This window comes from Calypte anna, chromosome 4 (genome assembly GCF_003957555.1).
Source record: "Calypte anna isolate BGI_N300 chromosome 4, bCalAnn1_v1.p, whole genome shotgun sequence".
NCBI lineage: Eukaryota > Metazoa > Chordata > Aves > Apodiformes > Trochilidae > Calypte > Calypte anna.
Genome location: NC_044247.1, coordinates 1,390,413 through 1,521,238, shown reverse-complemented (window position 1 = coordinate 1,521,238; position 130,826 = coordinate 1,390,413). Strand labels below are relative to the sequence as shown.

The 130,826-nt window shown below is 42.4% G+C and overlaps 3 protein-coding genes across 9 annotated transcripts; 2 read left to right on the top strand and 1 right to left on the bottom strand.

The window, feature by feature from the left end:
* Nucleotides 1-10,628: 10,628 nt before the first annotated feature.
* On the top strand, nt 10,629-48,139 carry MTM1 (myotubularin 1). 3 transcript variants are annotated; one of them, XM_030448975.1, is made up of 16 exons: nt 10,629-10,709; nt 12,931-13,072; nt 23,064-23,135; nt 24,111-24,183; nt 25,665-25,759; nt 26,753-26,863; nt 27,787-27,888; nt 31,439-31,522; nt 32,872-33,021; nt 34,842-35,030; nt 37,289-37,474; nt 38,495-38,701; nt 40,963-41,055; nt 41,814-41,927; nt 42,261-42,437; nt 44,946-48,139. In XM_030448975.1, exons 3-16 carry the CDS (start codon nt 23,073-23,075, stop codon nt 45,108-45,110), a joined length of 1,809 nt encoding a protein of 602 aa, XP_030304835.1. In that variant the 5' UTR covers nt 10,629-10,709; nt 12,931-13,072; nt 23,064-23,072; the 3' UTR covers nt 45,111-48,139. The 3 variants fall into 3 exon arrangements, with proteins under 3 accessions (XP_030304835.1, XP_030304833.1, XP_030304834.1); XM_030448973.1 differs by having other exon boundaries at nt 44,943-48,139; XM_030448974.1 differs by having other exon boundaries at nt 23,026-23,135; nt 44,943-48,139.
* Nucleotides 48,140-48,565: 426 nt separating this feature from the next.
* On the top strand, nt 48,566-88,532 carry MTMR1 (myotubularin related protein 1). Of its 4 annotated transcripts, XM_030449369.1 has the most exons (18): nt 48,566-48,673; nt 51,466-51,571; nt 54,132-54,155; nt 56,274-56,324; nt 57,629-57,704; nt 58,547-58,641; nt 58,864-58,971; nt 59,371-59,472; nt 60,200-60,283; nt 60,899-61,048; nt 62,336-62,524; nt 63,072-63,257; nt 66,326-66,532; nt 67,370-67,462; nt 72,080-72,193; nt 73,606-73,782; nt 86,257-86,459; nt 87,963-88,532. In XM_030449369.1, exons 5-17 carry the CDS (start codon nt 57,659-57,661, stop codon nt 86,419-86,421), a joined length of 1,716 nt encoding a protein of 571 aa, XP_030305229.1. In that variant the 5' UTR covers nt 48,566-48,673; nt 51,466-51,571; nt 54,132-54,155; nt 56,274-56,324; nt 57,629-57,658; the 3' UTR covers nt 86,422-86,459; nt 87,963-88,532. The 4 variants fall into 4 exon arrangements, with proteins under 4 accessions (XP_030305229.1, XP_030305228.1, XP_030305230.1 ...); XM_030449368.1 differs by lacking the exon at nt 87,963-88,532 and having other exon boundaries at nt 86,257-87,520; XM_030449370.1 differs by lacking the exons at nt 56,274-56,324; nt 87,963-88,532 and having other exon boundaries at nt 48,591-48,673; nt 86,257-87,520.
* A 1,150-nt stretch (nt 88,533-89,682) lies between these two features.
* Nucleotides 89,683-122,965, bottom strand: CD99L2 (CD99 molecule like 2). 2 transcript variants are annotated; one of them, XM_030449372.1, is made up of 11 exons: nt 122,627-122,965; nt 105,161-105,226; nt 103,499-103,537; nt 101,981-102,079; nt 101,107-101,187; nt 100,084-100,176; nt 98,573-98,638; nt 97,596-97,631; nt 96,887-97,000; nt 94,215-94,280; nt 89,683-93,796 (listed from the first exon to the last, which is right to left on the bottom strand). In XM_030449372.1, exons 1-11 carry the CDS (start codon nt 122,682-122,684, stop codon nt 93,732-93,734), a joined length of 783 nt encoding a protein of 260 aa, XP_030305232.1. In that variant the 5' UTR covers nt 122,685-122,965; the 3' UTR covers nt 89,683-93,731. The 2 variants fall into 2 exon arrangements, with proteins under 2 accessions (XP_030305232.1, XP_030305233.1); XM_030449373.1 differs by having other exon boundaries at nt 101,981-102,076; nt 122,627-122,777.
* Nucleotides 122,966-130,826: the final 7,861 nt, after the last annotated feature.

The following is a 130,826-nucleotide window of genomic DNA, read 5'->3' as shown; positions in this document are numbered from 1 at the left end:
TATGCTATTTTATGCACATCTTAATCCATTTCCCGTTAGGCAGCAGGTCTGGGACTTGGCTTTGATCCCCACTCTGCCCAAGGCAGCCATTTGCTTAACAAGGGCTGTGTGTGCTGGTGTTGGGCTGTGTGTTCTGGGCTGTGTGCCCTCCATGTAGCCAAGAACTTGTGACCATGCACGTTGTCAGGACATGGAGCCTAATTTCTTTGCTTTCCTGAGCTCAGGAAGTAGAGAGTTGGACTTTTTTTTTTTTTCTTTTTCTCCAGGATGGCATGACAGCAGTCTGGTTGCATCACAGATATGTGTCAATTGAAGCAACCCACAGCTACAGCAAAGATTCATCCCCACAGCCCAAAGGGCCCTTTGCTGCATGGCTGAACTCTGCTGCCAGTCTCACATGTCTCAGAGGCAGAAACCACTGAGAAGCTGCTGGGTTTTGTGCATCATTGTTGTTCCTGTCCTTATCGGGGTTTATGATGCTGCAATTTGATGTCTGGGATCTAAATAATTTGGTTGGAGAAGGAAAAGGAAATAGCAGTTTAAGCTAGAAGTCAGATTTTTAATTGTTCTTTTCCAGGTGTGGAAGGGACCCGAGTGCTGATCCTGCTTGGTTTCACATCTTGGAGCTGTGCTGTGTTTATGAAGGGCTGAGGCAGACAAGGGCAGTGGCAGGAGGTGGTGAGACTGGCCTATTTTCACTCCCTGAGGGGAAACCAGCCTGAAGCTATAACGTTGTGAAACCTGTTTTTTTCTTTGCTGTGCTTGACTCCATCCAGCTGCAGAAACATGCTTTGTCTCAAGTTTACAGACTGCTCCTTGTCAGCACTGCTGGCTTTGTGCTGCAGAATTAAACAGAATTACCTGGCAGACCAGGACCTGCGTTCCTTTCCTCTTCTCAGCCCATAAATTATTGTTCTCTTTCACATACTAGCTGGCTGCATTATTTGCCTAAGCACCACCCATTAACCCCCTGTTTGAGCCTCACAATCTTTAGTAAAAATATATATTTTCCTGTGCCCTTTCAGGGTAGTTGATGATGTCCATTAACAGCAGGGGACTGTGAGGCACAAAAGGCTCAGGACTCAAATCCCAAAGATCTTTAAGTGCCTAATGAGGCAGGCAGACACACCAGTAGGATATTTCAAGTGCAGTTAAGCAGTACTGGCAGCCAAGTCTCACGGCCAATGGGTCGTATGACCCTCAGCGAACCACTTTGGACTCGGTTTTACAGATCTGGGAGGATAAGCTGGTTGTTTCTGGATGGCTTCTGTTGTGGGCAAAATGGGACTGTGAGTCAAGCTCCTTGGTGTCTTAATTTTCCAACCTCAAAAGCCAGTTAGCTCGTTCTGGCCAGGGTGAGCATGCAGCCAGGCAGGTAGGCAGTGGAGGATGAGCCCTTGATTCCACCTGGTTTCTGTGCAAGCTCTTCACTTTACTCAGTGCTTTGTTCCCAGCTCTTGGATGCAGCACACCTTGCCCTGCCAGAGGGGTGCTCACGGTGAAAACCTGAGTGGTTCCCTCTTCTTGGCCAATATTCCTGCCAACAAACTCTTTGAAAGTGCCACCTGTGCATGCTGAAGAGCAGGTGGAATCCTACTTCTCCAAACCTGCAGATCTTTGCTAAGGTTTTTGGCTTATGACCCGTGGCTAAAATAACATAGCTGTGTATTTCTAATAGTAGTGCAGCAAGTACCCAGACAGCTAGCAGGGGAAAGAGGACCTATGGGGATCAAGCAGGGGAAAAGGGCCAGATCCGAGTCTCCAGAGAAGGAGGAGATCCCAGGGAGGATGACAGACACATGGTCAGATGGGGATCATCCCACCTTTAGCCCCAGTGCAGCACAGCTCCTCCTGCATGGGCTGGGGGGCAGTCGGTGCTCTGGGTAGCAGGGTGCATGCTAATGCCAGGCTGGGTGTGGCCATGTTGCCAAAATGAGGCTGCTGTGAAGGTAACATCACTCTGGGCACACCTGGAATGAAGGATGGAGACAGAGAGGAGGCACACCTGCACTGGGGATGGATTTCATAGCCTCGAGTGACCCCTCTGCACAGGAATGACCTTTCCCCAAATCCTGTGGCACGGCCACCACCTCACCTGCACTTGGGGCCAGGAGATGCAGAAATGTAATGGTGGGGAGTCTGCTTGGGTGTGTTCACAGAGCCCACTTGCCACGGATACTCCCTAGCTGCTCTGCAGAGCCCTTTCCTCCACTTGGGAGCTTTTCTTGCCCAGCAGCCTGCCTGTCACTGACTCAGCAGCTGTTGGTGTTCCAGATGAACTCTGCACCTCAGTCTACCTACCCATAAAATTGAGATGGTCCCTGTTCCACTGAGACAGTCTGAGGAGTAACTGGTTAACACTGATAAAGTGCTTTGTGCAGCTAGGACTGTAAAAGTGCCAAGTATTATTATTAGTCCCATGTCTTTGCTTTACTGTGTCAACCAGACCAAAGAGCCTCCTGGTACCAGAGCAGCCTCCTGCAGCACCCATTCCCCACACAGCAGAGGCCACACAAAGCAGATTAGCCTCCAGCTGCCCTTTTCAGGCCAAAACCAGCAGCTCCTACTGCCTGGGGCAGGTGACTGAGTATCCAAAGAAAAATTTAGACTAAATACTTGTAAATGCTTGGCTGCAAGAGGCTGAGTTTTTCTGCTTGAGTGACTGAGAACCCAGTCCCTTGCTGAAAAAGGGAAATGAGATTTTACACCAATGAATTTCAGGCCATGCTCTGAATATACCTGGGAAATCAGTGTTAGGTTGGTGTCTCACAATTTGTGTGGGGAGTTGTGCATTTGCAAGTATTTGCAGCCACTTAGAGACTGAGTTAGTGCTTTTCAGCTATGTGAGTACACCAAGAGGGTACTTACCTGCTCCTTGATTCACACTTCTGCTTTGATGTGTTACTTGACCTTTTTTTTTCCCCAAACAGTGTGATTTCTGACAGATCTGGCATTAATAGCTGACTTTTTAACTAAGGTATGTTTTTTGGGTTTTGTTTAGGGTTTGTTTTGTTTGTTTGTTGAATTTAGGGGTTTTGGTTTTTATATCCCCTCACACACTTAAGTATTTCTTTCCTTTTCTTCACATAATCCTTCACACACATGACAGTTACCTGTGGCCTGCCACATCTGGCTGCAAAGAATTGTTGATAGCAAAGTCTCTAAGAGATGAAGTGGCGAGTATTTGGAAAGTGACCCCTTCTCCCTGGCTGTCTGCTCTGCAAAACTGAATTATCTTGTGACCCTTGGTGCATTTTGAATTTGATACAATTAACCAACAATTCAAAATCATTGAGGGATGGGGGAGGTAAGAAGGGGGGGGATGGAAGGGAGTGCAGACATACACAGAAACTATTCCATCAGACTAATTTTGGAGGAAACTCCACAATTGAGTGAATTGTGATATAAATACAGCATTCAACAGAGGGAAGCCAATCATTGTTTACTAGAAATAGCAAAAAAAAGGTGATTGCATCCTGGAATGGCTACCAATGTGTAAGGCAGAAAGCATGCCCACATTCCTAGCCACTATGCCAAAAGCTCACAAGCTCAGTCATGTGTATCTCTACCATCAGAAATGCACACTTTTCCAGCACTCTAACTAGCTGCTTCCCCATTTTACCCACTGTTTCATCTTGCAGACATCTCCATGATGATCAACCCGTTTAGAAACTCTTAGTGCTTGACACCTCTTGAGCTTCTCATGGATGGCTGATGCACCCAGGAGTGTCACAAGGCACCATCTGCAACCCTGCTTGGCCTGGCATGAAATCAGACAGGGAGTCTCTTTTCATCTTCTTGCACCTTGAGGTTTGGTCCCAGAATTATGTTTTCATTTTAATTGTCTGTCAGTGGGGAATCTTGCTCCTGGTGTCAGCAACCACAATAAGCATGGAAAGGGTTTTGGCCCTGGCTGTGGCAGTAATGATAGCTGGAGTACCCCTTGGCCACATCCTCAAATTTACACTGTGAGCTATTCCAAAGAGCAAATATATTCTTTGTGTATTTTATGCAGTGCCCAACACAATGAGGCCCTGGTCTCTAGACACTACCATAATACTACTAATAAATAATAACTCAACACTGAGATTAACACTGCCATACAGAGACTTTCTGGTTTGGTACATTAACTTCTCATTCTTTTCATGCTGTGAACGTAAGCTGTAGCTGGAGATACAAAGTGCTATGAAGATTACTGTAAGTATTCTGATCTTCTGAACCCTGAATGGAGGTCACTGTTGTATAATAAATTGCATTAAAATATAAATGAAAAGAAATCAGGTACAATTTTTCCAGCAAGAATTATTCACAAGAAGCTTCATGGAAAAAAATGCCTGCATTAGCTCCAATAAGAGCCATTATTTCTTTTGGGTGGCTGTCTGAAGCTTTGCTAATTGTTTGAAGAAACCAATATCAACATCTAAGGTGATATTCAGTGCTTCCAAAGGCCTCACTCGCCTCAGTGATTTTACAGAGCTGGGACTGGTTTTGTTTCACCCATTATATCAGTTCAAGAAATTCTGCTTCCTAATAAAATTATTTTTTTTCCTGCTCATCAGAGTGCAAAGCTGAGCCAGGCTAGCTGAACAACAGCAGCACGGTGACCTCAGTCCCATGGGAATGATCCTGGGTCCTACAGGAATTGACAGACAAACCTTCACTGACTGCTGCAATGGGGATTCCTGCTGACATTGTGACTCCCAGGTCTTTGTAATCCTGCCAATAAATGGCAATTTTCTCTGATAATGGCAAAGGAAACTGCAACTGAGGCCCAGTTTCTCTTCTCCCCACCATGACACGTAAGGCAAACTGACTGTGATGGTGAGTTTTCTTTTTCATAACAGAGAATAATACCTTGGAATAACAAGATTAGATCCATTTTTCCTACAAAACATAGTCAGGGGTAATTTGAATTACATCCAAATCAATAAAGCATCAGTTTTGGAGAATCCAAAGGAAATTATGTTCTCAATTCCTCTAGCTCTGAACTGGCAGCCTCCTCTGCCACATGCTTGAGTCCAACCTGAAGGTCATCACCAACACCTGAGAGTGAAGGAGTTTCCTCTGAATTAATGGATCAACTGAGCTTTAGAGGATGAAATCAGTGAAGAATTTAAAGTGACTCAGAGTCTACCATAGTTTAAGTTGTACCTGTGTGGACCTTGACCACAGGAGGAGGCTGTTACAGGGAGTCCCTCTTCCACAGTTATTTTACACTGTTAAAACTGTCTGATGTCAGGGTGTTGTGTTTTTTACAGGGTGTTTTAACTTTAACCACTTCACTACTGTGGTCTCAGCTTCCCTGTGTCACTGGAGTTCTTTTGGGATTTGAATGAATGAAGTCTCAGCCCTTCAGAGAACTTCAGAGTACAGAGCAAAGCACTTAACAGGTATTAGTCTAAAAGGTCCTTCTGTTTTATGAGCTATACTTGCACATTTAACAGGTCACCTTCTATTGCAATTTATGTTTAAGTGCACTGGAAGGTTATTCCTTTGTGTGCTATTTAATGTAAGAGGATTTTCTTCTAGTTGTCTTAATATGGGTGTTGTTCTGATGGTACTAAACTTAATTCCACAAACAGTTCTGCTCATTTAGTGGGTATTCATTCAGTTCATCCCATTCATTCAATTCCTTTCACACAAATTCATTCCAGTTCTCTTAAAACCTTTTACTTACGATGCAGATTAGGCATCATATGTGAGAATGAGTTTGTCGTCCTGTGAAATGCAAATATTCCCCCCAAAACCCCACACTAACACTTCTAGTATTCCCAGGAAGGAAATGATGGGGTTTTTTCTACCCTGATATAGAATCAGCATGTACCTGATATTATTTTGTCTGTCTTTGAAGACAAAGAATCAGGAGGTATCTGTCTACTAGTCACTAGTGCTACCAGTCAGGTGTGTATATAGATACATAAACCTGTATACATACATATGTATAGACATTTGTGTATATACACACACATTTATATATATATTATATGCTTGCTTCTGCTCCTATGTGCCAAGTTTTGGGGACAGGCAATTTTTAGCAGCCTTCAAAGCCAAGGTATCTGAAAGGTTGCACCTGCCTGATTTCACAAGAGCAAGTATGAACATTTAGTCAGTGTTTCTGAAAATGATTCCCAAAATAAAAATGCTATTTCCACCCTCAGGAGCTGCAGGATCCAGAAGTACAAGCAGCCCCTTATATAACTCACCTTATTGCTCTTGTGAGCTGAGCAGCAAGAGGCAGATGGGTTTTTTCAGGGTGCTATAGGTGTTTTATTTGGTAACAAGTTACTTGATAAAGAAATGATTAGGCTAATTGATGGGAAAGCTAGATAGAAATAGGTTAAAGAGGTCTTAAAGTAGAGCTTAAAAGAATTAAATCTGGCAGTCTTTATTTAGCAGAGACAAAAATAAACAAGTTATCAAACAAAGAACAATAACAGGAAACAAAGGGTGTAAGTGACACAGTGCTAGATAAGCAAGAGAGCCACTGGTGTACCATATCTTTTCTAATATCTAACTCATAAAAGGAAAATAAATGTACATATGTGAACATGTTATCACTACATTGTTTTTTTCCATTTTATCTGTCACAACAGCAACTACAAACACGCAAAACTGTTGAGATAGATGGGTATAAATAATATTTAACTTGACCCATGTGCTTTATTTAAAAGTCAAGACTCCCTAAATCCACTTATTTTTGCCTCCCTCCTTTCCAGAATAGCAGGAAAACAAGGTAATATTATTGTTATCAGGTATGGTTATGCTCCCAAATTGCACTTTGTTGCCATCATGTAGTTCTCCATGAAATCTCAGTTCCAGGGGTGTATTATTATTATTAGTAGTAGTAGTAGTATTAGTATTATTAGTATTACCATTTGTATTGCTACAAGACTCTGTTATGGATCATCCCCAAAACAAAGGATGGGCCTGCCCTGAGAGCTTTTCCAAGCATGGAATGAGAGAACTGAGGGATAGAGGGAGAGGCAGCCTGGAGAAGAAATGTGAAACTATTGTAGGCATTGCAGGAAAGAAGAGTTTTAAGGAGAGTTTTGAAGAAAAATTCCCCATAGCATTTGGGCTGTTTATAGGATCCACAGAAATAAGAGGCACCACCACCAAAAAAATGCACAAAAAACCCTCTTTGAACAAGGATGATGTGAAAATGGGGATTGTGATGTGAGTGGAGCTGCAGGTAGATCTCAGCAGTGAATGGAAATGGGAAGGAAGGTGAAGGCAAGATGCTGAGGCCTTTTAAAATAAAGACGTGTAGGTAAGGACTGGCATGATGGAGTAGGCTGAGCCAGCACAGGGATGGAAAGAGAGAAATAATATGATGAAAATGACAGACTAAGAAAAACTGTCTTTGTAGCAGCGTTCTCAATAAGCCTGAGCAAGTCAAGGTTATATCTTCCAAGGCCAAAGGAAAGGATGTTGCAGTAATTGAGATTTGAGAAGATGGGAGTGTTAGCTATATGGACAGATTTAGATCCAGTCTGATCATAAAGGACAAGGGAAAGGTCTGAGTCAGAGATGATTACATAGAGGCAGATAATAGTGCAGCAGATAAAGTCGAGAGCACTTGTGGGAGAAGTCTCGACACTGTTTTAACTACATTGAGCTTAAAATGACATTAAGGTTGTCGATTAACCACTTTTTATCCAGATGGTCCAGGGATTGGAGGCTGGAGTATTTGTGTGCTGTCTGGGCTGATTAGAGCCCAGGCACCATATGCTGCAGCAAAAAGGAATGGAAACCAGGCTCAGAAAGCCAGTGACAGCCTAAACATCCCAGAACCCTCCTCATACACGAAACTTTAATAAATTATGCTCTCAGAGATGCAAGTAGCCATTAGGTGAAGCATCAGGCAGGTGACTAAAGCTTGTTTATGCCTGGTCACATCATCTTTAGGCATCTGAGCTGGCAGGTGTGGGACAGGCTGCAGGTTGGTGCTGCAGAAGGTGAAGTCCCACAGAACAGTCATAGAATCATAGAATTGGCTGGGTTGGAAGGGACCTCAGAGATCATCAAGACCAACCCTTGATCCACTCCCCCCGTGGTTCCCAGCCCATGGCACTCAGTGCCACATCCAGGCTCTTGTTAAACATCTCCAGACACGGGGAATCCACTACTTCCCTGGGCAGCCCATTCCAATGCCTGATCACCCTCTCCAGAAAGAAATTCTTTCTCATCTCCAACCTAAACCTCCCCTGGCACAACTTGAGACCCTGCCCTCTTGTCTTGCTGAGAGTTGCCTGGGAAAAGAGCCCACCCCCCCCCTGGCTCCAACCTCCTTTCAGGGAGTTGGAGAGAGTGATGAGGTCTCCCCTGAGCCTCCTCTTCTCCAGCCTCAACACCCCCAGCTCCCTCAGCCTCTCCTCACAGGACTTGTGCTGGATCCCTTCACAGCCTCCTTGCTCTTCTCTGGACCTGCTCCAGCACCTCAATCTCCTTCCTGAGCTGAGGGGCCCAGAACTGGACACAGGACTCAAGCTGTGGCCTCACCAGGGCTGAGCACAGGGGCAGAATCCCTTCCCTGGACCTGCTGGCCACGCTGTTCCTGAGCCAGCCCAGGATGCCATTGGCCTTCTTGGCTACCTGGGCAGCCATGAGGAGGTGACAGAGACACAAGCCAAGAGTGTAGTTAGGAAAGCAGCTGGATCTGCAGTGAAGAGACCTAACTGTGAAAAATCTCAGTGGGATTTGTTGATTGTAGCACACATTACTCTGGGATAAAATGTAGAGTGACTTGAGGAGCAAGCCAGAGGGGAAGGCCTGGCTGGTACCCAGCAGAAGGTGGAAGGCATGTCAGAGAAAGCTCAATATATCTGCTAGTAAGTGGGATAGAAATGTAAGAGGAAAAGCAAAAAGGCAGAAGACAGTTACCAAACTGGATAAGAGAGTATTTCACTTGACAAATTAGGGTGGAATAATAGTGGTGACCATTAAAGTCATCTGAGGGTGCTTGAGATTATGTAATGCTAAAGAAATGCAAAAGGGCATAAGGCTGGTTGGAAAAGATCTAGAACCAAATGAAAGGGGAGAAACTCACGGGAGTGTTTGTGGAGATTAATTTTAGTGAGCTGAGCCTGAGCTGTGAAGTGTCAGAAATGGTTAAGGACAAAAATTTCTTTTTAGTTTTCATTATATTTGAGAAAATCTTTAAAGCATGATCAGAATGAAATGCTGAATGGTCAAGAAGTAGCTGTGCAGACACACACACATATATGAAGACCAATAAATATATATATAAAGCAATATATTGCTTTTTATTTACGGTTGCAAATACCACAGTGGAATCAATTAAAGCATGACCTCAAAACTGCCTCATTTTTCTAGCTAGTGTTTACAGACAGGATGATGTCAGAAGCCAATGTGTATCATACCAAAAGTCAAGATGGTCTGAGTGACAGAGGTGACCTAACAGTTCATCTCCCTTTGCTTGCTTCTGCTGCTTATTAATGTAAACCCCAGAAGCCCGTGCTAATTGTAGAAAAATATTTTTCACTCTGGAAACAATTTTTTCACCATAAGAGGCACCAGCCCAATTCCCTTGTGTTGGTTTTTTTTGTTGTTGTTGGTTTTGCTTCTCTAAAGTTTTCAGGAATTCCAGATGTAAATTGTTGATAGTGAAGGAGACACCAAAAAATAATGAATAAAAATAATTTTTCAATGACTGTCTTCTGTCTCCTTCTCAAAGTCCCTCTTGTCTGGTACAAACACATGGTTGACCTCAAAGTGCCTTTAACTCATTAGCTTTTCAGATGGTATAACTGATGATAGGAAAGAAATGACTGGGAAAATGAAGCTGGAGAAAGACTTTTTCTGGAAGACAGGGAAAGCTGAGGCAGTGGTCATGGCTAATTGCAGACTGGCAGGGGATGAGCTTCCTCCCAGAGGAGCAAGTGGCAGTCCTGGCTGGAATGAGATCTGCATTACAAATATGAATCTCTCCATCACTTGGGATCATGAGGAGTCCAAGGTTACTTTAGGTTTATTTTATTTTCTGCCTTTTTTTCTTTGCTCAGGTTACCTGTGCTGTCCAGTTCCAACTCAACATTTTCCCTCCTCCAGGGGCTCAGGTTAGGGCTGCCCACACCACTGGAGCTGCTGGGCACAGCTGCTTTGTAACCCGAAAATCCATTCTACAGCATCCAGAATATTTTATAGCATCACAAATCCCCCTTTCCTGAGAGCTCACAGCAACACGACTGTCCTTTGTACAGTGGCAACAGGCCAAATTATAAACGAATTTTAATTTTTATTTATTTTTTTTAAATCTCACATTAATGACACTCCTGACATCTGTCCCACAAATTATTTTACATCCTATCACTTGTTTTATGGGGAAGCACTCGGGAAGCCTGGGCCTCTCGGGGATGCCTTTAACCACCCATTAGCTTGATCTGCCTGATCCTGGACAGGTTTTCTCGCCGTGCCTCTTTTTTTTCCCCTCTTTTCCATTCGGGAACATCCAGCTTCCCCAGGATCGCTCCCTTCCAGCCCCGAAACCTCCCCGGGCATCACCGCCCCAGGACTACAACTCCCGGCAGGCCCCGCGCGGACTACACTTCCCGGCAGGCCCCGGGGCGGGGCAGTACCCGGCGTTGGGAGGGAGGCGGGAGGGAGGCGGGCTCCGACGCGTCACGTGACCGGGCGAGGCGGGGATCGCTGCGCGCCGGACTCGGGCCCGCGGCGGCGGCTGCGTCGCGGTGAGTGCCGGTGGGGCCGGGCTGGGGGCTGCCCCCGGGTGCTCCACCCCTCACCCGCATGCCCAGCCGCTCCTTGTGCCGGGGGTCTTTTCCTCCTGTCCCCCTTACACACGTGTCTCCGTCCCTCTTCTTCCCCCTCCCTCTCCTCAGGACGGGGGCTGCCGCCCGGCCGGGCCTTCCCTGCGGGCCGGTGCCTCAGTCCTGACCCTCGGGGCACGGCGCACCCCGCCCCTCGCCTTCCGACTCTTGGGGTTGCTGAAGGCTTTTGTGAGGGTGTCCGTCCTCCCCCTTGACGCCCCGAGAGCCCCAGATCCCCGGCGGGACCCCGCGCCTCCCCGGGGGCACCTGCGGCTGCCGGGGGCTGAGCGGCCGGCGGGGCCCGGGCCGGGGGGAGGCGGCTGCGGGGAGGCGGCTGCGGGGCTGTTGGTTTGGTGCTGTTTGTTTGTTTGGTGCTGTTTGTTTGTTTGTTTGTTGCTGTTCGGCTCCGGCTTCTCCTGACTCACGGCCTGATGTGCTGAATCAATCGGGAGCTGCTGAAGTGCAAAGCTCAGCGCCACGGCTTAGCAAAAGCAGCTTGGAACTGTAGTTTTTACCTTTCCTGCGAAAAATAAGCGCTTTTTTTCTGCGGGATGGAGGTATTCGAGTGCACTTTGTTTTGCTTCCAGTCTTTTAAGGTGCTCTAAGTTTTCATTTCTGATTGGCTTAAATTCTGCTCTGAAGCATGTGACTTCTTTCAGTGTTCAGGGATGAAAATCTGAAACCTTCCATTTCAGGGCAAACATTTTAGTTGATTTAAAGCTAGAAAGGAGGCTTGAAGAATAGAGACCGTTTCTGCCTGTTGGTCTTTGTACTCTGGCAGTCAAGAAGTGTAATTCTTACTTTCTGTTATTGGTAGTTGGTTGGTTTGGGGGTTTTTTCAGATATACGTATAATTAAGATTATTAAAATGGGTATTGTTTTTTTTTCCTTTCACAGAAAGCCCCGTTTCCCTTGGTATAATAGAAAGCAACATAGTTTTAAAACTGCATTCAGTTTTAAAATATGTACATGGAAAGTGTTTTGTAGTTGGCCTGTAGAACAACTTGTCATGATAGGCACTAATCAAAACCATATGTGTTTTAAAGGTACCTTGGCTTAATTGCAGAATATTTTGGTACAGTGTTGTCCTCATTGCTTGCAAGTAATCATTGGGTTGTTCAGCCTTAACCAGGTTTGAAGGGCAGGTGTCTCATGGTAAAGGATTAGAACAGTGTAAAACCAGGACCTCTTCCCTGCTATAGTTTTCTTTTAACACTGTTTTGTGGTTTAAGCAGTTAAAAAGTTAGGCTGTGTAGTTATTAACAAAGCTGGTAAGTGCAGTGAACCTTAAGACATTTTTGGACATTTTGGAGCTTTTTGGACTGTATGTTGTAGCTTCATTGTGTTGCAAATGTAACAAGAGGTGAGGTAATGGAGGTGCTTTCAATGAAATGCAGGATTTTCTCTTTTTGCACTGGATCATTCCATCCTTAGATGTGTCTTTCCTCAGAAGGAAACTTCCAAAAGAAGCACTTGCTGAAGGGGCAGCTTTGTGGCATTGCTGAGGTTGAGCAAACTCCAGTGTTAATGTTTGCCTGACGTGTAGAGTTACAGTGTTAACAAACAATAAAATAAATCACTAATTTAAAGAGAACTGTAAATCTTTAATGCTGTGTGTGCTCCTTTAAAGGAGACAACATACTAATTTTTCTAAGAACTTGAATCATGTAAAAATCAGGTTTCTTTCATGGTCTGTTCCTTCTGACTTCGCCAAGTTGTGTAGCAGCTTTTCTGACAGTCATTCCTGAATATTTGGGAAAAAAAAAACCAAAAAACCTAGTATTCTTTGTGAAGGGGTGAGAGAGGAAGTGCTTGACTGTGTGCAGTAAGATGCCCAAATATGTTTGGGTAACATAAGTATGGTTAAAAACCTGTGTGAGATTTACACATGACAAACATTTCAAATCTGTGTCTTAAAGTCTTACAAGAGAAAGTTCTTTTCAGTTTCAACGTTGTGCCAAACCTCCTGACACAAGGAAAACATAAGGAGAACTAATACTGTTTGTTTTCTTTCTCCAGAATGTTTCTATAGCAACTATTCTGAGGTTTTGCTTCCTCTCTGAAGTTCTTTTTAAGAAGTAATGTCAATTGCAGTATTCTGGCAGTTCTAACAGTGTCTTTCTACCTGTTCCATTCCTGACAGGAGCCAGCTGCAGCACAGAAGTTGTTTGAAAGGTGAAGGAATGAACACACTGTTGTCCTCTCATCTCATACTGAAGTGGACATCTCTGTTTTCTGCAGCTGAAATGACTTACTAAGCCTGGAGAGAGCAGGAGAAATAAAAAGTAAGTGTCTTCAGGTAGATTTGGTTCTGCTTTTATGTAAGATGGGATGTGTATTTTTCAACAAATTGTAAGTAATGGGTGTGCAGCTTTTTTGCTGGGTTGTTGCACGTGTGGAATGGACAGGCTGAATGTCAGAGACTGTGATGTGACTGCTCCCATTACTGCATAACACCCAGAGCTAGATGGGGAATACAGAAGTATCAAACTTCTGTGCTCAGCAAAGGATCTGCCTGTTACCTAAAAGAAAGAGTACTCAGAAGGGTGGTGACTTAGGCAGGAGAATCCCAGTCTCTTCATTCTTAGGGGCTGAAGCACAGAAGAGTTTGTAGGTGACTTCATCATACTCCTGAGGCTGCTTTTCAGACAGAAACAAACTCAGATTGGTGCTTTCTCTTTGGTATTCTGTGTATTCAGAGAAGGACCTAAGCACAGCAGATTAAAGAGAATGAGTCTGATGCATGAGTAGTGTGTTTTATCAAAGGAAAACTGGAAGAAAGCCTCAGCAGGGGATGTCATTTTAACCATTACAGTGTCATTTTTTTTTTAATACAGCATATCATTGTAAAAGAGATACAATTTCCATTTCTCTTGTGGAATCATCAGTTAAATCTTTAGCAACAGAACTACAGTGGCCTAAGGGGATAGCTTTCAAGAAGAATGAACAGAGAGCAACTGAAGGGTTTCTTAATAGAAAACTTTGAAGCTGTATTTGCTATCCCATAGGCTTTCCTGTCAACTGAATCAGCCCTTGACAATGTGGGAGGTATACATTCCCTGCAGGCAATGCAGAATAGAGAAAATAGACTGGGTGGGTTTAGAAAGCCACGGATCAGCCTTTGGGAATAAGTTTCCTACAGATGTAATGCTGATTCTAGAGGTAATGTGACAAATGGTTCCTAAAAAAAAACCAACCCAACAAACCACTCACTCCTGTCATGCCACCTAATCTGGCTGGATTGAACAGCTGCTTCCTGTGCAGGGCTGCATGCATGGAGGGGAAATGGCTCCTTTCTTTGATCCATTCACATGACCAAACCTCTACTTTAGAACTCTGTTCCCAGAGTAAATATTAAGAAAAAGTCAGGAAAAAGATAATCATTTTAAGGGAAAGATATTACACATAGAGCAAATAGAGTAGAAATGATAAGCAAGTGCAAGTGGGCAGAAATAGTTGTTAGCATACAGTACAAGGAATAGGCCTCTGGATATTGCTAGAAAACAGGCCTTAGGAAATAATTGTGTTTATGACCACTAAAATAGGTGCAGCTTTTCCTTGTTACTATGATATGAAGCATGAGAAATACCAAACTAACAGATCAGAGTCCATCAGAAGGTAAATTACTGCATGATCTCTGTGAGAGAACTTGTAATTCTCTTGCAAGAAGGCTAGACAGGATAAAAGCCAGGGATCCCTCCCTAAGCTACATTTGCAATGTAATTGGAATGAAGGAAGCAGGTGGGTTGATAATTAGAAAAACTAGTGTTATAAACCTTTATGTTTATAAACCTTTATAAACCTATAAACCAAACCTTCTTGGAAGTTGTGATTTACTGTGAGGTAGGATGGGAGCCAGATTCCACAAGAAGTTAAGACAGTAAAAGAAAACTTTCAGCTTAAGACAGTGGAAATACCATTCAAGATGAAACCAAAGAATTTTTTTTTTTACTTCCAGCTATTATTTGTTCAATACTTGGTTTCCATGTACAAGCTACAACATCTTGTTGGTTTTTTGTTTGTTTAAAGGTAGATACAGAAGTAGATAGGATCTGGTACCACTGAAAAAATATTTGCTGGGCTTTCTGCCAAGCTATTGGTACTTGCTTCCATTTGTAAATCTTAATTTTCAGGATATTCTTTTCTGGGTATAGCAGGCCTTTAAATAGGAGTGGGCAGGCAGCTGATGGACTTGTAATTTATTTGCTGAATTAGCAAATAAGTAATTAGTGCTTGACTATTGAGAACTTCTGTTTGTTAGCACTTGTTCTTATTGAGTCCTCTGGGGACAATGAGTTGTCCTTTCAAATACAGGGCATGTTAGAGAATGCCTCTTCAGGGAGAGGGAATGTTTCTGATTCCTTGCAAGCAAATGCAGCATCCATGTGGAGTTGTTCAGCTTGCCCAGTCACAGTCTTTGCAGAGAACTGGCAGCATGGGGGATTGTGGAGTTCATTTTTCCTCTATTTTCCTAGAGAAGAGATGTTCAAGTAAGCAGATAGCTCCAGATTGCAAGTTGTTTTTTCTTCTGAGTGATACTTTTTTTTTTTTTTAAAGATACAGACATTTTTATAATGCCTTGCTGATGGATTTGATTGACTGAAAATCTTAGTGCAGAAGGACAAATACTAACAAGCATTTTACATGCACAATATCCCTTGAGGCTTGTACTGCTGGCGTGCTTTCTGTGTTCTGCTCATGGCTTGAATTGAGAAGGTTTTCAAAGAGATTTACAAGTTCATATGGTTTCCCTGGAAAATGGAGATTTAGTAAGAAGATGTGAACGGAGAATATAATTTAGACATTAAGGGAAAAGACCCACAGTGGCATAATCCAGTCTCAGATCAGTAGAATCACAAGTATCCATTTAAGGAGAGGTAAGGGCTGCAGGCTGCATTACTGAGAGGTTACAGATGAAAGGATTTTCCACCTTGTAACTGTGATGGTAAAGAAGAAATAGGAAATTCTATATTCTAACAAGGCTGCTGACTCCAGAGGGCCCTGCTAGAATGAGTGCAGGTAGAAGCTTAGGACTTGATATGCAGAGGTGGTCTTTTGGTTTACATCATAGGTGTGATGTGCCCTTGAACTCTGATGGCAAGAAACCATAAATGCCTTTAAGTGGTGTAATAGGGCCTCTTCCTTTTCCTATTTAAATGGCATTTACCTCACAGTTAAGTCAGTTTCCTTTCCTTCTCCTTGCCATCTGTTGCATAACAAGTGACAGGTAATTGCTATTAGCCACAATTAAATACAAGTAACTAATGTATGAGCTGGCACTGCTTTAGGCATGGGTTTTTTTGTCAGTACTTTATGACTTTTAAATGTTAAAATATGTTTTTTTATTTAGGTAGTCTGAATGTATCAGGTCAGAGAGCATGACCCACATCATAATTTGAAAATAACAGTTTTGCATCTAAAACCTCCCTGCATTGGTATCTGTCACTGTTGCAGGATATTTTTAGTTTCCTTTAGAAATAAAATATAAGCAAATATTTCTGTGGTGTGAGTTTTTATTTTAACTGTTTGAAATGGAAATGCTCTGCCTTGTGCCATTTATTTTTTGTAGCTTTGTTAAACTTAGGAGGCTTCTGCTACCTTTTTTTATTCCTGTTATTGAGTATAGTTTCTGTGTTGTAAAATATAACAGTTAAATGAGTGTGAGAGATGTATTTATTTCTGTGGACTTGTCTAGTTGGTTGGGGCACTCTGGCTCACTGTGTTTCTTTTTGCTTGGTTGGTGCTATCTGGTTAGGGACAGCTGGTGTTTGGAAAGCTTCCCTCATTGCTGTGGGTTTTTCTTGGGACTTTTGTGTCCCTGTATAATTTTGAAGGTTAATACAATTCTAGAATTAGTTATAATGAGATGAATGGCTGCTTGTGAATTTATTCTATTAAATTCTCATTTACTGGTATTAAAGATGCTGATATTTATTTCAGTGATGCTCCAGTGTAACTTAGACTCTGCTGTTGGCTCAACCCTTCAGGACTGTTGCTTTCCATGTGGTTTTTTTTTATTATTATTACTTTTAAAAATGGTTACTTCTCAATACTTAGAATGAAATACTTTTTCATCTCCCTTCATGGGTGTTTTAGCTTAATTTTGCTGCTGTCTTAGTGAGAAATTCCAAGAGTTCTGTTCTATCTGTTGTCACTGAAATCCTATGTATTATGTGTTATCTCCTCTGTGCAGTTGTGGTGCTGACAAATGTGGGTTTATTTTCAGGACTTGACTGTATTTTATGCTTTTAATTTTATTATGGGAAACACAAGGCAGTATATTAATACCAGCTCTGTAGGTTGTTACTGTACCAAATAAAAATCTACAGTTTTTGTGTAACACCACCACATCTTGTCATTATAAATCTGCTTTTTCATTTTTTGTATTTTCTGTTTAAATTATTTATGTCCAGATCTAAATATATCTGGACACACACGAATGATTTTTTCAACTGCTTTTAGTGTATGGTAATTAAGCTGTTTAATTTCCTGACTCATTCCAGATTAAGATATCTCACATTATAGACTACACAAAGTGAAATACTTGATTTTACTTTTAAGAGCTGTCAAACCTGTTATTGCTTCAAATGATTGATATGGGTGAAACCAGAAAGTGTTTTTTCAAAAGTTTTAATCCAGTGATGGAGCATCAAAGGTATTAAATACCTGTAAAGTGGTGCTCACTCAGTTTACTTGATTCATTTTATTTGGTCTCAGATGTTCGTGGCAGTAATCCTGGAGAGATGCAGAAGACTTTGTTCATGGGTACAAACTAGTTCTTCAGATATGTAAGGATTTTAGATTGACACAAGCATGGTTCAGTTACAAGATATTTATAAAGTACTTGGTGTGACTGTAGTGTGAAGATGAAGCCTTAAAAGTCTCAGCAAAATGAGCTTTAATTTGTTCCTGAGTCAGAAACAATGAGAACCAGTGTCACCAGGCTGTTGTCAAGCTAAACATGAATTGTGGGGCTTTTTCCAAGCTGCACTGCCCACATCCTCTGACTTGCTGACAATAAAGAACCATAAGGAAAGAACAGCTGAGCATTTCAGGTTTCTCAACACTCAAACTTATTTACAGGTTTTAAAGTTTAGTTTGATTTTCTGTGTGGATGTGTATTTGTGTCTCTTATAACTTGTTCATAAAGTGTAGAAAGGATATTTGAATTGTTATCTTAAAATCTGGCCTTCAGTTCCTACCCTTTAAAATGTTGTTGTGCCTCCAGTCCCATGAATCCTAGGAAACACAAGTATAAATATAATCTTTAATGAAAATACAGATCCCAAGTAGTTTAATTGTTGTTGTAAGATCATTGGAGCCTACATTTCTTGGTAGTGTTACTATATTAAGTTCTGGTGACTTTAGCAAGCTTTGTTTATTAGTTCAAGTTAAATCCAGTAAAATTGCTTTGTCTCCTTGCTATTTTAGATTCAAGAAAGAATGTCCAACTGTTTATAACTGCAGAATATTGTAAATAAAGTTGTCTGATTTGTTTTAAATTTTCAGAGTAGTTGTACATCTGTTCAGCTGCTGAAAAAGCACAAGGTTTGTGTGTTTTTTGGTTTTTCTGTGTGGAAGTGCTGACGAGAGATATTGGGGAATAAAATGTGTTTGTTGGCAGTGGAAAAGTACTTGCAAGATTTTTCTCTATGTGGAAGGACTACTGCTGCTTCATGATAATGAGAAAGTTGTAGCTATTTTAGGAGAATGATGAAGTATGTTTTTGAATTGTTCATGGCAGCATTACTTTGGGAAGCTGCCAGAAGCTGCTTCTACAATTTGACAGAAAAAGAAATAATATATAAAAGGAAATATTTCGTGCTCTTTTTCAGTGCTTTTGAAAACTTGTTTGCTCTTTTGATATAGAGGAGTCTGCTTCTTTAGGTCTGCATTCTTGTCTCATGGGTACTTTTAAATGAGAAATTAATAGTTTCTGTTACCACAAGATCACAGAAGCACAGAGTAACTCAGGGTAGAAGGGACTTGAGATCTCGAGTTCAACCCCTTGCTCAAAGCAGGATCAGGCCCTGTTGCTCCAGGCTTTATTTAGTTGGAACTTGAAAACCTTTGAGGATGAGAGTGCAACCTGGATTGCCAGGAAGCTGAACATGAGCCAGCAGTGTGCCCAGGTGGCCAAGAAGGCCAATGGCATCCTGGGCTGGCTCAGGAACAGTGTGGCCAGCAGGTCCAGGGAAGGGTTTCTGCCCCTGTGCTCAGCCCTGGTGAGGCCACAGCTTGAGTCCTGTGTCCAGTTCTGGGCCCCTCAGCTCAGGAAGGAGATTGAGGTGCTGGAGCAGGTCCAGAGAAGAGCAAGGAGGCTGTGAAGGGATCCAGCAGAATTCCTGAGAGGAAGGACTGAGGGAGCTGGGGGTGTTGAGGCTGGAGAAGAGGAGGCTCAGGGGAGACCTCATCACTCTCTGCAACTCCCTGAAAGGAGGTTGGAGCCAGGGAGGGGTTGGGCTCTTTTCCCAGGCAACTCTCAGCAAGACAAGAGGGCAGGGTCTCAAGTTGTGCCAGGGGAGGTTTAGGTTGGAGATGAGAAAGAATTTCTTTCTGGAGAGGGTGATCAGGCATTGGAATGGGCTGCCCAGGGAAGTAGTGGATTCTCCGTGTCTGGAGATATTTCAGAAGAGCCTGGATGTGGCACTGAGTGCCATGGGCTGGGAACCACAGGGGGAGTGGATCAAGGGCTGGACTTGATGATCTCTGAGGTCCCTTCCAACCCAGCCGATTCTATGATTCTAAGTTGCTTCAGTTTCTGTGTCTTGTCCTCCTACCAGTCACCCAGGCTCTTCTCAGTAACCGCATCAAAGGTATTAGTGGGCAGCTCTGAGGTCCCACTGAAGCTGTCTCCTCAGGTGGGATGATACCCATATCTCTCAGCCTCTCATTAATGATACCCTTATTTATTTCTCAGCCTCTCATTAAAGGGCAGGTGCTCCAGGGCCTCGTCATCTTGGTCACCCTCTGCTGAACTTGCAGTTTATCAGTGCCTGTTCTGGACTGTCGAGAAGTGGACACACTTTATAGAGCAAATGGATGTTCTATAACGTAAAGCTTATTTACTTGGCCACAGTTTACTTACAGAAATCAGGGAAATGTGGGGAGTTATAAATGTGCTTATTATGTTGGGGTTTTTAATGTTACTGGATTTCAGAACAAAATTTAGATCATGGCATTAACAGAATTCTCCCACTTACGTACTGATGAAACAGCTTGCATTAATTTTAGTGAAAACATTTGGATTTAAATATCTGACAGATAATGCCTTACCTTCAGTATATATTTATTCAATTTCATTAGCTCTGAATAAATCTAATTTGCATTACTGAAGTGCTAGAAATGAAACAGTAGTTGATTGTAGTTCTATAACGGAATACTGGATAGAAATTGAAGTTAGTGAGTAAATTTGTTTTCTCTGTGAAGAACCTTTCAAGAAATCAGTCTCATGGAGGGTTGGGGAGTTTTAAGTGAAGTGAACTTGGGTGCAAGTGCTGCAGAAACTTGTGTCTGGAGTGGCAGTGTGGAGGGGAGGCAAGCTCTGTCCTGCTGGGTGTTGGGCTCTGCAAAGAGAAATTTTTTTGGAGAATCTGAAAAGATCTCTGCTTGTTCCTTGTCATGTATACTGTGGTTTGGGAAAGTTGTGTTGAGTGTTCTGGAGTCAGATGGTTATTTTTGAATCGTAGATCACCTCAGGGCTACAGTTCAGCCAAAACGTAGTGAATGTGCAGTGAGTACATGATGCAGGAGAGTGATGCAGGAAAATGATGCAGGAGAAAAAAAATACAGAAAAATAATACAGAAAGCAGTGGGGGGAACAGAAGGCTTTTAAACAATTGATTGTTACCTCTGTAGCAGCACAGTTGTGCTGTGGTTAGGGGTGGTATTGAAAGGCATCAGGAACCTCTAAACCAACTTTTTTGGCTTTGAGCTGAGGCAGTAGAGCAGTAACAGCACCGCCTGGCACCGAGGTGTGACCAGGATCCGGGTGGGCTCCTGTGACCTCTGCTGAGGTTTGTCTGTCTGGGGCTTTGCTGGTGGAGGAGCTGTGGTTGCAAGATCAACATCCAGCCTGGGTGTGCCTGTGTACCTGCAGCAGTCAGAATTTCCAGTTAGCCGTGCAGAGCTATTCGAGTAAGTAGCTTTTCTAGGGCTTGTTTATGCTTACTTGTCTCCAGTGGTTGTTGCAGACTTAATTTAAATTTATGTGGGCTCTAGTTTAAACCACTTTCTCTGCTGATCCAGAAAAACAGGGGCTGCTGTGCTTTGGTCTCTGTCTCAATTGGTGTTTCTCACTTTAAATCTGAACAAAACCCACTTCATGTGGAAAAAATTTCAAAACAACTTTCATAGTAAATATATCTTTTAACGTAATAAATGTTTATTAGAAAACTTAAGTTTCTGTAAATTAGAGGAAGTCATCTGAACAACGACTGGGTGTTCACAAATTATCAGAGCTACATAGAAAAAGATAAAGCCACCTGAAGTTTTATAGTATGTGAGATACTGCAAGGAAGGAAAACGCATGAAAAGATCTGCTCCTAATCTTCCTAACTCTATTTTCAAAACATTAGTTTCCAGCGTTGCACTAGTTTTTCTGTGGAGGGTAGTTTGAAAGAACGATTTAATGTTGATTGCTAATAACTCTTCATTCAATTTATTGGCATTGTTCTAGAATTAGTTCAGGACCCATCTGTGTCAGTGTTTGGAGTAGGATGGGACTACAGGAGACCCAGAAAAGAAGTCACATTTGATAGGATCACACAGCTTCTGTGGCATTCAAAAGGACTTTTCTTCATTTTTCAACTTAGTGTCATCTCTCTTGCCCCCCTCTCTCTTGCCCCCCCCTCTCTTGCCCCCCCCTCTCTTGCCCCCCTCTCTCTTGCCCCCCTCTCTCTTGCCCCCTCTCTCTTGCCCCCCTCTCTCTTGCCCCCCGCTCTCTCTTCCCAAGGGATGTGATTTTTTTCTACTGATAAGAAAAATTCTCCTGATAAGCATTACCTTAGTGAATACTGATAAATTACTGTATGGGTATAAAGAAAACCAAATATTCCAGTTGTAACCACAATGTCAGGTTTCCTGTGTTTTCTGTATGAGAAACAGAAGACTTTGGGCACTGCAAGGAGGCAACGACCCAGTAGAACTTCAGGTTCTGGTTTTCCAGCTCAGAGGCACTCCAGAATTATTATAGTAATTTAGAGCATTTTGGATCTTGCAGTTTAATGTGTTGCTGTCCAGCCCACTTGTGCAGGGGCCACAGGGTGTAAACCTTTTTCCCTGGTGAGAGGAGAGATAAAAGGGCTTCTCTAAGGCTACAGAGTTTTGTTTATGTGGTCTGTGATCACACTCACTACAAGCAAAGCAACCCATCAAAAATTCTGCCCGCCTGCTGTAGGATGCCAGCTCAGCTCAGTGCAGGGTGTGTGGCTAGGGAAAGGGAAGTGTAATTTAATATGGAGTTACTGTTTCTAGTCACTTCAAGTATGAGCCTTTTCCTGATGTTTGTTCCAGAGATGCAATGTCAGGAATTTAAGATGATGAATCCTGTATCATACGATTTTCTCTTTTATCAATACCATAAAGAAAAAAAAAAAAATTAAAAAAAATCCTTTGAACTGAGCTAGGCTATTCAGACCAGAAGAGTGGACACTCCCCCTTCTGGTGTGCTAACTACAGTTACAGTTTAGGAAAGGATTGTTTTTAAATGCAGGAAATTCTGTGGAACTCAAACTTTTTTTTTCTTCTCTCTCTCTCTTTTTTTTTTTTTTTTTTTTTTTTTTTTTTTTTTTCTTGTTTTTCTTTTTTCTTTTTTCTTTTTTCTTTTTTTTTTAATTTCTTGAGGCACTTCGGTTTCAAGAACTGTGCAATAAATCTTGGTACTTTGGTCTTGTTTTCCTAAAAGTCTTTACATATGCCCCAAGAAGGTTGCATTTCATAGTACTTGAATCCTCTCACTTTACACAAGCACTCCAGTGTCTGTTGACTGAGCTAATAAGAGTATTCAAACAGCTGATTTTGAAAATACAGCTTGATTCAGAATATTCCTTATAATAATAACTCTGGGAGCTAATAATGAATTTCATGTTAGATTTGGATGCTTTTAGAGACCTTCAATTACAAAGCATTGTGTGTAGTTTTTTAAAATTAATATTAACTTGCAAAACATTATTGGAAGCTGCTGATGTTCACTTGTGGACCTCTTAAAGTTTAAAACTCTCCTGTAAATTGTATGTAGGAGGAAGTTTATGTCTCTAATTTGTACTTTTTCATCAGATACCCAGCATGGCCTCATCAGCAACACCTAAATATAATTCAAACTCCTTGGAAAGTTCCTCAAGTAAAAGGGTAAGTGTAACTTTTTTCATGGCTTTTATGTCAGAGGTCCCAGAGATCATTATCTTCCCTATTTGGGTAGAAAAATGGGTATTTGAAGGACTTTCTTCTTCAGTGTATATACGTATTTTAATTGCTAGAGTTCTAATGCAATTAACTGAGATTATTTAAATATCTTTTGGAGTGGATGAGTGAAACATTGTCTGTATCACAAGCTTTGGAGCCTTCAACGAAATCAATTTCAATTAACTTCTATCCTTGCTTTCTGCATTGACATATTCTGTGGCTTTTTTGAAAAATTTGATCACTGATGCTGTAGAAAGATTTTGTGCTGCAGGTTGATAAGTTACACCTCGTTATCTGTGGCTTAGTTTTAAAATGTTCATCTGCAGTGGGAAATACCTTAAAGCAGCACCCCCTGCTTTTTGATGCCGTGACTGAAGAAAATAACTTGTGTATAAGGAAACAGGAACTAAGGTTTTATTTAGGTTTTTAACATTTCTTCAGAAACAAAGATTGTTTTATGTTAATCATTCTGAAAAACTACTGAGTGTAGTAAGTCACAAATGAGTAAACTGTGAGTAATAGTTGTAATGAGTAATAGTTCTACGTTGCTTAAGTAATTTAATTTGATTTATTCTTCCAGGCCCAGCATACTTAGAAAATTAAATGCACAACTTAACAGTTGTGCAGAGAACTTATGGTGTACAAATATAATTCCAATTTATTGCAGAAATTGTTAACTGTTCTTCTAGAAAGAGAACAATTTAGAGGTTAAACAGATCTGAATCAAAAGCATGTTCTGGTCTCATAGTAGCAGTTTAGAATACTAGTGTGTGTTCCTCTTTTGGTTCAGTCTGTCAGATTCTACTGTGCAAAAACCTGATTTTTCCATGCAGAAATTACCTTTAAGATTTTTTTTTTTAAATCTAGAACTTGAAGAAATTCTAAATAAAATATGATGTGCTTTTGTACTTCTCTTTATAGACTCTGAAAGATGGAACTAACTGGGAACAAAATGAAGAAATACCTCGTCTGCCAGGAGAGACCAGAGTTACAGGTATGAAGCTGTATGGCTGTCTAATGCAGCATATGTTTAGGAGTCTGGTGTGTACTCTTACCTTACTGGATTGTTTCCTAGTTTGGACTGGTTTGGGCTGAGGGTGTGGTAAGTAATGTTAAAATGTTATGAACTTTTGAAAGTAATTCCGAGAGGGAATTCTTATTGCTTATCACAGATAACAAGAGACCTGAAAGTCTTTGTTTCCACACAGTGTAGATCCTCCAATACAAAGAAATGACAAGTTAAGCATGTGGCATAATTGTATCTACAGATTAAATAGTACATGAGTAGTCAAGAGAGTCCCTGCAAGCTTTCTGAAGTCCAGAGTTGTGTGCTGATCACTGTATGTCTGTTGGTAGCTTGTACAGTAGTTTGGAACCTCAGCCCAAACTGTGGCTACTCTAAGTACAATCTTGTGCTTCTTTTACACAACCTGGCATGCACACAGCTACCATGCTCTTGTTAACCTTACAGGCTGTAATATTGTAGGAAGATTAATGTATTGTCTGCAGTGGTTTCTTACTTGCTGGAAGCTCTTTCTGGAATGGAGCCTTTCACCCATGGAGGTTGAGGTATCAGAATGCAGCTGAAAGTGGTCTTTAATTTGTGAAGTTTCTTCCTTTTCCCCCCATCTGAGGATTTGTTAGGGAGATTTGTAAATAAGATTGAGATGAAACCAAACTGGTGATTCAGAGGAAGTATTTATGGCTTAAATGAGGAAAGGTTGGGGGGCTAAGATGAATGTTTGGTGTGATCCTTATGATCTGGTGCTGTGAGGCAGCACACTAAGTAGAAGGAAGTTAAATAAATAGAGTGGGCTAAATAAACAAGTGGGCAGGGAGGAATATAGGTTGGTTGCAGTGCTTCGTTTTTGTCTTTATTGGCATTGCTTCAGTTAAACCTTTCTTTTGTTGAAGAGTATCAAACAAAAACTACTAACAAGTAGTGCTCATTTTATTCCTGTCCTTGCTGAAACGGTGCTGATGGCCTTGCTGTATTTGATGTCCTCAAACTGAGGTGTTTTCTTCAGGATGGTGAGATCCCTAAACACTTTACAACTTGAACTACACACTTTAATGAAGAATTGGGTGACAGAGCACTGAAAGGTGTAATGATATCAACATGTATGTGTTCTAGGATAGTGAATAGGCAGGTTCAGTAATCACAGAGGATTTAAATCTTGTTCTAAGTCCTGACCTGACCTTTCCCACATAGTGCCAAGAAAGAGGAGAATGCAAATGTAACTAAGGAAGGCTACTGAGATCAGCTGGCTTAGTTTGAGCAAGTTAACTATATGAAACTTTTAACATTTTCCTAATAATTAAAAATTCAGAGTTATTAATTGTTAAAATTAATGTATCTCTGAGTGGTCTTTACGAGTGGGTCTGTCTTCATTTTACTGCTACTTAACAGATACTGTCCCTGGCTCTGGTTTATTTCCCTTTCACACTCTTTGAGATATGTTGCATTTCTTACAGACAAGGAAGTCATTTATATGTGTCCATTTAATGGCCCTGTTAAAGGAAGAGTGTACATCACAAACTACAGGCTGTACCTAAGAAGTGTAGAAAATGTGAGTAATGTGCCACAATTACTTCCATGGGATGAGTTTGCTTTAAACCCCTGCCTTCAACCCCACTGCCTTTGGTTTATTTTGTGGCCAGTTCATTTGTTTTGGTTTTGCCACACTTATGCTTGTACAATTGGAGGCTTTTTACTTTAAATACTTTGTAATATTTGTAACAACAATCTCTTAACTCTGTAATGGCTAAACAGTAATTGCCTTTGTACAACTGAGAAATCTGGATAAAGTTCTTTAAGGTTAAATGTGCTATAAAAAGTGTGACTTTGCCTGGTAAAATTACAGTTTAATCAGTTACACTGAACTGATACCTTTATCTTTTGCCTGTTGGAGCTTTTTTGATAGGTGTTCCCTTTGCACTTATTCTGTGATACATCAAAGGCAGGAACTAATGATGTGCAATAGTTCTTAATATTACTATCAGTAGACCAAGATTTTGATTGTCCTTGCTGTTGGAAAGAAAAATACTTTTATCTATAGAATCTCATGTGTATGGAGGGAGTAGTAGTGTGTTTAATAAGCAGCAAAACTAAAGAGATAAAATAATAAATTATCTGCTTTCTAATAAGTTGGTATCTTTTAAGTTTTAGGACTATTGAACTGAGGTCTTTCTGGTTGCAGCTAACTCACCTGGTAAAGTAGAACAAAATGAACAAGAGATTATCTGTATATCAGTAAAGCTGTCTCAGCAAGCAGAGGCAATCAGAAGTATGTAGCAGAGGGCATCTTTGCAGTTGGTGTCACCTTTTTTGCCCTGCATGTTTGCAGGCTTGAAGTATTTTTGCTGCATGTTAAATTGGGTGATTTTCAAGGCTGTTAAGTGTCTGTGCAGACTTCATAACATGCTGGGAGTGGACACTCAAACTCAGAAACACACTTCTGCTTCCTGTTTGTATTTCACATCTGCTTTCTGTTCTAGAAGGCGTGAGGGTATTTTCACTGAATTCTTCTTTTCAGATTTCATTATTCAGACTTTTCTTGCAGGATCCAGTTGTGGTGCTGAATGTTCCATTGGGTGTCATTTCAAGGATTGAAAAAATGGGAGGAGCTTCAAGTAGGGGGGAGAACTCTTATGGATTGGATATAACCTGTAAAGTAAGACTTCCCAGTAATTCATTAGCAAATGAAATCTAGAGGTTCCTTTTCTCACTGTTTACTTATTTACATGAATGAAAAAACCTTGCTCCTCACAGCTGAATTTAAAACCAGCTTTTTGCAACTGGAGGGAGAAGTACCTTTTGTGTAAAGGGCTATTTAACTCCTCTCTGCATGAGAGAGGAGAGATGTTTGGCATCCTTTCCAAACTACTAAGTGACAAGAGGTTTTGAACGGTAGTCATGTTTTAGGGTGTTATTCCTGCATTGCTTCATAAATAAATGTATTCTAAAATTATATATTTTTATAATACTAAAATCTTTGAAGAACCCCTCAAAGAGGGCTTCTTCAACTGTAAAGGCAGTGAAAAGCTTGTGTAGCAGCTATCTCTGGTTCCTTAGTCTCAAAAAAAAATAAATTATATTGCCATGAAAAAATATGGTCATAGGGGAGTTCCTAATAGATAATTCAGGATCCTTTAATTTGACTCATTAATGGGGTATGTATACACATTTGATTCTTAGTACTTCATGTTGAGATTGTCCCTAGCCATTTTCTCATCACTACCATAAAAAACAAGCAATCTAGTTTAGACAGTTTATTGGCAAATCTTCATTTTGAAAACAGAACAGCTCTCATTCTGCAAATATTCAGTAGCCCATGAGACTTCTTAGTGAGTTGGGTACAGCAACTTCTGATGGCTTTATGCCAAAGCAGCATTTGCACCCCACAGAAAGCAGTCCTGCTTTATTTGTAGAGGGTTCCTCTGTTTTACAGGATAAGAAATAAAACTGAACATTCACAACAGTTTGAGGTGTGAAACGAGCAGATTCTGGATCATGTTTAGTGTGTAAAACCTTGTGATGTACAAATGCTGCATCTTCCTGGTTTCCTTCTCTAAAGAGAAATTCCCTTTGTTTCAGGATATGAGAAATTTACGGTTTGCATTAAAGCAAGAAGGGCACAGTAGAAGAGATATATTTGAAGTGCTTACAAAATATGCTTTCCCACAGTCACATAACTTGGTAAGTTACATCACTTATGCTCTTGAGTCATCTTGATGCTGAATTCTTGCCTGTTTAACTGTCTGATGTAATAATGAAACACTTGGCTGCTTAATAAGAGTAAAGACAGAGTCAGGTATTAGCAGAAACTAAAGAGAATGAGTGTTTTTATTTAGTACATTTAAAACACATCTATGTATATATAAAATTATGGGTGTATGGGTATATATGCTATAGTCTAGGTAAGCTACTGAGCACTTCTGATTCAAATGGGTTTTACTGCTTAAATGCTGCAAGTTATCCTTCATAATTAGGAAATACAGTAGGACATGCCTTACTTGATTTATTGAAAATACTAAACTACAGAGCAGTTGCCAAGGCAATGATAAATATGAATCATAAAGAGCTTTACTTCAGAAAAAGAAGATGGGTTAAAACAATATTTGTTTCAGTGATTGAACTGATGAAAAGTGTAATAGGCAGCTAATACAATAATGAATTTACACAGCTTTATTTCTGGTAAAAACAATTCTTTTGGAAGGAACTGAACAACAATGATGTTAACTAACCATTATCTTCTGTTTCTTTGTCAAAATCTGTACTGTACTTGGTGGATCTCCTTGACATCTCTTCAGTAAATATGTCTTCTGTAAAATTAATTTTATTGGGGTGCTTGCATTTAGGATAACTTATAAGAGCTCTCTTCCTAAAATGTCATAGGATTCTGCTATGAATGTTTAAGAGCTTTGCTTGGAGAATGGTTGAGTATATGAGGCTGCAGCAAGAATATTACTTTCTTTTCCAAGTAATAATTCCTTTTCCAAGATACGTGTCAGTCAGTGGGCCATCCTGTATAAACACTGGACCAAGGTTTAGGCCATCTTCACAAACTATTTCAAGTCTTGATGTTTCAAGTGTTAAGTGAAAGGCTGGTGGGGGAGGATTCAGATCTTTAATCAGTTTTGTGCAATGAGTAAGACTTTCAGTAGTAATCAGATTAACAATACACAATGTGCACATACAAACAGAGGTATATAATTTATTAATAATTTAGTGAGCTCTCTCAGAATAAAAATAATTTTTAAAACTCAGGTTTTAAGATACTGTTCATTTTTAAATACTGCTCTTATATACTTCAAGAGCTTTCTCTGAGCTGCTCATATAAAAATAAAATTCCAAACTTTGCTCTGTACACTTTCATATTCATTGTAGTGTCCTGTTATTGCTGGGTTTTGCTGCTTGATCCGTGCAGCTAATGATTTTGTCTTGAGCAATACAGGAAGAATTTGCATACCTGGAAAGTCAACAGAACCTGATAAAGCTGGATTGTCAACTTTAATAGTTGTGGGTGGAGTGACCTGAAAGCTTTTATAGTAGATGTGGTAAAGTTTCTCTAGCTAAGTGCTTTAAATGAAACATTCTTCATGTAGTAGGACATTCCTTTTTAAAAGGATTCTTCCTATACCCTCCTCATGTGTAGTAAATGTAACCCTGTTTTATTGAAAGTTAAAATTAACAAAATTAACTTTTCTTCTTTTGGCTTATTTTGTGGGTGACTTGGGCAGCATAGTTGCTCTTTGTTTACTTCTAGTTTGGAGCAGCAGCTTCTGTATTTTTATCTCTAAAGTCTTCTGTGTGAGAGCTATCACTGTGCACTATGGTTTTAGGTTCTCTCCAGGAAACTTGCACTAGGTAGCAGCTTCAATAAGTGAGGTATTCCTGCCTCTGGAACATCTTTTAAGTGATCTGCTAGGATTCCAGTGTTTGTTTCCTCCTGTTACAAGATTCTCCTTTGTCTCTTTGGTCCCGTGGTGAATTCTTAGCATAGTTGCTCTTGGGGATGTAGCAAATTCCTTTGGGGAGGAGGGGATGGTTCTTGGGAGTAGTTAGTTATTAATAGTTCAGTGAATCAATTGCATCTATAGCTTTAGCTGGTGATATTCCTATTTTGTGGTATTCCTGCTTTGCAGTTAAAACAACCAGCTACAGCTTTTCAGGCTTTTCTGCTTAACTTCTGATACTTTCCTGTATTTTAATGGAATGTGTTTTTTCTGATGCAGTTTTCCTTTTTCCTTTTCGTTTCATCTTTCCCTCCTCCCCTCTCAATAGCAGTTTACTTAATCAGAAGAACCTGTAACTTTTACTTTAAAAGTGGTGAAGAAGTTCATAACACACAACTTGGGAATGTGTGGTTTTTTACTTCTCCAAACTTGCCAACTGATTCCTTTAAAATACTGATATTTAAAAATCCAGTTTTTAAAACTTGTGGGTCGAAGTATCTTGTGTGAGCAGTCTCATACTTTAAAAATACTTGAAATTATTTGAAATACATGGGTGAAAAAGCCCTTCTTTTGACAGGATTGAATTTTGTGTTTGGTTAGAGCTGTTTTACTGTTTAAACCATTGTAATATATAAGGCTAAACAGAATTGCCTTGAGCCATTGTACTCTGCATTCATCAGACCTAAAGTGATCATGCTGGGCCTCTGGTGCCTCTGTAGACTTCATCCTGGCACATCAGAACCACATTTTATTTTTCTTGCTTGCCAGGTTATCTGCATTTCTGGTTAGTTCAAGTCTGTGCCTGTGAAAATGATGTGCATTCAAGATGTTCAGCTTAGCATTCAATTTCTTCTTTAAATGTCTTTGCATTGTTAGGACACTAAGATTTATTGTTACAAATGAGTTATGGGCTTTTTTTTTTGTTTAACAACTTAGTTTTACCCACTTGGCATTCAAGGAATTCATAAGCCACCAAAACCAATTTTCTCAATGAAGGATATTCCTAAAATTATTTCTGTTTTCATCATAGACTTTAAAAACAAACTAAGAAAAAAAGGGGGTAGTTAGGAAATACAACCCATTTGGAACTGCTTGAAAGGAAAAGGAAAGATAAGCTAAAAGGTATGAGGAAGTTGTCAGAATTCTGGGTGTGGGTTCTGTGTTGTATAAGTGAATATTAAGAGTAAAGAACAAAGCAATAGAAAGTGGGTAGTGTGACCTGCTGATTTTATTGCATTTTTAATGGCAACATGTTAAATTTCATTGAGTTTTACAGTAAACCCTATTTCTGTTAGTAAGAATCAATTGAGGAGAGGGTGTGCAGAAAGAAGGCTGTTTCCTAATGGCAGTGAATAGCAATTAAACCCTTTTGCACTTTCAGTTTAGTGGCTGATATTTTATGTGGTAACTGCAGCTGTACCTACTGGTGAAACTTTGGTGGGAAGACAGTATTTGGTGAGGACATAAAATATGGGAAATAAAGCAATATAAACTGTTTTTAAACATTTCAATCTTCTGAGAGTAAAAAAAATCCAGGTCACATAAGCTTTGTAATATTTAATATTTTGTCACTTCTTGCTTTAACTGTTGTCACATTTTCATTATTTCATTAGCAGATCTGTGCTGTTTATTGCCTCCTGCCTTTCCCTTTACAGAATGACAGCTGGTTGGAGAGGAGGTTGGCATGGAAAAGTCCCGTTTTGTGGTGGGCATTAGGATGTAATTGATGATGAGCTGTTGTATTTATCCCTTTCATTGAGTTTGTAATAAGCTGCTTTTACATTCCACAGCTTTTTTTTGCATTTGTAAATGAAGAAAAGTTTTCTGAAAATGGATGGATGGTGTACAATCCAATGTCTGAATACAGGAGACAAGTGAGTTATTAAAGTTGCAGTTGTCCAGAACTCTTATATCTGAGTAATTACAGTAATTGTTTTCAACACATTTTTTTGTTTACAGGAATTGTTTGTACATTTCTGTTAGCAGCTCTTGTGGGGGCAGCTGGGAGGGGGGAAAGGTGGAAATGCAACTTGAAAAAAAGACACTGGAATCTTTAAAAGAAGATTAGAATGTCACAGGAAGGTAGTCCTTACTCTCTGAGGGAGTTTAGTGATCGTTTTTACAAAGTGCCACTATTAAATGAGTAGGGGGCAGGATGAGCATGCCAGATGTATAGCTGTAATATCCTAAATGTAAATGTGATTTTCTCTTTTATTTGGTCTGTCTTACTGAACTGAAGACAAAAAAAAGGAGCTTATTTTAGAAACAGTGTTGTTTTACAGAAGTTACTTCTATGTCTATCAATATTCTACCTTGCTTTTTAGGTAATTTTGGAAAATTGTCAGTGAAAGGATGATACTTTTTTTTTTTTAAAAGTGTTTGAGACAATTTATTTTTGCTTTAAATATGACTTTATATATATATATATATATTTGATATTTTTTTTTCCTCCATAATTTTTTTTTTGTTCAAGGTTTAGAGGCTGAAGACCCAAAAACTTTAAAATGCAACCACACACACAAACAGCACTGTGCATGTGTGGAGGTCTTATCAGTCTTTCTCAATTTCCTGGCTGCTCTTTGTAATTCCTTACTGAGCAAATTGCAACTCAAAGTTTGTTTCCCATTAAGAAAGCTGCTCTGAATCTACATCCTGTGAGATGTACTCTAGGTGGCCCTGCTCTGGCAGGGGGGGTTGGACTAGATGATCTTTTGAGGTCCCTTCCAACCCCTAGGATTCTGTGATTCTGTGATCTACCTTCTAACCTGGAGATCCAGAATCAGGCTTCAGGGAAGAAAGGTTGAGATGAGGCTTCTTCCCCATCCCTTTAGCAAGCAAAAGGGAAAGGCAGAGCTTTGAAGTAAGAGAGAAGGCAATTGTTTTTTCCTCAATCCCAGTTAAATTAATACATCTGCCAGTTTAAATCATTGTTTTGAAATGCTGTAAGAACTGAACTGTGTATGTGAGAGCATGTGAGGGAGCTGTGCAGCTCTTTAAGGCTATGAATCCAATGGCAACGAAGTGTTTTGTGTGGCCTTGTCATCATTTTTCTTCTCTGTAGTTGTTGAAATTTTCTTGTAGTTGTTTAAATTTTCTTCTCTGTAGTTGATTACATTGGGAAGTTGTTGCCACCATGTGGCCACAACGTCAGGTGAAATTCAAGAGCAGAATTATTAACTTGTGCAGCAAAAAAACCACACTGAGAAACTTTCTTACGTTTTAGGGACTGCCGAACGAGCGGTGGCGAGTAACGTTTATCAATGAACATTATGGGCTGTGTGACACATACCCATCACTCCTAGTAGTGCCATATCATGCAACAGATGATGACCTCAAGAAAGTTGCTTCCTTTAGGTCCCGAAATAGAATCCCGGTGAGTATTATCTGATGAAAATCACCTTATAGTGCAACTACACTTAAGTGTGCATCCAGTTTTTTGCTGAACACCACCCAGAGGATTTTTCTCTTGGAAATGGTTGCAGTGTAATAGTTTTGATGGGCTGGTAGTTTTTACTGTTTGAAACCAGTGTCTTGGCCAAGCCACATTTCTGTTTTTCCTCCACAACAATCACCCATTCCAGTTTTGTTGGTTTTAACGTGGCTTTTCTAGTGACGCCTACCAGCATTGCAGATTCCTTTTTTTAAATGATTTAAGAGCCTTAAGGTGCATCTCTGTTGGTGTGTTGAGTACTGTTGGATGCATGTAAAAAAATAAATATAGCAAATGTCATCCTCCTGTAAGCAAACCACATGGCACTTAAGCATAGTTCCAATGGTCAGTGCTAAAATAAGACCTCAGGCATAGTCTCTGTAGTGAATTAATGAGCTTTTTAGTTCTTTGAATTGGTCTGTGGAATTTAAGATAAATTCATTTGGCTTTTTGGGTAGATTTCTATAATTAAAATTCTTTGAGGCAAGAGAAGTTTCATGTATTAGCTCTTTACAGCACTGTTAATAATTTCTATCACAATGCAAACTGTTTTAACTAATATTTCAATTTGGCAAACTTGTAAAAGGTGCTAGATTCTTATCTAGTATCAGAAAGCTGCCTTGAAATCTCTTATTTTCAAACAGATGCAAAAATCAAGGTGGTAAATATTTATTTGGTGTATGGCATTTACTGGCAGGCTTGGCCTGTAAGTTTACAACATAGGTATAAAATAATGTGTTAAATATATAGTGTGTACTTATAGTTCACATATAGCTGTATCTTCTGCCATGAATTTTGAGATGACAGAGAGCTTCTGTGTGCCTGTACAGGGAGAGTAATTTCCCTTAGTTATAGTAATTTTATTCTTGTCAGGAGATAACCAGTCATATGCATGCACACTGCCAGATCTTGTTTCTAGATATGCAACTAAGGGCTGGATTTCAAGAGTGAATACTTTGAGGTGTTTTGTGTTGTTTGTTTGGCTGGGGTGTTTTTGTGTTTTGGTTGGGTTTTTTGTTTTATTTTTTTAAATAAAATTATGTTATTTCACTCTAACTCACAACTTTCAGGATGGGTAAGAATACTGTTTACTATTCTTCAGTGATGAAACTGGAGATTTTTCCTTCTTCTTGGGAGGAGCTGTTTCAGTGTGATCTGTTCCCTGGGCTGCTCACTTTTGCTTGTTTGTGACAAGTCCCCTCTGGCTCAGAAGTCCAACAAAGACAGCATGCCTTCTGCTCCTGTGCCTCCTCCTTGTAAAGAACACTGAGGAACAAAATGTACTTTTAAGAGAAGGGGAAATATTCAGGATACTCCAGAAAGGCTCAATTTTCCTTCCATATCCAAAAAAAAAGGGAAGAGTTGAGTTTTGTAGAATTGGAGCATCTTAGTCACCATTTCTACAAGGAGTTTATTCTCCTGAATACTTATTTAGTTTCAGCTGGCATTGCTGTGTTTTCTCCCATTTTGCTTTTCAGAATTATTTGTGCAATCTAACACTTAGGAAAATATTAAAATACACAGGATTATATAGGAGAATGATTTATATAGGATTATATAAGAGAATGAATTAAAAAATTATTATTAAATTTTATGTCTAAAGTGAAAGCTATTGAGCTGTTTGGGGATTTTTAAAGAAATAAAACAATGTTTAATTTTCATATTATGCCTTTCTTAAAGGATGTAACTTTAAAATGTAAATTACTATTTTATTTTTATTTAATCAGCACATTTCTTGTGATCTGTTTTTGACACCTGACTAGGTCCTGTCATGGATTCATCCAGAGACTCAGGCTGTTATTATGCGTTGCAGTCAGCCCCTTGTTGGGATGAGTGGCAAGAGGAATAAAGATGATGAAAGATACCTTGATATCATCAGGGAGGCCAATGGGCAGATCTCAAAACTGACCATTTATGATGCTAGGCCCAATGTCAATGCAGTTGCAAACAAGGTAAAGAGATGGTTAATGGTCTTGTTTGGGGAGAAGACTAATCTTGAAGTTTTCTGTGAGGAGGGTTTTGGGAACAGAACTAACTGAGTGTAGATATATTTACATATTCAAATACTGAAACTCAAGGCCATGGAAGTGCCTCAAGTAGGTCATAAGCAGGTTTGCAGCACCATATATGGATTTCTAGATGTGCTTTACCCTGTCTGTTATCAGTGGACCTTAGCATGGGGCTGAAACCAGGCATGACTACACTCAGCACTGTGGGATAGATGTAGGCTGAGCTGTTGAGCAAGTTCTCTGCTGAGCAAAATGTGTAATTGTTCTGTTTGCCTTGTGGAAGGAATGTCAGCTCTTTCATTAAATTAAATTTCTCCCCAGTTCTCTGATGAACTCAGTGTTTTTCCTCATTTGTTTGATAGATGTATTATGGCCAAGTTTTGTAGGCAAATACCCATTGAAGCATGAAATATGGTTTTCAGCTTTTTAAAATGCTCTGTGTATTTCACCCCTGTGTTTTAATTAACTCCTGATATGTCTAAATATGGAATAATCACAGCAGTAAAAACATAGGGTGCACATCTGGGTCTGAGGGACAGTGACATACAGAGTGAAGTCAGTGTTGGTCAGCACTGAAGTTTTCTTGAACAGCTGTGAAGATGAAAATACCCAAAATCCTGAGCTTCACTACTTGTGCATTCCTCTGCTCTTTGTCCAGAGGTCAGGACCATACACTCAGCAGGAGTTGCAGCAGCCCCAATGCTAAAATTACAATCATTCCTCACCAGGACTTCATAATACTTAAAGGAAAGAGAAAAATACAATTGTTCCTTTTTTAACAGAGCCTGGCAGCTCTGAAAATAACCCCACACCTAAGGAAGGAGATAAAGAGTACAGAATACTCTGTGATGATACATAAACCTAGGTTGTACTAATAGGGAGAGGCTATACTGTGCTCTTTAAGTTTTGGTCTGATATGTAATGGCTTATAAAGGCAAGATTTATCACAGTTCACTGCATGGCATGTGTCTGCTGTCTGCAGGAAATGCTGTGATTTTGCAGCTATCTTTGGAAAACCTCATCAGTCAAACTGTGTCCTAAATTATGTGTGGTTTTCCCACTTCCTTTTGTGACCAGGCACATCCTCTGCTGTGGTTGTGATTACATGTTCAAGAGAGCAGCAGTAGAATAGAGTTTCAGCTTATGTGGCTCTTTAATTTCTTAAAGATCTAAATATATGCTTAGTCTTCAGCAAGGAAAATTAATATTAGAGAAGTTACTTTAAGGTAAATTTTAATGTTACTATTAATTTTCTTCTTAGAGGCATAATCTAAGATTCTTTTACTTGCTTCTTAAAGGAAAACTTAGCTTATTCTTAACTGAACTCTTAAATTTAATTTTACTTGGCCTAACATTTTATCATATTTATCTATTTATCACTTAAATTCAGTAGAAAATAGCTAGGCTGTCTAAATACAGGAAGGAATTGGGTTTTAGTAGCAAGTTCATAGACAAATCCTTTTGACTTCTTTCTAATTGGTACAGAAAGAAAGAAATGAGGAATTTTATTCCCTAGAAGTAGTGATCTAATATGTTATGAGTAATTATTGTTTTGTGTGACATCATTTAGACTTTAATTAACCTTTGTAATCTTCCTGGGAAGTTGATTTTGTTTTGTATTCAGAATCATTAGGTTAATACTTGGCAAGAAAAGTGAACATAAATAAAAAAAAATGACATTGTAATGGCAATTTATCAAGAAAAAGCTATTTCTGTCATGAATCACAGCAGTAAGGGAAGGTACAAATGTCTTGATTCTTGAAGCTCTCTGAGTCTTGCCTGATGTGGTGCTGGGCCAGAGTCCCACATCTGGCTAATTCAATCCTATTCAGAGGTCTCCAAGTCCAACAGTACAACCTTTTAGTGTTAATTAGCTAAGGTTCCCTTGTAGGGTTACTCACTTGAAGTTTTGAAAGGAATGAGGCTCTCTGGGGCAACTTGAATCTCTTTCTGGCTATATGTTTGTTACACACTTTGTCCTTCTGAAAGAAGGAAAGCCCCTGGGTGTTCTTCATCATTTGCCCTTCCAAAGCCTTGAATCTGAGAGTGATGTTTTAAACAAGTAACTGAAATTATGTATTGCCCAACTACAGAATTAAGTGCAAGTAAAACTCAGCCCATTGTTGTCCATTCCTCTGTTGAAAGCTGCTACACCAGTGTGCAAACAGCTGTGAAATTAATTTTAAATCCTTTGTTTGTAGGCAACTGGGGGAGGATATGAAGGTGAAGATGCATATCCCAATGCAGAACTTTTCTTTCTGGACATTCATAATATTCATGTCATGAGGGAATCTCTGAAGAAGTTGAAGGATATTGTTTATCCTAACGTGGAAGAATCACACTGGTTGTCAAGTCTAGAATCAACCCATTGGTTAGAGCATATAAAGGTAACTTCTTTGTTTGCAGTAATGGCCAAATCTGTCACACAAAGGCTTTGGGATAGTCCTGATGTGGGACACATTGCACTACTTGAACTACAAAACCAGCATCACTGAGTGCTGGCTTTTTGCCAGCTGGTTTGGAGTATTTCATGAGGTATCATCACTAAGCAACACCAGGTAAAATTCAAAGTTTGTTCTCCAAGTCAAGCATCAGTCTTTACTAGAAGAATGTGTGTCTAGTGTTGTCTTTCCATGTGTGAGAACTGATTTATTTTGGTTTCTAGAAGTACAGGGCTCCTGATAGCTGTCCTTAGGAAGGATTAGTAATTACTTCAGTTGTCAGTGTTTTTATTTTGTGAATTACAGTTATGTAAATAAATCCTGTAAATTTGTACATTTTGTAATTTTAATCTTGCAGTACAAATAAAATACATAAACTGGTAATTCACCAGTGCTTTTACTAGCTGACCTTTGAACTTTTACCTCAAGTACAGCTGTGCAGAAGTATTTAGAGTATTACGTAATTAAGCCTACTTAATGAAATTTTCATTTAAACTTAGTATTTGGAAAATAAAGCATATTAGGAGGATACAAGTTCCTTTTTTTTTTTTTTTTAACAACTGAAATATTTTAGGATTTCAGCTCAAAGAAAGGAGACAAATGAAATATAGAATTTTTAGAAAGTATTTCCTATGGGAAATCCTCTCTTTTTCTTTAAAAAAGAAGCTTATGTTCTTTGGTTTATCAAGGTTGCTGTTTTCTGCCTCATTTTTTAAGAATTTGCAGTGAGATGAATTAGATTTTACCAAGGGATTAGGGAAGCAATCTGGTTCTCTATTTTTACATAAGAAATACACTTGATCTCCTTTAAAATTCTTTTCCAGTTAACTACACCACTCTTCTTTAGGTCATTTAATGGAAGCAGTATCAACTTAGATAGCTGCACAGCTAAAAAAGAAATCAATTTAGTTTTGCTGGAGTGATAACACTGATCTTCTGTGTTCCCTGCCTGTTCCTTTCTGGTAGCTTGTCCTGACAGGAGCTATTCAGGTGGCTGACAAGGTGTCCTCAGGAAGGAGCTCTGTGCTGGTTCACTGCAGTGATGGCTGGGACAGAACAGCCCAGCTGACATCACTGGCCATGTTGATGCTTGACAGCTACTACAGAACCATTGAAGGCTTTGAAGTTCTGGTGCAAAAAGAGTGGATAAGCTTCGGGCACAAATTTGCATCGGTAAGAGTTGGAAGATAATGGCAAGGACCATGCAGCTTTAGAAAAACTACTGGTGGTAAACTACTGATTGTGTCAAGGTTTGATTCTTTTCGTTATTTTGAACTCTGATCATAAGCTGATTTGAAACATTTCCAGAGCTTTTGGTTTTGGAGCATATGTTGGGTTTTTTTTTGCTGTGCTTTTCTGAGAACTTGTATTTTGTCCTTTGCACTCTCGTAAAAACACAGGAACTGCAAGGGTTACTGTGGTTATTGAGCAAAGAAAATGAGAAGGCAGAAAAATTATGCTCTTCCAAACTTTTCAGAAGACCTTCACCTTCCCTTTGGACTATTTAGGATGTCATGAGAGGCAAATGAATGAGTCTGGCCAGTGTCTCTTTAGTGAAGTTTTGAACCTTTCTGTACAAATTAATTTTAGTTTGAGTAATCAAAGGAGTTTGTTCTTTATCTTAATACATTCTGTTAATGTGATGGGACTTATACACCCCTTCCACATGACTAGCTCAGTCCACTGGTTCATGTTTGACAATGTTGCAGCAATAGGGTTGATTTAAATAATCTGCTCTTGCATAAACTATTTAATTTTTCCAACTTTCTCATGCAAGCAGTAATCTCTATAAAAGGTTGAAGCCACTCTACTTAAGCCATCTGTTGTTTTCTGAGGGTACCATATATTTTTATATGATAAGTTGTTACAGTGAAGGCAATCCTTTGTGGAGTGTTGGGTAAAAACTGGTAATGCAGGGAGAAAATAATTTGATGATTCTGGTTTAGTTTGGTAATTATTTGATAGAACTGGGAGTATTAACAGTGAGAAGTAGGCACAGTTCAGTTAACAACAGTTCCTGAACCTCATCTCTGAAACACTTGTTGGTACTGCCTTCTGTCAAATGGGGAACTGGAAAAGAGTAGGGTGGTTTTTATACTGTCTGGGTTAGAGCAAGCTTCATGGTTTTATGTTGCCAGAGTTGCAATTTGGATGTTTTAATAACAAGTAACTAAATAGCTCCTCTCTGTATTTTCTATCTAATGAAGCACATAATTCTGTTTCAACAAGAAATCTACTCCAACATTTCTGTGTATGGTAAATTTAGCAGACTATTTTATCATCTGTATAATGCACTATGTGAAGTGTTTTTCTAATGATGCATTCTAATTTAAGAAATATGAAACATTGACATAATTTAGAGGGAAGATAGATATCCTCAACCTGCTAGCTAGTAGAAGTAGAAGTCCTTTCAGTCTTTACTGAGTGGATGTATGATTCCATTAGCAGATGCCTTGTATTTTAAACCATGGCAACTGGAGCCCAAGGAGCCCAATTTGTTTGTATTCCCTAGAGTGTTTTCCTAGTCATTTGCTACTGTTGACTGAGCTCAGCTACAATCCCTCATCTCCCTCTATTTCCTGCCATTCATTTCTGTTATTTAAAGCTATCTTGCAAATCATTTTAGAGTAATGTACTGGTTTTATCATTTTTCACATCCTTAAGACATTAAGCCTGCTATCTTCCAGGCAGATAGACAAAACATCTTGGTTCAACATCCATGCTTGTCTTTTGTCTCCTCTAGGCAAGTGTAATCAAGCAGAATTACAAAGTTAATAGAATTTTTTTCCCTGATCTCTTATCTGTTCTCAGCTATCAAATGTGAAAAGAAAGAAGCAGCTTTTACCAAACCTACTTTTTGTCTGTGGGGAGAATTGCTTTGGTTGTTATTTTAGACTCTTCAGAATAATTGCCTCACTCGTTTTTTAAATATGTGCATTAATTTTCTGTCAAGAACCTGAGTTTCTTTGAGTTCATATTGACTGTCTACCTGAGGGTGAATCTTCAGGTTCAAGTAGGGAGGAAGAAGACGTGAATCTATGTGGGTAGGGGGTAGGTTGTTGATCTAAGTTCTCCAGTAGTTTAAATTAAAAAAGAAGACAAAGTATGCAAGTTGTCTTTTCATATATTTATGACATAAATCTAGTTGAAGATATGTCTTGCTTATGTGTGAAATAATGGATGCTTTAACAGTTCTGCTTCTCCAGAAATGGGCAGATTTCTATAACAGGAACAGTTGTCACTTTGGCATTTTTCTCAGATACCTTTGGAACACTTTTGCAGTATTTCTGTATATCCAAATCTCTCCTCTCTGGTGCAGTAACCTGGTGCTAATTTTGGAATCATTAATATTCTACTGCAAGATAAGAAACATTGTCTATTGGTCATAAACCAGACTGTTTTGGTTAACAGGAGGTTGTCTTGCTTCATTTCAGAGGATAGGCCATGGTGATAAAAATCATGCTGATGCAGACAGATCACCCATCTTTCTCCAGTTTATTGATTGTGTGTGGCAGATGTCTAAACAGGTATGTTATATCATTCTGCAGAAGATAACTTTGTTAAGAGATTACTGAAAAAAACCCCAAAACCTAGACTTTATATTTCAGAAAAGTGCTTGAAGAGGACAGCATACCCCTCTGCTCTTGTAGTCAAGAAGAGTGTATTTACTTTGAAATCACATCATCTCTCCACCCTGTTTGTAAAAGGGTGCAGTCATGTTGCTTAATATGCCACTGGCTGTGTACACACCACTTGGATGTGGACTTCTCAGAAAGTTACTAAGAGATGGACCCAGCAGGATGTTTCTACAGGAGTTTAATCCAACCAGTATAACTGGGTCAGTAGTTTCATTGCACCATTTTTGTGAAGCTGTCCCTTAAACTACAGGAACAAATGTTGTTTTGTCAAAGACTAAAAGGGAAGCTTGGGAGCTGCCAAGTCCTATGATTTAAATGTATTTCCAATAAGAAATGAAAGAAAGCAGGAAACTTACTCTGTTTAGGGTCAAGCATTATGAGCCAAATAACCTTAACCATTCTATTATTTCTTTTTAGAAATTAAAGGCAGTTAAAACATTTTGATGAGAGTTCAGTGACAAGATGGTGAACACCTCATGTCATTTGCACAGTTACTCTTCTATAAACTAGATGAAATAATTATCTTTAAAATTATTTGTAAACTTATTCAGACTTGTAAATGCATCCTTTAGCTTCTTCACTAGGGCATGTACATCTCTCCTGGCTTTTGTAGTCGAAGGAACAATGTTTTTCTTTTCTGTTGTTAGTTTCCCACAGCCTTTGAATTCAATGAGCAGTTCTTGATCACAATCCTGGATCACTTGTACAGCTGCCGGTTTGGTACTTTCTTATACAACAGTGAGTCTCTGAGAGAAAAAGAGGTTAGTCAGACTAATTACTTTAATTGCATTGCTTTCTTGTCTCTAGATGATTACAAAAAGTTTGTTATACCGTATTGTTATATTCCTTGCATGACTATTTTTGAAAACTTTGTACTTATTGTAGAATAGTTGCCTGGTAAATTCCTTGGTTTTGCTAGCTTGAAGAGTACGTGGTCTATACTACTGGTCAAGCACTGATTTTTGGAATAAATTCAGTACAGTAACTTATGCTTCCATGTAAAGCAGAAGTGTATTGATTTTAGAACGTAACCATGGATTCTGTAATGGGATTTTATGCAAGCACTTACTGTTGTTATTTCAATTTCATTTTAGAAAGTCACGGAGAAAACGTTGTCGTTATGGTCTTTGATTAACAGTGACAAATCTAAATACACCAATCCTTTTTACACTAAAGAGCTGAACAGAGCACTCTACCCGGTAGCAAGCATGAGGCACTTGGAGCTCTGGGTCAGTTACTACATCAGGTGGAACCCAAGGATCCGACAGCAAGTGAGTAAATCCCCTGTAATGTACAGAATGACTGTGTGAGCTTGGAAGTGGGATTTTGTGTCATAACTGACAAGCAGAATAGTGCCTGTAGTGTGTGTAGGTTTGTAGGATTATATTTGTAAAGATGAAGAAAAAAAGGTGACAAGAATTCAATTTTTTTTCATTTAATTTTTTTTTTACTTGGCTCACTTGAGCATATTTCACTGATTAGTATCAAGTCATCCTCAAGCTCTTTCTGCCCCTTTTCTTGGGGAACGAGGTGGGGGAGCATTTTCTAAGGGTATTTGATGATACTGAATGGTAAATGGCAATGCTTAGAAATCAGGCTTAGTGATCCCTGAAGAGTTAGATCATTAGCATCACAAACATGCTTAGTTGCATTTGCTTCCTCTTTCTCCTTTTTCTTTTCAAATGAAGATGACCTGTTGGGCCTTTCAAAACTGCTAGCTGTATTAATGGCTTATGGTAATTTATTTTAATATATATCTTTGACCCGATGTTGTTTACTCTGGATATCTGGTGAATGAAAACTGCTACTGAAGATGATAGGATTGGATTAGATTGGAAACTCAGAATATTTATCAAATTACACATAGTTCAGTGCTGTGCTTTTAATGTTTAATATGTGGACACTTGATGTTTGTTACCATCTTGTTAGAAATCTCAGTGTGTAGAGGTAGCATAGTGAGACCTGTTTGTCCTTAAGAAATGGGGGAGTTTTGAGTAGGAGGAGGTACAGCAGCAATGTGGTTGACAGAAGAAACAGTCTGCACAGTCCAGCTCCTGGAATGAATTGGGAGTTTTCAAGCAAGGCACTTTCTTTTCCACAGTCAGTCTCCTGTACAGCACTTCAGAGGCTGCAAGAAAACTAGTTGGTTGTATTTTCTTACAAGTATGTTCTCAGTTGTAATTTGAATTTCTAGTTTTAAAGCTTTTGTTGCTTGCTGTGAAAGATGAGGGTGTTTTGCAAAAGGTGAATCCAAAGATTTATTTCAGAAAGTGAAGGATTACAGGGCATGCAAATTAGCTGTAAATCTACTTAAAAACACACCTTGCCATTACTTAAGAAAGCTTTTTGGCAGGAGTTTATTAGAAATGTAAACCCTTGTGATAATCTTCTAGGCTGCTGCTACTGATCCCTCATTTTCACCATTTTTATGTACAAAATGGCACAATTTTTTGCTGCACACAGAATTTGTTTCATCTTTAGCAACTGAACAGTGTGTGTGTGGCCTGAACCTGTCTTAGTGACTTTGGAACACGTTCTCCATCAGACTTCAGTCTAATGAAGAGTCTGATTGGCAGCTATCAACATCTTTATTTAACCAAACATCTCTAATCATCTTAGTAACAACCTTCAGTCATTGATCCAACTTCCATTGCTGCTTCCATGTGGATCATCATCTCACCTGGGGTGCACAGTGAGTGGTGTACCTCAGAGTGCTGCTTAGGTTTTTTTTGAACTGGTGAGGAGTTTCCTTTTGCTCCTGGAGCTGTGCTGCCACAAGCTTTTAATTACAGGCAGTTAACTGAAACAGCAACAACTTCTTGGCAGTTATACTTAGCTGAAGGTCACTTAGCTTTCTATCTGCCCTGGACATTGATCATATTTGTTTTCCAGTTGTTTTGTGTGAAGTTCTTCTTTGGATGAGAACAACTGGAAGGCAGAGGGCTCTTGCATTATAGAAATAGTTCTGTTTAGCTACTTGTTATATATCCAAACTTGGAGTTTGGATTGCCAGGAAGCTGAACATGAGCCAGCAGTGTGCCCAGGTAGCCAAGAAGGGCAATCGCATCCTGGCCTGGTTCAGGAACAGCGTGGCCAGCAGGTCCAGGGAAGGGATTCTGCCCCTGTGCTCAGCCCTGGTGAGGCCACAGCTTGAGTCCTGTGTCCAGTTCTGGGCCCCTCAGCTCAGGAAGGAGATTGAGGTGCTGGAGCAGGTCCAAAGGAGGCAACTGGGCTGGTGAAGGGACTGGAACACAGATCCTGTGAGGAGAGGCTGAGGGAGCTGGGGTTGTTCAGCCTAAAGAAGAGGAGGCTCAGGGGAGACCTCATCACTCTCTCCAACTCCCTGAAAGGAGGTTGGAGCCAGGGGGGGGTTGGGCTCTTTTCCCAGGCAACTCTCAACAAGACAAGAGGGCAGGGTCTCAAGTTGTGCCAGGGGAGGTTTAGGTTGGAGATGAGAGAATTTCTTTACAGAGAGGGTGATCAGGCATTGGAATGGGCTGCCCAGGGAAGTAGTGGATTCTCCGTGTCTGGAGATCTTTCCAAAGAGCCTGGATGTGGCACTGAGTGCCATGGGCTGGGAACCACAGGGGGAGTGGATCAAGGGTTGGACTTGATGATCTCTGAGGTCCCTTCCAACCCAGCCAATTCTATGATTCTATGGTATGTTGGAAAGTACAAATACTGAGTAAGGCCTGAAAAGCACAAACACTTCAGCAGCCAGACTGTGTGGAAGGAGTTGGACTGTGGTGATAAGACTAACACAGATCTCTTTCTAGCAGCCCAATCCCGTGGAGCAGCGTTACATGGAGCTCCTTGCATTACGTGATGATTACATGAAGAGACTTGAAGAACTACAGATCACAAATAATTCCAAGATATCCAACTCATCAGCCTCATCAGCGTCCCCCTCACAAATGATGTCCCAAGTACAAACACATTTTTGAGGAAAATGTTTGCTTCATTCTGTTCTTTAATAGCAAGTGGTGCTTAACATAGATGTATAGCATAAAGAGGAATATTTTAATGCCTTACATTAGGCTGGCCTAACACAGATTATTTTAGACTCTCTTCATTTGAGGAGGACTTCAAAACAAAGAAACCCAACCCTTCAATTGTGTGCCTTTCAGAACCTGTGGACTGGGAACATGATTAATCAACTTCTAGTTATGGAGGGCTTTAAGGATTATTTTGGGAAGTCTGGTACAATTGAAAGTAAATTGATTTATTGTTTTCATAAGACTGCTTTAATTTATTACATTTTAAGTAATGTTCCTGTAAGGAAATTCATGGTCAGTCTTAGATGTCATGAAGAAACACAGTAATGTCAAAAGGAACATTGACATTGTATAAAATGAGGAGTTCATGACCTAAAAGTACATTCTACTGTAAGGTTTCAGAGAGAAGAGTTGAAATTTTCTGGTGAACTCACAATTCCAAATTTTCCTGTATCAAAACAGAAATATGGAAGGGATTTCAGTGATGTGCTTCTGATTAAAAAGTTCAAATAGCTGAGTAGATATGAAAATTTAAAAAAATCATCTTGTTTTGTTTGAAACAAATCACAATTGTACTTGATTCTGAGAAGTCCTGTTTTGCCTAAGTGTTCAGCACTAAAGCATATTATAAATTATCACTGCTGGCACTGTTGGTACTTTGGATTTATAGAGTTTAAAACAGTTCTAAAAAGGTTTATATAATTAAAATCAGACCTACAGAGACACTGCAAATATCCAGCAATAGCCACAGTGTTATGCTTTTACCAAGAAAGGTTGGACCAGATGATCCTTGAAGTCCCTTCCAACCTGGTATTCTATGATTAAAGCTTTTTGTTTGTTTTATGAAAGTAAATGTGCCTGTTTAAAGGAGCTTTTATACCAAAGTAGGCAAAAGTTTTCAGTTAATACTGCTGAAAATCTGTATGTTGATAGCTTATTGTTTAATTTAACTTCTGTTCAAGGAATTTATTCTTAAGTATTTAAGATACTTAAGTGTACAAGATTTGCTATTGGTGTGTGCACTTTCTTCTGGTGAAGTTTCAAGCCTTCATTTCAGAGGCTTCATGTAAACCTTTAATTTGTTCCTTTCAGGTATTTTTTAAATACTTGCAAGGATTTATTATGATAGCACAAACCTTGCTACTTGATATTTAATTAAAAATCTTACATATTCTCAGAAATTTAATGGTATTCAGGCAATCCAGGAAACACTGCAATTCAGAATCTGTAGAGGACTCTAATGTTGTTATTTTAAAGGAGATGTTTTGATGCTTGAGGCTTCTATCATTGTAAATTATTGTACATGTGGTGAGTTTTAATCTGCAAGATATAATAGGATTATATATAAATTAAGTTTTGTGTAAGTATATAATATAGTTTATTAGAAACTCTGCAAATTTATAAAGTGTAAATATTTTGCATATGAAAACTAAATTTAAAGCTATAGTTGCATAAAGTAAGGCAAAGTTTAGAGGACAACTGAATATTTTTAGAAGTGTTTTTTCATAGGAATAAAAGTATACCACCTCTTGATTTAATTCAGTATATAAACTGAATTGCACTATTTTTTCAGGGAAGCTCAGAGCATATGGCACGTTGTGTTCAACAAAAACATTTTTATGACTTACTTTTGTCCTCTGAATTTCATTCTCCCATCAGTGTTTTTCATTATGTTTTCAAAACAATAAAATTGTCCCAAAATCTTGATTTGTCAAGGTAAAGATGATGTATTACATCATAGAAATGAAAAGGAGAGTCAGTTGCTCAAGATATACATTTTGAAAGCTATGCATACTCTGGTATATTTGCCTTCTAGTTGTGGTTTATAAAAAAAGCTGGTTTTATTAGACTATTTAAAATTTCTTTATTTCAGTTGAATGCATTGGTGACATCTGTGAGCAGTGTGGAGGAGTTAAAAAAAATCTAATAGTTTTTACTGCCTAAACACTACAGGCTAACCTATTGCATTTGGGAAAGTGTAATGTAATGAAGAGGATCTTTTTGCACTTATTTCATGACATATATCCTGTTTTTCATCTTGCTGGTTAAGTCAGATTTCAGTCTTTGAAGCTCTCTAACACAGCTCTACGTGAGCTTGGATTTTTTTTTTCAAGTTGACAGATAAGTTTTAAATTCTTATTTTTACTTAGCAATATTAGGCAAGCATAGGGGTGGTTTAAGCCAATACTTTCTGAATAAAGCTACTTGAAAGTTTTTGTGAAGGCAGGCACACAAACTGATCAATGTCAACAGGAGATTTTTCTCCTTTCCACATCAACACATGGCCCAGGCTGCCTCTGCCAAGCACTGTGTGGGGCACCTTCCTGCCCCTTCCCTGCTCTTGGTTCCTTTTTGTCACTGTCACACCTGAAACAAACCAGGGCAAGATGTTCAGATGATGAATGAAAGGGTTTCCAGGCACTGAGTGCCTTTTCCATGAGGAGTAAGAAAGTTGGCCTGGGATGTCAACACCAACAGCAATAAAAAGCTTAATATCCAGTCCTAAATTGCCATTTTGGGATGATAATTTTAGCCATTTCCTTTCTGTATTCTTTCTTCTGTGGATCCCTGAAGATAACCCAGTTTTTGTGATGGGCTTCATTAACTTATTTTAAAAGTTTACTTGTTGATTGCCTTCTTTATTTGTTTATGCCTTACCCACCCCAGCATCATGGTTATGGTTATACCCTACAAATGCTTTATGTACTACCTCCTTTTGACGTGTTTTTAAACTCGGCCTTGACTTCAGTTTTGTGTCTGGCAGTGAGCATTTTGTGTCATGCTTGAGAGAAAACAGCCTTTTTGTAACCAACCCTCTCCTTGCTCCTCCTTAATGAACAGCTGGATACCGCACGCCTCCTCTGGAGCTGGGTCTCACTTATCAAGCGACTTTTGGGCGGGGAGCGGAGAGTTTACCATCTGTCTGCCATGTACGTGTGTGAAGGGAAACACAAAAAAAATAAAGATGTCAGCTCTAACCCCTTGCTGTCTGACAGACGTGTTAATCCCTACTTCCCTGACTGCTGCTGCCAGCACACCTCTCCCGCCAGCAGGGCGGCCCAGGGGTGCTGGGTGCGGGGTGCTGGGTGCGGGGTGCTGGGTGCGGGGTGCTGGGTGCGGGCAGGCCCTGCCCCTCCCGCCCCTCATCCCCGGGCCCGCGCAGCAGCAGCAGCCCGGCCGTCCCCCGCCGTCCCCCGCCGCACGGGGCCGCTGCCCGCCCTCACGGCAGCGCGGAGGCCTCTGGGTAAGCCCCGCCGCCAGGTGACAGCTCTCGGCCGCCGCCGGGCCCCAGCGGGCCGGGCTGAGGCGGCAAAGCCGGGCCGGGCCCGGGGCGCGGCGGAGAGGCGGCGATCCCGGCGGTGCCGAGTCCCGCCAGCGGCCGGAAGCATGGAGCGGCCGGCGGCCGGGCCGGCGGTGGAGGGCGGCGGCGTGAGCCGGAGAGCCGTACGGGCTGGGGGAGCCGCGGCAGCGGGGGCGGGATCGCGGCAGGCCAGCACGGAGACCCTGGACAGGTGAGCGGAGCCGGAGGCGCGGGGCGGGCGGCGGGAGAAGGGGGCTCCGCTCCCCCGTGCTGGGCGGGAGCGCCGCGGCCTGTCCCGTCCTCCCCGCCGGGCCGAGCCGGGAGGCGGGGGCGGGTGCCCCTCAGCCCGCGCCTCCGCCCAGCGCGGCCCCTGGGCCGGGGGCGGCCTCCCCATCCCCTCCGCTGCCCGGCGCCCCGCGCTCCGGCACCGGATGGACACGGGAGCGCTGCGGCGGCGCGGAGCCGGGCAGCCCCTGACGCCGCCCGGTGCCTGAAATCTGGGGGCTGCTTTCGGTCTCACCGCGCGGGCTGAGGGCAGATTTCCCTCGGGGGGGAGCGGGCTGTTGTCAGAAGTTTCCTGCTTGCGGTTGTCTGCTTTTCGTCAATAACGTCACCGGTTTTGCGAGGCTGCTGCAGGGACTTGGCCAGGGGTGTTCGGGGCAGTGCGTAGCTTCTTGGCGAACTCAAGTGAGACCGCTCTCCGACTTAAGACTCTGGTATCCTCTTTGTTTTGTTTGGGGTTTATTTTCGTGCAAGAGTGTATTATTCCCTCTGCAGCGGTGCTGTGTGTGTCCCGGGGGGTCAATGGGTGTGTGGGAGCTGCAGGTGCTGGGCTGGAGCCGGGTCCCGGTGTTACCGCCCCGAGCGGCTGCAGAGCAGCTCCTGCTTTATGAGTTTCCAGCTGGACGGAGTTCAGTTTGAAAAACCCTAAGGGAGGAGTGGATACTGACTGCAATTTCACCCCGATGAAAAGTAAAGAAAAAAGGACCGTTCGTGAGAGTCATTGCCAGGTTCTGCTTCTCACATTCACGCCCTTTTCTGTCAGAAGCAACCTGGACTTTCACATCATTCTACTGGAGGTGGAAGTGAAATACCCGTTTTGTATCGCCAGAATGTACATCTTTGTATTCCTGTTAATGCAGTTTCGTATCCTTATTTTCATCTTTCTTGATTCTCCCTAATTTTTTTCTACCCTGGAGAAGTTGTAATGTGTGTATGTCGTGTAATCTATTTATTTGCCAGTATGGTTGTGCCAGGCTGCACTAATGTGGGTGACCTCAAATGAGAGAGAAAGACAAGGCTTGCACTGGTGTGTGTCCTGCTTGACAGACTGATAAGTTCCATCAGTATGATCAGCATACTCTGGTGCTGTGATCATCCTGAGGCTCTCAGGAGGTAGACCTGCATTCATATTTCTTTTTCTTCTGGCATTAGCTTTGCTGATGTAGTGATTCCCAGTGAAGATAAAGCATAGAGAAATAAATAATTTTCTTAATTAACAAGTAAGTGCTTAATTGGAAACAGACTTAGGCTAACCCTAAAGAGATAGGCTTGGAACTAGGCATGAGTGAAGGAGAAATAAATGAGATCAGGAAGGGGTTACTGGTAAGTTTAGCTCATACACTGTCCTGCAAAACTTAAATGAAAAGTTTCTTGAAGTGAACCTGGACTGGAGTTCAGCACCAGCCTGAGAGACTGCCTTTTTCAAGCAGGAATATAACAGATATGCTTTAGTTGCAAAACAACATTTTGTGATCAAGGAGCCATGTAGGATTTTGTAGATGGGGAGAAAGTTCTGAAAAGAGCTTATGTAACAGGTATGAAGTTGTTGTATGGATCTTCACCATAAGTCTTCACCTTATATCTACCTATCCTAGCAGAGCTAATACAAGAAAAGATCTCTAGTTAAGTAGTAATTGGTCACCTTATGCCATTATCCCACCCTTTTAATTAAGTCCAAGTTGTGGGACACCTGATGGATGTTGGTTGTGTGTATATGGTTATATATGTATATATGTATATAAATATGTATATGTATATATAGGTACTCATTTCAGTGCCACAGTATACTCACAGAGTCCAAAGCTAGTTTATAAATTAATTCTAAAACTTAATCAAGTTATTTGATCTGTGCTTGACTTCTAAGTAAGCATTAAAACTGAAGAAAAGCCAAACTAAACTGTTTGAAGAAATGGCAATTATTTAGTGCATGAGCTGAGGCAGTGGGGGCATGCAGGGAACTTCCCCTATATTATTCCCCTATATTATTCTCAGTTTCTCATTGAATTCTGGAGTGTTTTGAAGCAGCTCAAGCTGGCAGCAAACTCATTCCTTCTCACTCTCAATATTATTGTATTTATAAGCAGCAGCATCTGGGATTTAGTGCAGTTCAGCTGCTCAGGTGCTTTGTCTTTAGGGTTTTTATAAACCCAGAGTTCTTTCCTGTGGCATGGGAATGCCTGTCCTGAAGATTATTCAAAGATTATTTTATGAATAGGAAAAATACAGCTAAATAGAGGTTATCTTTCAGAAACCATGTATTTTCTACATTTAATACTAATATGGAATACAATAGTAGCACAGTTTTAATTTTAAATACTAGCACAGAGTTATTTAATATTGAGCATTTACTGAATAATCAGGAAACAATAATAAGGAAAGTGTGAAGAGCTTCCTGTTAGTTGATTAAATTAATTCCAAAATGAACTTTAAGAAAAAAATGTGTGAATTATGAAAAAAATTACACTGAATACGGAAACAGAGACTTTTATAAATTCCTAGGTCAGCAAACCTTGCTTCCAACCTACTGGCAGCTTTACACCTCTAATAATAGCTAGTAAAATTCTGTTCTCTAATTTGATCACCTGCCCACAAAACAAATTAATTTTTCTTATGTTAGTGATGATTTATGGTCTTGGTTTCTATGTGTATTCAGTTGCTATGCTGTTCTCAGTATACATTTCAGATTATTGCTAAATAATTTTAAATAATTCTGTTTTGTAGCCCAACTGGATCCCACGTGGAATGGTGCAAACAGCTGATAGCTGCAACCATTTCTAGTCAGATTTCAGGGTCTGTCCCATCAGAAGGTGTGTCCAGAGACTACAGGGTAAGTGATTTGAAGAATGCAATGATTTGTTTAAAATGAAAAAGTGTCAATGATCAGAAAGGTCTTTGCTACCTTGATTAACAGGTGGCAAGTCCTTAGAACTCAAACATTCCAAGATGCCTCTGAGTCTTTTGAATCTGCTTTGTGTTTAGAAGACTGGCCTTGAAGTCTACAGTATAAAAATAGAGAAGAGAGGTGAAAGGAAAATTAAAAATCAATGTTTTGAATAAAATGCCAAAAATGAGTTGTCTTTCTGATTACTACACAAAAAAAACTGTAAGCAAATGAATAGTTACAAGCTGAAATTGTTTCTACTGTGTGTCATTCAGAGCACAGAATTGAGGCCTCCAGTTTTCACAGAAAATTAACGTGTGTGCCTTTGCTTCTGCACAGTGAACATAAATGTTTATAATTTTTCATGGAGGTTTCTCCAGAGAATGAGAAATTACCATCAAACAAACAAAAACATTTCAGCTTTTTCATTCCCTCTTAGCAGAATTTTTGTCATAAAGCAATGATGGCACTTGAACTACTTGATAGGTTCCCTGTACTTTTTACCCCTATTCTTTTCTGCTTCTTTGTAGTTTCTTTCCTGCAGCCAGCCAACTGAACTGACAAGAGTGGAGCACATGGTTTTCTTTCTCTTGAAAACTGATAAAAGTTACCTGTGTTTCAAGGCTGCTGTGTTTCTAGATCTTTTTTCTTCCTAGGTTTGAAACACTTTCATGGGCTTCATGCAAAACGACCAAATTAAGATTTTTTTTGTTTGTTTGTTTTAACTAGATTTTAAATTATTTTCTGATATGCTATGGTTACAAAGTTTTTTGTCCAGAAAGGGTGTATTTTATGTTCTCTGACAGCAAATAGGAGTCAGACCAAGCATGAAGATAAATCTCCCAAATGTTTTTGACTGTCATCTACTTAAAAATTCACCTCACAGAGTTTCACAGTATTGGCACAGTCAGCAGCTTATAGTCATGAAAATGTGGAGCTCTTCCATCCTACGACAGCTGAATTGCAGATGTCTGACTTCAGGTCAAGGCTAACATCTTTGATAAAACATTGTGGGAAACCTTGCATTACAGCTGTCTGTGTTGTATTTGCCCTCTAGATCAAGGACTTCAGCTTAGTAAAATGTGACTGTGTGGCATTCAGTTTGTCTCTGAGTTAGAATGCATTCCTTTGGAATAAAGAGCATTTTAAAATTCTGAATAACATCCTTCTTTATACCGAGCTCACCTAGGATATTATTTAAGAGGAATAAGTCTTTTAAGGCCTTAATAAAATTCTACTTCATTCTCTTTTTTTATAAATGAAAGAAAAAAATTTAAGGATGGTGGCATTCAGAAGTTTTGTGTGTAAGTTGTGTTTGGCATCTTTGCATTGCTATGATTTGAAATCCCATATTTGTTTATAACATCATGGAATTTTTTATCCTAGAATATCTTTAGCCCAGTATCTTGCCAAAGTATCTGTGCTTTAGGAGAGGGTTTTGTTTGCACTTCTGCAGGAGTTCAGTGGGGTGATTATTTACTCAGTCAGTACCTCTAAGAGGCTGGTTTTATTCATTATTACTATGAAACTCCCATGTAAAAAGACAATGCCCATTTAGAACTTGGTTTTCCTTTGAGGCATTTTTGATGCATGCTGATCAATTTTCTGGGTGTTTGTTAGCTTTGGCTACCCCAAGTTTTGCTGCATTTAGGGACTGTCTTACAGCAGCTCAGAAACTTCAGGTAGGGCAAGATGTGTGTGTTTGCTTCTGGAACTGGTCAGGCATTTCTCTTGGGTTCTGCTGGATTCTCCAGGAGCTCCCAGATTTATTTTTGCTTTCATTTTTATTTTTTTTTAAGTTTCAATCAAAATATTTATCAATTCTTGTATCTATGGAGTTACTCTATGTAACTTATTTTACCAGAATGAAATTTAGGGAAGAGAGGAATCAAATGAAAACTGGGGGGCTGCAAATCATCAAAACTGGAGAGCACTGAGCAAGCTCTTGCTTGCTAAACCTTACAGAAACGTGGTCTCACTCTTGAGTTTTAACTCAGCTGTGTATGCCTTCCTTGATATACTCTCTGCCTGAAGAGTGTTTCTGAATGAGTGGTTTATATAAATGAAAATCACTTAGAATATAATAGCTGAACATCCTGTGCACAATAAGTAGGGAGGAGTTGCTGCTACCCTTGTTTTGCCATCTGAACCTAAAAGATCTGGTGGTTTTACTTCATGGCTGTTATTGCAGGCTTATTGTCTTCCACCTAGAAGGATTACCAGGCTCTTTCTTCTCTTTTCACAACAGCACGTTGTAACTGGATAAAAGGGTGATTAGGAATGAATGTTTCAAAAGAACTTGGCATTTGTTTCATCACTAAAATGAAGTGCCTGGGTTTGTTTTTAGAGCTGCTAGATCTGCATAGTTTTGTGTTCTTTCAAGATCCATCTATAATTAAAATGTTTGGAAGTAGAGTCCTGAAAATCTGATGAAGTAAACTGTAGTATCTTTAACAAATCAAAGTTGTCTGTTTTGTTGGATAACGTTTTATATTTTAACTAACAGGTGTACAGGAGGCCTGTTAAACGGGTAAGATGACTTTTGGCTAGCAGTAAAACAGCCTCCTACCTGTTTGTCTCTTGTGCTGTGTGAGATCTTGGTGTGTTCTTCTTGACTTCATTAATGGTTGTTATGAACCACTCAGACCATTTTGCTATGCAGTGCAACAGCTTCTTTGCCATAGAAATGCTTTATATACATTACAATGTTTTTGTCAGCAATAAAAGTCAGTGTGTAAGAGAGCAGTATTTTGAAATGATGTTCTGAATGTGCAATACTAACTTCAGTTTTATTACATTAATTTTGTGGAAATGGATGCTTGCCACTGAGGCTCACATGCTTCAGACTGCAGAGTGCTGTATTAGCAGCTCTGGTGTGTTATCTACACTAAAGAATATTAGTGGTAAAAGCATTATGTCTTTGTCTGTCCTATTTAAATAAGATACCAACTCATGCTTGCCTTTCTACATGTTTTACCTTAATTGTTACCACCCTGCAGTGGGTTTGAGAGCTAGGTTTGATGTTAGACACCAGTGCAATGACCTGCATATTTTTAATTGTAATTTTGAGAGTAGGTCTTTGCCATTATTCACTGGAGATATAAAAAGGGCATGCCTTGTTTTCTTGTCCCTCTCTCATAGTAACGTTTATGGAGTGAGAAACGATCTGGACAGTGTTCTGACATTGTTCATGAAATGTGTCTAACAGTTTTATTCAAACAAAGACCTCTTGTTCAATCTCAAACCAAGAGATGAAGGCTGAATGATTTCTTTTTCTTCTCCATTGTTTACATATTTGGAAACGATGTGTTTAGTCCAATTATAGAGTTGATATTTTTTTCTTTAAATGGATTTCTTGAAATAATTGCTCTGGGTTGAGTAACAAAAATTTCTTGCTTTCATTCAGTTTTTCAGAGTTCTTTGTAAGGGTTTTGGTCTTTGATCTGCTGTGCTTGTTTCTCTGTCATTTATTTAAAATCTTTTGATGTATTTGCTGGTTGTCCTTCTTGTTTTCTTCTAGAGGTCACAATATTTACTCTGTTTTCATTTCAGAAAGAACGTATTTGTGGTCTGAAATTTAAGTAATTTCAGATTTTAACAGAATTCCACCATAAATATTAGAAGTCCTTTAATTAATTATGATTTGCAGAGTTCAAATAATCTGAAGATAACTGAAGACCTTCCTTCATGGTTTTCCTTTTTGAGGGTTCTGTAGAAATACTGTAAAAAAAAAAAAGACTTTAGCAAACATATTTAAATTACAGCCTATCAAGTAAGAAGTTCTTTGCATGGGAACTGGGAATAATAGACTGCCACAAACACAACTTCTCTCCAGTTTATAAAGAAAGAAGATGGAAGAAAACTTTTGGCTGAACTTATCAAAACAATTACTTCATATGACCCTGTGATATTTGTGCTTCTCTCTGGAGTGCCCAGGGACCCTATGTTTATTAAATAAATTTAATTTATATTCAGTATTTGCTGTCAATACGATGAAAAATAAATTAACATAAAATTTGCATGTTTAGCTGTGAAGGAGTAATTTTAGGTTCTGTAAAGTTACTTTAGGTTTTCCAGCAACAATACAGAAATTGCTGGAAAAATATCTGAAACCATAAAACTGAAAGTTCAGTTACAACATGTTTTACACAGTAAAGCTTTTTTTAAAATTGTCTAGATAATTCTATTTGATGTTGACCTATTTTTTCCTTGAAAGATTGCATGAGTTCTCCCCTAATGCTACCATTGCAAGCTGTACTGTTTCTTCTATTGATAAGCATGTGGTGTACTTTGAATTCATTTTCTTCACTCTAAGGTTATTTGTCTTAAAAAGACAGTACATACTTTTATGTTCTTATCTACCAGCTCTGACTCTTGTGAAAAAGGGAGTAAATTTACTCATTTTATGTTGTGCCAAAAACATTAAAAGGATAATTCTAATAGCTTGGATTCAACTCGATGGAAAGCAGCTGGTGCCAGGAGTGGAAGGTTTTGAGCAGCTAAACTGGAAGTAAAGTGTGTGCTGTCTTTTTAAGGAAAGAATAAAAAAAAAGGGGGGAAGCAGAGAAGATTCTGTCCTTTCACCTGTTGTCTGCATGTTTTTTCCTGTTACCTTTTGCTTGCCTTGCTGCTGCCTCATGCAATGCAGGAGATTCAGGATGGACACAATGGCTATCATTCTGAAGCAGAACCTGATCAGGTGGCAAGTTTTACTCATCTCTCATTCATTACCTGTCTAGCGAGTTACTATATATTACAACTTGTACAGTACATAAAAATCTTGTATTTCTCATGGAAGAGAAGGTGTAGAAAGCATTCAGTGTTTTAACTGGTTGCATGCTAGGTAGGGTTTTGGGGTTTTTTTTGTAGTCTAAAATGTGATAGTGCATGTAAGCATTGGCTAATTATCTGTACACCATCTATTGTGATTAGATGCTGAAGATAAAAGTCTATTAGTTCCCAAGAAAATCTAAAGCCAATTTGAATATCTTTGGAAGTTACTGATTAATGAGATCATGGGGTGAGTTTGTTTGGAGGCAGGCAGATCCTACCAGTTATTTTTATGTGGCTCAGGACTGTAGTAATACCAGGGAAGAATATTTATTTACTGTAACATAGTCTGTTATATTTTAATTCTCAGTTCAGGATGAAACAAATAAAAACCTTAATAACTCATGGAGTTGACCTGAGAGAGATCACGTTCTCATATGGTCCTTACAGGTCCTGTGAACCCTTTTATTTTTAATTAAAATCCTTAGTACATTATAAATCATGGCTGACAATGAAGGACCCGAAGGATTGATCTTGTATCAAGTGGGAATGAAGCCATTTACCTAAATGAAAAGTTATGGAACTGTCTAATTGTTCTTCTCTGTTTCATTATTACTTCATTCTTAATCTGACCTCCTGGATCCAAAACTCCTATAATGGATCTTTTCCATAACCTGTGGCACCCTCAGTAGGTTATTGATTGAAGTAGAGCATCATGGGGTGTGTGTGACTTCTTGCTGTCAAAAATACAAAGTTAAAATGTGAAATTAGTAAAGCTGTTTTCATATCTCATTCTCTCATGAAAATACTGAAATACAAAATAAAAAACATTAAGGAAAAAATTAATATTAGCTCTAAAATTTTCTCCAGTAGATCAAATACCCCAAATAACACCTGCAGTTAGCAAAAGACCAACAAATTATTAATTAAGAATTTGGGCTGCTTTTTCTGTTCATATTTTTGTATGCTCTATGTAACTAGCATCTGAATCCAATTGTTGCATAAATGCTTTATTACTAATAAGCTGCTAACATGTCTGTCTGATATTGATAATACCAAGTTCTGTGTTTGTTTCTTTTTTGCTGTGGTGCTGCTTAATGCAGCTGTGCCCTGTAAAAAAAGACACACTTCTTGTGTTCCAGTAATCTGGTAGGAAAAGCACTTTGCATCAAAATGTATGGGGGTAGCACAGATGGAAAGTGAGATTTACTCCTGGTTTTGGGTTTCTGCCAGGCACTGCGGGATGGAAACAAACTAGCACAGATGGAAGAGGCTCCACTTGTTCCTGGAGAATCAATCAAAGTTATTGGTGAGCTGCTATTGAGTATGACACTGAGTACTATTGAATCACTGTTTATTTAAAAACAGAATCTTATTTCCTGTTGACTTTTGTTATTTTAATGTAAGATTAGATTAGCTGCTTTGATGTAGACTTTATTTTCTTTGTCTTTTAAATCCAAATGTCAGAAGGAGAAATCAGTTCCAGAGGATGACTTGCTTCATATAGATAAATACTATTTTTTTTAGGGTTAGTTTTTTCCTTATAGGTGCATGAGATGTATTTCCACCTTGGGACTTGAAGGATATGTCATAGATTTTAAAGCTTCAAAATTGTGATAGTAAAGAGGGTGAAGTTATGAAAAATTTACATTCCAGTTCTTACTGAGATTTATTTCATTTTGGCCTGAGACAGCAAGCTCTGTATTAGTCTTATATTTCTTGGCTAGAAAGGAACAGTAGCTCTTTCAAATAAAATTGAAACTGAAGATAGGGGCTTAGGACTGAATTACAGCTGTGTACACACAATAATTGTTCTTGTGGATGCTCTTTCTGTGGGTTCTTTACACTCCAGGGCAGGGGCCAGAGCCACACACAGGTAAGGATACCCAGCAGGGTGCTTTGCTACCTGCCAGCCCATTGCTCAGTGGCTGCTGAGCAGCAGTGGGACTGAGGAATTGGATGGTTTTCATTGCTGAGATAAAGACAGCTCTTTCAGTCCTGGTAGCATCTGAAGAGTAGGCTTCCCTGTAAAGGCCAAGCATCAAAATCTGATGGAACTGCAAAAATCTTGCTGTTTTTAAGTGGAAATAGGTTTTTATGGAACATATGTCTATAATAGTAAACCAAAGCTTTAATTGGTCTGTTTTCCAGCTAAAGATGTTATGTATATCTGTCCATTTATGGGAGCAGTCAGTGGAACACTAACAGTGACAGACTTCAGAATGTACATCAAAAGTGTTGAAAGGGTAAGACCTTGCTGTCTATCTGCATGCTCTTTGAGGTGGGAAGGTTGCTGAAGTAGATCTCAGAAAGGGGCAAATTTGTTATAAGTGAAGTCTGATGTTCTACAGCAGTATATTTATCAGGAGTTATATCTGCTACTGAAATATACACGAATAATACTCATTTATATTCCTTCTAATATAAAAAAATTAATTTGTTTAATTTGTTTTATATACAAATTTCAGGATCCACCTTTTGTTGTTGATGTTCCCCTTGGAGTCATAAGTAGAGTTGAAAAAATTGGAGTACAAAGCCATGGAGACAACTCATGTGGTATAGAAATAGTTTGCAAGGTATGGCATGGGAGAGTTTTATTCATATGAAAGTATTTTCATTTCATTTTTAAGTAAGAGGAATCCACATGCACATGTGCTGTTTGATCAGTTCCTTGTATTTGAACTCTGCTTCATTTAAAGAATGTATTTCAATTCCTCTGTGATACTTGTATACCTCAACACTCTGCCTTTTGTGTTATGAGTTAACTCAAAGGAAAAAGGGCTGTTTTAATGACATTTACCAACTCTAATGACTGTGCTAGTCATCTGATACCAACACTTAAAGAATTTTATTCTACTTTGTGTTAGAGAATGTCAGTGACTTAGTGTTCCATGTGTGCCTTCCTTGAATTAAATTACTTATAACTGCTTTTTAAATTTATTGTAGAGTAAAATAGTGTCACTTACTTTTGGCAGGACATGAGAAATCTGCGTCTGGCTTATAAACAGGAAGAGCAGAACAGATTGGAGATTTTTGAGAACCTTGTAACACGTGCATTTCCTGTTTCTAATGGGCTGGTAAGTCTTAAGATGTAGTAAAGGCTGTCACTGGCTCTCCTCTTTTTGCTAAGTGTGGGTGAAAAAATTGAAGGGCTGTATAACATGGAAATGTATATTCATTAACTTTATTACAGAGCAGTCAGGCTGTTCTGACCCTATTTCCTCTTTGCATTAAATGGTAAAATAATATGCTGTGTCCTGCTCTTGGTGCAGATAGTCAGTTTGTACAGAACCCTTGAGATCTAGATTTGCATAATGTTGCTGATGAGAAGTATGTATGTATGTATTGAGTCTTATTTTCTGCAGTAGATAATTCAGTCTAAATGACTAATTCAGTCTAAATTTAGACTAATTCAGTCTAAAAATTCTATCTGAAACAACAAATAGGTACAATTAGTCCTGTTATTATTGGTTAGCTGCAGAATACTTTTTCATATGCTTGTATTGGTGAGGAATTGGTTGGGATGTAGGAGACTGATTTCCCCATCCTGGCTTTCCCATTGATGTGTTGTCTGATCTTCAACTCTCTGACAGTTTCCTGTCTTGATTTTATTAATGTCCTTGAAGGAGGAAACTGCCTCTCATTTTTTTTCTAGCACAGGGTTGCCCAGTCTTGAGTGAAGGCTTTGTCTGCTGTTAAAGGTTTTAGAACTGTTATATTGGATATATTAGAAGGTTCACTGTTTTGGAGACTGTTGTGCATGGAGCCCCTCAGATGATAATTCATGCCTTTGCTTTTCTTCAGCCTCTCTTTGCATTCAGCTATAAAGAAAAATTTGCTGTTAATGGCTGGAAAGTGTATGATCCAATGGCAGAGTATAAGAGGCAGGTAAGTTATATTAACACTTGTTATATTATTTTTTTCTCCATCTCCCCCATAGCCACTTACAGAAGAAAAAAATATTCAAGAATTTTCAGGTTTAGCTACACACAGATTGTCTGGATCTCCTGTGTAGACACTAAAGTGCAAGGGGCCTGACTTTGCACCTGCTGAAGTAGAGAGATAACAGTTGCTGAATTCTTGAACAAATTGTTCTTATCATTCATTCTTGGGTCTGCATTTTCTAAGTGATTTCTCAGTTACACAGGCTTTATAATCTGGTTTTGGATAAGCAGCATTAAACAGAAAAGTAACCATAGTCTTTCCTTGTAAATCTACAGTTTCCTAATTGCAGAAGTATTTTTACTTCCCAATAAGGTCACTTTTTACCTGAGTGTGCATTTTATTCAAATGGTTATTTTGCTTATCAGTTTTAAAGATAGTGAATAGGATGGACTTTCAGTGTTCTGTTTGTAACTTAAAGTTTGTAACTGATTTGAAAGAAAAATGTGGGCATGCTTTTTTTTTAAAGAAGTACATAGCATATAAAAAGTTTCATTGCATAAAACTCAGGTGTGTAAAGGTCTGACCTGAAAAATCCAAAAATGTTTTGCTTTCATACAGGGCTTGCCCAATGAGAGTTGGAAAATATCCAAAATTAACAGCACCTATGAGCTTTGTGATACATATCCTGCTACTCTTGTTGTGCCAACCAGTGTCAAGGATGACGATCTCTCAAAAGTGGCAGCATTTAGAGCAAAAGGCAGAGTTCCAGTAAGTGAAACTTTTACAAGTTTTACAATAAGTGCTCTACAAATTTGTAGCACATAGAAAATTATCAAAGTTCTTTTAGGCTTTTTGTAAAATAACAGTGGGCCAGCTTCCTTCCTGAAAGGAGGGGACAAAGAAGGAGGAATTGGGCTTGATGGGCTTAGAACTGAAGAGGGCAACTCAAAAGTGAGTCTGACTGCCTGGTTATTGTGCTGTGTAATAAATTTTTGTTTGGAGTGAACACTTCTGAGCTTCAATGTTACCTGATATTCATTCACATCCTGTGTTCTGTTTTGGTGTGGAATGTGTTACAAGCCAAGCAGTATTTTTGAGAACAGAGAAGTTTTGCAGGTAGCATAAGAACCCCTTTAAATGTCAGATGGTGGTGAGAGTTTTCATGCCATAAATCTGCTTAGGAAGGTAGTGTAGAGATTCATAGACTTCCCATGGAAGCAGGTTTTTTTCCTCCACTGTTCTTTTTCTCCTAATCAGTAAGGTGCAGGGGGGTTTAAGTTTTTTACTAGTTTAGTTTTTATTAGAAATTAAAGCTAAGATGTTTAGATGTACTGTGTCCAGTTCTGGGCCCCTCAGTTTAGGAAGGAGATTGAGGTCCTGGAGCAGGTCCAAAGGAGGCAACTGGGCTGGTGAAGGGACTCGAGCACAGACCCTATGAGGAGAGGCTGAGGGAGCTGGGGGTGTTCAGCCTGGAGAAGAGGAGGCTCAGGGGAGACCTCATCACTCTCTCCAACTCCCTGAAAGGAGGTTGGAGCCAGGGGGGGTTGGGCTCTTTTCCCAGGCAACTCTCAGCAAGACAAGAGGGCAGGGTCTCAAGTTGTGCCAGGGGAGGTTTAGGTTGGAGATTCGAAAGAATTTCTTTCTGGAGAGGGTGATCAGGCATTGGAATGGGCTGCCCAGGGAAGGAGTGGATTCTCCGTGTCTGGAGATATTTCCAAAGAGCCTGGATGTGGCACTGAGTGCCATGGGCTGGGAACTGCAGCAGGAGTGGATCAAGAGTTGGACTTGATGATCTCTGAGGTCCCTTCCAATCCAGCCAGTTCTATGATTCTATGATTCTATAATTCTAGGTTTAGAGTTACTGTATTTCAAGCTCAGCTTTGGGATGAGCTGGTGTGATCTCAGTGTGATTTTTCATCAGCTTGTCCTTAAATCTGAGTTTGTTGATTTTCCAGGAAATAATGCCACGTAGGAGGTGTGTGGTTGTCTAATTGTGCTGTGGCCTGCTGCTTTTATAGTAGTGTAGTAAACTGAAATAATTCTCTTGTATTCCAGGTGTTATCCTGGATTCATCCTGAGAGCCAAGCAACAATAACACGATGCAGTCAGCCATCAGTAGGCCCCAATGACAAACGTTGCAAAGAAGATGAAAAATATTTACAGACAATAATGGATGCTAATGCTCAGTCACATAAACTTATCATTTTTGATGCCAGACAGAATAGTGTTGCAGACACAAACAAGGTAGGTTGTCCTAACAAGGTTGGTGTCCTAACTAGCATCAGTATCCCAGAATCCCAGCATATTAGGGGTTTGGAAGGGACCTCGTGGTTTTATGTTTATTTAAAGCTTGAAGATTGAGTAAGAGATGAGGATGAGGAGAACTTGATGTTGAAAAGAGATTAAAAAAGGTCTCTAAAGAGGGCATGGGAAGGAAGGCAAGCTGCTTGCAGCAATTTTTGAAAGGTCAGCAGGAACTGAAGGCAGCATGAAGACAGAGCTCCACTGTGATGCAGTGAAGCCCACAGAAGAGTAAAGGTTTCAGTAGTAAAAAGAGGAAGGTCTATGGATGTATTATCAAACATTGCCTATTACAAATAGAATTTCTTTCACCTAAAAAAAATACCCCTAGTGCTACGTAGAAAAGCAAAAGCAAAAGACATGGTTTTATTAGTGCTAAAATAATTAGTTTCTCTGAGACAATCCTGAAACCTGACCAAAATAACTCAGTCTTACACTGAAGTGCTGTACATGTTCTTTTTTTGTCTGTTTTTACTTTTTTGAATGACAGGCAAAGGGTGGAGGATATGAAAGTGAAAGTGCCTACCCAAATGCAGAGCTGGTCTTTCTGGAAATTCATAATATACACGTGATGAGAGAATCCCTACGGAAGCTGAAGGAAATAGTTTATCCTACTATTGATGAGACTCGGTGGTTATCAAATGTGGACTCCACACATTGGCTGGAATATATCAGGGTAAAATAACTTTGATGTGAAAAAGAATTTTTTTTTAAACTAGGATTTTAACTTACATTTCTGAAAATATTAATAAAATAATGTCTAGATTTAAGCATGTTGTTTTGATCAGGATGACCTTGAAAGAATGCTGAATTTTATAATGGTGGCTTAGAACACAACATTTTAAGCATTCCATAATAACTTTGTTTTTGGAGCTTTATGTATTGGTAGATAATGAGTTAATTCCTGATAGCACAGTATTTAGTGTTGGACAGTGTTTTATTTTCTTGAGAGGGAATGCTTGTGAGCAGTCCAGGGTTATTCCTGCTTTTTGGAAGAATGCCCTGGGAACTTCAGATGATATTTGAACAGCTGCCAAAAGGACTTCAGTGTAAATTCTGCTGTCTTTCTCATCTTTCCCTCCTTCAGTGCAATGTTAGTGTTCATGTGTCAGCCACCTCCATGTTCATGGGCTGTTTACAGTCAGTGCTCTGCTGGGTTATAACCTGCTCTATTATTTAACATAATAGTAAAATAGATCACTGCCATCTTCAGTTTTACACTCTGCTTCACTAAACTCTGAAATGCTTTTATAATAGATTATTTTGCTACCAGACTCACTCCCCCTGCTTAGAATTCATATGGATGGAGTGGAATTTACTTTGTTTGCAGCTGGCTTAAATGTTGCTCAGCAAAACATGTTTTGGGTTGTTCATTAGTTCTTCTGTTCTGTTAACCAGCACTTGCTATCTGCTGCAGGAAAACCAGTAGAGGGAGCAAACACTTAAATTAGGAATTAAACAAATGTCACGATCTTTTGGGAACAGTTTGATTTTCTTGTTCTCTTGAAGAGGGACTATTCCAGCCAGCTCTGGGACTATGAGTATCTAGAAACCTTTTCTTAGCACCCTGGCCTTAAATACAGTAGTCTGGTTTTAAAAGGGAAGTTGTTTGGTCCAGTGGTCCATTGACCTTTCACTGACATTGATTTCAGTGGGGTTCCTGGGCTTAGACAGTGTCAGGAGGGGACCTTGGTATCACTGCTGCACAGATGAGATTAGCACAGAATTAAAAATTTATTTTAAGTTACTTTAAAGGGTTGATGCATATGTAACATTCTTCATGAAGCTGTCCTTATGTGATACATCATGTTAGAGTATTGACAGCTCAAACTGCAACCTGGTTTCTTAAAAGCTGCTATTGCTGTGTTAACACAGTGTTGATGCTATCTCCCTGTGCTTCTGTCCAAGAACCACAGGCCTTCCTTGCCTATCAGATTTGGCTTTTAGTAGCAATTAACAAATCTACAGCTTTACTCTAAGGCATCTTTTGTTTTCCGGGCTCTGACCAGTGTGACTTGCCCAGTTTAATGCAATCAGTTACTGGAAATTCACCTCTCTGGCACTTGGCCTCCACATCACTTTGAAGATGGTCCAGAAGTGTCTGGGGAGGCACCAGCAATGTTCTCTGCACGTGGTAACAAGAGGAGTGGAATTACTTGCTGCTTTTTTGCACACCCTGGGTGTTTTCTCATGACCTTCAGGGTATTTTTCTGTATTTCAGGGCAGATCTTGTGCTATTAATTATTTCTAAACCAAAGCAAAGCCAATTCAAACCAATTCATTAGGACCCCTAACTGAAATACTGTGATGGCTGATGTGTTTTCAAACCTCTGTAAAGAAAAACAGTAGTTTGTGGAGGAAGCTGTTAATTTTTCTAGAGGCTCTTGTCCAAAGTAGAATAAAATGCTTCAGCTACTCCACAGCTAATTTACTGAATTAATAGTAACTCTCCCATTCTCTGCTTATTGCCTGTATCTGTTCTGTCCTTTTATTTTCAGCTTTACTCCTTCAGAGGCATCTGTGTTCTCTTTAGGACAACTAAGGGCAAACCTTTGTATACCTTTATGTTATATAGATCAGTTTTCTGGTTTTATTGAAAACCAAACTTTTTAAATATTTGCAGTTTTTTAGTGCAGCTGGTGATGGGCCATTGACTACTTCAGACCACAAACTTTGTTCCCCCAGACAGGCTTTTGTATTGTTTCCTGGTATTTCCACCCTAGGATCCTTCAGTTTTACTATAAAAGATACAATCGATGAAAGACAAAATCAATTCAGAATGTCTGTAAAGCAGGATTCTTGTAATGGTGTTGAAGACTTGTCTTGGACACAGCTTCTTCAGGGGAAGCTGGCTTTCCTGCTTCCCAGAAGATGTTTTGACATGCCTGGGGAGGGAAAAATGCAAGTATTTAGCAAGATTCCATTTTCTGATTTTGGAATGCAGTGTAGGAATATCTCCTGTGATCCTGTTCTAGTGGGGTTTTTTTTTTTCCACATATTTTTCAGTGCCACGATTTGTTGTGTTACAGAGTCAAAGCTTCACAGGAGAAAGATGATTCAAGTTTTTAGAAAAGCTACAGTGACATAAGAGAACAAGAGAGGCTTTTTATTGGTGTGGAGAAATATAACAAGTTCATACAGGTGATCTCAGTCCTGTGCCCTGTCTATCCATTGCTCTCCAGTGTGGTTCTGAATCTGCTCTGTGTTTGAATACCCTGTGCACCCACAAATCAGCACAGGCTCTCAGCCAGGGGTGTCTGAGTTTGTTTGGGTTGTGTTTTGATTAAGCTGCATGGTTTTGTCCCTTTCTCTAAAATTAGTAGTTGAGAACTGAAAGCTGAGGAGGAAAGTGTGATTGATTATTCTGAAAGTGAACTTTGAAAACATTGAACTTCAGCCTTTTCAGTAGGTTACAGTCTTGGTGTCTTTTCATCATGATACAGAATTCTGGATTTAATATAGAAAAGGTATTTCCAGCTTCTTTTGCTATGTGATATAGTAATTGAAATCTAGTAAGAACTCTCTCCTGGAGAACAGAGTGTACACAGGTTTTGTACTTGTAGGAATATGCATGTCATCATTTGGGGTTTTCTAATTTAAAGCACAGTCTTCCAGATAATGATAATTAATCCAAAATTTTGAATTACATTAAGCTAAATATATCAAATTATAACCTTTTTATTTGTGGAGTTTTGGTTAGTATTTAATATGCTTGTTTTTCTTTTTTATTTTTGTTTCTTTAAGATGCTTCTTGCCGGAGCAGTAAGAATTGCAGATAAAATTGAATCTGGTAAAACCTCAGTAGTGGTACATTGCAGTGATGGCTGGGATAGAACTGCACAGCTTACTGCACTTGCTATGCTTATGCTGGACAGCTATTACAGAACTATTAAAGGCTTTGAAGTTCTTATAGAGAAAGAATGGATAAGTTTTGGGCACCGATTCGCAATGGTAAGCTGAAAGATTTCCTGTCAGTTTGTCAGCATTTTATTTTCAGTACATGTTTTCTCACAGAACTCTTCTGCATTTTGACTGCTGTTTCTGATGTCATTTTAATGGGGTGAGTGTGTCAGAGAACTGTGGCCTGTTCATTTTTAACAGGAAATCTGTGAAAGGTATAATGTAAAGTAAATAAGGATTAAGTGGCTTGAACATAATAGTTAAAAAAAAAACCCCACATGGCTTTTTATGAGGAAGAGGGATTGTAACAAATGGGTTCATCTTTAACAATCTTATGAATGGAGGAACAAGGAAAACAATTAAGGTGCCTAGAAGGTAAAATTTCTGCAACCATTACTCTGATTTAAGGTTGAGGTGTTTATTTAACACATGGGCTAGTGGGGAATTAGGTCATAAATAATTATGGCATTTTGTGGGCTCTGACTAAGGTGGTTTAGGCAAAAGGAAGTGTAGTTATGGCTGGTGGATATGCAAGAAACATTTTTTTCAGTGCAGTTTTGGTAAATACCTAGCAGTGTGACCCATTGGCAGAAATAAACATCTGTGCAGTGAAAGGTGGGGAAAGAGCTGACACAGTTAAACTCTATTTAATAAATAAATAAACTCTATTTATCAAATGCCTTTCTTGTTCTTCTCAACAGCAAAGGCTTGTCCATAAGTGAATATTGGGATATATTTTTAGTAGTTGAACAGTACAGGTCATCCTTATGGAAGATTTGTTTGTCTTCTTTCTCTTTGGACCATATTTAAGAGTTACTCAGCTTTGAAGTGTTGGGGTGGTATTGTGAATAAACCAGACTGAAATGAAAAGTTTGTTTTGACTTTCAGCGAGTAGGACATGGAGATGATGATCATGCTGATGCAGACAGATCCCCCATTTTCCTTCAGTTCATTGACTGCGTTTGGCAAATGACAAAGCAGGTAAAGATACTTAAAAGTATATTCAAATGAGGTATTAGTCTTTATCTTGGAAACATCATTCATGTAGGAGAACATATTCTTTGCTGAGCAGCAGCATGTTTCCCTGAAGTTGGTCAGGCTTTGGCAGCACTGTGCACATGTTGGGAAAAATCTTTGCTTCTTGTGAGATACAATGAGCCAGAGTAGAAGTGTGGACTGGAAACCAAACTATCAGGAATCCTTTCTGTTATAAATAGCTTTCAGATGATTCTCTCATGACATAAATGAGGGTTATTGATGAGATAAATTATTTGCATTGCATCTTCACTGCTGGAGTAACTATTCACATGGATTTATATTGTCCTTAAGAAACAGAAAAAAATCCACTCATTGTGAACTGAGGGGGGAGGAGAGGGTTCTATGCATGCCTCAGATGTGAAAGCTCTGTTAATGTTGGCACCATTATGCACAAAGGGCAACATGGCCAGCACACAAGCCTCTTCTCTGGTAAATTCTCTTCCAGCACTGCTTTTACTTCTGGATCAGGGAGGATGTTGGAAATTACAGTGATATTTAAGATTCAAAGTACTAAAATTCTCAATTTTTTCTTGAATGTGTTAAGTCATAGTACAGATTTAACCTTCACTTTTCTTATTTGTATCTCCATGAGTACAAACAAAAGATTTTTCTGAGCTTTTATATTGCTGTTTCTTTATGGATTACTGACATAGGTTGTCCATGGGAAAGCTTTATTTCCAAGAAAATGAGAAGAGTCCCTTTTTTCTTTTCCTTTTTTTTTTCCCTTTAGTTTTCTATGTAGCATATGATTTCTTTGAAGATAATGAAGGTGACAGTCTTGTTCTATGTGTTGCTGGCACTCCCACATCTCTTACCTTAGCCTCCTTGTTCTGAACATGCTTCTAAAACACTTCCATCAGAGTTTCCAAAACTTGTATTCAAAAAAGCCATCTGTAGTGCTTTATGAAAGTTCCCTGCTGTAATACTGGGCCCTTGCCTAGAGTCCTGTGAAGACTTTATCTTTCTGTGTGTCTCTATTTAAGCATCAATATGTGGTTTAGCATGGCTGGAGAAAAATGAACAATTCAGCCCCTCTTACAGAAGGAAGCTGATAACAATAGCAAAGAGAAGTTCTTAACACCTGGAACAAAAGACCTCTGGGGAGATCCTCAAATGAGAGCAGCCTCTTCTATTTTTGTGATCTCCCTTGCTGCCTCCTATTTCTTACTATAAACAGTTTAAAAAAAAAAAAAAAAAAAGGGTGTGTGTATAATTTGTGAAACATTTTGCCAGTACCACATCTGCTCAAAACCTGGATCCAGAAACTGTTCTGAAATTCATAAACAGCAGTGGCATTGAAAAATCATTGATGGTTCAGCAGGAAAAAATGGAAAATTTCACTCTTAGTTCTTGCCCCCTTTTATTTTTTAGTTGACTTCAGCACCTAGAGAGTAGATGTGAAGGCTGTGACTACCTTGGCATGGACCTATGAAAACCAGGATTCTGTTTTATCCTGGAGCAGATCACTTGCACATAAAACAGCTCTAGTTTCGTGCTTTAGAATCCATGCTAAACATATGTGAAATGTTCCAAAGCTCAAATAAGTGTTGATGACTGCAGGAGGGTGTAAGGGCTTGGGTCTGGGCATATGCTCAAAGCAAAGCAAATTTTCTCTTTTGGGTTCTGAGAATTACATTCTTAAAATATTCATCTTAATACAGTGAGAGAATCTCTCATTTCCCACTAACATAGAAATTTCTGGGTAGCTTCAGAAGACAACTGTAACTTAATCTTTGACAGCTTTATATTTTCCCTTTTTTTTTATTTTTATGGTCTGTAAAACACACATTAAGAGAAGTACATTGATACCAGATTTTAATAAAAAACATATGGTGAAGTGCTTTCCCTCTGTTAGGAAATTCTGGTGATTTTGAATAGCATATGTCAAACTGGAAAAGCTACATTTGATCTGTTGCAATACTGATGCCATTAAAAATGAAACAAAACCATAAAATTAGTGTGTAGCATTGCAGCTCAAGTAGTAATTTTCTACTTTTCATGCCCAGTAACCAACAAAGGAGAAAAGGTGTATTTAAAAGTTGCATTTTGTTTGGGTGTTATGTGTGCCAGGGGTGTATTTTTCACTGGTTTCTGCAGCATCCCTCTAACAGTATCTGGCATTTGGTTAACCTGATCCAGTCCAGGTCCACAATCCTAAGAACTGTTCCACAAAGTGTTTCAACTTTTAAGTGTAGCTGCAGTGCAGAAGTTTATTTTGCATGTCTGTGGCTCAGATGCCATTTGGCATCATCAGACTTCTTAAACAAAAGATTTCTATTTTCAAATACCTCCCTTACAAAAAAAAAAAACCAACAAACCCATGATAACTCCAGCAGCATCAAGTGGGAGATTTTAATGACCCATGCGTTCTCTCACAATTAGTGGGTTTGACAAGAAGTAAATTTTCATTTGGGAATTTTTCCACCTGAATCTTCAAACAGACACTAATGGGCTTGGAACTACAGAAGAAAGCATTTTTAGGTCAGTGGTTTTTCAGCAGTGGTAATAGAAGCTTTGCAGTCTTGATACATCAGCTCCAACAGTACAACTCTTGTATCCAAAGAGAGGGTTTCAATAAAGTGCTATCACTTATTAATAAATTAGTTGGGAGTGCAACCACTGATGTATGGAATTTTGAGTATGCTTCAGTGGATTGGAATAGCAGCTGTGTCAGCATCCATCTGATTAGTATGGACCCATCACAACACAGAACCCTAATGTGACAAGGCTCATTAAGTGCTTTCAGTTAAAGACAGTCCCGTTAGGAGAGGCTTTGTCTTCAAAGATATTTCCAAATATCATTCTGATCCTTTGCAAATTGTTTTTGCTCTCTCTGTCTGATTGCAGGGGGCTGAGGTCTGAGACACACTGTATTTCCTCCTGACTTAGCTCAGCACACAGCTGACCTTTCTGCCCATGTTTTTTGAAAATCATAACTGTTGTGGTCTTGTATTTGAGTTTTGGCATGATTTCCTGGAGAGAAGGAAGCCCTGTTAACTTTCGAAGATGCCTAAAGAAGAGATAATTTTGATAAAGTAAAATTATTGTGTTTTTTGACAACAAACAGCTAGGGGATTGAACCCAGTGATTTGAGAGAGATGCTCCAGTGTGAGAACTTTGCAGTGTCCAACATGTTTGGGATATCTTGGCTTGAGAAGCCTTGGAAAGAGAGTGGGTTTGCAAATTTTGCTTCAAATCAATCCTCTTTTAGAAGAACTTTCCTTAAAATTTAGGTATTTCTGGGTTTAATACAGGCAGATCCATTATGTGCTATTCAACTCTTCACTTTCAACATGAATAAACATTTGCCCTTCATAAATCACAGATGACATTGAAGAGGGATTTCTGGATCAGCTTGTTCCTCCACAGTCCCAATTGCTGTGTTATTCCTCCTAGCTATACTTGTAATCTTTTTTTTTAATTTTATTTAAAGTAGCTCTTGAGTCACTCATGCCAAGGTGTTCAGTATTCTTCAGTGGCACGTAACAGAAACCAGTCCACTGCTTCCCTCAGATCTGAAATACTGACTTGAGATTTCTCTGTGTAGCAGGAAATCCTTTGTTATGAGGCTGTAAATTTGCATTTTACACTTCTGCAAAGATTGATTCTTTTAGTAGGAATGAAAAACTTTTTTCATTTGTCCTCAAAATCAGTCTCTTAGAACATTTTCTTTGATGGGAGTAAGAGAAATGCAACTTCCTTTTTCTTCTCTGAAATGTTTACTGTTCTATGGCTGTGTTTGAGACACAGTTGTCATATGTAATCCTATCCTAAAATCTGATTAAGGAGGAGCTTTTCCATTTGCAATTATTTCTTTATGATTTTTTAAAGCACTAGGGAATAAGACATATATTTTTTAATTTTGTGTGTTTTCAAATTGCTTCGTGTTTCCTAGAAGGTATCAGTAACTTCTACATGTGAAAAAATACCTTGTGGTCCCTTCATTTCAGATGTACAGGATGTTCCAATATAAAAGTAGAGGGATTAAAAGCATGTTGCACATAGCTGGTGGGAAACTCAAGGGGTGAAATGGAGAATTTACAACTTATTTGGGTAGAAAGTAAAAGGAACATTCTAAATATGTGGAGTTCATAGGTGGAATAGTCTTTATTGTCCAGTTCATTGCATGTTAGAAATAGGATGTAAAACTCTTAAATGTCATCATGTTTCTTTTATTAAAAAAAAATATATTCCTTTTTGTCCTGTAATAAGAGAAATAAAGTGGATGTTGAAGACAGCTTGAGGTGGGCTAGAGCAGAACAGTGTTAGAGCTCCTTAAAATGCTTTGTGGCACCAGTTTCACATCAGCTAAGGTTTCTATGTTTGTATTCTGGTGTACTTACATAAAGAATATAAGGTTTGTCTCTGAAGAGCATTTATAAAGTGTGTTGGTGAAATCTATTATTGCAATGGGAGCTCCTGGAATTGATGTTTTTTCTTGAAAATAATCACTAAATATGAAAAAAAAAACCTTACCTGAATTTTTTTATGTCTGAGTTTCTTCCTTTCTCCGTGGCTTAAAATAAAGTGTGAAGTAATTTTACCAATTTTTCATTTCAGTTTCCTGCAGCCTTTGAATTTAATGAGTTATTTTTGATCACCATTCTGGATCACCTTTACAGTTGTCTCTTTGGGACTTTCTTATGCAACTGTGAAAAAGAGAGATTAAAAGAGGTAAATAATCAGCATAAAGCATATTCTTAACTTGTTGATTTTATAGGAAAAAGCTTAGAATACAAGACCTAAGAACACCTGAGCTTTTTTTTTTTGGGGGGTACAGTTGTCACATAACCTTAAATGACAATGAAGACATAAAGTATTGTGGTATGAGAAATCCATACTGTGTGTCCTGCTGTTAGTTTTCTGTTTGTTCATGAGTTTGAGAGTTTAAAGTCCAATTTCATATATTTCTAAGCAACATGTGCAATTTTAAATAATCATTATCAAATTATATTTGATATTGATATATTTGATCAATGATTAGATAATCATTATCAAATTATATTAGCATTTATTTTGCTGTTTCTTAGGGAATTCCTGTGGATGACTTTGCAGGTCATTTTAGGACACAATTACATGGAATTTGTGGCTGAAGACTGGAATTTTAAAATACCTAAATGGATGAGGTTAGGACTCAATGAAATAGTTTGAATTTGGGGAAAAAAAACAAAAACAAAAAGTTTGTTAATATTCCAAGCAGACTTTTGCTTACTTTTGGCTTTGATTTTAATACTTCATGTTTTTAAGGCCAGGAACAATTCCTTACATTATTTGGCTTTGGTGTTTTTTTGGTTTGTCTCTGCTGCCTCTGTAGAGATAAAGTTGCATGTAAATACCACAAGATGGAGCTGAATAACACGTTCTCAGCAAAAGGCAAGGTTTCCAGGCAGCTTCCTTTCCTAAGTGAGTAGTCAGATGCAATTCTCAATAAAGAAATGCAATTTCAGACCCAGCAGTAGCAGAAACACATGCTTGACAGCACTGAAGGAGTGTAAAATTGCAAGATGAACCTGATGTAAGCTCACATTTCCAGTCTGTGATCTAACCACGATCCTGCTGATTACATTGGGTATAATACAACTTTTAGAAGTGCAAATAAAAATAAAACAGACATTTTAAAGCTTAATATCAGTTGATAGGAGCAAACAGTGTAAGTGGGAAAACTGAATAGTCATTTTTCACAGATGCTGCTTTGGATCTTCCAAACCTCAGATCTCTTCACTTGTTTTCTTGTCAAAACTAATACAATTTTTATCTTTCTTTTTTATTTAGTGATCAGTATGTAACCAGATATTTAAGGAGCTGTAAACATTGCTGTAAATTACAGCACTACAGCTTTGGTTGGCTCAACTAGACCTGAGAGTCTCTGAAAATAATATGCCTGGATCTCCTTTCTCTTAGACCATAAGTATCCCAAAGTTTTAAGGCTGTTTATTGATTAACTACTGCAAGTGTTCTCAGAGTGCTTGCAGTTTCCTAGTAGGTGAATGTCTCAGGTGCAATTCCTGTTATGTAGATATTAAGCTCATATTTTAAGGTTTTCCACGTAATTTCTGCTTAATTTTTATTTTTTTTTTCCCAACCAGGAGATAAGCACAAAGACTGTCTCTCTCTGGTCCTATATAAACAGTCAGTTGGATGAATTCACAAATCCTTTCTATGTAAACTATGAAAACCATGTCCTGTATCCTGTAGCCAGTCTGAACCATTTGGAGCTGTGGGTGAATTACTACGTCAGGTGGAACCCAAGGATGAGGCCACAGGTATGAGCTTTCACATCACTTCTGTGTTTTAGTGGAGAGGGATGGGAAAAAACAGCATTTTTCAGAGTGTGGAATGCAGAATTAAATTTGGAAAGTGCTCATCTGTTGCTTGTATTTCAGTTGATAGGGAAAAAACGATTTTCTTGGAGATGTGGGGTGTGTTCCAACTTGGTAAAACAACATTTTTATTAAAGTCAACAAAGGAGTAGGGAGTTACAGTATCACTTTATTTATCACTTTATTTTATCACTTTATGGAAGGTAACAGATAAACAGTCTTTGTTGTGTGAAGATTACTTTTATAACACTTCTATAATACTTTGTAACACTTTTAAATAGTTTTTCCTGCCTTAACCTTCTTGGAGATTTCAGTGTACCTTTGTTTTTAATCATATTTTGCCCTTTACCAACAATGATATTTATAAAACATAGCAGCAGTTTCTGCAAGAATTGGACTACCTACTGACTCATTTTGCAGACTCTTGAAACTCAGTATCACACAGATGCTTCTTATCAGTTGACCTTTACATTTTCAAGCTGGCATGCTGAAGATTAAACTCTCATCCAGTACTTGTTCTTACAAGTAATGTCTGCTATTCAGATAAATCTCTGAATCTCATCAGACAAATAGCTTATGTGCCCTCATCATTAGAAGTCTGAAGAAAGAATATTCATTTTGTGTCACCACCAGAACATATCTGAGGGTCCTGCACCATCTTTTTATTCAGGTAACTTGCCAAGGTACCCACAAGCATATAATGATAAATTACCTGTATTAAGGGACTGCTCAAAAGCTGTTTTCATCTTTCAGAGTTAGAATGAGAAGTGAGTTTCAAATTGATTAGACACCTCCAACCCAGAGGCTGTTGTAAAAGAGAGTGTGCCAAGTTAAGTGCCAAGGACAGTACAGAGAAGTCCAGGCAGCTGAAAAATACCTTTTCAGGCCTGGGAAAGTCTGGATTGCTTGCTTTCTCACTGAGATGTTTCCTCTGGGTTGCTTTGTTTCCCTTATTCTGTTCTCATTGATGTAGTTCTGTGACTGTTAGGTACCTGCTGGTGTTCTCACATGTGAAAACTTGAAAGGAGGTGGATTTGAACTGTTATGGTTTTAAAGTAAAATATTCAAAAGTAAAAATATTCAAAAAAGTAAAAATACTCCAAACATCATCTTCCCCTTACCCTACATGCTGAAAAACATTTGCCAGTATGCACATTTGAGTATAATTGACCTGCAGCAGTGTCAGTTTATTACTTGTGTTTAATTACTTGAGATCTCTGGGCCCTGGGAGCAAGCAGGCTTTGTAAACACAGATGGAAGCCAGTCCAGGTCCAAAAGAGATGAGTGTGGGGAAGAGACAACATAATAAGGAAATGTCAGAAGTGTCATGGCAAGCTCTGCTCACTGCCTCTCAGGCAGAGGTGAATCATTGATCCTCTCTGCTCTTTGAGAACAAGTCCCCCAAACCAGCAGGTTGGAAGTACCAAAATTCCATCATCCTGATAACTGCCTTAACTTCACTGCCACCTTTTCTTGAAGAAGGAATACAACTGCTTCAGCATTTTACATCTACCACTTTGGCTTGGCCTTGTGAAGACACACCATGCCTTTCCTCTTGGCCTCAATTGATGTGCTATTTGGGACAAATCTCCAAAAGTGGTTCACACTTACTAGGACAAATTTGCTGCAAATTGCAGGGTTTTGTTGTGAAATTGTGTTCTCCAGTCTAATTATGGAAGCACAAAGTCATGCAAACAAGTAAATAACAGTCTTTGTAATCACAATATCCTGTTGTTTCCTTTTGTATTTGCATATTCCAGTTTCACACCCTGTTACCCAATTCGGTAACATTTAGACCCATTTAGTAACAGCAAAAAAAGCAGTCAGTATTGCCATGCCCAGCAGCTCTTCAGTGAAAAGATTTCTTTAATAGTCAGTGGATTTTTTAAAAGAATGAGCACCTCTGCCTACTTAGAAAAGGTGTTTTTATTAAATAACTTTTCACATGGTTCTTTTTGAACTGCAAAGTTAAATACTTAACATTAATGAAGAGCTCTCCTGTAAACAGCAGTTCAAGGCAACCTCACCTGCTGTTTTATCAGCTGCCAAAACTTCTTCAGGAAACTGGAAAATATTTATTGTTTTCTTGGAGCTCACCAGAAAGTAGAAATGCCTTAATAAATAAGTCTTAGGGATGAAGAGCAGTTTTTTTTACTATAATCTGAATGGATGTTTGATACCCATTATCAACCAGCTCTATATTGTGAGGCAGGAATTTTTTTATGGATAATTATGGATATTTTATTTCTTAGGGGAGGGAGAGATGTTGACAGTGAGACGTGGTGATCTTAGAGGTCTTTTACAACCATGACAGTTCTGTGGTTCTGTGAAACTCACAAGAGACAAAGGGGGAGTTTGTGGCTTGAGGGAGTATTTTGGGTTTTTTCTCTCAGCTTTATTAGTGAGCAAAGCTTGAATTTTTAAATGGACTGAGAGAAGTTAATCATTGCACTTCAGGGACATTGGAAATGAGCGTGCATCACCTTTAGTTTTTCTAATTCCAAAATTACTGGATACTAACTGTATGAAAGCATTAATCTTTCTGTTGTTGTATTCTGTTATCAAATACTTGTCTTGTCAGACACAGTAAGGTCTAGTCATGTTTGTAATTGTATGAGGGATGCAGAGTTCAGAGTTATTCTTATGTGCTGTAAAGAAAAGGTTGCTGCTGCTGATACATCATCAGTTCTAAGATCTGTGGAAGAGATGGTTGTGATGGTGTTTCTTTGCATCAACAATCTCATTTTTGGATTATAGCTGTTATGCAAACAGATGGCACAGAGTTTCCTCCCCAGGGTTCAAAGTTTATGTATCTGGGGAGTGAGCAATATGGAGAATTCTAGGTGAAATGTGGACATCTCTTATAGATCCCCTTTTTGCTAAACTGTGCTTCAGCAAGGTCATTCTAATTCTTAAATGAAATAAAATGTTCCTTGCTTTCAGTCTGGAGGTTTTACATCATTATTGACTTCTTGTCCCAAGAAAATGAGATAGATTTTAGTCCTATCTTATTTGAGTTCAATGACTGAGAAGAGGGTTTTCTTTTTTTTTCATCTTTGACCTTTCTTGAATTGGAGAAATGTGAATTTGTATGTGAGATGTGGAAGATGGGTTCATTCATTCTGTCACACAGAGGTCTGTGCTCTGTGGGTACCTGCTGCTGGACTCCCAGATGACTTTGCTGATCTGGAGCAGATGAGATTTGATGCTTATTTATTTTTTTTTTCAATTAATTCTGTATATTTCTTTTCCCTTTCCTATGCAGTCATTCAGGCCTCTTTACACTAGTTTGAGTAGTTCTGGCTGCCAGATGTTGGTTATCTGCTTGGGCACCTCTGGGAAGTGGGGAGGACACAACAAATTATTTTCCTGAATATGTATTTTTTGAATAATCTACTCTTTTCACTCATATATACAGAGCATGAGTAAAAGTTCTGGTCCTGCCAACTCAAGCTGTGCCTTCCTGTGTGATAAGTAAGGAAAAGAATCTATTTTAATAACAAAATCTACGTAGCCCATTAAAATACATTGAGCTGGGTTTTATACCTTCTGGGAAATGACATTTTAACCCTTGGAGCTTTGCCTTGTTTTGGCTTCATTGGGTTTTTAAAGTTTTTTCTATACCTGCTGATTTTTCCTAACGCTCTATTCTGGAAATATGACCACTGTGGTAAAGAATATCCTAGGAATCCCTGGAAGTTTTTCAGATTAATGCTTTTCTTTGTGTGTGTGGCCTTTCATCCAGTGCTGACTCCACCTGTAACCCAGAAATTAAATTCAGCTTCTGGAATGGGATCATCTGCTACAGGCAGACTTCAGAGCTTCCATGAAAAAAGAGGGCAGGACTCTTCATAGGTTAGCTGGCTTTCAAAAAAGGACACTAAAAGGTAACAGGAAGATAACTGTTCAGAGTAGAAAGAAATAATCTGAAAATACAAAAATAGGTTACAACGGTTTCTGCTTTTTTTAATGCTGTGTGTAGAATTTTTAGAAGGATTTGATGTGTTGAACTGCTGAGTGATTAGAACTCAGCTGGACTTCAGTAAACATAAAATATTGCCTGTTTAAAAGAACAAAAAAGATGCTAAGAGCCACTGGAAAAATTGTTGAGAAGAAATTGGGAAAAATAATTACTGAAGTGGATTATCCTGACCCTGACAGGATAGGATTGTTACATGGGGTGTTGATATTCTGTGTGCCTGCCTTCAGTCAGGCTGCCCAGCATCCCCTCTCTAAGCATGTTGACACTGGTTGTAACATTTTCAAAGTTCATACATCTGATTTAATGCCATTTTGCAGCAGCACAAAGCCATCATATGGCTCTGGAAGTGCTTGGCTTCACAGGTTCCCCATCCATGGTCTTGAGTCTGTCTTTTTCCATTGAAGAATGAGGAAAGGGGTGTCAGAAGGAATTGCCCTGTGGGTCAGATAGCTGAGTGTTGCCCTAGCTAAGGAGATTTATTCCCTGCATTTACTACTCAGTTTCTTCTGAGACAAGGAAAATTTCTGGAAGTACCTTATAGATTCTCTCTCTCTGGGTGTTGAAGTCAAGATTTCCAGTCTGGTTTGCTGCAAGTGTGGAATAAAGTCTCACTGCTTATCCTGTGTGCTGAAGGAACCTGTAGCTATTTAAGAAAAAAAAAGATAAAATTGCCAGCCTAGAGTGAGCTCAGCATCAGAACATGCAGAACAGGGAGAGACTGGTACTGCACAAGTGCTCTTCATTTTGGGGAGTTTCTGATGTATTTTGAAGAGCAAGGACTCAAAGCATAGCTCTGTTGTGTCAGATTCTTGAATGTAAATGAGCTGTAGGTTTTAACAAGCAAAGGCATTGTAGCAAGTGCAGTTTTCTGAGTCTGGAAATCTATGGAGTTGTTTGCAGAAATCTCTGCTGCAGTTCCCACGTGGTTGGGTTCATCATCTCTGTTTGCTTGTCATTGCTTTTCCAAAAGGCCAGGGGGTTTTGCTTGGTTTCCCAGGAGCATCTCTCCAAGAAGTGTGGAGGTATTGATTATTATTGAAAACTGCTGTTTTCATCGTTTGAGATGGCCTTTTTCTATGAGTGTACAGTTAACTAGGTTTTAAAAGCCAGTGTGTCAGAGTTCCAGCTCTTCATGAAGAGGAACAAAAAGCTCAAGTGAAAAGATATTGTTGTCTTCCCAATGCACAGAGTAGGTTTCTGAAAAACTGACAGCCTTAAATCAAGCAGTGAATTTAAAATAACCATTTTCCTCTGCAACCTTTCTTCTCTGTTGCTAAAATAGATAAAGTATACTCACTGAACAAGACAGAATGCATTCACTGTTGAACAATTTTCATGTGAATGACTGTCCTTGAGCTAGTCTAGTAATACACTGTAGATATCCATCCAATTAAGACTTGGCAGTACTGTAAGTGAGTAGCTATTATAATTTCTTTTATACCTATCCTTGTGTTGACAAATTTTGCTATCCAAAAGCACTCCAGAATCCTGAAGGATTACTTGCCAATGAAAACCTGAAAATGAATACTGAGAGTGAACTGTAGTAATTCTGCAAAGAGGGAGGTTTGATTATTGTTTTTTTAGCAAATTAAGCTGACTTATGTCTAGATATTATTTTGGTGGTATTGGAGATCTGAAATGAAAAAGGAAGAGAAGGGAAGGGAAGGGAAGGGAAGGGAAGGGAAGGGAAGGGAAGGGAAGGGAAGGGAAGGGAAGGGAAGGGAAGGGAAGGGAAGGGAAGGGAAGGGAAGGGAAGGGAAGGGAAGGGAAGGGAAGGAAGGGAAGGGAAGGGAAGGGAAGGGAAGGGAAGGGAAGGGAAGGGAAGGGAAGGGAAGGGAAGGGAAGGGAAGAAAGAAGGGAGGAAGGAAGGGAGGAAGGGAGGGAGGAAGGAAGGAAGGAAGGAAGGAAGGAAGGAAGGAAGGAAGGAAGGGTTACTTTTTACATGTTACAGTATGTATACTGTATGGCATAATTGTAGTGTCTGTGTTGGCATAATTTTTTTTTCAATAACCTATCTTTGTCCTCACCCAGCAGGAAAAACTGATTGTAACTAAGAAGTGTTTTTTTTCCTCTACACCAGGTTCTGCTTCCCATGCACACAGATAATTCAGTTCAAAAAAGGGTTTCATATAAATGGTATTTTAAGCAAGAAAGAGTGGTTCTTTAGCAGTGTTCTCAGTACTTCTTAGTTCATTGTGGGCTGTAATACTTTGTCTTTAAAGTGTGGGAAAAGTAGCTGCTTTTAAACTAACCAGGCAGCAAAGCCTGGAAAAAAGAACACCAACCATTTGAACTGGCTAATATTGTAATAGTTGCAGGAATCTACAATTAATTCTTTCTGAGTAAAAAATATTATTGGCTCATTCCATTTTGTTGTTGGCTGGGGGCAGGGTGTCAAATACTGCAAGTATCAGTAGGAAAATCATCTCAAGCCTTACAGGGGAGAGAGAATGCTGATACCAAAGAGAAGAAAGTCCCTGGAGAGCCTGAGCAAGTGAGCAGGATCATGGATTAAGTAGAAGAGAGAAGTAGCAGGGAAGAAGTGCAAGAGTAGAAGGAAGATACAGGTGAATAAGTTGTGTGAGGAAAGGGATCAGGGTCTAAGTTTTGGCTTAATCACAACTTGATGAAGAAAAATTGGACTGGAAATGTAAAAGAATGTTGAAATAGGCAAAAATGTCAGTTGTTAAAAAGCTAGAGAAACCTAAAACTTTGCCAAATAAAATCTTCCTGGTGAGTTAAAAAATCAGTGCCTTAAGATGACACAGTGAGAGAGGGAGTGAAAATAGGGATCTGAATGAGAAAGTACTACAAAACCTGGTGAGAGCCTAAAACCAACCTAAAAGATGCTAGAATCATGGACAGCTGGGATAGCTGTAAAGCTTTTATGTAATGCTAAGGGTATCCCTTAGGATGGGTAAAAGAATTAGGGACACAGTGGCTGGGAGAAGTTGGGTATGAATTAGGGAAGGTGAGAACAAAGCAATATTGTTGTATTGCATGTCAGATTCTTCTTAATTCCTGAGTCAGCATTGCAGTAACAATTGTAAAAGAATCCAAACAAACAAACAAGCAAACCAAAGAGTGCCCAGCCCTTAAAAAGTCTTCCTGAAGTGCTGAAGGGAGGGAGATTCTTCTCCAGCTTTTACAGTGCCATCCTTCTGGTTAACTCCTGGAGCAGGGTCAGGCTTCCCAATGTCCCCACTACATTGTGGAGCTGACAAGTTCCTTACCCCTTTCCCTGCTTGGCTTGCATCATTAGCTATATTAGAAGTAAATGCCAATATTTTTTTTTTAGGTTGATCATCTTCTAATCTGTTTTTAGTAAGTTTTCTGTGATAAGAGAAATCTAATATTATTTCTTACAAATAGTCAAATGACATAATCTTTTGATTAGGTAACCCCCCAAAAAACTGTTAAAATGTGGTACACTCACCTTCAGTTTCTACATTCTTTATTACTGAAATACTTTTTTTTAAAAAAATAATAGAAATGAAATTTACTGGCTTTCAGCACATTCAGGCAATAGTTTAAATAATGTGGAAAAACATCCTGAAGATCTAGTGATGCACATTGATGTGAACCAATAAAATTCCAAAACCAGATTTCACACACTAAACTTCTGATACATACTGTCATTTTACAGAACATGTCAAATTCAGCCTAGCCAATTTTCCAGCCCAACAAAACCACAGATGCTTTGCCAGGTAAAGTTTCATCTGCAGAGGCTCCTCTTGTGTAGCCCAAGTGGCTCTTTGCCTCCTTTCCCCTGGAGTGTGGGCAGAGCTGGTGGGGAGGGGGCTGCCTGGCTGGGTGTTGCTTAGCAGCAGGGCAAGCTGGGGGGTCAGAGGAGGGGTTGAGCATTCTTGTGAAAATCTGGGATCAATACAGTGGAGCAGAGCCCTGAAAAATAACTTGAGTGCAAGTGGGTGGTGGTTCTAGAGTCATCTTTGGAGCTTTCACTCCTGGCTTGAGAGGCAGGATGGAAGAGGAGAAAACAAAGCAATGGGCTGTCAGGCTCCCAGCAAATCCATTCTCCCAGTCAAATTCAATTATATGATTTCTCAGCTGTGATAAAAGCTTGCAATGGAGACACTGCTTGTTCTGTGCAAGTATATACTTCTAGGTTAAGGTGGTAGCAAGCCTTTGAATAAATGATCTTCTCCACATTTCTTGTTCCTTACACAATCTGCCACTCCTCCACTTCCCTTTATTCTTGGCATTGGCAAAGTTAAGGAGAGCCTCACTCACATCAAGTTATTAGAGGCTTTATTCTGCAGGTTGTTGGACCTTCTGAAGAAGGCTTTAAGAGAGGAATGTCACACTGAAAATATCATGGTGTTCAGTGACAAATATGGGGATAGTTATCTGTAAGAATTTATATGGGGTTTATGTTTCCTCCCTTCTTCCAAGATGGAAGGAGGCTTCCAGAAAGCTGCACAATTCCAGTTCTATGTGGTTCTTTTCACAGTTGCATTAAAAAACAAAAAAAAAGAAAAAGAAAAAAAGAAAATGAAAGCAAAAAAAAGGACTGAGGCTTTGTTTTAGGCATTTTCCTGCTTTCCCCCCCTCTGGCACAATTGTCTGGCTTTTCATTCTTTCACATTTGAATTTTCTGTTTTTTTTCAAGAAGGGGAAGTTGCTGTAGCAGAACTGAAGATTGGGGGAAAACACAGCTCCTCATGTCCTCATGCCAGGCTGCTTTTCAGTTCCTTTTGCAAGAACTGTAATATCTTTTGATACCTTGCATCTGCCTTTACCACCACGGACCTTTATCACCAATATACCAGTTATTGTCAGCTGCTTGAAAATACTCTGAAAGTGCTAAAGATCTCTCTAGGCTGAATTTGACATGTTCTGTAAAATGACAGTGTGTATCAGAAGTTTAGTGTGTGAAATCTGTTTTTGGAATTTTACTGGTTCACATCAATGTGCATCTACATGATGCTGAGTGAAATGAAAAGCAGCAAGAATCTTCCTGGGAAAACCTTGACATCAGAAAACCATTTGCATTCACATTACCATATGAAGTGGCACGATGATATTTATGTAGAACTGTCTTGCAGCTTTTATGTCTAACATGCACTTGGTGGCCAACATTTGAAAGGTGACCCTTTTTTAATTTCCATTATGAGACCCTGCTCTGCCTTGCTTACAGCTTTTCCAGGCTTTAGTGGTTTGTTCTGAGTCACCAAGTTATGTGTGTCTGACCAAATTGTTTTGTAAAACTTCATCCAAGAAGACTCAGTTGCTTATGACCAAGAAAAATGTTTTCCCAAATGAGAATATTGGTGTTGTAGACTTCTGTTGTTGGGGTGAGGGGTATTTTTCTGTAAATATTCCACCTCTAGGGTAAACATGAGGTTTTAGTAAGAGAGATTGTGTTTAAGAAATGTGCCTGGTCTTATCCAGGAAGAAATTCATCCAATTTTGAGGTCTCAGGCTGGAACAGTCTCAGTGAATGCTCAAGGACTGAGAATAAATGACAATAGAAGGGCTGAGAGATGGATTAGCTGCAGAGTCTGGGAGAGAGATGTGACATATTGGGGATGGGAGCTAGGAGTGAGTAACACTTCCAGTGTTTGCTTTCTGTTCAACCCATGGAATACAGTCCAGGAGAGCAGGTGAAGAAAAAATTGTCTGGAGCGTGAGGGAACAGGATGCTGCTCTGGAGAAAGCTTCTCCCTGCCTTTGCCACAGGATTGCTCTGCTGTAAGGTATGGATCACCATGTGGGGTCCTTATTTACTGGGTGTCCTGCTTGATCCTCATTACTCTGAACTGCAGAATTCCTAAATTCTCTGTTTGACCAATCTGAGATCAAGCCATCCAAAACTAGGAGGTGCTTCCTCCAGACCCTTGTGTGTCAAAGTGCAGTTGCTAGTTCCATACCTCATCAGAGTGCTGCAGAAATAAATTTTTCTTGACATAAGATGAAAGTACAGACAAGGAAACAAGCATTTTGAATTTGTAATAAATAAAGGTGGTCAGACACTGCAAATAACACTAAATACTGAGTAACTGCTCACTAATAGAGTAGCATCAAACTGTGCACTGAATAAATGAGATTTACAGAGGGGAAACTAGTATTTAACCAGTTGTTTTATACAGATGTACAGGATAGGTGAATTGAGTTTGGGGAAGTGATCTTCATACTGACACCTGCTAATTTATTGACAGCATAGTTTTGCAACCTTAATGCATGAATTTCTAAAATGTTGTTATTATTATTTAGCTAATTTACTTAAAGGCAGTCATGCTCCTTGAGCTGGGCAGAACAACACTTGTGTCAAGGTTTGGGGATGTGTCACGTTGAATTAGGTTTTAAGGAATGCAGAAGGATTGAGATGTGCAGCCACTCTCTTTCTGCTTGAAGCACTTGACCCAGTGTGCCAGGTTCTGCAGCAGCTTTTGTGTAACATATCCTACAAGGATTTGTAGTGGGTTCCCCAAAAGCCAGTTCGTTGGAACTGCTTTTTATCAGTGTTTTGATCCATGAGCAGAGGAACACACACACCAGCTAATGCCCATGTGAAGGTGTGTTAGAGAAATTGGCCTCTTGTGCTGAATCATGATTAAGCTGGGCAGAAATCAGGTGTACAAATCTCCCATGACCCAGGGCTTGCATGATTAATTATACCTATGGTAAATCACTTTGTTACAGACCTAAATGTTTCAGGAAAATGTCTTCATAAAGAAGAAATTCAAAGTGGGAGTGTGGGAGGAAGGGAAGTTTTACTGCAGGAAAAAAAAAAATCCAAGGAATGCTAATTCCAGAAATCTTGATCTTCACTGAAATTTGAGTTTTTCATGGTGTGTATTACAGCATCTTGGAGGAACTTCCTCACCCTGCTCCATTTTTAGGTATATCCATTTTCTGTAGATTGCCTCAGAAAAACCAGTTTGGCTGCAGGGGGTGCTTTGTGTTTGGTCAGAGAAGGTTTCTGTTGGCTGTGGAGTTGGGGTCTCGCTGGCTGCAGGGTTTGTGTGGTGGAAGCAGGAGAGGATGGCAAGGTGACATGGACTCCAGGGTCATGGGAGCTTGGTGGTGTGCAGTGATCTCTGTGCTGGCAGGCTGAAAAATTACACTTTTCAAACTGCTGTAGATGAGGTGCTGGGTGAGTTAATGACTGGCAGGGTGCTGGCAACAGCACTTTGTGAATACTCTGAAGTTTCTCTTAGTGAGCTAAAAGTATATGGCCCAAAAAAGTTGACCTAAACCAGACTGTTTCATACAGTCTTTTAAATTAGGATGAAAGTTAGAAATGGAAGTGTATTTTCCTGTTTCAGAAACAGATTTTTTAAATGTCAAAAACAAATGTGTGGATTTTTTTTAATGTACTTTCCTTAAAAAGCCAGAATTCACAAAAAACTAAATTGTGGCTTGGTTTTGTGTTGATGGCAAGAAGAAAAACCCTTTCTGGTTGAAAATGTCATGCTCAGGTGTGCATCCCAGCCCTGGCTACTTTTCAGCAGTAGGAAGTGAGTGCAGTTCCCTGGAACCTGGCATTCCAGAACTCCATAGTGTAAATTCCTTACAACATCCATAGGTTCCTTACCAATCCATAGCTTTCCCATTGCTGCATTTCTCCATGATTGTCTCGCTGTCCCAGTTAAATTATTTTCCCATCTTGCTCTTTCCAAGAGCTATAAACAATTAAGAGTTTACATGGGATAAAATAAATTGAAAGCAATTTACAGTGAAACTTCTTTGGCATTTCTGTGGCTTTTGGAAGGAGGGGAGGTCTCTGCATGTCTGAGATAACCAATCCAGCTGCAAGAACCAGCGTGGCTTGCATCTTCCTTTGGCTATAATGTAGTTGAATGTTCCAGATAAGTGTGAAAAATCCTTGATGTCAAGTGGTGCATCCCTGGTATTTTTGGGTCCTGTCAGCAGCAGAAACCTGTATGAGTCACATCTGTGAAAGGCTTACTGGTGTGACTCTGGGAGCTCCACGTTTTGCTTGGCTGCAGCACTTTTCTCACTGACAAGCTGGAAAGGGTCAGATTCTTGGAAAGATGCCTGGTTAGAAGAGTAACAAGATGCTCTGTATGGAGCCAGCTTTGTGAACTCTCTCTGTACATAATAAGTTCTGTCCCAGCAGGCAGAAGAAGTAGTTCTCAGGAAAGGCATCTTAAGTTCAACTGAAAGTGTTATTGATAAGAGATAGGGGTACATTTATTGGAATGTGTCTGGTATCCCATCAAGACTATTTGCATTTTGAATAAGCTTCCTGCCAACTGTGTTGTTAGACTTGTCAGTAGCTGAAATGTTTCATGTCAAGCCACTAAAGAAACACTTCCCTAAATACTGATATACTGAAATCCATAGGTGTTGGGCTCCTGGTGGTACTGTAGGGAACAGTGGAAGCATTGCTTCAGCAGGTTACTCACAATCAGAGTCACACTAAGCCTTTTCTTTTCTTCACCTGGCAGGTTCCAATCCATCAAAATCTTAAGGAGCTTCTGGCCATCAGGGCAGAGCTTCAGAAGAAGGTTGAAGATCTGCAGAGGGAAGCTGCCACACGATCCATTTCTTCCTCCTCTGACAGAGGTTCCTCTCCTTCCCATTCAGCCACACCAGTGCACACCTCTGTGTGATGTGTAACAAAAGCCACGGGGGAAAAACAATGTGTCAGGTAATACAGAGAGGAGGGTGAAATGCTTTTTCCATCACAAAAGGATTGTGAGTGACTTGAAATTGCTGTCATCTACATGCCTTACTCTGTGTCTGGTATTATCATGACGAGGCCAAAAAGAGCTTCAATAGATGTGATGTATTTTCTTGTTGGCAGTTCCCACGTGTGTTTTGACATCTCTAGTTAAATCACCAATTGTGAAATTAAACTTTCTTTTGAGCAACTAACAATTTAGCCATCCGAAAAAGGAATCCATCTGCCAAGCAGACAGAAAATGCTTCTCATGCTGCCTAGGGTACCATGCCTGGCTGAGAGAATCAGATTAAATGCCACATGATGCTTACACAGAACATTTTTTTCTAAATGGGAGTTCCTTATTTCACTCAGTAATATATATATATATATTTTTTTTTTCCTAGACCAATTTATTTTTTTTAGGTAATTAATGCACTTGGAAATTGGTTTTAAAATAAATGTTTTCCTGTGTTGTCAGTTTTACATTTTGACTAAATATGCCATTAAAAGTGGGTGAAGTTAAGCTGGATTTATCAAGTACACCACACTGACTTGTATGATGTAATATATTTGGTAAAGCACGTATTTTAGGGTTTTTAATGCCTTTTGTACGAGTTGAAATAAAGTCTTTTGACTGTTTAGCTTATTGTTCAGTTTCAGCCTCCTGAGCTAGGGGTAAACTTATTTGTCAAGGTCTTGTACAAAGGAAAAGTTTGTTTTCTAGGGAATGGTAATATTTGGGGTTGGAATGACACCCAGCTGTGTAAATTGTATAGTCTGTATAGCTCCACATTTTAAACCTGTTCTGTTTTAAAGTTTACACACAAAACTCAAAGCTGTGTCCCTTATACACAGGTGTATGTGATGTTCAACATATGCATACTCCATGGGTTTAAGCTATAAGTTCAGGAAATGGATCCTGCCTGTCCAAACCCCTTTTGAAGACCTTGTAATGACTTTGTTTGACAAAGTTTTTAAGTACTATGATCTTAATTGGTTTTCTTGAAATAAAGCCTGATGGCTTTTTGTTTTTTAAATTGCTGCTACCATTTTTTTTTTCTGTAAAGTGAATAATTTAACTGTGGCTTTGTATAAAATACACGTTCTCAACTTGCTTGCACCTCTCCTCCTCCAAATATGAATATCCCAGAGATATGATTACTATAGCACCCAACCTTTTGAAAATTATTCTGTGACCTTCTTGGAAAGCCCAGAAATGGTGCATGCTCAGAATTTTCCCTGGATTGTTTTCCTTGCTGTATTTCATGAGGGTCTGGTTCTTCTCCTTAGGACACTACAGTAATGCAGCTCTGCTTTTTGACTCGTGTTGCTCCAAGTTCTGATGGTGCAAATTCAGCCCCAATCTTAAGAGCCAACTGATTCTTTATGCTGATTGTGGGGTTTAGTGTCTGAGTGTTGGTTTATTACCCCCCATTTGTTCTTGCTGTGTGCCAGCACTCACCTGTGTCTCTGCTTTCATCTCTGTAGCAGATGGTTCATGAGGAAGGGGAGCTCTGAGCACTTCTGCAACCTCAGCTGGAAAGGCAGGGGTGCTGTATCCAGCCTTACAACTTCCCTGTGCAGTGCAAGGTATTTCACTGTGTCCTTTTTATTGTAGGAAAAGCATTTTAAAGTGGATACCCACAAGAACAAAGTTTAGGAAGGCTTGCAGTGTTGCATCCCCTAATCGTCCTCAGGCTTTTTATAAACAGATGAAAGATGTTTCCCTGTAAATATGGTCCTGCTGAACAGGATGCCAGCAGTGAATTTTACATTGCCAAAATATGTTGAGCTGGTATTGAATTAAACTCTTCCATACTTTGGATTTCCTTGACGTTTTAACCATATATTAAAGTAAAGCACATTATCTCTAAACTGCAGTGCTAGAGAAAATCTTTTGAAGTTTTCTTCTTTATTTCTGCTCATAATGACAACATTTTCTCTACAGTTATTGTAAAAGTGATGCCTGGATTAGCTTGGGCATTCTGAGATTTTTTAAAGCTTAGATTCCAAGAGCTAAAATCTGAGAAGAATCAAAGTTATTGCAACTGGCTGGCTCCTTATCCTCAAGTTTGACACAGCTCGGTGAGTCTTCCCTGATCTGAAGGGAGGGGTGACAATGACAATGGATGTCACTATATAGCTCATTAATGGTAGATAATGAAGAGGTGACTTTGCACTCAGTCCAATTCCTGAAAATCAAATTTTTTATTAACAACTAATTGTGTTGTTATTATTTTTTAATAAGGCAGTATTGAAGTGGTGGAGGCAAAAGCAGAGCCCTGTTTCCTGTTTGATGCACCTAGGATGTAGCTATTAATTTCTGATTCAAAAGCTGGATCTTATTTTGCTTTGTTTTTTTTTTTTTGTTTTAACCCTGCTGAGTATAGAGAGAATGTGCAAAGACAGCAAACAGTTAAATCTGACTTTGTAAGGTTTTCTTCTTGTCAATGTCATGCCAGAGAAGAAACAACCCAAATCCAGTGTCCCAGAATGGGCTGAAACTTTGCTAACTAAAACCTTTTTTTGATTGTAAAGTAAGTTAAGTGAATCATCAGCATCAGACACTTGGCCAAAAGTGACTCTAAAAGCTGGAAATCAGGGATCAGCAGCTCCTGTTCATGGAGAGGACAAAGTCAAATGGACATTTCAGAGTATTCCCAATGTGAAGCATCTGTGAACTAAGGGGGTGTCATATTGGAGATCTTGCTGCCAGATCTTCTGCAGCTGAGAAGAATTTTATTTCTACAAGAAGGATGAGTCAGAAGTAGCTAGCTGGAAATATAAACCACCTGGTTTTGATTGTGAGAAAATAAGCACTGCATCATTGTACAAATGGTCATATACAAATGCTTGGTTTGCACTGCCTGGGAGATTCATCTGCTGGATATGAAATTCCAAAGAAAACTGCAGGAAGCCCAGGGCAGTGAAAAGGAGCCCAAAACAGCCATGCCAAGCACTGCCAGGGATGCAGGACACTACCTAGAGTTTAGTTGCTGGGGGTCCTGAGGAGGGCATGTGTGTGCACAAATAGTTAATATTTACCATTAAGTGAAGTTTTGATCATGATAATTCTCACAAATTCCAGTTAGGTTTTTTCTTTTATAAAGTCTTCAGTGTAGTTATAGAAGTGGTGACATACAGTAAGATATAGCCTGCCATTCACAAGTTACTTCCAGCATGAAAAAACCCCACAAAAATCAAGTCTAAAATATCTTACTAGTCAACTTGTTTTATTTGGTGTTTTCCAATGGTACTCAAATGCTGATTTTTAACTCCATGATCCTTACATGCACAGCAGCAAAATGGATCTTACTTTCTTACAGCACAACTTTTATTTGGTATAAATTGCTTCTGCACCTGCAAACAATGCCTTGCTGTCAAGGGAGGACTTCACTCAAAAGAAAGGATTCTCTAATTTCACAATACCATTGTTTCTGAACTTCATTTGTTCCTGAACCTCCTTTGTAGCAGAAGCAGATTTTTAAAGCTCTAGCCTGTCGACTCAGCTTACTTCTTCAGAATTTGAAATGGTATTATGGACTAATTCCACTTTTATCACAACAAATGAGTAGTGTAGCAGGTTCATTAGGGGAGCTGCATGAAAATGACTTGAGTTTCTAGTGCCAAAGTCTCTGAAATTCCTCTAAGAGTATTCTCAGCTGAAGAATCTAAAACAAAGAAACTACTACAGTGCTGCCAAAGGAAAATGAAAGTAATTGACAGAATAAACTACAAGAAAAAAGCTAGTCAAAATTGAGAAACCCTTTCTGAATTATTGTGTTAAAAATTGCTTTAGTTAAGCTGAAGAAGTGAGGTGTGATAAGAGGATACATCATGGGTAATACATCAGCTCTCAGGGCAGTTGTAGATGCAGTTTTTGGACTTGGGTGTTTTATGGCCTTTTTTTGGGTAAAGGATGAGAAAGTTCATACCATGTATCCAGAGCCTAAAGTGCTGAATTTTTTTAAAAATTCCATATGCAGATTTAAAGAGAATAGGTACTAATTAAATTAGTTAGAGAGGTCAGGGCACAGTCAGCTGTTTGAAAACTCAGATCACTACTAAGAAAAAGCACCAGAACCCTTCCAGCTGTTACAATGCCTGTGGTATAGATGGTGTATACACTCATTTCTCAGAGTCTGCTCTGACTTCAGATGGAAAAGAAGACTGACTGCAAGGAAAAATCTAGGTGAGCCTTTACTGACATTTAGCACATTAAGACTTTTGTCCCGTTTTGAAGAGGTTTAATTTCTTTACTGCAGTATTTGGCAATATTTTCCTATTTGAAACAAGAGAAACAGATTTTAAAATCTGTTACTGTCCATTTTTTTTAAAAGTATCATAGAGTCACAGAATATTAGGGGCTAGAAGATGCCTCTAGAGATCAACTGGTCCAACCCCTCTGCCAAAGCAGGATGACCAAAGCAGCCCACACAGGACACATCCAGGTGGGCTTTGAAAGTCTCAAGAGGAGACTCCAGCACCTCTCTGGGCAGCCTGTGCCAGGGCTCCATCACCCTCACAGTAAATTTCCCCCCATGTTGAGGTGGAACTTCCCATCTTCTAGCTTAAACCCATTATTCCTTGTATTACTGGGCACCACTTGAAGAGATTGGCCTCGTCCTCTTGACACCCACCCCTCAGATATTTATAGACATTCATAAGATCTCCTCTCAGCCTTCTTTCCTCAAGGTTGAACAGCCCCAGTTCTCTCAGTCTTTCTTCATAGGAAAGATGTTCAGGTCCCTTAATCATCCTCCATTGGACTCTCTCCAGTAGATCCCTCAAGTCCCTTTCACTGGGCATTTATAGCTTCCCACATACTTAGGAATTACACTAAGGTCTAAGTATTCACCAAAGTCCTAAAAAAGGTCTTAGGGAAAGGAGCAACTTCTGAGTCCTGAGAATTGGGATTTTTGTTCTGTGAAATTTTCCCTTAACCTGTGGTATTTTGTGACTCAGACACACGTTTCTCCTAAGAGAGGTAGGTTCTTTATTCCTGGACACGCTGCTGCACTGCCCACGAAACAACCAGGGAGGGCACAGTAAAGGAACTGCACTAAAACTGATGATCTGTGGCCACAGAAAACATGGTCATTGGCAGGAGGAGAACTGGAATTATGGTCACTTGATCAAAGCTGGGGAAATGGCTCCTATTGATGATCAAAGCCAGGCTGTAACACTTATTTACAGTAACTTTCTAAAAACATTTTTCGTGCTTTAGTTTCCAAATGTGTTTGGCTAAGAAAATAAAAAATGCTTGGGAATGAGATGCACAAACTCATCTGTGTGGCTTTGGCAGCATCCAAGCTCCTGCACGTGATGATCCCAATGCTGCAGACCCTTCCTCCATGAAAATCATTCTTAGGGAATAAGCAAACACAGAGTGTGTCACTATTTCCCCTGCTTCCACTCTCTAGGCAGCCAGTAATCTGAGTATTTTTGTTTTCTAAGCTAAACACATTGGTGAAAACAAAGCAGCAGTAGTTCCTGGGAGTATTATTGTAGTCTTAAGTGTTCTCTGAATACACGGGAGGCACCATATATCCCTAGAACTGGTCTCCCTTATAAAACACTGGAGCTGTTCTGCTAGAGCTAGTCTTAAGGCTTTAAAAATGCTAGTGTTAAAAAGAGCATAAAGAATTGTGCAGCTATTGCAAAGTACTTAACCACCTCACCAGGCAATTTCCTTTCAAATGGAGCTGTTAGGCAGCAATGCTCCTGAGCTGCTTCACCTCCTGGCAAGGCCTTGTGGAAGTCCTCTACCTGAAAGCTGTGAATTTGTGCATCAAACTGAAAACTGAGGGTTTTTCCATACACATTCACAAAACACAGGCTTTTCAAAACAGTACAAAATGCCTACATTTTAGGTTTATATATAAATAGTGAGTACCTCCTACAGCATGTAAAGTGAATTTTCCTTCACTTGAGAGCATGCTTTTTTAGCAGTCATTGATTTAAATAAATGCATAGGATGCACATTTTAGCAGCAATAAAAAACAGTTGGGGAGGGATTAGAAACATAAAGAAATTCTTGCAATTTAGTGAAGGTCAGGTTTGGCAGCACATCACTGAAGGGGGGTGCTGGAGCTCCCATGTGTCCTGGGGGCAGCCAGCATCCTGCCCAGCACTGCTCCCAGAGACTGATGCTTCCCAGAAAGATACAGAAACCCCATGCAGAACAGGGATAGGAGGAGGACCCCCCCCCTCTCAGGAGATTCTGCCTTTTTAAAAAGTTAGTTGGTGACACAGAGATGAAGCCTTTTGGCCTTTTTCTGCCTGGGGTGTCAGGGGGTGCTTGCAGTACCAGTGTTAATGACTGGAGGAGAAGGTAGGGGCACTTCTGCTTGCTAAGCTTGACTTCTCTTGTGGCAGTGTTACAGGGCTTAACAAATACCTACTTTGTGTATTCTCTTTTGGGTTAAATCTGTAGGTTTTTTCTGTGTGAGATCTGATCCTGTCCTTGGAATACAGTTTTCACTTCAGTGACAGTGTAGGTCTCTCGTGTCACACAGATGAACTGCATCACTTGGCAACTTCAGCTCCATTCTTACCTCTAGCACAGTCAAGCATTCATATGGGATTTGCTAAAAGTGGACACTGCACACACTGCTTTTACCTGTATTTATGACTTGGCATGAAAATCAGGTCCTGTTGTGTGGTTAGAAGCCCAGCACTAGGTGGTGAAGCATCCTCAACTCCTGACTTCAGAGAAGGGAGTCACCTGCCTCAGCCCCAGCCCCAACCTGAACACCTCCCCATAGGCACTTCATTTGGAGATGTAACTATGCTAAGGACTGCAATCTACCCTCAGGAAAGGAGCAGTTTGAATCTGCTGTTAGAAGGGACCATAGCTGATGGCAGGAGTTGGCTGGAGGTGCTTTACAAAGGGATTTGAAGGGTTTGCTTTGGATTGCTATTTACAGGCACTTCTCTGTCCTCACACCTGTAAGCTCTTCTGCTCCTTGAAAAAGGCCTCCTCCTGTCACTGGAAACTGCTCCTGAATTCAGCACCTTCTTCTGTTGGTTTGCATACAACTGGACATCAAACCTACAAACCTACGTAGACGTAAACATACACCTCAACAAAAAGTAAGCACATACTACCACGTGCACCTACAGCAATACGAAGCCAGTTCAAGCCTAAGTACACATTAAGTATCTTTGGAGTCAAATTAAATAAAAAGCTAAATTACAAGCATGGAAGATCTCCCTTTGCTGCTGACTGATTCTTTTCCAGCCCTGGGTCACACTTTACATCTTCACAGTGTCTTGTCTTGGTGGCTGTGCTTGCTGTGTTTCCAGTACTGAGTATTTAACTAGGGAGAAGGAAAGAAAGAAAAAAATCAGGAGTACAATAGCACAGGATGGAAGCAGAACACAAGCAATAGGTGTCCAGTACTGGTTGGTTGTATATGATATTGGAAAAGCCTTGATTATCTGTCACTGAAAGAAAGATCATGCTTTTCTTGTACAAGACACTCCAGACAGCTGAAAACATGAAAGCTGAATATTAACTTGCCACCACTTGCAGCGTGAGCTCCTTGGTCTTGTACCACAGCCTCCCTTTGTGTATAATAAAGGGGGTGAAACACCATGGTGGGTGTTTCACAAAAGCTGCAGCATCATCCAAGCGGGGTCTTCATCAAAGGGACAGCTCAGTAGAGCACCAGGGCTTTGAGATGCAGCAGCTTTTGTGGCCAGATGCAGACAGGGTAAGGAATGGAAGGGTCTCACCTTGGGGTTCCTCGCTCACAACAGCTTCCATGTTTTCTCCTTTCACGTACTCCGAGTTAAGTCCCTCTGAGGAGTAACAACGATAAAGACAGTGAGACAGGAACGTGGAAAGTAAAAACGATTTGCTTTGATGCCTTAAAAACTGTAATGGGCCCGTGTGCTGTGAAAGCCAAGATGCCTTTTGGAACCTCCCCTGCATTAACAGCAGTGTGAGAATCATCAGTAAGAATCATCATGAGATGATGGCTGGGTTTTGAAGTGACCACAGAGGCTTGTCTGGAAGCCACAGCTTCCAGCAGGAGCTGCTTTTCCCTGGATCTCTTGCTTCACCTCCGTGCTGCGGGGCCTGGGCTGGGAGCGCTGCCAGGAGCGGGTCGGTGGGGCGGGGCTGCAGCGCTCAGAGCTGGGATCCTGCTCATTAACAGCTCATTATGCAGAGCTGCAAGCAGCAAGTTTAGAGCAGGGCTGCGGTGATGAAGCAGGATCCCAGTGGGGTGTCAAATCCCGAGTAAATCGCTTATTTAAATGCAAAGAAGTTCCCAATGTTTGCAACAAACACAGCCCGGGCGGAGGGGCTGGGCCGGGCTGGGCGCTGCCGGGGAACAGCAAGGGGAAGGGGGGGCAGCGCCTGCCATGGCCAAGCTCAGAAGATTGAGTTTAAAAAGTGTCCGGGATGAGCCAAAGGACCTCAGTTGTCTCCTAAAAGACCGCTTTGGAGAGAAGCAGCCGGGAATGCGGTGCTGGTGCCGTGTCCTGCTGGAGGGGCAGCAGGCAAGGGGAGAGGACCAGCCGAGGCCATGCAAGACGTGATTTTTAGGCGTCTAAACTTTGGATGTATCTCAACTAAACTTTGGATGTATCTCAACACAGCGTGAAGTGTGGTGAGGACCCGGAATGCCTCCCCCTCGGTGTGATGGGGTGCGGGGGTACCCCACGGGGCAGCTCCAGCATGGGGGGAGCCTCAGGCAGCAGTGGGGTGGCCAAAGCCCCAAAGGCACAGGGGAGAAGAGAAGTTTCTGCATCTAGCTAAAAAAACAACCCCAAGGTGTGGAGGAAGAGCAGGTGCCAGCCCAGACACAGCGAGCAGCTCCGGGCAGAGGTACACAGAGAGGCTGGGAGGGCAGGGACACGGGAAAAGGACAGGAAGTGGGTAACGTTTCCTTGGCAGCCTCATCCTCATCCTCTAAGGCAAACAGCAAAAGCTTGTCGGAAGAGACTCAATAAGAACCAGAAAAGCAGTTTTGCCAGTGCAGCAGGATGCTGGGCATGGGGAAAGGCTGAGCCTGCTCCTCCCTGCTCCAAGGCAGTGGTCACCACACACCTCTTGCCTCCCCCAAGACGTGTGTTTTCCTGGGATAACGCCAAATGCAATTCATGTTTTTCAGTAAAAAGCCACTTTTGCAGTGGCTGACGGCTCTTGGAGTTCTGTCATGCATTGCAATGCATCTAAGGCCTGACATTAGCCCAGCATGCCATGTCTGATGGCTTAAATTAATCCTCCTTTATAATTAACTTTAATTTCCTGCCGCCTTTCTGGGGCTTTGTGTCTCTCAGCTTCCCCCTCATCAAAGCCTTTACTTTTTTTTTTTTTTTTAATTATTTATTCTTGCCAAAATATCATTTAAGTGGGGGAATATACAAGGGTGTTTCATTCCATCACATTCATTTGACTTTTCCTGCTGATCTAATTTACCAAAATGCTCCTGTTTGTTGCAAGCACAACTGGGAAAATAGCATGATTCCACCAGTAGTTTCCAACCCCAAACACCCTTCCCCTAGAGCTGAGACTCACAGATTTCACTTGATTAATTTTAAAAAAAAAAAACCACCTTTCTACAGCTGTTTGCAACCACCTATAATGTGGGGACACCTCCAGCAATGCTTCCACCAAGACTCCTGATGGAGCAGCTCATGCAAAAGATGCTTTTTTTGCAAGTAAGAAGCTTTGCTGTTTATTTTGCACTTAATTGCACTGATTGCTGCACACCTGTAGGAGGCTGCACCACCCTACCCCACCCCTGGCTGCCAGAGCTGCAGATGCTTGCTGGGCTTCCTTCACTGCTGCCCGGACAGCTTTTACCTTTTGCTGAAAACTTGGGGGGTTTATTTTGGTTTGCTTGTTGTGGGGTTGTGTGGTTTGTCTTTGGCTATGGGTGTGGGTGTGTATGAGGGCTTTGGGCAGCCTCTGGGGTGGCAGTGGGTCCTGGGGCTGTCGCTGCTGGTGGGTTCCTGCCTGTTCAATGCCTGATATATTTATATTTATATTTATAATTTATAATTTTTAATATTTATATTTATATTTATATTTATATTTATATTTATATTTATATTTATATTTGAGAGTGCCTATCACCATATTGATAAAACATTCTTTGGAACCTCTCTGACAGCAGAGGTAAGAACAGAAGTCAGCCTGTTATTACCTCAGCACTTCTCTTTCCAACCAATTTAAAAAAAAAAAACAAACAAAAAAAGAAGCCACAAGACTTTGCTGTCTTGTGCTCAATGACCCCTGACTGGGACTTTGTTCTGCCAGCTCCAGGTCCCTGGTTGCCTGACACCCCTTCACATCTCCAGGTCAGAAAACGGCAGTGGGGTTCAGAGGGAAAACAGGTGACTTCTTGCTTGGCAACCCCAAAGTGATCAGGGTGGGGAGAGGGAGGGAGACTTACGTTGGATGCTGAAGCAGAACTTCTTCTGCTGGTAGGAGATGTAGCTGGAGACAGCCCCGATGAGTGCCATGGCCAGGGCGCTGGCGACGCCGGCGATTGTCCCCGTCTCTGCCACTGTGAGATGCAGAGAGCACGGGGTGCTGTGTGCAGGGACACACACACCTCCCATCCCCTTCCCCATCCCCTTCCCCCCCCACACACACACCTCCCATCCCCTTCCCCACACACACACACACACCTCCCATCCCCTTCCCCACACACACACACACACCTCCCATCCCCTTCCCCATCCCCTTCCCCACACACACACACACACCTCCCATCCCCTTCCCCACACACACACACCCCTCCCATCCCCTTCCCCACACACACACACACCTCCCATCCCCTTCCCCTTCCCCACACACACACACCTCCCATGCCCTTCCCCACACACACACACACCTCCCATCCCCTTCCCCCCACACACACCTCCCATCCCCTTCCCTACACACACACACACCTCCCATCCCCTTCCCCCCACACACACCTCCCATCCCCTTCCCTACACACACACCTCCCATCCCCTTCCCCCCCCATCTCCCATCCCCTTCCCTACACACACACCTCCCATCCCCTTCCCTACACACACACCTCCCATCCCCTTTCCCCCCTCCTCCCACCTCCCATCCCCTTCCCCCCCCCCCCCCACAGTCCCTCTGGCACCCACGTTCACCGTAGTCACTGTCTGTTTTGCCCTCAGAACCTGCAAGAGATGTGAACCCATCAGGGGAGGGGCAGCAGCACAGCCCCAGGGACCCCTGGTCTGGGGGTGACCATACTGGGTCCCAGCATCTCTGTAACACCCCCCCCCCCCTCCAGTCCTCACTTCTCAGAGGGCTCTGAAGCTGCTTCTCTTTCCTATCGTGTGTGTTTGGGGGGAGCCTTTGCAGGGCACCTCTACCCCATGCTGCTCTTTGGGTAAAGAACAAATGAAATAGTGCTGGGGAGTTACACAGTGCACTGGTGCCATCTCAGGGAGGTGACCAGCCAAGCTCTGCAATGTCAGGGAATCCTCACTTGGCTTGAAGTCTATTTTAACATCACCTCCCCTGGAGAAACTGGCTTGGGAGTAGAAGCTGCTCCTGCTGGGAGCTGCAGTCCTTACCCAGTCACTTACATCCCGAATTTATGGAAGCAGGGCAGCACTGTATTACTGTCCCCATTGTGGTTTGTCCTTGGCACAGGGATTCATTAAATGTTGATTGGGCTTTTGGTGCTCATCTCTTACTGCTTTTAATATTTAATGCTGTGGATCCTCACAAAGACACAGGCTTAGCCAGCTGTTGCTCGTTTTCCTCCTTGTTTCAACCACTGGTGCTTGCATGGTGGAAGACAAATGAAGGCTTCTGTCTTTCAGAGTACAGGGGTGGGCACCTGCTTTCCAGGTGGTAGGGGTGATGTGGGTCCTGTCTGCCCTGGTGGCAGTTGGTGCTGCAGAGCCTCCATGGGATGAAAACCAAGCACCTCCAACCAGGGGCAGAAAATGTGACCAAAACCTGTGTGTTCTGTGGTCCTGCAGCTGAGAACTCCATGCAGAGGCCAAGTGCTGCTCTGTGCAAGGTGGGTTCTAGGAGGTTGGCTGGAACAGTGGTTATTGCCCCAAATGTGACTGCTAAAACAAAAAAAATGTAGGTCAACACATACCTTTCTTCTTGTCTGGGTTGTAGCCACCACCATCCACAATGCTGGCCAGGTCATCATCTGAAAATTCTTTAAAAATAACAAGAAAACACTGCTGGCACCTTGAAGGGACACATGACCCCACCAGGAGGCAGCAGCCAAGGGGTGTGCTCTGAGGCAGCAGGAGAGCTCACCCTCTCACAGAATCACAGAATGTTTAGGCTGGAAAAAACCTTTAAGATCAAAGTGTCCGGCTGCCAACATCCCCCCCAGTCAAAACAAACAAACAATTAAATATTTATCAATACCTGTATCACCGTGCTCACTAGACCTTGTCCTGAAGTGCCTCATCTACATGGTTTTTAAATACTTCCAGAGATGGTGATTCCATCACCTCTCTGGGTAGTCCATTCCAATGCCTAACAATGCCTCTCTTTTAATATCTTAGAAATTCTTCTTAATATCCAATCTAAACTTCCCTTGGAGCAACTTCAGGCCACTTCCTCCAGTCCTATCATTATTTGATGGAGAAGGGACCACAGCAATGAGCCAGCAAAATGCTCCTTTCCTGATGCTGGGCCTTGGGAAGGGTTACCTGTGCCTTGACAGCCTGGAAGAGACTGCCTTCTTCACCAGCTTACCACGAAGAAAAGATTTATGGGCTTAGCAAGGAATGTAAATGAATGTAAAAAGAAAAAAATACCCTGACTGTGCCAGAGCCAGCGAGGTCACAGGCAGCCCAGGGTGCAGCAGAACCAGGGGGACATCTGGGCTGGTTTTGAGCAGTGCCACATTCCAGTGGTTCAGCACCTCACCTTTCCTGCAGGGGTCTGAAACCTCAACAGGGCCAGAGTACCAAAGTGCAGACAAGTCACTGTGTTAGTACAATGTAATAAAATACCTGACTATTAATTACAGGTGTGAGCAGGGTGTACAGCCACCTCAACATCAATACACCAGCCAGGCAAGGTCTGCTTCCTAGCTCAAGTGCTCCAGGGAAAAATCCTCACAAATGATCCATTCACTGGAGTATTTTAGAGATGGGGAAAAAAAAAGAAAGAATCTCCCAGACCATAGCATATGTCATGCCAGGATTTCAGCCTGCTCTAGATTTATGTCTTGGCAATGACTGCAAACCCCAGCAGCACATGCCCTGGGTTAAGCAGCTGACAGGTACAGGGACGGGGGAGAATGGAACACGAGCACCACAATTTAATGGGTTAGAAGAGGCCCCGGGACAGAAAGCTGTAGGCAGGCAACAGACTGCTAGGAAGAGCCTCTCTGCTGAGGGCTGCTGAGACAGGGGCTCCTTCCCTCCCCTCCCCTCCTCTGTGGGCAGGGCAGAGGCAGCAGATGCTGGCTGCAGGCAGGAGCATCGTGCCCGGCAGCACCTCTGTCCCCAGCCCTGCTCTGAGCAGGGACAGTGTCTGGCAGTGGAGCCCCTGTACCCAGGGTGGGCTAGGGAAGATCTCCCACAGGTCCCAGGGGACAGCATGGCTGGTGGTGAAGAAGATGGAGAGGGGAAGTCAACGTACCTTCCCCTGGTCTTACGTTCGGCCTCCCATCATTTTTCCTATCGTTTTTATCATCAAGGGCATCAGCCAGGTCAAAATCCAGAGGATCCTTTGCTAAAAAAAACAACATGGAGGTTAGCAGTGCTGGCCACAGCCTGGGGAACTCTGCAATTAATTAATTAATCCATAAAGGAACTGCTTAGCTTTGCCAGGGGAAAGTGTCAGTGGAAGAGCTGAAGCCCCCAGTTCAAGCTATGCAGAGTCGTGGCAGATCTTCCAAACTCGTCCTGCTTTGTGAGCCCACATTGTAGTGAAATGAGGCAACCAGGTGCCACTAATTACCAGGCAGTGGCCATGAGCTTGTGTCAAGCCCACCTGTGCCTGATCAGGGCAGGACCCAACTGTGCATGAGCAGGATTAGGGGGACAATGAAAGGTGAGGCCTGAGACACAGACTCAGCTCAGTCCTGAGCAAGCCAGAAGAGGGGTTGGTTGAATCTGGAGCAATAGCACTGAGCCAGGCTGACCAGTCCTGAGGGCAACAGACTCAGAGCACTCTGTGCACTTCTGCTGGAACACCTGCTGGACCTTGGAGTGCCCTGACCTAAGAGAGGTTTGTCTTGCAACACCACATCACTGCAGTGAGCAGTCTCATGCTCTTCCTGCAGAAAGGGTCTCATGCTGAAGCTCCAGTGCCTGGCAATTGGATAATCAAGCTGGACAGAAAAGGTCAGCACCCAAAAGGTCCTCCCAAGGGCCCGGGCAGCAGCAGTGCTGGGGGAAACACACCTGGGAGGGGATGGAAGCGGATGCACAGAGCTGGCTGGAGCAGCCCCTGCCTTGGTTGCCTGGGGTTGTGTTCCACTGAGACCCCCTGGGAATCCCAGGGTAATGCTGAGAGATCCAGTGTGGTTTCCCAGTGTATTTCCTTTTTCAAACTAGAGGCTGGGGAGACAAGGGCAAGGGGCAGCGTTGCTGTCATGGCACATCCCAAAGCCTCTGCCTGTGTCAGCAGAGCTGTGTGGGCAGGGGAGCTCCTCCTCACCTGGCTTAGGCTTGGGGGGGGCCCTCGTAGTTTTTGGCTGCTTGGTTGTGGTGCTGTAGATGACATTCCAAAAGCTGTTGTCTGGAGAGGGGGAAATAGAGACCAAAATGATGTTACTCTCTCAAATGTGCATTTGGACAAGACTGGAGGGGGAACCCCCTTCCCACAGGGAGTCTGGGGCTGTGCTGGGGTGGTTCAGTGCTCTGATCTCCCCACAGCCTCAGCTGCTCCTGACACTGGGGGCTTGGGGATCCCCCTGCCCATCAGTGCCCTGGGGATGCTACAGCTCTCAGTGTGAGTGGATGCTCCCACTTTTGCAGGGATCCCCTGTGCTGGGGCATGTGTCAGTGGGGCTGGAATTTGAGAAGGGGCAAGCAGAGCCACCACAAATTCACCCCCAACACACTGCCAGTGGGGACACATCATGCCGCCACCCTGTGCCACCTCGGCCACACAGGAGCAGGACCAGAGACCACCAAAACAACACTTAAGGATGTCCTGCTTCAGGGGTGAAATCTCTCACCTAAGAGCAGCAAATGGCTCCATTCTGGTTAACACCTTTTACAAATGCTTCTTGCCCAAGCCTCACAACACAGCCTGGACAGGGTTGTGTGGGCAGCAAGGGAGGGAGGGTGGCTAAATGCTGGTGACAACCTTCCTGGCAGCTCTGCCAGCTTCTCATCTGCCAGCTCCACTATGACAGTGGAGCAGGAGGACATGGTCACCTCTTAAAGTGACCTGTTGGTAGTTACCAGAGCTTGGCTATCAGTGCCTGATGTCAGCCCCAGCTACCTCAGGGAGTGTTTTCCCCCATGTGAAGCCCCAAAGGTGAGCACAGCATCACCTTCCCAGGGCAAGGGCAGCTCTGCAGTACCTGGTTTGCCTGGCCCAGGGAAGGGCTTTGGAGTTGGCCTGGCTGGTTTGGTGGTGGTCTCCAGAGGGGCATCAAAGTAATCAGCCAAATCAAAGCCTGCTGTAGGAGAGAAGGGATAATTAAACCCACATCACTTGTGGGGATGGTGAGAGGCTTTGGCATGTGTCCCCCAAGCAGCAGCCCTGTGGGTCCTGTGCCAGCAATGTTGCACCATGATCACAAAACACCCATGCTGGTGTCAGCATGGAGCTGAAAAGGATGCCCAGATGCTCCACTGCTCAATCACAACCAGACTGCAGAGCCTTCAGATCAGCCTGGCCCTCATTTAACTCTCCTCATTCAAGCTGTGGCTGCTGCTCATATCATCCCAAGCAACCCCAAATTAATGGGGTTTTTTGGAGGAGACCTACCAGTCTCCTGCAGCATTTCCTGACAGGTGGAAGCTGCAGATGAGAAGGTACTGTGGGGATGGAGCTGGTGGTAGGACCCACTCTGCTCCCTGCATGGCCCTGGGCTGAGTGGAGCATGCCCAAGAGATGAGGCCAGGCCACAGGAACCCACCATGGGAGCCCCTTGCTGCCATCACTCATCCCAAGAGATCTGCCTTGGGAAGGAGAAACCTGCCCAGCTGAAGCCTCAGCCTCGGCATGCATCCATGTCCTGGGGAGAGTTTATTGGATCAAACAGCCTCTTGCTTGGGCTATGATCCAAAAGACAAAGCCCTGTGTGTGCTTCTGGCACTTGGCTTTTCTTGTCCCTAGCAGAGACCATGGCCACCAAGGAGCTGGACAGTCAGATTTGCTTTAATTTGTGCCAAGACTCCTGTGCAGGGGTGAGCGGGTTCACTTCCAAGTGTTTCCCCTGCAGTTTATTTCGGGCTCCTCTGGCAGGGTTGAGCAACCCCCAGCTCTTGTGACTGGGCTATATTTAAGTGTGTGTGGCCAGAACTGAGCCAGAGGAGCTGCTGCTGCAAGGACCTTTCTCAACCAGGGCAGATGCTGTGGAGCTGGCCAGCCAGGACATGCAACAAGCACAAACAGCCAGAGAGACATTTTTTTCCCTGGATGGGGAAATGTCACCAGGCTGAGGCCTTTCCTTGGAGGCTGGGAAAATCTTGGGGTAGAGAAAAAAAAAAACAAACCCAAACAGGAAAATATCCCGTGGGCTCCCTCCTGGAAGCCAAGACACATGCTAGCAGGTGCCACACAGCCAGAAACAAAAGCTCTGCTGTAGCTTAGCACTGATTTGTGTCTTTTCCACCAGGATACTGCAAAGTGTGCACAATTCAGCCTTGGCCATAAACGTTCCACTGCCACTCGCCTTCAGCATGGACAGAAATATCAATATTGCATTTAATTTGGCCATACAGGGAGAGAGCACAAGGGCACACCAGCACCAGCTTCCTCAGGGGTGAGTGAAGGTGTCCCAAAGCTCTGCTAAGGCAGCAGCCCCAGCCCCACTCCAAACCCCCGTGGGAAGCACATCCAGCCTCAATGCTATCCATGTGTAAGGTCTCACCTGGCCCACCTGCTGGCTTCTTGTGTCCCTTGGGAGTGGCTGTGACAACAGAGACAGGGAGGAAAACATTAGTCATGGGCATCACTTCTGGTGCGAGAAAAAACAGCGATGATTTCACCACAAGCTTTCCAGCTGACCCTCATCTGTAAATCCAGAGCCCAAAGGCACCAATCCTCCTTTCCAGCAGAGGGGGGATTGTGCTGGGGACCTGTGGGCATGGCTGGGGACTAACCCTGACCCTGCCCAGGCCAGGGTTCTGCCCCAGGGAGAGTGGGGCTGTGATGATCCTACAGACAGCAGCAAATGCAGAGTGTGCAAAACAGAGCAGAAAACAGGAGTGAGATGCCAGTGTTTTCATGTCCCCTGCCTGGTCTGTTAGTTAAATGACAGATCATCTCCATTGCTGCATTAGGTATGGAGGTTTCCTGTCAGCTGGAGGAATTTTGAGGCACTGATGCTCTGGTCCGAGCTTCCTTGGCCACTCCAGGGTTAAAACAAGCTCCAGTCAGCCTTTGGAGGGGGCTGATTATTTATTTTTTTTTCCTCCCTGTAAACCACTATTAATAGTGGCTAGCATTACTAAGTATATGAATAAATTATGAGCCAGAGTTGTGGCTGCTCTATTCCCATTAATTCCCATTTGCTATTCTGAACACCCACGTGCCTCTACTGGGCATGCTGGTACAGTTTGACGTGGCCCAACTCTAGAGCCTTTGTTTGCTTTTATTCTGGAGCTGATCTGATGAAGGCCAGAGTGGGAAGCAGTAGCTGGGGAGACTGCAGAGATGATGCTTCCTCCTTCCCCAGCTCACAGCTGGGACTCCAGCCTGGGGAAATGTTGCTCTCCCTCTGCATGAGGTGGCCAGTAGGCATTTCTCCCCACATTCTGTACTACAGGGCTTGCAAAATCCTAGGTGGGATCCCTCAGACCCATGAGCAAGTCTGATACCTCATAGTCATACCTATCCCCCCCCCAGCAAACCCACCACACTGCAGGAGAGACAGATGGAGCATCCTGACTCTTTATTCTGCATAAACTCCAGCACCAGTGTCTGTGTGTTGAGACTATAAAGAGGTTTCAAACCCTGTGACAGCTTTCAGTTAAATAACCAGAGGTGTATTTTATATGATCAGAGGCACTGGCATCGTTCATAGACCCCTCTCTGCTATTGCCAAAAAGCCAAATATTAAATATCAGCAAGCCAGCATCAAGGCAGCCTCTTTGGAAGGGACCAGAGTAGGACCCAGTGCTGCCCCTGTATGGCTGGGCTCAGGGGTTGGCCCTCACCCACTGCAGAAGGAGCAGAGTTAATCCATTTGCTTCCAGGCAGACAGGGTCATGGTTGATGCTAAGTGTTATTGGCTCATCCAAGGAAGCCCAAAAGATCTGTTCAGTGTCATTGCCACATCAAATCACTGGTGGTGCCTCTGCTGTTTGCCCATGGGAATCAGAAAGGCCCCAAGGTCAGCAAGCAGCTTCTCCAGGACTATCCCCTGTCCCACCTGTAGACAAGTCTGGACACTACATACCCCCAGGCAGACAATGAGGTAGCCTGTATTTTCCACCACACTCCCACTGGTATCAGATCCCAAAGAACAAATTGTACCTACCAACATCTGTTTGTTTTCTTCTCTTTAAAAGAAAACATCAATGTGACTTACGTCGGTTGGTGCTGGTGTCACCCAAGGCATCTTCTAGGTTGAAGTCATCAAAGTCATCCCCACGACCTGGAGACAAAGAACCAGCACTGGTTGTACTCACTCTGTACAAAGTCAGCCACCTTTAACCACAGTGCAGCTGGACTCATTTGCTCAAATTGCTTTAGTTTTTAAAGGGCTTTCTGGTTTTTTTTCTGAACCTGACCCATCACCAGTGATGGGGAAGACATCAGCCTTCTCCAAATGCTGTGACTGTTAAATTGCAGAGCAGTCATCTTTGGATTTTCCATTTGTCTGCCCTAATGGATGTGGTATAAAGACACATGCTATGCTTAAGGAGAGCCTAACAATTCATCTCATGAGATGCCACTCCTCCGTGGCTGTGCTCAGGATTACACGTTTGCTAAACACCACGAAAACATCAGGACAGTGCAGATAAATGCAGTGAGAAACAACAAAGCCCTACACACCTCTTCTTCACAAGTGCCTTCCAATGTAAAAGGCTTCATGTGAAAGTGCTGCTGCGGGCTGCCAAGCACAACTTAGCATCTCAGAGAATGCCTGCATCATTCTGCCTTGGGAAGGCAAACTGGGACCAAAGCCCCATCCCAGGGACACACCTGAGAGGCACAGGCTGATTTTTTTGTTCGAGGTGTCTCAACACAGCTCTGGTCACTTTACAATATCCCAGGGATAACTCTCTGCTATGCCATGTTCTCCTGTGATAGGGCCACCTAATCCTTCCTTTCTCTGCCTTTTCTCACATCCCGTTAATTACTGTTGACTTACCCTAGTTCTGAATGTATTTGTCTTGATAAATTCATGCTTTTACATCTCAGAGCATGCTGAGTAATTAATATCCTTTGGGTTTGCTAAGTACTGCAGCACTGCAAGAGAACATTAAAATGGCTTTCCTTGTATTCCTACTGCTAAATGGATTTAGCTATTGCCACCTGAGCTCCAGCGTGCTTCATGAATAAATTTAAAGCTTTACTGACAAGGATAATAACAACGGGAAGGCACCAGTCCATCAGAAAGCAGGTATCAGCATTTCGGTGAAAAAACTTCTACCCAGAGTGGTCACTGAGCACTGCAACACCTCCAGCTCTGGTTTCACTTCCTCACACATCGCATCTCATTTCATTTGCCGTCCATCTAAACATACACTCAGCAAACCTGAGGGTGATTTAGCTGCAGGGTTTATGGCTGGAGTGTTGCTATGGGCTTCTCTCCCGTGGCAAAGCACTCGGCATTAAGTGGCTGCTGGGGAGTTGTGTAAGTAATAGATGTTTCTCATGGAGCTGAAGGATGCCAAGGCTCCCCGTGGAGGCTCGGGGGAAGGGGTGATGCTCCGTTCCAGGTGGAGCCTGGTTACCTCCATCTGAAACCTGCAGAACAAGGCAGGTGGATGAGGCTCCTCGCTCAGCACCGCTTGACAGCCTCAGCCTCCCCACGTGCCCCTCCACTGCTTTGCTGAAATATTTGCCTTTTATGTCTTATTGCTGGCAAAATATTGGCACCTTGAGACAGGAGATGCTCTCCTGCTCTGACAGCCTGGATGAAGCAGCAGGGTTACCAAACGCTCTCCTGGTGCAAAGGGGCAGAGTGAGGAGCATGTGAGAGCATCCACAGTGCTGCCAGCACCTCACCCAGCTCTCCCACCTACACAGGGTGCTGCCAAACCACCAGCATGGCCCTGCTGAGACCCCACAAGCTCATTACTGTGGTGGTTGACTGTCCCAAGCTCAATGCTTGAGCAGTTTCATGTAGCCTCCCTTTCCCAGCACAGCTTTTTCCCCAGTCTTTACTGGATTTTCAGGAACCAGTGAGGCTCCATCATTTCTGTCTTTCTACTTTAACCTGTATTTAAAAATAGGAGAAAGGGGAAACTGCAGCATGCCTCTGACAGGAGGAGAAGCACCACAAGCTTGACCACGGAATTGTGCTGTGCCCGTGTTTCATTTTGGTTTCCTCTGCCTCCCCAGTGGGCAGGGGGAGCTGACAGGAGGGATGTGGTGGCAGCAGCAAGACACATCAGTTCACTTGGGGCCATCCCCTCCCTCCCTCCCTGCTCCCCCCGCTCTGTCAGTAAATGCTCAGGTCACTGGTTTGCTGCTCTCAGTGCATCCTCCCCATGCTTCACCTCTGATGCAGGAGACCAAGTTCAGAGTGAGGGGCAGTGGGTGGCCCAGGCAGTGCTGCTCACCTGGGCTGAGGGGATACATGTGGGCTCCTCAAACCCAAGCTCCTTCTGCCTGGCTTTGGGGGGGCTGACCAGTCCCACCAGCTGAGCAGCACTTACATCTCCCTGGGCTGGCAACAGCTCCCCTCAGCATTTCTGCCTGCAGGATGAGAGGAAGGTACCACTTCCAAAGTCTCCCTTCAAAGAGACACCAGCAGGTCTGGGGATAGTGGTAAAAGCCCCTCTGTTCTCATAGGGCTGTTCCTTATTGGAACAGGTTGCCCAGGGAGGTGGTGGAGTCACCATTCCCAGAGGTATTAAAAAACTGGGTAAATTGGGCACTTCAGGAGATGATTTAGTGGCTAAGGTGGTGTAGGACTGATGATGATTCTGTGATTCTAACTAGGGGCTGATGCAAAACAGCAACCACTAATGTGTCCTGAGCTGCAGCTGTATCCCAGGGGAATCCCCCTACAAGGGAGAGGTGTTCATGCATCCTGCATGGAGGATGTGTCTGGATGTGTCCCAGTCACCCATCTGCCACCAATCACACCAACCTACCCTTGGAGCTGGAGCACTTGGCACAGCCTTTTTTCCCAGGGCTTTCCCACTGCTGCCCACAGCAACCTGAGATCTTTTTCCAGGGCAATTTAAAGGCAGGAATCCCCCAGGTGCTGGCAAGGATTATTAATAGATTGCCACTTAATTGCTGCTGACAACATCTTTATTTCATGCAAAGGGTGTTATAGAGATGTGTTACACCTTTTATGGATCAATAACTGAGCTGCCATCAAAGGCACACGAACCTGCCTCCTCCCTCTGACAGAGCAGAGCTGAACACTCTCCTCCTCATTCTTTTATTAAGTTATTCAGCAGTAACAAACCTTGCATTTCATAGCCAGATGCTTAAAATCCAACCAGCACTTGGTACACATTTACCTTGCAAACACAGGGGTTTTGGGAGGCAGCTCTGCTGCTCTCTGCACTGTCTCACACAAATCCCTTTGCTCCTGAGAGCCTGGTCCTGCTCCACAGCCACTGGAATAGTCTCCCAAGGCCCATCCAATCATGGGAACCCATGCACATCACAGAGTGTCCTAATATTAAGGATTTATACTCAGAGAAGCTGGAACACATTCCTCAGCCTGCAGAGGTGTCTCCTATGCTGAGGTCCTGCACACCCTGAGGCTTCACCTCCCTGTAGGAGGAAACCACGCTGCCTTCAAACACAAAACCACCTGGTAGAGAACTACAAACCCACTGATATGCAAACTCATCTTTCACTGGTTGCTCAGTGTTGGGAGCAACAGGTGTATGGGATCTCTGATGCAGCTGGTAACTAGTTTGGGGTTTTATTCTCTCACCCTTGCACTGGGTCCTTGTCATGTCCCTGGGTGCTTGGAGCAGAGGCACATCCCCAGGAGCAGCTGGGAGGTGATGCCAGTGCTGCATGCTGGCTGGCCAAGGGCACTAGAGCATCTGCAGGTATATTAGGAGGGGGGTTAAATGCCCAAATGAGACTTGTTTTCCATATTCTTCTTAATACATGACAATCAAAAGAAGCTAAGCTGGGACATCTCATGGTAGGAATCCCCAAAAGGCAGAGCAGGGAGGTGGGGGACCTCGAGGCTGCAGCTGTAAAACAAAGGTGAGAGTTATGGCCAGGCCAGTGCCAGAGCCTCCCCCACCTCCTGCCACATCCCCTCGCCTTGCCGGGGGTATTTTTAATCAGAGCTGGCTGCTCTTTGAAGGTAGAAGGGTTTTGTGCCTTAATGTATTCTCTCCTCATTATTTTCCGTAGCAGGCAGCTCAAACGGGCAATTGTACTCGTCAGCTTTTTAGTTTTTTACAATTATATATATATTCTAATTAAGCCCCACTGTTTGACAAAGCTTGAATTACAGTATTATAATTCACACCCAGTATATTGCTAGGCCGTCTGCAGCACTTGGAGCGAGGTGCATTCCATTTTTAGTGCCAGCCCACGGGTCTCTTTGTGCAATATATATGTGTTTAGCTTCCCTGGGAATTGAGAGCCCTGCGACGGCAGGAGATTGACAGCCTGGGAGATTACTGGAGAATGCAAAGCAGGTAGAAGGGCAGCAGCAAGGAATTCAGACTGCCTGAGGAGTCAGGGGGTTGGCAGCAGGTGGGAAAGCAGGAGGAGAATGTGCCAAGGTAACCCAATGCACCAGGGTCTCCCCAGTGACCAAATGGGGATTTTTGGCTCCATGCTATGGTGTTGGCACCCACAGGTGGTTCCCTGAGCTGGCACCCCCGAGGGGTTTTCGGGCTGTGTCACTGCTGCTGCTGGGCTGCATCCTCTTGGGGGTATTTCCAGTGTCTCAGCAAAGATCCAGCCCCAAAGGGATGTGGGGAGCACATGGCTGCTCCTCCGTGGGTGCAGGTGGGGTCTGCAGCAGCTGGGGTCGCCCTGGCAGCACCCCAAGGACCCCCAGTGGACCATGCAGTGATGACAGCCAGAGCAGTGATCCTGGGCACCACTGAGCAGAGCTTCAGACTGGTGCTCTCCACCACCACTGCCTGGGCACAGACTCCAGCTGCCTGCCAAACACGTGGGGTATTGACTTGCAAGTGCCAAGCTGCTTCTGAATCTCGAGGTTTTTGCTGACTGCTAAGTGAAGACAGACTGCCCAGGGCCGTGCTCCTGCACAAATGTCCCTGCCAGCAGACACTGCAATGAGGGGAAGCAGGGATCTGCAGGGAGAAACTCATCCCCCTGCATCCATGCTGGGCCTTTGGGAGTGCATCCCCTCAGCCCTGGGCATGGCCAGCTGAGAGCAGTGGGACATAGCCCCTGTCCTCATGGGGGATGTGGCAAGTCTGCTGCCCTCCTTCTCCATTCCCAGAGAAATATTTTGATTTCCAGAAGTACTAATCAAAATCACTCTTGATTATGGCAAAAACAACCTCTGCTGATTTTTTTTTTTTTTTTTTTTTTATGCAATTAACAAGGGTATATGGTAATTCCAAGCAATCTTGCTCTTGAGATTAAAGGAAAGCCTGCCAGGAAGCACATGAATAAAGCTTTAAGATGAGAATTTGCATAATGAAGACTTTCTCTTTGTGGAGGGACTAATGGTGGTTATGTTTGAAACCTATTAACAGCAATGTCTAAAAGCCTCTGCTGAAGTCAGCCTCTTGCTGCCCAGCCACCCTGACCCCCCCGCAGGGAACCTCAGCCCTCACCTCCCCAGCTCTGCCTTCTCCTGGGTCACCCAGCAGCAAAACTGGGCAGAACCGGGCCGGGCAGCTGGGATGGGACAGGACCAGGAGCAGTGCTGTCTGCAGCTTTGGGCTCTGCCTCTCACTGGGGTTCTGATGCCACAGAAAAATTCTCTGTTTCCATGTGCTGGATGAGCCGCAGATGTCTGCTGTGATTTTATTTCAAGGCTTGTTAGGAATAATTTAAATTACTGGGCGTCACTACCTGATACGCTCAGCACCCGGCAAGCAGGAGGGAGGTGGTGAGGAAAACAACCCGCAAAACCTGCCTGCATCTCCTCAGGAGACACTGCTGGCACCATGATGATGCTAAGTCCAGATCAGGAAGGCCACTGTCCTGGTGGGCACAAGACAAAGTCCCCTGCCACGCACTGAACACAGGGACACCAGGGTCCATCCATCCACCTTGTGCCATGCTGAGGGCTGCCCGAAGGTCCCAGTGCATCTTCTCACCTCAAGCAGAATGACAAACCTCCAGGTTGCTCCCAAAGTACCCAAAGTGTCCAAAGGCCCCAGGGAGCAGCCTCCACCATGGCCACATGGCTGTCAGATTACTCTGCAGATCCCAGACTGAGAACACATCTGGGAGGAGTTTCTCGTTCACTGGTACCTGACACAGAGCCTTTCTCACTCCTCCACAGCAAGATTTAAAACTCTGAAAGGAAGCAGCCTCATCTCCTCCTTCTCAGCATCCACAACCATCTCACAGAGACCACAGTATTTACCAGGTGTGCCACCAGCCCAGTCCTGGGCCTGATGTACCCAGCACCTCTGGGTGCCACACAACATCTGTGCCAGGCTGCATGCAGGGGAGTGAGGGGCCTGTGCCATGCACCATGTCCCTGCCAAGCAATGGGACAGGAGCAAGGGCAGTGAGGCCACGGAGGAGCCCTGGCACCTGGGGACTGTTCTGTCCCTGCCATGGTGTTGGTGGCACAGCAAAGGCCCCTTGTCTGCAGTTCCCACCCCTCCCTTTGGGTACAGCCCCAAGGAGCAGGGCTGCACAGTGTCATGGACTACATCACCCTACAGCATCATCTGTGCAGGGACCTCTGAGGGATCTGCTGAAGGAAAGGGTCTGCAAAGCCTTGAGCTGGAGCCCTCTGCTCTGCAGGAGACCCCGACCTGCCTGGGCACCCCAAAAGCACTGTCCAGAGCACCACACACAGAGAAACACCTCTGGGTGCTGGCAGCAACCCTCAGCAGCTCAGAGTGAACACCAAAGCCCTGCCAAGGGCAGCACTGCCCAAGCTAGGGAATGCTTCACCTCAGGGCTTCTGTGGGACACCTTGGACTGGCAGCCACTGACTGGGTCTGCCCCATCTCTGGCTCCCCAGCACTGTCCTCTCTCTGACACTTCTGTGGGTTTTTTTGACACAAAACAAACATTTCACCAGGTTTTCCTCCAGCCCAGCATGGTCAGAAAGCAGGGAGCCCTGTTCTGGCAGCACCTGATGCCAATCAAAAGAGTTTTCTTCAGCATCAGCACTCAAAGCTTTCAAGGTTTCCAAGGCTCTCTGACCTTTCTGCACGTAGAGCAGGTGACATTTTCTAAGCAGCTTTAACAAGATAATCATTCTTTGAGGTTTGGGTCAAAGAGGTCTCTGCCACAGCATTGCCAAAACCTGCTTTCAATTAGTCTCTGATCAATTGCAGTGGGAGCAAAAGGCTGGAAGGTTTTGAACACAAGTATTTAAGGTTCCTCCCTTTCTGGGGAATGCCTGAGCTGCCTGTGCCTAGGAGAGGGTCCAGCTCCCTGTGCCTGGGGTGGGTACAGGGACATTGTGGCTAAGGGCTGATGAGGGCAGGGGGAGCTTAGCCTGTCCCAGCCTTCCCTGAAGCTCTGCTGCTGAGCCTAGAAAACAAATCTTACCTTCTCTGAGACTCCGGAAAACTGCTCCAGGTAACCCTCAAGAATTCAAAGATGCATTTGATGGGAAAGGGATTTGTTTCCTCTTTTCAGTCTTTAGCTATTTGTTTGGTTGGGCTGTGTTTGTTTTTCAAGGAAGAACAAATCATTATACCTAGAGGTGGAAAGAATGAGAACGGCATTTTTTTGGTTTTTTTTTGCTTTTTTCCCTAGACCTACACTGCTTCACAAGTGGTAATGGAGAAATTAGCACTGACCTGACTGCCCAGGTTAGGGATTAACTAAAGATGACTTTTTCAAGTTATGGAAGAACAGTGTTACCCAGGACTTGGGTTTGTCCCCTCCAGATGCAGTGTGCATCTGCTGGAGAACTCCCCTGCCCCTCAGCAAGGGAAGGGGAGATGTGGGGTGCTGTCACCCCACAACTGAGCAGGCACCAGCCTGGTTTGCCCACACTGGAGGGCAGGTGGTCACAGCCTGATGTGATCCCAAGGGATCCCAGCCCTGCCAGGGAACAGCAGGCTGGGAGCAGGAAACTGGCACCACTTTGGGGGCAACCTTGGCACCCGCTGTGCCAGGGTGAGCTGCACCTTCACCCCAACCACAGCAGACACAGGGTGTGGTGACCCCAACTCTGGGGTTTGTGATCCCTAAGCAAGGTGAGAACACAGAGCAAGCTTCTCTTCCTGTGAGTGGGGATGCACAGGTGAAAACTGGGGTGCTTTCATGTTTTCCTGCTTGCTGTCTCCCCTGGAATGTTACGAGGTATGTTCACATGAACTGCTTGATTCCTGCATTACATTAAGTAATGATAATGAATTTGCCTGGAGCCAAAGACACCTGTTTATCAGCCAGACAACAAACTGTGGCATGAAAGTGTTTTGTTCATAACCCAGCATGAACAACTGATGACAAAAGCCAGCAGTGCAGGAGCCCAAGAAATCCAAATCAGGAGATTAAATGCTTATCACCTGATTCCCGAGGGAAAGAGATTGCTCTCATCAGATAAAGATCAAGAGGAGATGCTGTAGTTAAAAGTAGGTAAATAGGGAATGACAAGGTAAAAATGCTGGTTCATCACTTGGGATGTGCTTCTCCTGTTGTACTGTGCTATTTTAAATCATAAGCAGAGCAGCAGGGGAAAAGAAGATTTGGGTGATGGTGACAGATGGAGCAGGGCCCTGGGAGAGCTCTGGGGTGACAGCCCTCTCCTCTGGCTGAAGCCATTTGTCTGCTCCCTGTCACAGCAGCCTGCAATGCAGCTGCCTGCTGCAGCACAGTGCCTGCACCCTCCTCTGCCTTCCCCCAGCACCTCACCCTGCACACACTGAGTGTTTGGGTTGGGGTGGGCAACTGCTGAGGATCCAGCCTCTGCTGCCTGCTCTCTGCATCAGGTGCACTGGGATGTGCAGGGCTTCTCTGCCCGTGCTCCTGCTCCCCCTGCTTTGGGCTGCTCCCTGCAGCATCGCAGATCCAAGCAGTGCTGCCAAGGGACTGCTCTGTCCTCCTCTGGGAAGGGGCTTCCTGCAAGGAGGGACAACAGGGAGGCAGGTTCCTACCCCCCCCCACTCAGCCCCCAGGTGGGAAGCAGCAGCAGTGATCTTGGAGGTTATCAGAAGAAGCTGTGGCTGCCCCATCCCTGGAAGGAGTCAAGGATGGGACCTGAAGCAACATGGTGTAGTGGGAGGTATTCCTGCCCATCCAGGGGTGTGGGAGCTGGATGATCTTTATGGTCTGTTCCAGCCCAAACCAGTCTGATTCTATCTGCTGAAGGTAATTTTGAGTAGGTGCTACAGGACCAGGCAGTGGTTTTTTTAACACACACAAACACACACAAACACACACAAACACACACAAACACACACAAACACACACAAACACACACAAACACACACAAACACACACAAACACACACAAACACACACAAACACACCTGGCAGCTGCAAGCTCACCCCTCCTGGCTCCTGATCATAGAGCTGGCTGGGTTGGAAGGGACCTCAGAGATCACCAAGTCCAACCCTTGATCCACTCCCCCCGTGGTTCCCAGCCCATGGCACTCAGTGCCACATCCAGGCTCTTTTTAAATATCTCCAGACACGGAGAATCCACTACTTCCCTGGGCAGCCCATTCCAATGCCTGATCACCCTCTCCAGAAAGAAATTCTTTCTCATCTCCAACCTAAACCTCCCCTGGCACAACTTGAGACCCTGCCCTCTTGTCTTGCTGAGAGTTGCCTGGGAAAAGAGCCCAACCCCCCCCTGGCTCCAACCTCCTTTCAGGGAGTTGGAGAGAGTGATGAGGTCTCCCCAGCAAGGGAAGCTGCTGGAGCAACCTGCAGTGGGAAGCTGTGCCACATCCCTCAGCCTCATCTTCAAGCAGGTACATTTGGCTCCTTTATTTTTTAGAGGAGTTTGGGGAAGCCCTGTTGGAAGTGGAGTTTGGGGAGTGCATCCAGCCCCAGCTGCTCCCCCTGTGCCCAGCACAGGCTGTGTCTGCAGCCTGGGGAGGTAAATCCAGCTTCACCCTGAGCCTGCCTGCCACCCACCCCCAGCTGCTCAGCAAGTCCCTGAGCCTCCTGTGGCTGTGGGTGCAGGGCTGAAAATCTGAATGCTTCCCACTGTGCTCCCATCACCTCTCATTAAGCTGCTGGGAGGCAAAAGCAGAGTCCTCTGTTACACACATGGGAAAGGTCTGCAGAAACACAGAGAAAAAAACTGGCTCTAAAAAAAACTGAAGGTTTTTAATACACAATCTCAGGTTGGTTTGTTTTTTAATTAGTTCATTATTTAACTATTTCATTACTTACAATTTTTAAATTTTTTTTTCTGGTCATGAAAAGCAGCTGTTTAATTTGGAGATTAAGCACTTTTCTAGATGAAGGAAGTGCACAGCTGCCTGGTTTTGCCTCTCATCACCAGAGGAACAGTTGCCTTATAACCAGAGCACCATTTGCTATTCATGTAGCAGGAAATAATTTAAACATAAAACCAGGAGCTCACCGAGTTCCAAGAGAATTCCACCAACAGGTCTCTCTTTCTCTCTGGCCCTACTTGTGGAGGAAATAACACCAATATTTACAAAACCAAGGACATGCAACCTGTTAAGTGTTGTGGCTCTGAGGCCTCCTCTGTGAAAGTAACTAAATAATTCACTCAGTTATGAAAATCATTACAAAAAAACCCCAAACAAACAAAAAAATCTTTTTTTTCCACACATATACTGTAATCATGTAAAAATGCTCTATTTTCTGCATGAGGCTAAAGGCATGTATTGGGATCTGTGTGCATTCTGAAAAACACACCCGGGCTCAAAGATCAGGGCTGCCCTAAGGATTTATTTTTATTTTATTTTTATTTTTTTATTTTTGTTTTTTTTGAAATAACAGATTCTGGTTTCCTGGCAAATAAATGCACACAAACTGCACAGCATCCACTCAGCCTCTCCTGACAGTGTGTGAGACAGTCAGACAGTCTGTCACCAGCAGCAGGGGCTGATGCCTGGTGAGCAGGGCCAGGCTGAACGTCTGCCCCAGCTGGGCTTAGAAACCAGCTTGGGTTTGGGTCAGAAAGTGGGGCTTTGGGTGAGGGGGGATGTCCCAGGCAGTGATACAGACCTGGGAAGGACTGGCTGGAAAAGGACCTGGGGGTGTTGGCTGACAGGTGACTGAATGTGAGCCAGCAGTGTGCCCAGGTGGCCAAGAAGGCCAACAGCATCCTGGCTTGTATCAGGTACAGTGTGGCCAGGAGCTTCAAAACCTCCTGCAGATGAGGCTCTTCATGCTACAATGGTATTTTTCTGTGTGTGTGTTTTGTTTTTCTTTTTTCCTGGGTTGACATAGTGATCCTAGAGGTCTCTTCCAGCTGTGATGATTCTGTGCCTATGGCAGTGCTTGTCCCTCTGTACCCTGCTCTGCTGAGGCTGCACCTCAAATCCTCTGTTCAGTTTTGGGCCCCTCACAGCAAGAAGGACATTTTGGTGCTGGAAAAAGTCCAGAAAAGGGCAGCAAAGCTGGTGAAGGGTTGAGCACAAGTTGTGTGATGAGTGGCTGAGGGAACAGGTTGTTTATCCTGTGAAAAGGATGCTGAGACCTTATTGCTCTCTTCAGCTGCCTGAAAGGAGGTTGCAGTGGAGCCTCTTGGTCTTTTCCCCAGTAACAAGTGACAGGACCAGAGGAATTGGCCTCAAGTTGTGCCTGGGGAAGTTTAGATTGCATATTAGGAAAAAAGTCTTTACTGAAAGGGATGGCAAGGCACTGGAACAGGCTGCCTAGGGAAATGGTTGGTTGACTATCCCTGGGGGGATTTAAAAGACATGTGGATGTGGTGCTGAGGGATGTGGATTAGTGGTGGCCTTGGCAGTGCTGGGCTAATGGTTGGACCTGATGGTCTTAAAGGTCTTTTCCAACCAAAATGATTCTATGCTCAGGGCAGGCTGGAATACCTTGAATAGTTTGGCTCTAGGGGTGCTACAGCCTCTTCAGCATTGCCTTGAGATTAGGTTGCATGGGGATTTCTATGAAAAAAACAACTTCTGGGGTGGTGAAAATGTGCTGGGCACACTTCCACCAATTCTTGCTCTTTCTACCTATTTCTGACATGAACTCTTTAGTTAAAATTAGGCAAATCTCTGAGAGGAATTCTACGTACTGAATGGCAGGATGGGGAAACTTTTGCTACAAATGATACAGAGGGGGTTTGGCATTAGCTTTGCTCAGATGTTACTGTCTAGGAAGAAAACCCAAGTCCTGCAGTAGCAGGGACACCTGAATGGAGGTGGCTGCCACCACAGACACACACTTGCTTTCATCCTGTATAGCTCATAGAAAGATCCAGTATAGAGACATTTCCCTAAACTCCTACCCCCTAGAAGCACGTTTGTCAGCAGACAGTGCTTTGTGGTCACACTAATGGGCTGTTCGAACAGTTTATCACGTATCTGATGGTCCCTCTACAACACGTGTTCTCCCTGCACCCACAGCTGGGGCTGAAAACCTCTTCTGCATGTTTAGATTTTGCCTCCCACCCCCTGGAGCTGCTCTGCCATCCCTCTGGAACACCCAGCCAGAAGTGTGTCTGTCTGATGTGGGATTTCAGTGAGACTCTCCAGCTTTGACAAGTCCTTTCTATCCAGATTTCTTTGTGCTCAGGCAAGGGGCAAGCAAAACGCTGAGAAATTCTCTCTCCCCCACACTTTGTTTGCAGGAGGCAGCTGCGTGCCAGCCTCCAGACTTCCCCTGCCTCAGCTGCCACCTCCAAAATCCTGTCTGTGCCTCTTGTTCTGCTTTCTTTGTTTTTTCTATGTGTATATCACATGCCAGCACTGAATCTCCACAGCAGACTTCACCCACTAATTCCCTGAGGACACAGCTCATGTGGTTGGTTATCTCTGGAAAGAGGAACTTGGACTCAGCATCAGCTTTCTGCCTGTGGTCCCAGTACTCCCACTGCAATTTTTTTTTTCTGTGTTTCCCAGACAAGGTTGGAAAGCAATGAAAAAGGATCTTGGAATGACTACAAGACAGTTTTGTAAAGACATCTTAGCATTAACTTTATTCACAGAGCACCAGCAGGCTGAGCTTCAGAGGATCAAAACCAAACCTGACCCTACGCAGCTCCACTGAAACCCCTTGGAAGTGTATGGGAAGTGTATGGGAAGTGTATGGGAAGTGTATGGGAAGTGTATGGGAAGCCTTCACCTCCTGCTTTGTGATGGCAGTGGGCTGTAGTGGGGCTCTGTGTTTTCTTCCAGAGAGCATCATTTACTCAGCAAACACATTCTTGTGCTGGCATCCCAAATCACAGCTACTGACTCCACTATCTGGATCCTTAACTTTGAAGTTTCCTTTTCAAAAGGGGTCCTTTCATGTTCTGTGGTTTGATATGCCATACTCATCTTCTCCTCTCTATTCAAGTTCTTCCACCAGTTGTGAATTATATCAGTGCACCAGATTACAGAGGAATCATTGCAAAGGTTTTCTTTTTGCTGTCAGTGTTACGTAGTTTATTAAACATATGTTTTTTTTATCTGCACAGCTTCAGAAGCACTGTCTGATAAAACCCCAGTTTTTCCTTTAGTTAATTGTAAAGTCGATGCCTTAAACCTCTAGGAGGTATTTTTCCAAGGAGAAACAAATTTATTTTTAAACCAAGCAGTGCTAAAAGTTTATTCTAGTCAACACTGGAGATCAATACTCTTCTGGTTTATGTGCTTTAAGGGTTTAAATGGTTGCAACAGATGTAAGGAAAAAAAATTACATTCTTTTAGAGGAGAAAAAAATACCTCAAGAGTTAAATGGCCATTTCCAAGTACAGGTATCAGTAGGCTGGGAGAAGAAAAAGTTCCAAAATATGATCAGAGGTATGGAAATTAATTATTTCCAAAGCTCTCTATATAAATATATGGGCACGGCACATGTAATTAATGCATATTTGTTCAAAGATCTGAGATAATTTGTAAGAAAACCAGTTTAGCTTCTTCTGCTTTGTCAAAGGCACTGAAGACATTATCAAAGTAAAAATTATTCTTGAAATGTATTATGTGGATTTGCTGCTGCTACCTACTAAATTAATTATAGATACCTACTAAATTAATTAGATACCTACCAACTATTAATTATAAAATTTAAAACATAGTAATGTAGTATAACAAAGACTTTTAGTGCAGGTAAACACGATGCTGCTACCTCCTTTGGTTCAGACAGCAGTGCCAAACCAAGGCTTTCACTTCTACCCCAAATAATTCCTCCCTCCAACTCTCCTGGCCCAACCAGAGCAACCAATCCTGGCAAGTGATGGGCACAGAGATGCAGGGTCACCTGCACCCCGTTGCTGCCAGCTGCATCACCCACTGCCCACAGCAAAGCCAAGCCTGGACACCTGGAAAAACATCTGGGAAAGAGCTGGCTCTCATCTGGGCACTGTTAGTGTGCAGAGGAACTGCCTGCAGTGACTGCAGCCATCTGTGCAACAGTTATAAATAGCTAATTATACTGTCTAATACTACTCTCACATTTAAGTAATTATTGTAATTGCTGGTGGGGTATTGTAGTCACACTTGAGAGGAGAGGTGATCTGTGAGACCCCACTACTCCCATTCCCTTTTTGTAACCACAAAGTTTTTCTTCAGGCTTTTCTCACAAAATGTAAAGCAGAAAACCTGCAAGAGGGAAGCAAGATTGCCAGCCTTGGATGCCAGGTTTGCCACCTTTCCATGAAAACACATCCATGTCTTTCTGTTCTGGGTTGCCACGAGAGGGAGGACAACTGTGGAAAAGTCCCTTGGTTGACTCTTTTCCTTCTAACTTTGAACAAACGTGTGACTAACCCTCCAATATAACTACTTTCTGGAGAAGCCACAGCTCTGTGTATTTAAAACTTAGGGCAATGTGGTTTTTATGTGGCACAGGGAATGCTCACCCCTGGCTGCAGTGAAAAGGCTCTGCAGGGCATTTGGCTTCCTCCACCCCCTCCAAATACTGTAATGCTCTTGGCCCTCTGGAATTCCACAGCACTGGAAAACAGCCTGGGGCCTTGGAAACAATTCCTATTTCCAGCATTGTACCCATGGCCAAAAGGATGGTGAGGACCAAAGGATGCAGCTCGGAGGCACAGCTGGATGTGGCACAGCTGTGTCTGACAGCCCAGAGGCACAGTCATGTCAGAAGGGAAACACAAAGGGGGAATTTGACCAAAGAGAAACCCAAAACCTACAATGTTTTTTCAATTAAGAAGTCCTCTACTGGACAGCCCCAGCCAAAATGCACATTACTCTTGTGTCAGTGGCAGGAATCTCACTAAGGAACAGTTTTGCTGTTTAGTTTGCTACCCTGGGTTCTTGGTAGTTTGTAAACCTCCTGTCTGGCACCAGACTGGATTGTCTTGAACCCACTATCAGAAAGTCTTGGAAAGACTGTTTTAGAAAAAAAAACCAAACCCAAAACCAACCCAGAAAATAGAGGCAATGAAGAAATCTGATTTCTGTTGCTGCTGCACCCAGGAGCTGGGGCAGAAGGCCCTGCCTGGGAAAACCACTTTCTTATCACTGCTTGAGGCTTTCCTATGGGCACAAGATGATGGTGGGAAGGCCACTGGGACCCAAAAGGCCAGTTCAGTGCTCAGGAGGGCAAGGACTCCCCAAGCCTCTGTGAGAGTGCTGCAAACCTGCTCTGAAGCATTTAGGAGAGAGACAAGAAAGAGAAGCAGGCATCCAGCCCCAGGTCAGGAGAGCCACCACCAAAATACTGAAACAGCAAGCAAGACACCAGAGGCCACGAGGAAAGGCTGAAGCTGTGCACTTCTCCTCTGCCTCTACATGTCTGGTGTTGGCAGGGCAGATGCTGCAAGAGCAGAGCCTGCTTACCTTTATATAGTTATTTCCAGGGAGAGGCAATTTAAAGCAACCCAGACAGGAGTTGAACTTAATGTTGTTCAATTACCTGTGAAGCCTCACGCTGGCAGGAATGATTTATGAACATTTCAGTGGAATCTCACTCTGATACAAACACAGCCAAGGATATTTAAGAGCTGGACCCTGCAGCCCAGCACTGCACAATGAAGCAGAACAGCATTTTTCATTGCCCACGTTGCAAACAACACAATGCAAACACTGCTGACTAATCGGATTTGTTTTGTTTTTTTTTTGGTTTTTTTTTGCATTTTAATCTAAAATCAGGACTGTATGCACAGTCTCTTAGCTCAAACTGATGTTCACTAATTTCAAATGTAGCTGCTAAACTGGTGAGTGGAAGCAACTCCACACCCTGCTGTTACCCTCGCAGGTGCTTGAGCAAGTAAGTACCTAATGCAAGGGCAGACTAATTCCAGGCTGACTCACAGTAAACATAATTTTTTCCAACGGCAAAAACTGCTTGCAGGCACTCTTCATTTTGATGCTGGTATCCTCTAACCAGCCTGTTTGATGGGTACCTCCTAGCTAAGAGCAGGTTTTTTGGTTTTAGAAAAACTTTTGTGAGGCCTTTGATATAATTGCTATCTATTTTCTCTATACAACTTTTAGGGGACTTTTTTTTTTCTATTCGAGCAAACAAACAGCTTTTTAAAGAGTACTTTCTTTTTAAAGCAAGCAAGGAATAGTTGTGGTAAACTTTTCATTGATTTTAATGGCCCCACCTCGGAAAAAGAAAACAAAACTAAACAACAAACTAAAACACTAATTAAAAAAAAAAACCAAAACACCACCACCACAGGGTTTTCCCTATGTTCTTAGTTACTGTCCAGCTGGGACTGATTGCTGGCTTAGACTCTCCTGATCTGCAGAAAGAGCAGAGAGAGACTAAAAAAATTAGAGTGAGAATAAAACCAGCAGCCCGAGAAATGTGGGTCACACGAAATCCTCTAATCCAGTAAGCAGAGAGACAAACCCCAGCCCCTTTCACGACGACTCTGTGCCTCCCCCTGGTTTGGATTATCCGAGGCACAGGCTGTTACCTGCTTGATAGCTGCAGCATCGCCTTTGAACGCCGTTGTGCCCCTTTCTCAGGCGCTGCATCCCGAGATGCTTTCATCACCACTATTGTCATCTAATGACAGGTTTAAAGCTGTCACAGCTGTCAGATACCTGGGCAGGAGCACCCCAGGGGGCAGGGGGAGAAGGGACAGGGAGAATCCAGGCGTGCGGTTCTGTCCCCTGCTCAGTGTCCTCCCCCAGCCACACCGGGGGTGACCAAGGAACGGTTCGGACCGGGCCCAGCCCCGGTGCCTGCCCTGGCACCCCGCCCTCCGCTGCAGTGTCAGGGTGCTCTGCGCGGGGAGCAGCCCCAAGGGGGTGCATCCCCCCACGGGGTGCATCCCCCCCAAGGGTGACACCCGGGGTGCAGCCTCCCGAGGGCCCCTCTGGGAACACTTCTCAGCCGTGCATCCCCCCGGCCCCACGAGCAACCTCCCCTGCCACCGGGGGAGGCATCCAACCCCCGGAGAGCCTCCACAGAGAGGGCAGCAGCCGCAGCCTCTGCGGGATGTCCCCGGGCTCATTCACCCTGCGGGGTGACCCCGAGCTGACGGGGAGGGGGATCCCGTTGCGCCTGGGCCGACGGCGCCGCGATCATGCGCAAACCGCGGCACCCCCCAGCCCCCTGCCCCAAGACCCCCTTCTCCCCCTAAGCCGCCCCCTCCCGCTGCCGCCCCGCGGTGCCGGTGGCCGGGCCCCCCTTACCTGCGCTCAGCAGCGCGGAGAAGGCGAGAAGGAGACCCAAGAGGCTGCGTCCAGCCATGTCGCGGCGGGGCTGCGCATCAGCGCCGCGTTAGGCCGCCTGTCTGCGCGGGGGCGGGACGGGGCGGGCGCTCGGAGCCACCGCCCCCCGATCCCGCTGCCCGGCCTCTGTCCTAGCCCTTGGGGTGTTGAGCCCCGCCACCGGAGGTTGCCACCACCCTTCCCGTTGCGACGGGAACTCATTCCTGCCTGCCCGGCATCCTCCCGCCGGGTCTGCCTGCTGGGCTCAGCCCTACTTTTCCCTACCGAACTGGGGAGAATCCGCGCTGCGAATAGCGACGAAGATGCGCAGGAAACCCGCGCGGGGGGCTGGGTTGCTGCTGCCTGGATGCGATGCGCTGTAGCTGCGGGCGGGGCAGGGAGGGCCCGGCAGGCAGCACCCCCGGGGGCTCCGTGGGCCCTGTGTGCCGGCGGGCAGGACCCCCCCTGGGGCTCAGTAAGCCCTGTGTGCCACACATGGGGGGACAGCAGTGGTGCAGGGCGATGGTGCAGGCGCGGGTGCTCTGCCCCGCTGCAGCAATTTCACCCTTTAATGCCAAGGTGCGGGAACGGTAGAAATGTTGTCTGGAAGCGACCTCTGCAGGTTTCTAGCCCAAACGCCTCTCGGAGCGTGACCTGCGGACAGTAGGTCACATCAGCCGGGGCTTTGTCCGGTGGGGACTCGAAACCCTCCAGGCTGGAGGCTCCCTCACCTCCCTGGGTTACCCATGGCGGTGCAGCCCCGCTGTCTAGTGAAGGAGATTCCTCTGAGTCCAGTCTGACCCTCCCTGTGACCCTGGAGGCTTCTTTGGGCATCACCCCCTGTTGTGTCGCCTGGTAAGGCTAAAAACATCTTGGCTCTGTCATCACAACTGCCCTTAAGTAGCTGGAAGCTTTAATTAGATCTGCCCTCACCCACCTGCTTGACGAAGCAAACATGCTGTTCCTTGCAGTTCATGTGCACCAGGTGCTGGACTCTTTCCTCTGTATCTCTTAAATGTCAGGAGGGAAATGTTGATAATACAGTGCATATATTCTTTGTTAGTATTTATATCTTGTTTCTCTATAGCAGAGAGGATGGGGATGCAGCCTACATTTAAGAGAAACTCCTAAAGGCTTAGTGGGAACTGAAAGCACGAAGAAATGTCTGGGTGGTCCTAGTCCTACCCCCACTTTACAACATCTGGGAGATACTGCTGTACCCAGTTGCTCCAGCAGAGTGTCGGGACTGCCACGGGTTCAGAAAACGGTTTTTGTCCTTGGTGGGAACATCACTTGAAAAGCCAGTGAGCCAACAGACCATGGAACAGTCACGGTCCTCTTTAGAAGTGCCCAGGCTGAAGGACGTAGTGGAATAGCAGTGGGAGAAACGCTCTATTGCTGATTTTCATATGGCCACCAGAAGATCGCAGGCTCCTGAGCTCCCAGAGCCTTGTCTTCCACAAACCTTCCAGGGGAAGGTCTCTGTAACCGAGATCAGAGGAGGTTTCAGTAATTTAGCGTAGCTCGGTGCTCTTTTATCATGCCATAGGAGTTGCAGACAGTTCTGTACTCTGGGATTCCCTCTGCTGCTGCAGCAGCTAACGGGGGGCCCTGACCACAGAGAAGTTGAGCTGGAGGAGGTGGGTTCCACCGCAATCCAAGGCCGTTTGTGCCTTTACAGTGTTGCCTCTCTTTCTATTTAGACAGGGACAAATTTAGGATTACAGTCCCGTTCGAGTCAAACTGAGGGAAAGTAGCAGGACGACGGCTGTACCTTCGCAGTCTGGTTCCCCAATAACCTCTCCGTCGGCTATTTGCATTTCAATGGCTTGCCAAGCCTCTGGTAATTGTTGGGGGAGGAGGCGGGTAAAAAAGGCTATTATATTAGAGTTAGATCAGCTTTAGCAAGCCTGAAGGCATGAGAGAGCATCGCGGCAGCTGATGCAACCCGTGACAGTATATTGTTTGCTGTTCGGTGTGAGCCCGGGGTGCGCACTAGTGCTTGTGAGTTGATTCATAATTACAAAGAAATGTATGAATGTAGCGTTTAATTGGCAGGAAGGCAGCAGCGGTGCTGCTCTCGGAAGCTGAAGGGAAACGGGGCGGTACGAGCTGGGAATCACTCGACAAAACCCCTCGATACCCGAGGGTGTCACCCTGGCCCTCATGGCCAGGCGAAGCACTGGTTGTGTCTTTAAGGGAGACCCAACCCAAGGCAGCTGGAGAGCCTGGGCACTGGCCAGCAAGTGACTCAGCATCGCCTGACCTGCCCCCAGGAGTCCAGGCTATTCTTGGTTCGGGGTGTGTTTAAGGCAGGCAGTCCAGGCTAAAACGCTTCCAGTTGCTCCCTCAAGGATGTGTCTGCGCCGGGGCTGCAGCCCCGCACACGTTTCTGTTGTGCGGGAGCGCAGCTCGGTCTTCCCGTTGGATCGCTTTCCTCCCAACCCCATGAGGCTACGACCTTTTAATTTTCTTCTCTTGAACTAGATTAAGGCTGTAATCTTGAAACAGCGGAATAAACAACCACCGGAGAAATTTTCAGTGAGAAAACACACTTTCTTCCCACTATGGTTTTAGCAGGTATCACGCTTAACTCTTCTTGCTGCCTCTGAAACTCCGCTCCCTTTTTGCCTCTCCGCACGCTTTTGCCTCTCTGAGAAAAAAATATATTTAAGGGGAAAGGGGGAACGTTAGTCAGGAAAGGTAATGACGGGTCAGACAAAAGTCTGATTTAGAATCTTCCTAAATTTGTCGAAATAATTTAGCATGCTCAGAACATGTAATCTGTTAGATCTCGGAGCCCCTCGCAGGCACTAATCAATCACCTTTGATAAGTGATGGACACATAAAAAGCATCAATTTGGCTGTTACCGAAATGCTGATGTTTTAAAAGCAGAATGAGCTGTCATGTAGCAATACACAGCCTTGCCACACAGTTATCTATGAGGGAAAATGAAAATACTATTAACAACTTAAAACGAGCAACTTCACAGGCTGAATTACAGTTCCACCTGTGTCCATCTCCTGCGGGAGGTATTGTTTAATGGCCCTGGTTTTGAATACAACAGCTCCTTTCTAAGTAAAAAAAATTTGCTAATTTGGCAGTGTTTTTAATTCCCTCGTGAAGCTGGAATGCGACTGGTTAAGTTTTCTAAAACAACGTCTTGTTTTCTAAAGTGCTGATTAAAGTTATGGTCTCGGTGGTTCCTTTAAAAAACAAAAATACCAAAACAAACAAACAAAACAATAAAAAACCTAAGCCATAACACCACCAAACAAACAAACAAACAAAACCCCAACAACAACAAAAACACAGGCAGGAGCATGAGATGGGAAGGCTGCGAGCAGCCCTCTCCTTGCAGCATCGCACCGAAGGGCTCAGGGATGTTCCCGATCCCTCCCGTTAGGGCTGCAGCAGGGGGGTGAGGGCAGGAGTAGGATTTTCCCCGGGCAGGAGTAGGATTTTCCCCGGGCAGGAGTAGGATTTTCCCGGGGCAGTGGGCTGGCTCTGGTCATGTGCCAGAGCTGAGATCCAACACTTTCCTCCTTCATCGCCAGCAGCTGAGGGAGGTGGCAGGGGGGGCTTTGGGGATGGATTCCCCCCATCATGCTGTGCCTTGCCGGGGGGGAGCTCACAGGTGAGTAGAGCTCCCCGTAAACAAACGTGATCCATCTACTCAGAGAGCCTCCGGTCTTGCTCCTTGCAGAACTGATGCATAGGGGGATATTTGTACAAAGCTACTTTTAAATACGTCTTTTCTCTGCCCAAATGAGATGTCTCGACTCCTGCTGTAATCAATCAAAGGGTGAGAGGGAGGTTCCTAATTACCGTGCTCTGAATCACACCCTAGAAGATCCCTTGCCTGTGCAGGGAGCATGAGCACCTTAAGTTGGTGCTTAAAATGGGGCTGAATATTCCCTGCTCTGTGCTGAGTCTTCCACTGCTACTGCAGACAAATACAGAACCTCCTCACCCTGCGTAAATCAGACGCTTCAGCTGCACTCTTAAAGGAGAAATGTTAGTAGAACTCAGATGGAAATTAACTGGAGAGTGCATTTATTTTTGGCCAGTCCCCTGGGAACACCTGCCAAGCACTACCTCTCATTTCGAGCCTGGCTGTTCCTGCTGAGAAAGTCTGATGGAGCTTGGAGTCTGGGTCAAGGTGAGTGCCTGGCTCTTCATCAGCTGTCTGTGCCGTTTAAAAGGCAGAGAGTAAAGCAAGCTGAACAGCAGATTGGGGTGAGGAAAGGTGTGCTGGTGCTAGAGAGCACAGGAGTGAGAAAAAGCAGGGCTGCCTGGGTATGGTTTATGTACTGAGTAAATGCACCTGCTGGTCCCTCAGGATCGGTGTGCAGTTTTACAATAAAAACATTGAGCCCTAAATTAAATACAGAAAATTAATTCTGGCCTTGCCTACTCCAGGATGAGAGCCAATTGCTTAAAACAAGGCCCACGAGCACCTGCTTGAAACCAGAGTTACTCACAATCCATGGTGCCTACCTAAAGGGTTTCCCTGAGTCATTGAAGTTGTTGTGTGGACTTGCTCAAGTGTCAGTGATGGGGACATCAGCACCAGGTGGGTCAGGCTCTCCCCTTCTGTGGGAGCATGACCAGAGTGTGCACAGGGATGTGCCTGCTGGTTCCCAGTTCAGAATGGGAGCTGGAACAGCCAGGCTGCCTCCTCTCCTGCTTCCTTGGTGCCATGTCTGGTCCAGCACTGGGCACTGGGCTGCTCCTCTGGCAGGACACAGGCAGGGATGTTTGGGACTTTATTTTCTCAGAATAACTGTGATCTCAAATGGAAGGACACTGGGGCATTGGGGTCAATTCACATCTTTTTCAAATGTGTTAGAAACTCGTGTTTGTTCTCTAGATTTCTGAAAAACAGAAAAAACGGGTGTTTTCTGGTTTGATGGGTTTTTTTACTTGGTTGGTTTGGTTGTGGGGTTTTTTTGTTTTTTTGTTTTCTTGTTCTGTATTGTTTTAATTTTTCACTAGGAACAGAAATTGCTGGCTGTGAATCCAAGGCTTGAACCCAAAGAAAACATGTCTCAAAAAGCAGCATTACTGCTCTGGCCAAGGTTTAATTTTTTTTCAGCCTACTCCAGGAGTCTGCAGAATCCTAATGGGGCTACAGAGTGTAAGGTGACATCCAGTAGATCAACAAACAGCTGTAAAAGAGCTTTCCAGGCAGTTAATAACTTTGTTGCACAGAACTTAGATTTTCAGAAAGACCTCATGTGTTTTTTGGCTGACTGAGGGTTGGCGAGGAATGTTCATAGTTATGAACAGGGAGAATTTTTTTTTTTTTTTTTTTTTTTTTTTGTAAAGAGAAAAAAAACCCCAAACCCTCAAACAAACTTACTTTCACTCAGGTCTTTGTTCTGGCTGCTGAAAGGGTGCAGGATTACCTGGAGAAACGAAGCCTTATTCAGTCTGAGAAGTGTGGAAATTTGAGTGCAGAACAGGTATTGTCAGGCAATTAAGGTGTCTGCTTGGGTTTGTTTTTTTTTTCCCTTGCATTGAACAGGCATGATCTGTGTGGCTGGGTTAGCAGAGTGCTGTGGTGAGCACTGGCAAAGAGCAAAGGTCTGACCTAGGGCTGATGCTGCTTGGGAGGAAAGCAGTTTGGTTGCCAGATCCTGGATGAGAAGAGAAATTACTATCTTCTTGGCTCCTGGTCCTAAAGGACACTTTTAGTACAGCTAAATTGTACATGTCCTTTGGGAAGGGTTTTGAGGCCAAGACTACTAAAAAACCCAGACTCTTTCATCTAAATGCAGTCTTAAGAAATTACCACGGTCTCAATCTATTATGCACTCTGTTTTGTACAGTCTAATTCCACTTTTACATTACTTTTATTTTGCTTGTTTACTCATTATTCTACCTGTAATGGAAAAACCCCATCAAGTGTAATAACAGAAGTTATGTTAAAGAAAAGGAAACTAACACAAAGTCCAGAAACTTTGGAATTGTTCTTAAGTTACTGTGTGTGGGTTATGTTTTTTTAACCATGCCATAAAATTTTGTGATTGGGCCATGATTTTACGTTTAGTTTTGTTACAAATCCTATCAAAAAGTGCTCGTGTGTCTGGTACTTACTCTGTGACTCTCCTGTAAATGTGAGAGAGAGTCAGGGACCCCAGTGTTTGAGATGGGACAAGTTCTTCTCAGACCAGTGCACAGTTTTTTCCTCGTTGGGACTGTTCAGGCTCAGTACAGGCTGGTAATCTCTACCACATTAGTTGGGAGGTATGAAATTGATGTTTTTATGGGTGCCAATTTTCTTTTTATCAAACCCTGGGGGCATATATTAAGTGCTATTAGGTATGAATTAAAAATAGGAAAATTCTGTGAAATTCAGGCTCTTTTTCCAGATTTTTTGCTGTGCTCTGGACCTGGTTCTTAGGCTGGCTTCCACTGAGTGGTGTCTGTGACCTGACTTCTACTGGTGGACCTCATGGCCACATGCATCAGTGTGGAAGAGTTCACTCAACCCACTCCTTAATGAGGTTATTTGCTTACAAACCCAGTAGCTTCTACTGCTGATGCTTCAGGGTCAATCTCCAGGTGTAGCAAAACTCCAGGGCTAGCAAAAGGTGGTGCTGGTGGGTGTTTAAATGCTGACTTAATGACGAGTAAAAGATGTGACACTGTTTTGACGTGTGCATGAAGTGATCCCATTTTACGCTTGTACAGCATTGACAGTTTTTTCCTATCTTAATTTCAACTCTTTTCCTTTCCCTCTTACTGTTGCTGTGATGATAACACTTTCCTTCTCCTCTTCCCCTTCCTTCTTAAACATCTTCTTGAGTTTGGGATGTGTAATACCCTCGTTCCATCCCATCCAGGCTGTGTTGCAGTGGGATGCAGGCAGCAATAAGAAGCTTGAGGAGATGCAAGGAGCAAACTCTACCCAGGAGTGGGGCTGGCAGGGTGGGCAGAGCTCTCTCTGCAGGAGGGTGATTGAAAAGAATAAATCCTGCCCACAGCAAAGACAGAATGGGCTCTGTGCTAGCACAGGAGCTGGCAGGAAGCACGTGTGTGCATGGATCTACTCAGGTCCAACAGAATCCGAGGGAAATTTTGTCCTCTGCTTGTCAGTCTGAGTGCTCTGGGGAGGAGGCATGGAGGGGAAATATCTTTGTGCTAAAGATCTTACCATCAAAATAGACTCTTAGTGCTAGACCATAACAAAACCACCAACTTCCATACCCAGACAGAATTCCCACTGATGTCAAAGGTTTCATTTCCACTGAGAAATTAGTAAGTGCTGCAGATTTTGGAACATTATCAACATTAGAACAAAAGTCTGGACTGTGTTTTCCCTGCTGTTGTCATGTGAAACACTTAGGGGTGACTAACAGTGTAAGTCTCTGTTACTCTTGCATTTTGTTCATTTGATGGTGGAGCTGCTGTCTGCTCGGGTAATTGATTTCTCCTGCTGTGCTTGGGTCTTTCACACAAAGCTGGGGGGGGGGGGGGGAAGAAGTCTTCAAGGGTGGGACAAAGTAGTGTGTGGACCCACAAAAGTTGTTAGAGGGACCCAGGGAAGGTGAGAGGTTCTAAAAATTGGTTTCTTGTTAAAAAAGGGTTTTCCTGTAGAGTCCCAGTGTGTGTGCTGCTGCAGAGTCAGTGGTCAGAGCAGCTGATCAGCAAGGAGCTTGGCTGACCTGCTTGCAAACCCAGGATGAAATTCTGTGACAATTCACTGTGAGCAAGTTTGTGACTTGGGAGGGAGCTGTCTCCTTCCCATGCAAGGCTGTCAGACCTTTCTACTGCTGGGGTGAGGTTTGTGCTGTCTCCTGCAGCTCCACCTTGGGACCTCAGCCTGCTCCTTGGACTCTGTTGCTGTCCCTGCCAGCCAGGCCGTGAGGTTTTCTTCAGCAAATTGCACTGATGATAATTAAATTTTCATTCTTTCCTTGTGAGCCAACTGCAGAGGTGTAAATATTGTTACTGCTGTTTTACAGGTAAGGGGAGAGAAACATGGTTTGCCTGGAGAGCTCAGCCCCATGGCCATGCTGTGAGCCGAGCAGCTTGCACTGATGGGGGAGTCAGGGGAGAGGCATCCCGTGTGCTATTGCTGCTCCAGGAGAGGGCAGGGGACCCCAAAACGCCACTTTCTTCACTCCATGTGGAACAACAGCAGCTCCAATCCACGTGTCTTTAAGCTGTTGC

What these genes read in the sequence shown, in the direction of transcription:
- MTM1 (XM_030448973.1), top strand. Translation starts at nt 23,073, where the DNA reads ATGGCCTCATCAGCAACACCTAAATATAATTCAAACTCCTTGGAAAGT. An exon ending in TCGGGCACAAATTTGCATCG is followed by an intron (nt 38,702 to 40,962) that starts GTAAGAGTTGGA and finishes GCTTCATTTCAG; the next exon opens with AGGATAGGCCATGGTGATAA. An exon ending in TGTGGCAGATGTCTAAACAG is followed by an intron (nt 41,056 to 41,813) that starts GTATGTTATATC and finishes TTCTGTTGTTAG; the next exon opens with TTTCCCACAGCCTTTGAATT.
- MTMR1 (XM_030449369.1), top strand. Translation starts at nt 57,659, where the DNA reads ATGGAAGAGGCTCCACTTGTTCCTGGAGAATCAATCAAAGTTATTG. An exon ending in GTGTTGCAGACACAAACAAG is followed by an intron (nt 62,525 to 63,071) that starts GTAGGTTGTCCT and finishes TTTGAATGACAG; the next exon opens with GCAAAGGGTGGAGGATATGA. An exon ending in AAAAAGAGAGATTAAAAGAG is followed by an intron (nt 72,194 to 73,605) that starts GTAAATAATCAG and finishes TTTCCCAACCAG; the next exon opens with GAGATAAGCACAAAGACTGT.
- CD99L2 (XM_030449372.1), bottom strand. Translation starts at nt 122,684, where the DNA reads ATGGCTGGACGCAGCCTCTTGGGTCTCCTTCTCGCCTTCTCCGCGCTG. An exon ending in TGACACCAGCACCAACCGAC is followed by an intron (nt 103,538 to 105,160) that starts GTAAGTCACATT and finishes CTGTTGTCACAG; the next exon opens with CCACTCCCAAGGGACACAAG. An exon ending in GTTCTGCTTCAGCATCCAAC is followed by an intron (nt 94,281 to 96,886) that starts GTAAGTCTCCCT and finishes GTTACTCCTCAG; the next exon opens with AGGGACTTAACTCGGAGTAC.